The following is a 112191-nucleotide window of genomic DNA, read 5'->3' as shown; positions in this document are numbered from 1 at the left end:
AGGGATCCGGTTCAATTCCAGTCTTGGGTGACTGTGTGGAGTTTGCACGTTCTCTCTGTAGCTGCATGGGTTTCCTCTGGGTGCTCAGGTTTCCTCCCACAGTCTGAAAGACATGCTGCTTAGCTGCATTGGCCGTGCTAAATTCTCCTTCAGTGCACCTGAACAGGCGCCAAGCGTGACGACTAGGGGATTTTCACAGTAACTTCATTGCAGTGTTAATGTAAGCTTCCTTGTAACACCTGAGGCCAGAATTGAACTCGGGTCCCTGGCACTGCTGATCACTGTGCCACTTTGCTGCCTGTGTTTTGAGAAATCATATTAAAATCTGGAACTCAGATGGGGATATGGATTGGTGTTGAGTGGGAAGGTCTGGATCAATGCATTACTCCAGAGAGCCAGGAATCAGATTTACAGAATGGATCCCTGTAATAGCAGCAATCCCATTGCTATATGTTGGTCAGACTGAGGAAAGTATTTAAACTGGACACCATAGGGGTGTTAAAGGATAACGTACTCATGGAATTTATGAACTATCTGAAAGAATATTGAGAGCAAAGAAATCAATCTGGAAAATTGTAGTCACTTCACGTTGTTCCAGGAGAGGTGGGATTAGGTTGTGTAGATGTCTGGTTTTACACAGTACACAGTCAGCCTGTGGTTTCACCCTGGATGAAGAATCTCTGAATTGTACCATTCAAATCACTCAATGGGTTTATCAGGGGCCAGAATGTCTGCTCAGAAAGAGGAAGGTTGGTGTGAAACCAATGAGAAGTAACACAGACACTCACAGACACCCTCACACACACACTCACAGACACCCTCACACACACTCACAGACACCCTCACACACACACTCACAGACACCCTCACACACACACTCACAGACACCCTCACACACACACTCACAGACACCCTCACACACACACACAGACTCTCAGATGCCTCAAAATATCTCCTGTCACCTTATTGTTCTTAGTTTTTTTGAAATAAATCCTGAATGAGTTACATAAATACTTGTTGAGCTTCCCCTGAAAGACATCGATACTGTTCATTTCACTCCCTGTGGTCATGATTTCCATATTCTCACCACTCTTTGGGTGGAGAAATTTATCTTGGATTTCCGATTGGGTTTCTTGGCGACTGTCTTGTATTGATGGTCTCCAGTTTTGCTCTTCTGCACAAGAGGAAACATTATTTCAAAACCTTTTATAATTTTGAAGCCCTCTATTAGGTTCCCCCTCAGCCTTAATTTTTCAAGAAAGCGTGAGCGTATCAATCCTTTCCTGATAGATAACCAAACACACAGTTTCAAAATCATTTATGGGATGTGGACATCGCGAGCTTGGCCAGCATTTATTGCTAACCTCAGATTGACCTTGAGAAGGTGGTGGTGAGCTGCTTTCTACGTTTCTGATATCATCATTAAAAATCATCTCTGTACCTTTCTCCAGTGCCGAGATATCTTTTTTATAATACGGTGACCAGAATGGCATGCAGTGGTCGGTAAGATTCTTGATCAGGGAGTCACAGGTTATCCAAAAGTGGTTTGAGCTTATCCATGGTTTTAAATCAGAATATTAAGAAGCAACAATTTAAAAATGATGCATTGTAAACGGGGGGAAAAAAACAGAAGACCCATGGCAGGTGACTCGCTGGGGTCTCAGCACTGATCCTGCATTACCCCAATAATCACTGCCTGCCAGTTGGAAAAAGACCTGTTTAATCTTACTCTATTTCCTGTCTGCCAACAAGTTTTCAATCTCAATACAATCGCCCCAATCCCATGTGCTTCAATTTTTGTGAAGAAGTTGCTGTGTTGGTGGACGAGGGGAATCGGGTTCACATTCTCTATCTCAGGGCATAATCAGCAACAACTTGTATTTACACAGAGTGTTGTGGGACTGGAGGAGGTTACTGAGATACTGAGGAACTTTTTTAAATTAATTTTTACTGGATGTAGGCGTCACTTGCTGGGCCAGCATTTCTTGCCCATCTCTAACTGCCCTCCATTTCAGAAGGCATTTGAGAGTCAACCACATTGCTGTGGGTCTGGAGTCACATGTAGGCCAGACCAGGTAAGGACAGCAGGTTTCCTTCCCGAAAGGACATGACTGAACCAGAGTGGTTTTGACGACGATCAACAATGGTTAAGGTTTGTCATTAGACTTTTAATTCGAGATTTTAATTGAATTCAAATTTCACCATTGCCTGTGGTGGGATTCGAACCTGGGTCCCCAGAGCCTTACCCTGAGTCCAGTGATAATTCCACTGTGCCGCTGCCTCCCCTATTCATCCAATTGTTATTGTTTATCTCAGGGCGCAGAAACAACAGAATCCAACTTTGCCGGTCACACATGAAGTCGTCTATGTTTCAGCAGGCTGTAATACTGATTAAATCCCTTCCCACACATGGAGCAGTTGAAAGGTTTTGCCCCAGTGTGAACTCGCTGGTGTCTCTGCAGGCGGGATGGATCAGTGAATCCCTTCCCACACAGGGAGCAGGTGAACGGTTCTGTCGCAGTGTGAGCTCGCTGGTGTTTCAGCATATAGGATGAATCAGTGAATCCCTTCCCACACACAGAGCAGGTGAACGGCTTCTCCCCGGTGTGAATGCGTTGGTGTTTCAGCAGGCCAGATGACTGAGTGAATCCCTTTCCACACACAGAGCACAGGAACGGCCTCTCCCCGGTGTGAACACGCTGGTGTCTCTGCAGGTTGGATACCTGAGTGTATCCCTTCCCACACACAGAGCAGGTGAACGGCTTCTCCCCGGTGTGAACTCGCTGGTGTCTCTGCAGGTGGGATGGATCAGTGAATCCCTTCCCACACTGAGAGCAGGTGAACGGTTCTGTCGCAGTGTGAACTCGCTGGTGTCTCTGCAGGCTGGATACCTGAGTGTATCCCTTCCCACACACAGAGCAGGTGAACGGCTTCTCCCCGGTGTGAACTCGCTGGTGTGTCTGCAGGCTGGATGAACCAATGAATCCCTTCCCACACACAGAGCAGGTGAACGGCCTGTCCCCTGTGTGAATGTATTGGTGTCTCAGCAGGTCAGATGACTGAGTGAATCTCTTGCCACAAATGGAGCAAGAGAATGGCTTCTCCCCGGTGTGAACAGGCCGATGTTTCAGCAGGTGTTGTAAAGAAGCAAATGCTTTCCCGCACACAGGGCAAACGTAAGGCCTCTCCCCTGTGTGAACACGCTCGTGTATCACAAGCTGGGATGAATGAGGAAACCTCTTCCCACACACGGAGCAGAGGAATGGCCTCTCCCCAGTGTGAACTCGCCGGTGCCTCAGAAGATAGTAAGACCGAGTGAATTCCTTCCCACACACCGAGCAGGTGAACAGCTTCTCCCCAGTGTGAACTCGCTGGTGTGTCAGCTGGTCAGTTGATTGAACTTCTTCCTTTCTACACATTGAGGAGGTGAATGGTTTCCCTCCAGTGTGAATACTCTTGTGTGTCAAAAGGTGTGAAAATCGAGTGAATCTCTTCCCACACAGGGAGCAGAGGAAAGGCCTCTCCCCAGTGTGAACTCGCTTGTGTGTCAGAAGATGAGATGAATGAGCGAATCTCTTCCCACAAACAGAACAGGGGTACGGCCTCTCCCCGGTGTGAGTGTCCTGGTGTCTCAGCAGACTAATCCTTCTTTTGAAGGTCTTCTCACATTTAAAGCATTTAAAATGTCTCTTCTGAGAATGAACCAGTTGGTGAACGGTGCAGTGGGAGGACTGAGTGAATCTCTTCCCACACTGGGAGCAGCTGAATGGCCTGTCCTTGGTATGAACTGGTTGATGCTCAGTGAGATGCACTGAGTTGCTGAACGACTCCCCGCAGTGGGAGCAGCTGAACGGTCTCTCGTGTGTGTGAAGGAGCTGGTGCTCTGCAAGGCGGGAGGACTGGCTGAACCTCTTCCCGCAGTGGGAGCAGCTGAACGGTCTCTCGTCAGTGTGAAGGAGCTGGTGTTGGGCCTGTTCCTCAGAGGTTTCAATGCTTTCCCCAGAGTCAGAGCTTTGAAGAGGCTTCTGAATAATGTGATCGAGTTGGTGAGCCAGCAGGTTGGACGAACACATGAATTTCTTCCCACACACGGAGCAGGTGAATGAACTCTCACTATTGCGAGCTCGCTGTCGTGTCAGCATGTTTTCCAGCTGTATCAATCCCTTCCCACAGGAGGGGCAAGGAAACAGATTCTCACCAGTTTCCAACTGAGATGGTCAATTAAATCCCTTCAGATGCACAAATTTTCAGATTCCGATGAACCGATTGACTCTGTCTGACGTGAGATTCGATCATCCAGACTGCAGATCCTTCTCTTCAATTTCCTGTAAAATAAGTTTACAAAGAATTACATGGATGGCACAGTGGTTAGTACTCCTGCCTCTCAGCACCAGGGACATGGGTTCGATTGTAGCCTTGGTTACCTGTCTGTATGGAGTTTGCGCATTCTCCTTGTGTCTGTGTGGGTTTCCTCCGGGTGCTCCAGTTCCCTCCCACTCTCCAAAGATGTTCAGGTTAGGTGGTTGCCCCTTTCTGTCCCAAGATGTATAGGTTCGGGAGATTAGCGGAGTAAATATGTGGGGTTACGGGAATAGCCTGGGTGGGGTGGTCTGAAAGGCCTCCTTCTGCACTGTAGGGATTCTATGAATACATGAGATACACAATACACAAACAGGCCAGTCTATTTTTTAAATTCATTTTTAACGGGGTGTGGGCGTCACCGACTGGGACAGCATTTATTGCCCATCCCCAACTGCCCTCCATTTCACAGGGCATTTGAGAGTCAACCACATTGCTGTGGTTACATGTAGGCCAGACCAGTTAAGGCCAGCAGATTTCCATCCTTAAAGGACATCAGTGAACCAGATGGGTTTTTACGACAATCAACAATGGTTTCATGGTCATCATCAGACTTTTAATTGAATTTAAATTTCACCATCTGCTGTGGTGGGATTCGAACCTAGGTCCCCAGAACATTATCCTGGGTCTCTGGGTTGCTAGTCCAGTGATAGTTCCACTGTGCCACTGCCTCCGCCGCCACCCCACCCCTGCCCTGATCTGTACTGGAATTTCTAATCCACACAAATCTCCTCTCATTCTGCTCACCTTAACTCAGCTTTTCAGCTCAACTTTTTAATCCTTTTTCTCTCATGTTCTCATCTGGTTTCCTTTTTAAAGCATCTAAAGTATTTGTCTCAACCACTTCCAGTCGCAGTGAGTTCCATATTCTAACAACTGTCCGAAGAAATAAATATCTCCTCCTGTTTGATTTATTCGTCTCTGTTGTCTGTTCATGGTTCCCAGTATTGGAAACACCAACAAGTGGAAACATTCCATTCACATCCTCCGACTTATCCCATTCAGAAAGCCCATATCAGAAGAGACAACATTTTTCTCTTGGTTTGAGCTTGTTGTGTGTAAATCCTCCCCTTCTAACCCCCTGTTTAAGAAAAAGTGTCCAAAATCCATCACGATAGAAAATCGCAATATTGTCTCAGGTACAAGTAATTCAGAAAACTATTATTTATTGTGAGGGGAATTGAGTAAAAGCAGGGAAGTTATGTTTCAGTTGCACAGGGCATTGGTTAGACATATCTGGAGCAGTGTGTACATTATCGGTTTCCTTATTTAAGGAAAAATATGAGTGCATATTATTCTTTAACTGCTTTATGAGAAGCAGTTCATAGTAGGTTTAGTAGATTAATACCTGGAAATGGGTGGATTGTCCGATGAGGAGCAGTGAGACAGTCTCTGCTCGAGTTTAGCTTCTGCTCGACTTCAAAAGAGTAAGAGGCAACTTAATTTAAACCTTCAAGATTCTGAAAACTCTTGACAGGGTGAATATGGAGAGAAAGGTTAAAGCAAATTACTGCGGATGCTGGAATCTGAAACCAAAAGAGAAAATGCTGGAAAATCTCAGGAGGTCTGGCAGCATCTGTGAGGAGAGAAAAGAGCTGAAGCTTCGAGTCCAGGTGACCTTTTGTCAAAGCATAAAAAAGGCATAGAAAGTGGGAGATATTTACACTGTGAGGGAATGAAAGATGGGTCCAAGCCACAGGAACCAGGGGAAAGGATGCTAATGGCAGTCCATAGAGAGTATAGAAGTGTGAATGGCCAAACAGCAGAGAAGCTGAAGAAGTTGTGATGGATGAAGATGTTGGGGGGGGGTGGATTGGAGGGAGGAAAAATTGAGAAAAAGGGGGAAAGGCGAAGCAAAGGGGGAGAAAAGGTGCTGCCTGACCTGCTGAGACTTTCCAGCATTTTCTGTTTTGGATCTGGAGAGGATGTTTACTCTCAGGGGAGAATCTAGGGAGTCGCTGTTTTAAAAAACAGCATTGCCCATTGAAAACAGAGATGAGATGTTTTTCTCTCAGAGGGTCATGAATCTTTGGATTCACGTTCTTCAAAAGTGGAAGTAGAGTCTGATTTCAATTAGATAAATCTCTTGGGGCGACAGGGATCAGGGTATTGAATTTGATAATCAGCCATGACAATAATGAATGGCGGCGCACGCTCGAAGGGCCGAACGGCCGACTCCCAGCTTCTATTTTCTATGTATGTTTCTATGTAAACATGAGGAGCCTGGGGCTGAAGTGTAACCAAAAGCTGTGTAACCGCTTTAGGTAACTATATCATAGAAACCCTACAGTGCAGAAGGAGGCCATTCGGCCCATCGAGTCTGCACCGACCACAATCCCACCCAGGCCCTATCCCCACATATTTACCCGCTAATCCCTCTAACCTACACATCTCAGGACTCTAAGGGGCAATTTTTAACCTGGCCAATCAACCTAACCCGCACATCTTTGGACTGTGGGAGGAAACCGGAGCACCCGGAGGAAACCCACGCAGACACGAGGAGAATGTGCAAACTCCACACAGACAGTGACCCGAGCTGGGAATTGAACCCGGGACCCTGGAGCTGTGAAGCAGCAGTGCTAACCACTGTGCTACCGTGCCGCCCCTTTAAAGTACTCATTTAATACCTCACCCATTTCATAGAATCATAGAAATCATAGAAACCCTACAGTGCAGAAGGAGGCCATTCGGCCCATCGAGTCTATACAGAGTTTGCAACCTCTCAGACTGAATATGTACATGGCCCATGGACTCATCGAGGCTGCAAACAGCAGCTGCAGCCTGGGTGGGTGAAGCTGTTTAGAAACCTATTGCTCATTGTGCTATAGGACCGGGAGCTAGGACCTGGAGGGGAAGCAGAAACATGAAGCCCCGCCCACTCGATGTTGCGTCACCGAGAACATGCGCTCTCCTCCCTGCTGAATCAAGATGGCGGCCGTTAACCTGAGTCTCGTCTCGGGAAAAAGACCGGAAGCTGCAAACACAGACCGACGGGCTCATTTTCGAGATTTGAGGCTTTGACCAGGTATTTAGAAACCCTCGACGTCCATCCGCCGGTTCCATTGCTCCCTCTACGTTTCCGCATCCTTACCGGCTGCTGATGAGACAGAGGAACTTCTCTCCGATTGCGATCACCCACACTGCGTGCTGCAAACGCCGTTGCTTACTGCGCATGCTCCAGACTGTAACATTACTGCGCATGCGAACCCCTTCCCGTGCGTTCTATGGGGACACCTCAGCCCCGCCCCTCATTCAGTCCGATTGGATGGAGGACCAGCCGCTCCCGCTCGGTCCTCCAGCCCGCCCCCTATTCCTATTGGTCCGGAGCGGCCGTCAATCAGTGCCCGGGCATTGTGATGTGGAGCATGCGCAGTGTCATTGCTGTCCTTGGCGCTTGTTTGTCCCGGAGAAGCGGAGTCAGCGTTAGGCGGTGGCTGGGAGGATTTGGAAACACTTTGTGGATCCGCAAACCCTTCAGAATCATTGTCAGCTCCCTGGTTTGCAGCTGCGGGGCTTCTCCCTCCCTCCCGGGAACAGGCCCAGGTTAACGGCCCCATCCTGGCTCAGCCACTGGAGGATGGTTCACATCAGAGGATGGGGGAGGGGGACAATAAATAAGAGGTTACACTTTGGCCTCAAATCAATGAGGACTCTGATCTCTGGGAAGGAAGGACACCCTGGGAGGTGGGCGGGGAGGATTCACAAACACCCGCTGGAGGCCCCAACACCCCCAATAAGACCCATTGGTTTTATTGTCAGTCTGCAGACAGGAGCTGGAGAACTGAACCCAGACAGAGGAGAGGGAGGGAGAAAACTGGGAGTGGAGGAAAGAAATGGTGAGATGGGTTTGGATTTCAGCCCAGGGAGGAGGGAGAGTGTGTGGTACAGGGATTTACTGATTTGGGGGAACAAGAGAGGCAATTTTCTTTTTAGCATGGCCAATCAACCTAACCCGCACATCTTTGGACTGAATTTCTATCTCGATTGACCGTGACAATTTTTGTTAACTCCTTTTACAGGTGAGGTGAGGAAACATCACATAAAAATCAGATTGAGTATCGACTTATTTGGACCTGAATATCCTGAGACTTTGAACGTGGAAGGAGAAATGTTTGTCTGTTCTGCCTGGAGGAGGAGATTTCAAACATCAGTGTGACTGGAAAAGCACTGAGACACACACACACACACACCCAAGTGAGAGTGTTCCAGTGAACTGACTGGAAAAAGCTTAAACCAGTTACACAGCCTGAAAAAACATCACACCATTCACAGCTGGGAGAAACTGTACATATGTTGTGTGTGTGGACAAGACTTCAACTGATCATCCAACCTGGAGAGACACAAGGACACTGGCACTATGGAGAAACCGTGGAAATGTGAGGACTGTGGGAAGGGATTCAATTATCCTTCCCATCTCGAAACTCATCGTCGCAGTCACACAGGAGAGAGACCGTTCATCTGCTGTGTGTGTGGAAAAGGTTTTGTTCAGTCACAACACCTGCAGTCACACCAACGCTCTCATTCCAATAAGAGACATTTAAAATGTTCCAACTGTGAGAAGAGCTTTAAGAGCAAAAAGCACTTGAAACAGCACCAACACACACACACTGGAGAGAGGCCATTCATCTGCTCTGTGTGTGGGAAGGGATTCACTCAGTCAGCCACACTGATGAGACACCAGCAGACTCACACGGGAAAAAGGCCGTTCACCTGCTCAGTGTGTGGGAAAGGATTCATTCAGTCATCCACCCTGCTGAGGCATCAGCGAGTTCACACTGGGGAGAGGCCGTTCCCTTGCTCCAAGTGTGGGAAGGAATTCACTCGGTTAGACACTCTCAGTTTGCATCAACATGTTCACACTGAAAAATTACTTTTTAAACATTACGAATGAGAGAAGAGTGAGTTGCAGACACACCAATGCATTTGTGTTGAAGAGTGGATGCTCACCTGCTCTGTCTGTGGGAAGGGACTCATTCAGTCACAACACCTATTGAGACATCAGTAAGTTTTTGTGCAAGGGTGGGATTCTGTCAATCACTTCCATTGTGTGTTTCTGCTCATGTTAAACTCCAACCCTGTTATAGGAGTTATTGATATTCTAGATAAATGTCACTAAGTCAGTTTTTATGGAAATGCGCAGTGCTGTGTTAATATTTCTCCAATGGAAGAGGAGACTAATTGATGTCCTGCTACCAGCTTCATTTGGGGCCTTTGCTCATTTCGAACTCTAGATTATTTCAGTTCTCACGCCTTCGGTTATTCTCGTGGACAATTCTCAGCTCCCCATATTTTCCAGAGTGTCTCTCCTGGTGCTGGGATCCAGGGAAGTTATCGGTCACAGTCCTGTGATCAATAAAGCTAAAACCAAGTCTGCTTGTTGTTTTTGACTCTTGGACTTCACCCCTGTCCCAAAACATCTCTCTCTTCTTTGATATGTGAATGGAACATGATGCCTGCAACCCTGGTTTAAATTGAAATCGTCTCAGCAAATTTAACAGGAGCCTGCAGGCTGACGAGATTGTGTTACACTGTCAGTGTGTTCCTCTGCTGCTCTGTATTTAACAGGAACCTGCAGGCTAACGAGATTGTGTTACACTGTCGGTGTGTTCCTCTGCTGCTCTGTATTTAACAGGAGCCTGCAGGCTGATGAGACAGTGTTACACTGTCAGTGTGTTCCTGTACTGCTCTGTATTTAACAGGAGCCTGCAGGCTGATGAGACTGTGTTACACTGTCAGTGTGTTCCTGTACTGCTCTGTATTTAACAGGAGCCTGCAGGCTGATGAGATTGTGTTACACTGTCGGTGTGTTCCTCTGCTGCTCTGTATTTAACAGGAACCTGCAGGCTGATGAGACAGTGTTACACTGTCAGTGTGTTCCTCTGCTGCTCTGTATTTAACAGGAGCCTGCAGGCTGATGAGACAGTGTTACACTGTCAGTGTGTTCCTGTACTGCTCTGTATTTAACAGGAGCCTGCAAGCTGATGAGACAGTGTTACACTGTCAGCATGTTCCTCTGCTGCTCTGTATTTAACAGGAGCCTGCAAGCTGATGAGACAGTGTTACACTGTCAGTGTGTTCCTGTACTGCTCTGTATTTAACAGGAGCCTGCAGGCTGATTAGACTCTTCTCCGGTCAGTGTGCTCCTGTACAGTGGAGCCTTTGCTGTTATGAAATGTGGGTGAAAAGTAATGAGCATCATATCCTTGCTCATGTTGCTGTGATTGTGCAGAAAGGGGATGTGTAAAGAGCTGGTCTTTGTGTGGAGATATGAACCAAGGAAATGGTATGTGTTTGTGACAGTGACACAACCTGTGCTCACACTCAGAACAATGCACAGATATCATTCTGGTTACAGTTTGAACAGGGTCAGATCACAACTGTAGTGAACAATTTAAACATGAATATCTCTCGTGTAGCTGCAGCTTGTTAGATCAGAGCTGGGGAGGAGAGAGTTCTGAATCCACTGTATTATCTCTGTTCTCCAGACTGGGTAACTTTTTAAATCGAATGATATTTCATTCAAGAAACAGGATCACAGCCAAAAGGCTGAATTGCTTTGTAACTTGTATCAAAAAATCATAAAATTCAGGTACAGACTAAATAATCATGTTAAACACATGGAAACTGTGACAATCCAGTAATAATAACAATTAACAAATTCATCAGGTAATAGGAAAGTGGTAAACAGGATATTAAAGAAGGAATATTGAATTAGATTATGTTAAAATTACAGACCAATACACCATTACAGGCTCGGAGATGCATATAAATTTCATATAAAAGGCAGGCAGTGGCGTAGTGATATTGTCGCTGAACTAGTAATCAAGAGTCCCAGGTAATACTTCAGGGACCAGGGTTCGAATCCCATCACGGCAGGTGGTGAAATCTGAATTCAATAAAAATCTGGAGTTAAAAGTCTCATGACCAGGAAACTGTTGTTGATTGTTGTAAAAAAACCCCATCTGGTTCACGAATGTGTTTAGGGAAGGAAATCTGCCGTCCTTACCTGGTCTGGCACATCTTTGACTCCAGATCCACAGCAATGTGGTTGACTCTTAAATGCCCTCTGCAATGGCCTAGCAATCCACTCAGTTCAAGGGTAATTAGGGTGGGTACTAAATGCTGGCCAAGCCAGTGACATCCACATCCCATGAATGAATTTTTAAAAAGTACTTCACTGAGTACTGGAACCATGTGAGGAATTACTCTGTCTGTATTATTGCAGTGCTGTTAATAAAGTCAGTAAAAGACAATCTGTTGTTGGGAGCTTGATTATCAGCGGCTGAAACCACAAGGTTCAATATTTAGAGTCAATAAGATGAACAAAGAAACACATCAGGGCCCAATACTCCAGCTGGATACTCACAGGAGAAAGTCTGTTATCTAAAACCTTGAGTGGAGAGAACAGAGAAAGATCCCAACTGTAAAAAACCCTCAAATTATTTATAAATAGTTTTCTAATGTTGACAGATTTCAAGTCAGTTTCTATCACTGAAGTCAATGGCAGGTGAGAGATGGCCAAAGGTTCCAGATAGAAATGTAACTTGATGTTATCATTACCTTACATTGGTAGATTCAGGATTTTCACACAAACATTTTCAATCTTCGTACTATTTTCAGACTGTAAAGTTAAACCTGCCGTTTTACTTTGTCAGGAACAGATCCCAGTTTTACACCAATCTCTGATTTGACATCATGTTTCCAGCATTCTTTCTGACTCTAAATATAGTTGTAAAGGAGCTTCTGTTCCATATCTAAGAGCTCTAAACCATGGAAGAGAGTGGCTTTCTTACACACATCAGGATTAACCCACACATTCAGTCTTCAATATGATTAAAAGCAGAATCTAATTCTTGCAGTCATTTGTGAACTCGCTGGTGTGTCACAAGCTGTGATGACAGAGTGAATCAAAGAACAAAGAACAGTACAGCACAGGAAACAGGCCCTTCGACCCTCCAAGCCTGTGCCGCTCCTTGGTCCAACTAGACCAATCGTTTGTATCCCTCCATTCCCTTCCCACACATTGAGCAGGTGAACGGCCTCTCCCCAGTGTGAACTCGCTGGTGTCTCAGCAGATGGGATGACTGAGTGAATCCCTTCCCACAGTCAGAGCAGGTGAACGGCCTCTCTCCAGTGTGAACTTTCTGGTGTTTCAGGAGTTGGGATGACTGAGAGAATCTTTTCCCACATACGGAGCAGGTGAATGGCCCCTCCCCAGTGTAAACTCGCTGGTGTTTGAGGAGTTGGGATGACTGAGAGAATCTTTTCCCACAAACGGAGCAGGTGAATGGTCTCTCCCCAGTGTGAACTCGCTGGTGCAACAGAAGCTGGTATGACTGAGTGAATCCCTTCCCACACTCAGAGCAGATGAATGGCCTCTCCCCAGTGTGAACCTGCTGGTGTGTCCGAAGGTGGTGTGGTTGAGTGAATCACTTTCCACACACAGAGCAGATGAATGGCCTCGCCCCAGTGTGACTTCGCTGGTGTGTGAGCAAGTCAGATGACTGAACAAATCTCTTCCCACACTCAGAGCAGATGAACAGTCTCTCCCCAGTGTGAAGTCGTTCGTGTATTTGCAGATACCTTTTGCTCTTAAAGCTCTTATCGCAGTCAGAACATTAAAAAAGTCTCTGATCACTGTGTACATGTTGATGTTCAGTGAGCTGGCATGACTGAGTGAATTCGTTGCCACACACAGGCCTGATGAATGCGGTCTCCTCAGTGTGAACTTGCTCATGCGCCAGCAGGTCACGAGTCAGCAAATTCCTTCCCACACATGGAGCATCTGAACGGCCTCTCCCCAGAATGAACTGGCTGGTGTGTCGACAGACTGGATAACTGAGTAAATCCATCTCCACACATGGAGAAGGTGAACGGTCCCTCCGCAGTGTGACTGTATTGATCATTTCCCAGTTCAAATGGGAACATTAATCCCATCCCACAATCACCATATGTCCATGCTTTCTCCATAATTCAGTTATTCATTTGTCTCTCCAGGTTGGATGTTCAGTTGGAGCCTCACACAGAATACCTGTACATTTCTCCGCATTGTGAAAGGTATGATGTTTTTTCAGGCTGTGTAACTGGTCTTTCCACAGTCAGGTCACTGGAACACTCACTCAGGTGAGTGTGTGTGTCTTGATGCTTTTCCAGTCACACTGATGTTTGAAATCTTTTCCCGCAGACAGAACTAACATTTCTCCTTCCACATTCAGAGGTCGATGATATTCAGTCCCTGATGAATCGAGTGATTCTGTCAGATTTTGACATGACGTTTGTTCTGACTTTCCCATCTGGAACTCCTCTCCCTCTAACGACACAGTAGCACAGTGGTTAGCACTGCTGCTTCACAGCTCCAGGGACCTGGGTTCGATTCCCGGCTCGGGTCACTATCTGTGTGGAGTTTGCACATTTTCCTCATGTCTGCATGGGTTTCCTCCGGGTGCTCCAGTTTTCTCCCACAGTCCAAAGATGTGCGGGTTAGGTTGATTGGCCATGCTAAAATTGCCCCTTAGTGTCCTGGGATGCGTGGATTAGATACCTCTGAACAAAAAAACTGAATTTGAAAATCTGGCCACTGCCTGAAGTATTGGAACCACGCAGGGATGATAAGATCTTCAGACAGAGACACCACCCCCCCACCCCCAAACACACACATGCACCCGCACACACACGCACTTCATGATCTGTTGGTAAGATTTCCTGAAACCCCAGAAGCTGGCTTTTATCAGGTGGCACATGGGACATTATACTGGGATAGCAGTGTTAGTGTGTAGATGTGATATGTTATATGTGGTTTAATTAACCTGTGGAAATGCCTGGTGAAGCTGCATTGAAGAACGGGTCCCTGATATGCTCAGCTCATCTAACAGAACAACATTGACTGATTAATGTGGTCAGTAGAATGGGACAACATTTTAAATCATCAAGGTATTGACACAGACTCCACAGACAAACTGACGTTAAAATAAACAGGACAGAATTAAAGACACTGAAATCGATCAGAAGAGTAAAATTAAACTGAAGAGGCATATAGAAAATATCCACAAGATGGATTTGGGTGAAAAGGGAGTTGAGAATCTTTAAAGTTGAACTTTTGTTTCAACCAGAGGTACTTACCACAAATCAGTAATATAGATTTGCAAGTGATGATCTACAGTTCCGGATAAATCAACGTCAACCGGTATCACATTTTAGTGAAAATGTGTTTATGTTGCTGATTCTGATCATTCTCGTTGCTTTAATATGTCATCAATATTAAGTAATCAAGAAATTAGGGAAAAACAATTGTAGCTTCGGAATAGCTGCATTAATCAGAAATCAGTTTGTGAGAATCAATAAGAATTTTCCCTTCTCAAGGTGGGAGATTGACAACTGATAAAATATGAAGGCATTTCTTAAATATTACCGGAATGGTTCATTCCCCCTCTCACTTCCATAGCAGTTGCTGGGTGACAAACACAGGACAGGCCTGTTATCACTGTCCACGATATGTCTCCCTCACAGACAATGAAACAAGATATTTCTAACTCTGATACGATTTGATCTCATGACTTGGATGGCCAGGCATGATCCTAATGAATGGTGGAGCAGGCTTGTAGGGCCAAATAGCCTCCTCCTGCTCCTATTTTCTCTGTTTCTACAAGTAAAGAGAGTGCAGAGGAGGTTTACCAGGATGTTGCCTGGTATGGAAGGGCTTAGTTATGAGGAGAGATTGGGTAAACTGGGGTTGTTCTCACCGGAAAGATGGAGGATGAGGGGTGACCTAATAGAGGTGTATAAAATTATGAAAGGCATAGATAGGGTGAACGGTGGGAAGCTTTTTCCCAGGTCCATGGTGACATTCACGAGGGGTCATAGGTTCAAGTTGAGGGGGGGGAAGTTTAACACGGATATCAGAAGGACGTATTTTACACAGAGGGTGGTGGGGGCCTGGAATGCGCTGCCAGGCAAGGTGGTGGAGCGGACACACTGGGAACATTTAAGACTGATCTAGATAGCCACATGAACGGAGTGGGAATGGAGGGATACAAAAGAATGGTCTAGTTTGGACCAGGGAGCAGCACGGGCTTGGAGGGCCGAAGGGCCTGTTCCTGTGCTGTATTGTTCTTTGTTAACCGATTTGTGTTAAGGTTAAAACAGGCTCTCAAGGAAAATAACCATCACTTTGGACAAGGAACAGATTTCAAAGTGATCCACACTGGCTTCAGCCCAACATCCATTCTCTGGTTCACACCAGTGACCAGTTCAGAGGAGACTGAAGCTATTAGCAATGGAGACCAACATTTAATCTGTGTCATTGGTTTGTCCTCGGGAACTGGGAAACCGCTCTCACTGTCATAGATCAATTTTGTTTTCGTTCCATTATGCATTATTATTAACTGTTGTTTCATAATAAACCAATCTAAAACTCACACATGAGCTCAAGTCCCTCTTTTGGGTAATCAGATTCCCCTGGATCACGTCTTACCAAACACTGCGTGCACTTCTAGTTGCCATATTAAAAAAAAGTTGAGGCATTAGAAAGGGAAGAGAAAATTTACAATAATTATATCAGAAATGTGTAGGTACTAGATACTAGGAAAGGATTGACAAGCTGGGTCTCTTTTTTTTCAGACTGCAAAAGCTTCAATCCACCAAGCAACCTACTAGGATATACCCGCTCCCTCCAAATTCATTGCCACAGAGGGCTGTGGAGGCCGAGACGTTGAGCGTCTTCAAGACAGAAATTGATAAATTCTTGATTTCTCGAGGAATTAAGGGCTATGGGGAGAGAGCGGGTAAATGGAGTTGAAATCAACCATGATTGAATGGTGGAGTGGACTCGATGGGCCGAATGGCCTTACTTCCGCTCCTATGTCTTATGGTCTTATGGTCTTTACTGTGGATAATGGGCCTGTATAATCAACCTGCAAAGTTTCCCAGGGAATATCATTCAGATGGGATGTGTCCATTTGGACATTTTATTTCACAGAGCCAGATTAATTTGGACACAGATTCAAGTGGTAAGGAACATCCTCCTGTTTCCTCAGCCACCGGTAGTAATTATGAACATAAGGATGAATCAAAAGAGAAACACTTCCTAATTTAATCCCTAAACTAGTTGTTTTGTAAGACATCACAATGCAGCAAGTTAAATTCAATCCACCTTGTTGGATTGTCCAGTCCTTACTCGCTGTGAGCCATAAGAGAAAGTTGTTCCTATGGTGTACGGCCTATCTGACCACAGTCATGTCAGAGTCAGGATCGTGACGAGTTTTAAAATCAGGTTTAACTGGAGTCTGTCATACCAGTGCCAATGATTATGTTTTGGGTGAAGCCCATGGAATCTCCTCTAAAGCAGCTTTCTTGGTGAGTCAGTCTGCCTGGTTCTTACCATCACCCTCTTCACTAACTCCTGCTGCTGATCTACCTTCACCTTACAAATAGCAATTTGTCCCGGACACTTACCAGCAACATCCCCAATCATTCAGAGTTTGAAATGGTGGGCGATTTTTTTTTTGCCAGAGAAGCTGTTTCCAGTGAAGGAGGTACAACTAATGAAACTTTCAGAATAGTTGGTGATTCTATCAGTAATGGGCTGTATTGATGATGTCCTCAGATTTCTGGGCTAAATATTGTGGTGCCAATTTAATAAGGATGCCACATACTGTCACTGGAAATCAAAGACACAGCGCCAGACTGATATGGACCTGATTCATAAAACCCAGATCAATCTACGAACTCTAATACAGTCAAACAGGGATATGGCTTTAACAGGATTGGACTTTGTCTCTTTCTTCTGTTAGGTATGTGGAATTCTTTCATGCTACAATATCCCAGCCTTGTGATAATTGTGAAGTTTCAGGATATTAATGTCTTTACTTTGTAATCTCACAATTCGTCTACTCTTTAACACCAGGAGCACTCCCTTTATTCACAATGTTACCAGGGCTTATCCAATCTGTAGAATCATCCAATTAAAGTCTAACAGGTACTCTGTGCGTTTCACTCAAGTGAGCATTTAATATATGCTTAATAAACGGGACAATCAATCTTTGCACACAGGTGAATGTGTCTGAGATGCATCAACCTGGAATACCTTGTCCATTAAGCTCTCAGTTCACGAGAGCATATATATATTAGTCATAGAGGTTTACAGCAGGTTCGGCCCAACTTGCCCTTTTTTTAAAAACCCCTAAGCTAATCCCAATTGCCCGCATTTGGCCCATATCCCTCTACACCCATCGTACCCATGTAACTTCTCTAAGCTTTTTAAAGACAAAATTGTACCCGCCTCTATGACTACCTCTGACAGATTGTTCCAGACACTCACCACCCTCTGTGTGAAAAGATTGCCCCTCTGGACACTTTTGTATCTCTCCCCTCTCACCTTAAACCTATGCCCTCTAGTTTTAGACTCCCCTACTTTTGGGAAAAGATATTGACTATCTAGCTGATCTGTGTCCCTCATTATTTTATAGACCTCGATAAGATCACCCCTCGGCCTCCTATGCTCCAGAGAAAAAAGTCCCATCTATCCAGCCTCTCCTTATAACTCAATCCATCAAGTCCCGGTAGCATCCGAGTAAATCTTTTCTGCAATCTTTCTAGTTTAATCATATCCTTTCTATAATAGGGTGACCAGAATTGCACACAGTATTCCAAACGGGGTCTTATTGTTCTGACTTTGCCAACAGGGCTGTGGAATTTATTGGATAGATCTTCCAAAGGCCAGCACAGGCATACTGAGCTGAATGGTTTCCATCCATCTGTATCATTCTGTAAAACAATGAATATTCAGAATCAGGATGAGACAGAACGAGAGGAACCAGTGACTGTGCGACTGAATCCATGATGTGGAGATGCCGGCGTTGGACTGGGGTAAGCACAGTAAGAAGTCTCACAACACCAGGTTAAAGTCCAACAGGTTTATTTGGTAGCAATTTGCTACCAAATAAACCTGTTGGACTTTAACCTGGTGTTGTGAGACTTCTTACTGCGATTGAATCCAGACAGAGTCAGCACCATCAGGGAAAGGGAAAGAGACAGTGTAAAAGCTTCCCACAGGAGAATTTGAGTAATTTAACATAGCAGATCATCAATTCGCAATAATTTGCGTTTTTTTAAAATTAATTTATCTCAATACCTAACAATGTTATTTTATATTCACTGTTTGAGGTTACAATGGCGCTGCTGTTAACCACCATTCCTTGCGGATGTGAAAGTACCCTATTCACTCCACAGGAGCCCACAGCGCATGCGCGGTGTTGTATGTGGAGCATGCGCAATGTCACTTTGCTCGGAGCCCTGCGAGTGCGGGGGTTGCTTTTTTCAACGGGTGAGTGTGTGGAGCGGAGGGAGGAATGGAGCTGGGAGTCAGGGTGGGGAGGGAGGAATGGAGCCAGGAGTCAGGGTGGGGAGGGAGCGGAGGCTTCACAAACACCCGCTGTAGGCCGCAAGGCCCGAATCAGAGCCTGCGGGTCCCGGGTTTGCAGCTGCGGGGATTTTATCCGGCATCAGGCCCAGGGCAGCGGCCGCCATCTTTGTTCAGCGGGGAGCAGAGCGCATGCGCGGCCAGTCGGCGGTGCTGCAGGGTCCCGGTGACCAGGAGAGGAAAGGTTTGACTCATTGACTGACAGGGCGGGTTAATTGGCGCTCTCTTTAGAGAGGGAAGGTGCTGCAGGGCGAATGTGCGGCCATCCGAATAACAGAAGAAAATATAATCAGAATTAGGAGCATGAGGAGGCCATTCGACCCATCAAGGTTGCTCTGCGATTCAATAAACTCATGGCTCATCTGATCAAGAAAATGCTGGAAAATCTCAGGTGTGACAGCATCTGTGGAGAGAGAATAGAGCTGAAGTTTCAAATCTGGATGACCCTTCGTCAGAGCCCATCTGTTCATTGTCATAACTCAGTTTTCCTCCAGCCTCTCTCACCCTTAACTCCCTTGGAGGTGAAACTCCCGGTGCGAACACAGCCTTGAATATACCCAATGACCAATCTCCACTGCCCACTGGGGGAGAGAACTCCACGGGCTACTGGCCCTCTGAGAGATGCAATTGCTCCTCATCTCTGTCCCTTTTTTTAAACTGTCCCTGCAATTTTTGATTCCCTGATATGGGGAAACAGCACTTACCCTGTCAAGTACCCTCAGAATCATATGTGCTTCAGTTAGATCTCCTCTCATTTATCTAAAATCCAATGAGTATCGACGCACCCTGTTAACCTTTCCTTAATAAACAAACTTCTTTATGCCAGGAATTATCGTAGTGGACCTTGTCTGAACTGCAACCTATGTCACCATTTCAATCTTAAATAATCCTATGCTAGGAAACAGAAGGAGAGGTGTTATGAATTTATATTCTGGACTAACTAATGGATTTTGGAAACTCCTTTTACAGTTAGAAGGGGAGGATTTATACACAGCAATCTCAAACCAAGAAAAATGTTTATCTCTTAATCTCTAACCACTGTTGACACATGACTCTTGTAATCTCCTTTCACAGGGAATTAGAAGATTTGAAGACTGCAATTGTTGTCCGACTCCAGTGCTTCTGGCATCTTTCCAGCTGCAGGCTCCAGCAGGAGGTTTTAAATTTGAAAACAGTGAAATTGTTCCGGAGGTGAGTATTATTGCGCATTCATCTACAGTTTAGAGTTTTTAGTGCTTTGCTCTGTTGTCTGTGAGAGGTTTCATGGCTCTGGGGCTGGTGTGATTCACCAGCGAGTTCACACTGGGGAGAGGCTGTTCACCTGCATTGTGTGTGGGAAGGGATTCAGTCAGTCATCCACCTGCTGAGACACCAGCGAGTTCACAAGTGATTGCAGGGGTTGGATTTTGCTGTTTTGCTGCTGTTAAATCACATTCAGGACTGAACCATGTTCATTAATCTGAATCATCGATGCAGATTTGATGGGCTGAATAGTCTCTTTCTGCACTGTAGGGGTTCCACGGATTCTTAAAATTCTGTCCGAATTGAAGATAATTTCACTATTTCTGATTTCCGCACATCTGGAGATAAATTCCACTCCTTTGTGAGCATTTTGATTGATTTGATGGCTCGCAATGATGTTTTAAATTCATTATTCACTCTAAGCCAGTGAGGAAAGAGTGTTCCACAGCAACTAGAATTGTCTGTTCTCAGTTTCTGAGCTGTACTGACTGTGATGACATTTGTAAACTCCTTTTACAGGATATTAAAAGGGGAGGATTTGCCAGAAGAAATCTCAAACGAAACTTCACGTCAAGCTCTAATGGAATCACTCGTTAGGACGGGGAAAATCATCGCCCATTTTACCATCAGAGTGACAGGAAAAGCACCAAGACGCAGTCACCCACACCATGGGAAAACCATGGAAATGTGGGGATTGTGGAAAGGGATTCAGATCCCCATCTGAGCTGGAAACACATCGACGCAGTCACACTGGGGAGAGGCCATTCACCTGCTATCAGTGTGGAAAGAGATTTACTAATTCATCCGACCTGCTCACACACCAGCGAGTTCACACTGGGGAGAGGCCATTCACCTGCTCTGATTGTGGGAAGAAATTTAGTATTTCATCCAATCTAGTGAGACACCGTCGAGTTCACTCTGGGGAGAGACCATTCACCTGCTCAGTGTGTGGAAAAAGATGCAGAGATTCATCCACCCTGCTGGTACACCAGCAAGTTCACACCAAGGAGAGGCTGTTCACTTGTTCTGAGTGTGGGAAGGGATTCACTCGGTTATCCAGTCTGCAGAGACACCATCGCGTTCACACTGGGGAGAGACCATTCACCTGCTCAGAGTGTGGGAAAGGATTCAGAGATTCATCTGACCTGCTGGCACATCAGCGAGTTCACACTGGGGAGAGGCCGTTCATCTGCTCCGTGTGTGGGAAAGGATTTGGAGATTCCTCCACCCTGCTGACACACCAACGAGTTCACACTGGGGAGAGGCCATTCACCTGCTCCAATTGTGGGAGAGAATTCAGTCAGTTAGCCAATCTGCTAAGACACCAGCAAATTCACAGCGGGGACAGGGAGAGGCCTTTCACCTGCTCAGAGTGTGAGAAGCGATTCAGTGATTTACCTACCCTGCTGACACACCAGCGGGTTCACACCGGGGAGAAGCCATTTACCTGCTCCGTGTGTGGGAAGAGATTCAATCGGTCATCCAACCTGCTGACACACCAGAGAGTTCACACTGGGGAGAGACCATTTACCTGCTCTGACTGTGGGAAGGGATTCACTCAGTCATCCCACCTGCTGAGACACCAGCGAGTTCACAAGTGATTACAGTGGTTGTATTCTGCTGTTATTGCTGCTGTTAATCACATCCGGGACTGAACCATGTTCATTCTGACAGTTGGTGAAGTGGGAGGGTCGGAGGGTTTCTTGCTGCTGGACTGGCCGGTCTCAGTTTTCATTCCAGTGGCTGATTCTCTTTGAGCGAGGGCACATTTCCACTGAAATGATCCACAAAAGCAGATGTCAGATGAGACTGAGATGAGGAAAAAAATCTGAACTCAAAGGGTAGTGAACTTGTGGAATTCTCCACCACAGAAGGCTGTGGAATCCAAGTCATTGAATATGTTCAAGGAAGAGATAGATTTTTTAAAAGATTTTAATGGCTTCAGGTGGTATGGGGAGAATATGGCATTGAGATTGAGGATCAGCCATGATCATATTGAATGGTGGAGCAGACTCGAATGGCCTGCTCCTAGTTTCTATCGAGTACATTAACTTTATCCTGGAAATAAATAGTCTTTTTCCTACCACTACAGGTGTCTTGTCTTTTATCCGTCCTTGTTCTGAGGTTAGCTGTACTCTGAACAATCTTTCTCCACTGATTTCTCAGCTGCTCTCACTGCCTGTCCCATCGAGAGGCCAGTCCACATTCTGATACTATCTCGGGCCTTCCTTGTACACATTTTCCAGGTGTTTTATCTCACATTGGTCAATAAAAATGCCTTTCACTGGGATGCTGTGTCACAAGTCTTTGTATTAGCTAAAGATTTGGCAATACTTTGTCTCTGAAAGAAACCCCGTAACAGCCCTGAACATCACTGGCCTTTGAATGTGGAAGGAGCAATGTTACGTCTATTCTGTCCATGGGGAAAGATTTCAGATATAATTGTGACTGGAAAAGCACCAAGATACACACACACCCGAGTGAGAGTGTTCCAGTGTGGAAAGCGCTTTAACCAGTTACACAGCCTGAAAATACATCACACTATAGGGTAAGTAAATGGGAACGTGGGAATGATAAAGTATAATTTGTGGAAAAAGGTTATCCGCATTGTTGGGAAGAATAGAAAATCAGCATTTTATTTAAATAGGCTGCAGAATTCCATAGTGGTCTCCTTGATGAGGGATATACTCAGCATGACCACTGTGACTGTGTCCTGTCAATGTACAGCTGCATTGCAGGGTCAGGATCATCTCTGAAGGAGCTGCCGGTTAGTCCCTTTTCCTCAGAGCCTTCACTACAATTAGAGAACGATGACAGCAAATAAAGAGGTCATTCAGCCCATCGTGTTCACACCCACACCAGCTTTCTGAGAGAGTGACACAGCCAGTCCCACTCCCCAACCTCTCCCTCGTTACTCCCCGGCCTCTCCCTCGTTACTCCCCGGCCTCTCCCTCGGTCACTCCCCGGCCTCTCCCTCGGTCACTTCCCGGCCTCTCCCTCGGTCACTGCCCGGCCTCTCCCTCGGTCACTGCCCGGCCTCTCCCTCGGTCACTCCCGGCCTCACCCTCGGTCACTCCCGTCCTTTCCCTCGCTCCCTCCCTGGCCTCTCCCTCCATCCCTCCCTGGCCTCTCCCTCCATCCCTCCCTGGCCTCTCCCTCGGTCACTCCCCGGCCTCTCCTTCGGTCACTCCCCGGCCTCTCCCTCGGTCACTCCCCGGCCTCACCCTCGGTCACTCCCATCCTTTCCCTCGCTCCCTCCCCGGCCTCTCCCTCGATCCCTCCCTGGCCTCTCCCTCGATCCCTCCCTGGCCTCTCCCTCCATCCCTCCCTGGCCTCTCCCTCCATCCCTCCCTGGCCTCTCCCTCGGTCCCTCCCTGGCCTCTCCCTCGGTCACTCCCCGGCCTCTCCCTCGGTCCCTCCCTGGCCTCTCCCTCGGCCAGTGCACAGTCTTTCTCTCGTAATCCTGAACATTTTTTTTCTCTTCAGATAGTTATCGAGTTGTGTTTTGAAATCTTGTTTGAACCTTCCTCCTCCCCACACTGGGTCAGTGCACGCCAGATTCTAACCACTCACTCTGGAAACGGGATTTCCTCAAATCACCATTGCTTATTTCACAGATCACCTTTAATCTGTGTCCTCTGCTTCTTGACCTTTTTGCCAATCAGAATAGTTTCTTCCGATCTTCTCTGTCCAAATCCCTCTTGATTTTGAATATTTCTATCGAATCGCCTCTTCTCTATAGAGATCAGCTCCAGCTTTGCCGATCTACCCTCATAACTGAAGTTTCTCATCCCTGGAATCAGTCTCATGAATTTTTTCTGCATCCTCTACAATGTCTTCACCTCCTTCCTATAGCGATCTATCCGGAGTTGGCCACAATGCTCCAGTTGAGGCTGAACCAATGCTTTATTTTGGTTCATCACAACTTCCTTATTATTCTCGGGTATTTGGACATCAGCCTTTCTCCTGTCAATATACAGCTGCCTTATGGGGTTGTGGTCACATTTGAAAGAGCTGCCCATCCGCCCCACTCCCCTCCCCTTTCCCCAGAGCCCTGCTAACTTTACCTTCAACTGGAGATCCAATTCACTTCGGAAAGATGTATCTGAATCTGCTTCCATCCCCTTTCAGGCAGAACGTTCCAGAACAGAATTAATTGAGAAATGAATGCCCCCAGTGGATTTTTCCCAATTATTTGATGCAACGTATTTAATTGTTGATCTTCTGTTAAATACATTTCCAGAGCAGATTTAAGGGAAAATGTTCATGACATCTCAGAGATGAACCACACAAAACGCTGTCTGTTTGAAACAAAGCTGATTTATTTGATGTATTAAAATATTAAACTCCAGCCACATTACAGGAATTAACATCAGCAAAATAAAAGCCAGAATTAATGTGATTCAATCCTAAATATGATCAACAGCAGCAACAAAAGCAGAATCCAACTCCTCTCGAGACACTGTCTGAGAGTCAGTGCAGACTCGATGGGCTGAATGGCCTCCTTCTGCACTGTAGGGATTCTATGAAAAGTAAAGTCAAGATTAAAATAAATAAAGATTCTCCAGCTAGTCACTAATCAGCCTTTTCCATTTTCCTGAAGTCACCTTATAATTATTTATCTCCTAAATTTGATGAATTAAACATGATCTGCAATTATATGATAAATGATCAGTTTTATACAAATTAATGAATCATGTCTTACTTTATAGTTGGATGATGCAGTGACCAGAACTGTGCTCAGTATTCTAGCTGTGTTCTAACTCGTCTTTTATCAGTTCTAACGTAATCTCCCTGCTCTTATATTCCAGGCCTCAGACAGGAAAGTGTCCCAAATGCCTTCTTGACTATCTGATCTTCATGTGCAGCCATCTTCAGGGATCAGTGGATATGCACTCCAAAGTCCCTCTGTTCCTCTATAATTCTCAACATCATCCCATGTATTGTTCATTCCCTTGTCTTGTTTACTCTCCCAAATTCAATCTCTCATTCATCCAGATTGAATTCTATTTGCTATTTTTGTGTTGACTCACCCCCCAGTCCATTAATATCTTCCTGCCGTCCACAGCTTTATTCCTCATTGTCAACCATGGGAGCTACTTTTGTATCAGATGCAAACTTAGCAATCATTTTCCACACAGTTGAGCCAAAATTATTGACACATACCAGAAAACTGTGGACCACCACTGGAAACAGGCATCTTGGCATCATTCAGTCCTGGATGTGATTAACAGCAGCAATAACAGCAGAATCCAACCCCTGCTGTTGCCTGTGAACTTGCTGGTGTTTCAGCAGGTTGTTTGACTGAGCGAATCCCTTCCCACACATGGAGCAGTTGAACGGCCTTTCCCCAGTGTGAACTCGCTGGTGTTTCAGCAGATTCTGTTTACTTTTAAATCTCTTCTCACAATCAGAACATTCAAAAGGTCTCTGATCAGTGTGAACAAGTTGGTGTGTAGTCAGGTGGGATGACTGAGTGAATCTCTTGCCGCACAGGGGGCAAGTGTAAGGTCTCTCTCCAGTGTGAACTCGCCGGTGTATCAGAAGGTCAGATGCATCAATGAATTCCTGACAACACACAGGGCAGGTGAACGGCCTCTCCCCAGTGTGAACTCGATGGTGTCTCAGAAGGTGAGCTAATCGAGTGAATCCCTTCCCACAGAGAGAGCAGATGAATGGTCTCTCCCCAGTGTGAGTGTGCTGGTGTTTCAGAAGATTCTTTTTGCTTTTAAATGTTTTATCACATTCAGAACAATTGAAAGGTCTCTGATCAGTGTGAACAAATCGATGTTTCAGGAGCTGGGATGAACAAGTGAATCCCTTCCCACACACGGAGCAGATGAATGGCCTCTCCCCAGTGTGAGTGCGCTGATGAATCAATAAATCCTTTTTACTTTTAAAGTTCTTCTCACAGTCAGAACATTGAAATGGTCTCTGATCAGTGTGAACACTTTGGTGTGTCAGGAGGTGGGATGACTGAGTGAATCCATTCCCACACACGGAGCAGATGAAAGGCCTCTCCCCAGTGTGAGTGCGTTGGTGAATCAACAAATCCTTTCCGCTTTTAAAGCTCTTCCCACACTCACAACATTTAAACGGTCTCTGATCAGAGTGAACCTGGTGGTGAGTCCGGAGGTTTGATAAAGCATTAAATCCCTTTCCACATTGAAGACAGGTGAATGGCCTCTCACCAGTATGGACATGCTGGTGTGTGTACAGGCTGGATGACTGAGTGAATCCCTTCCCACACACAGAGCAGGTGAATGGTCTCTCCCCAGTGTGAATACGTCGATGGGTTTCCAATTCAGATGGGTAATTGAATCCCGTCCCACAGTCCGCACATTTCCACGGTTTCTCCATGATTATTGACAGGCTATCGGGTGTAGGCGGGATGCAGATTTGAGCTCACTATCAGATCAGCCATGATGTTATTAAATGGCGGAACTGGCCCGTGGGGCCGAATGGCGTATTGCTGCTCCTTGTTCACATGGTGCAGGTGTCCTCCTGTCTCTCCAGGTTATATAATCAGTTGAAATCAGGTCCACACAAAACACGAGTACGGTGTCTACCTGATGTAAATGTGCTATTTCTTTTCACGCTGTGTGACTGGTTAAAGCTCTGTTCCAGCTGACTGTGGAAAAATAACTGAGATGTCTGTGTCTCGGGGCTTTTCCAGTCACACTGATGTTGAATAATTCCACATTCATAGGCCTTTGATATTCAGATCCTGAAGAATCATGTGACACTGTCAGATCCCGAGACCTTTGGTTTGAATCGCCCATCTGCAGATATTCTGGAAAAGGAGTTTACATTGAATTACTTTGAATACACAAGACACAAACAAGCCATTCAGTTTAATTCTTTATACTTGACACATCTTCTCCTGTCCCACAGACCTCATCTCAGCCTTTCAGTTGATTTTTCCATTTCTTTTTCTCTTGTGTGTTTCTCCCATTTCCTTTTGAAACAATCTCAGCACTTTCCTCAACTCATTTCTATGGTCATTCTAAACCTGTGAGTGAAGAAATTTGTCCTTATTGCTTCTTGGATTTATTGGTAACTATCTTGTATTTATGACTCTTCGTTTATTGATCATTCCTTCTTTTAGACTCTGTCACAAGTGGAACATTCTCTCCACATTTCCCCTGTCCAAGCCACTAATAATTTGAAAGACTTTTATCAGGTCACTGCTCGATAGGAAAAAACTTCAGTCCATTTAACCTTTCCTGAAAGTTGTAATCTCTGTTTACAAAAATCATCACAGTCAATGCAGAATAGAAATCACAGAGAGACAAACATTTCTCTTGGGGTTGAGTTTTCTGTGTGTAAATCGTCAACATGTAACCGTGTGTAAAAGCAGTTTTCAAACATCCATCATAGAATCGGAGAATCCTCAAGGTACAGGAGGAGGCCATTCAACCCATCGAGTCTGCACCGACAACTATCCCACCCATTCCCGTAATATTTACCTTGTTAATCTCTCTGACACGAAGGGGCAATTGAGCATGGCCAATCCACCTAACCTGCACATCTTTGGACTGTGGGAGGAAACCGGAGCACCCAGAGGAAACCCACGCAGGCACGGGGAGAATGTGCAAACTCCACACAGGCAGTCACCCAAGGGCAGAATTGAACCCAGGTCCCTGGCGCTGTAAGGCAGCAGTGTTAATCACTGTGCCACCGTGCTGCCCCATCTTGCATCTATAAAGCAGCTGTCAATCCACAATAGAAACGCTGAACAGACAATTTTCTTTCCTCCACTCCCAGTTTTCTCCCTCCCTCTCCTCTGTCTGGGTTCAGTTCTCCAGCTCCTGTCTGCAGACTGACAATAAAACCAATGGGTCTTATTGGGGGTGTTGGGGCCTCCAGCGGGTGTTTGTGAATCTTCCCCGCCCACCTCCCAGGGTTTCCTTCCTTCCCAGAGATCAGAGTCCTCATTGATTTGAGGCCAAAGTGTAACCTCTTATTTATTGTCCCCCTCCCCCATCCTCTGATGTGAACCATCCTCCAGTGGCTGAGCCAGGATGGGGCCGTTAACCTGGGCCTGTTCCCGGGAGGGAGGGAGGGAGAAGCCCCGCAGCTGCAAACCAGGGAGCTGACAATGATTCTGAAGGGTTTGTGGATCCACAAAGTGTTTCCAAATCCTCCCCAATGTCCAGCCACCGGTTTCAGCGCTGTCCCTGTGGTAAAGCCGGGGCCTGCGGCCTAGGCCAGAAGTTGGTGCTGTTTCCAGTGCAGCCGTGGTTTCCATTCCCACCCTGTGCTCACAATCTCCTCCCCAACACCATGACTGACACTGAGCATGCTCAGAGCGCACACCCACACCACCTGATGTGGAGGTGCCGGTGTTGGACTGGGTGAGTCACCTGATGAAGGGGCGGCGCTCCGAAAGCTCGTGATTCCAAATAAACATGTTGGACTTTCACCTGGTGTTGTGACTTCTTCCTGTGCACACCACACCTGCGCAGTCCGTTCCCAGGCTCCCCAACGCCTGATCATCTTTGCGCATGCTCCACTCCCAGCCTGGACCCGCCTCTCATTCACTCCGATTGGTTGGAGGATCAGCCGCTCCGGCTCAGTCCTCCAGCTCCGCCCCTCATTTATTCTGATTGGTTGGAGGACGAGCCGCTCACGCTCGGTCCTCCAATCCCGCCCCTCATTCACTCCAATTGGTTGGAGGACCAGCCGCTCGGCTCGGTCCTCCAGCGCCGCCCCCTCTTCCTATTGGTCCGGAGCTGCCGTCATTGTGATGTGGAGCATGCGCAGTGTCATTGCTGTCCTTGGCGCTTGTTTGTCCCGGAGAAGCGGAGTCAGCGTTAGGCGGTGGCTGGGAGGATTTGGAAACACTTTGTGGATCCGCAGGCGGGAAGGAGCTCGAGCCGGCGGGTTTTCAATGGGAATTTTAAATGGCGCGGATCCAGAGCCCGATAGAAAACCGGAAACATAAATGGATCCGGGCGGTGAGGCTTCATAAACACCCGGTGTCGGCCAGATGCCGGATCTCGGGCCAGGGTGACACAGTGGTTAACACTGCTGCCTCACAGCGCCAGGGACCCGGGTTCAATTCCCAGCCTGGGTCCCTGTGTGGAGTCTGCACATTTTCCCCGTGTCTGCGCGGGTTTCCTCCGGGTGGTCCGGTTTCCTCCCACAGTCTGAAAGACGTGCTGGTTAGGGTGCATTGGGCCATGCTAAATTCTCCCTCAGTGTAACCCGAACAGGTGCCGGAGTGTGGTGACTGGGGGAATTTCACAGTAACTTCATTGCAGTGTTAATGTAAACCTACTTGTGACACTAATAATTAAATTTTCATTCCTCAATTTGTGAGGCAAAATCCTCAGATGTTAACATCGGCCATCTTTATTAAGGGCAAAACCAAATGGATAATCCTCAGCAAACAAAACATCAGAGATAGAGTTTGTTGTAAAATCAGTGGGTTGTTGTAAAACAGGAGGTCAGAATTATAGCCAACAACAACTTCTATTTATAACGTCATAAATCATTCCAGTGCACTTCACACAAGTGGCACAGTGGTTAGCACTGCTGCCTCACAGCGCCAGGATTCGATTCCCGGCTTGGGTCACTGTGTGGAGTTTGTACATTCTGCCCCGTGTGTGCGTGGGTTTCCTTCGGGTACTATGGTTTCCTCCCACAGTTGGAAAGATGTGCTGGTTAGGTGCATTGACCCAAACAGGTGCTGGAGTGTGACGACTAGGGGAATTTCACAGTAACTTCATTGCAGTGTTAATGTAAGTCTTGTGACTGATAAATAAACTTTGAGGAACATTATAAAACAAAGTGAGATTCCCAGATACATCAGGAGATATTAGGACAAATGACCAAAAACTTGACAAAGAAGTGAGTTTTAAAGAGAGGCTTAAAGGAGGAAAGTGAGGGAGAGACAGAGAGGTGTCGGGAGGGAATTCAGATCCTGGGGCTGAAGAACTGAAACACAACCACCAGTGGTGGAGCAATTATGGTAGGGAATGTACAAGAGCAGCACTGATATCTCGGATGTTTGTGGGAAGATTACAGAGATTGGGAGGGCTGAAGCCATGGAAGGATTTGAAAACAAGGATGCGAATTTTACAATCAAGGTGTTGCATGACTGGGAGTCAAGGCAAGTCAGGGAGGACAGGGGTGATCAGGGAACAGGACTTGCTGTTAATTAGGAAACGGGTAGCGGACTTTTGGATGACTTCACGTTCCCATGGGTAAAATGTGCGAGACCTGCAAGAGTGCAATGGAACAGTTGAGTTTGGAGGTAACAATGGCCTGAATGAGGGTTTTGAGCACCAGATGCACTGAGGTAGCGTTGATGTCATGTGATGTTCCCGAGGTGGAAATAGGCAGTCCCAGAAACTTGGGATCAAATGGGACACCGAGGTTATGAACAAACTGGCTTAATTTCAGACATTTGCCAGGAAGAGGGATTGAGTGGATTGCAAAGGAACAAGACTTGGAAGGGGGACCAAAAACAGTGGCTTCAGTATTCTTGATATTTTATTGAGGTTAATAGTCAGCAGGAAGAGAACCAGAAAACAGAATGGGCCCTGACACTGAAACCAGGTTTAACTTAGTTAGAGAGGGAGGTTTAGAGAAACCCCCTTCACAATTTCTCATCAAATCTCGAAACAGTCAGTTCTGGACACAAAGTTAACATCTGCTATTCTGACTGATCGGGTCAGGGTGATTCAGATTAATGTTTTCTCATGTGTTATGAATGAAGTGAATCATCAAAAATACTATCTCTAGTTGTACACATTTTTTAAGGGGATACTGAAATGATTATCTGTTAATTTATTTGGATTTCAGTTCAGGGAGGAGGGAGAGTGTGTGGGATGGGGATCTGCAACTTTGGGGGTTCGAGAGGAAAAAATTCCAGAGAAACTAGAATTGTCTGTTGAGAATTTCTATCCTGGACTGTTAGTGATGACTTTTATTGACGGTTTTTACAGCTGTTAGAAGTTGAGGATTGCAGTCGGGAATCTCAAACCAGACATCACATCAAGATCTGACAGAATCACTTGATTCATTAGGACCTGGATATCATCGTACTTGGAAAGTGGAAGGAGAAATGTGTGTTTGTTTTGTCTACGGGAAAAGATTTCAAACATCAGTGTGACTGGAAAAGCACCGAGACACACGCACACCCGAGTGAGAGTGTTCCAGTGAACTGACTGTGAAAAGAGCTTTAACCAGTTACACAGCCTGAAAAAACATCACCATTCAGTGAGGAGAAACTGTACACGTGTTGTGTGTGTGGACGAGGCTTCAACTGATCATCAACATGGAGAGACATGATGACACTGACACTACAGAGAAACCGTGGATATGTGGAGACTGTGGGAAAGCATTCACTTGCCCATCCAAACTGGAAACACATCGACGCACCCACACTGGGGAGAGACCCTTCACCTGCTCCACATGTGGGAAGGATTTCACTCAGTCATCCAACCTAGCATTACATCAGCGTGTTCACACTGGAGGGGCCGTTCAGCTGCTCTGTGTGTGGTAAAAGGTTCATTCAGTCATACAATCTAGCGTTACACCGGCGGGTTCACACTGCGGAGAGGCCGTTCACCTGCTCCGTGTGTGGGAAGGGATTCATTAATTCCTCTAACCTAGTGGCACACCAGCGAGTTCACTCCGGGGAGAAACCATTCAGCTGCACTGACTGTGGAATGAGCTTTAGGCTTTCATCCACCTGCTGAAACACCAGCGAGTTCACACTGGGGAGAGGCCATTCAGCTGCACTGACTGTGGAAAGAGCTTCAGACACTCAGGCAGTCTCACTGTACACCAGCGAGCTCACACTGGGGAGAGGCCATTCACCTGCTCCATGTGTGGGAAGGGATTCACTGATTCATGCCAACTGCTGAGACATGAACGAGTTCACACCGGGGAGAGGCCTTTCACCTGCTCCGAGTGTGGGAAGGGATTCATTGATTCATCTCAGCTGCTGAAACACCAGCGAGTTCACAAGTGAGGGCAGGGATTGGATTCTGCTGTTATTGCTGCTGTTAATGACAACCAGGCCCTTTCATTCTGATAGCTGGAGTTTGTTTCTGCTGATGTTAATACATCCGGTAACTGGGCTGGAATTTAATATTCTGGATCAAGAGGTGATTGTGCTCCTGGGGCTGCAGTTACCGCTGTCCATCTGAAATTAGTTTACAACAAGATTCAGAACTTTTACTTCAATCTTAAATTGTTTAAGTTAAGTTTATTTATTAGTGTCACAAGTAGGCTTACATTAACACTGCAATGAAGTTACTGTGAAAATTCCCTAGTCGCCTGTTTGGGTACACTGAGGGAGAATTCAGCATGGCCAATGCACCTAACCAGCACATCTTTCGGACTTGTGAGGAAACCAGAGCATCTGGAGGAAACCCACACGGACATGGGGAGAACGTGCAGAGTCCGCACAGATAGTGACCTAAATCAGGAATCGAACCCGGGTCCTGGCGCTGTGAGGCAGCAGTGCGAACCACTCTGCCGTCCTATTGATCTTTGGCCCGAATTCTACAATTCAGTGTCTGAGAGGTTCCACTGATGGACATCTCCAATTAGAAAGTGCTGATTAATCCTTGCTGAGAATTCTTACTGACCTACACACAGTGACACCTCCATTATCCCCCAGAAAGAAGGGGTTTGGGAATTGGTGGAGAATCGAGAGTTCCCAAATGTCACCCATCCCGTCTGATACAGAAATCCCCTCAGCACAGGAATGGAGAAAAGTCAAATCCAAGTAACAGATTGTGAGAAATCACCATCTAATAGCCTTATAAAATCTTTGGATACTGATGGAATATTATAGAAAGAGCTTTACCTCTGTCTTCGGAAGAAAGCTTGCTGGCTGACAAACACAGGACAAGCCTTTCTCCCTGCCAAGGACCTGTCTCTCGCACAGGCCTTGAGGCAAGACATTTTTAACCTTCATACCATTGGCTCTTATAGTAACTAACTCCATGTAAAGGTTAAAACAGGCCCTCAAGAGCAAGGAGATTTCAAATTGACTGGCTTCTCCCCAACACCCACAATCAGGCTCATTGAAGTGAACCTTCCATAGGCACCAGTTATGGACATCAGCATTCACTTGGCTTCATCCGTCTGCTTGTCCTCTGGGATCTGTAAATGTCTCTCACCTGTCACAGGTCAGGTGCTTTTCCTATCTATTTAACTCACACATCTTGTTTTAACTGTTGCTTCTCAATAAACTGTTTTAAAATCGCTTCTGAGCTCAATTCCCTTTTTGGGTGCAGACCAGTAAGAGTTTAGAAAGTATATTTTTAAATGTTTCTGTAGGTATGTGGATAGGAAGAAGCGAGTGAAAGTAAACATTCTCTATGAGAGGCAGATAAAAGGCAAAATATAATGGGGAACAAGGAAATGGCAGAGAAATGCAACAAATACTTTGTATCTATCTGTCTTCATGGTAGAAGACAAAAGAAAAATTCTAATAATGGGGAACCATGGGGTTAGTGCAAGGGGGCGGGAACTTTAATACAAGGAAGAGCCATTTTTAAACATTAGTCTCCAATACAATATCGTTCGAGTTGTAATACTGTTCATCAAATGTCAATAATAATGAAAAACCAGACAGACATGTTCTGACATCATTTTATGGAACTTTACAGAAAAGTTAAGAACATAAGAACATAAGAAATAGGAGCAGGAGTAGGCCATCGAGTCCCTCGAGCCTGCCCCGCCATTCAATAAGATCATGGCTGATCTGAAGTGGATTAGTTCCACTTACCCGCCTGATCCCTATAACCCCTAATTCCCTTAGCGATCAGGAATCCATCTATCCGTGATTTAAACATATTCAACGAGGTAGCCTCCACCACTTCAGTGGGCAGAGAATTCCAGAGATTCACCACCCTCTGAGAGAAGAAGTTCCTCCTCAACTCTGTCCTAAACCGACCCCCCTTTATTTTGAGGCTGTGCCCTCTAGTTCTAGTTTCCTTTCTAAGTGGAAAGAATCTCTCCATCTCTACCCTATCAAGCCCCTTCATTATCTTATAGGTCTCTATAAGATCCCCCCTCAGCCTTCTAAATTCCAACGAATACAAACCCAATCTGCTCAGTCTCTCCTCATAATCAACACCCCTCATCTCTGGTATCAACCTAGTGAACCTTCTCTGCACTCCCTCCAAGGCCAATATATCCTTCCGCAAATAAGGGGACCAATACTGCACACAGTATTCCAGCTGCGGCCTCACCAATGCCCTATACAGATGCAGCAAGACATCTCTGCTTTTATATTCTATCCCCCTTGCGATATAGGCCAACATCCCATTTGCCTTCTTGATCACCTGTTGCACCTGCAGACTGGGTTTTTGCGTCTCATGCACAAGGACCCCCAGGTCCCTCTGCACAGCAGCATGTTGTAATTTCTTTCCATTTAGATAATCCAATTTGCTATTATTTCTTCCAAAGTGAATAACCTCGCATTTGTTAACGTTATACTCCATCTGCCAGATCCTCGCCCACTCACTCAGCCTGTCCAAATCTCTCTGCAGACCTTCTACGCCCTCCACACAATTCACTTTTCCACTTATCTTTGTGTCGTGTTGTTAATTAAATGATCCTTTCTGACAAGTGAAATGTGAATAAAAGTTTTTAAAAATGAAACTAGCCATTTAATTCCCATTAAAATGGGTTTGATTGATCAAGATTGGGAGGTGCCCAAGTCCAAAGCTGTGGTGGCTTTGGAGACACAGGTTACACAGTCCCTTGTCCAATAAGAATGAGGGTCTTATAGAGACTGGAGAAATTAATGGGACTAAATGGTGACAAATTCCTTGGACCAGACAACCTGCATCTTGGGGATTTAAAAGAGGGAGCTGCAGAAATAGTGGATGCATTAGTTTGATCTTCCAGAATTCCTTAAACCCTCGAACAGGTTCCCAAGGATCGGAAGTCAGCAAACATTAACTAGTCCAGAAAGTAGGAGAGAAAATGGGGAATATAGACCAGTTAACATCGGTTGTAGGTGAAATATTAGAAATCTTATTGTTAGGGACTTGGTAACAGGGTACTTATAAAATCAAAAACAGAAAATGCTGGAAAATCTCAGCAGGTCTGATAGCATCTGTGGAGAGAGAATAGAGCCAATGTTTCAAGTCTGGATGACCCTTCGTCAGCTCTGACAGACAGTCATCCAGACTCGACATGTTGCTCTATTCTCTCCCCACAGACGCTGTCAGATCTGAGATTTTCCAGCATTTTCTATTTTTGTTTCAGATTCCAGCATCCACAGTATTTTGCTTTTACCGATAAAATCAGACTAGGATCAAATTAATGGTGGTGAGAAAAATGAGAGGTGATCTGATCAGAGTATATGATTCTTCATGGGCCTGAGAGGTTCGATGGTGTGAAAATGTTTCCCCTGACTGCGGAACCTGGAACACTGGGTCACAGGCTCAGAATAAGGGGTCAATCATTTAGATTGAATTGAGGAGAAAATTCTTCACTCAGTTGTGAATTCCTGGAATTCTCTACCCCAGGGAGCAGTGGATGCTCGGCATTGGGTGTAATTAAGACAAAGATTGATAACTATTTGGATACAAAGAGAAGTTAAGCGATATGGGGACAGTGCGGGGAGGTGGGGTTGAGGTAGATTATCAACCTTGATCTCAGTGAATAGCTGAACAAACTCAAAGGGCTGAATGGCCTCTTCCTGCTCCTATTTCTTATTACATTAAACCTCAGTCTGGTTCCCCTCAAACTGCTGAGTGAGTGAATTAAATCTTTCTTCACAAATCACCAAGACACCAATCTGCAAGTCAGATTGTTTATTGCTTACAAATTGCAGTTAAATCTGGGCACACAGACCCTTTCTAGACATGTCTAAATGCAATCAGAGTTATCCAGCAGTTCAACACTAATGGGGAGAGATATTTCACAAAACAAGTAACAAAGATCCCAGGATACTCAGTGAGTCACTGTAAATTAGCACTAATGGATGCTGAGTATTCATTACAGCAAGGAGCAGAGTCTGAGCTTATAAATTATCGAGTTTACTTTCAGAGTAATTCCTTCAATATCTGCAAGTTAACAGCTATGAACAACTCATCTATCAAACAGCTCAAGCCTGCCTGTGATTACCAACATTCAGAGCTTACACTGCCTCATCCTGGAGTTACAGAACAGACTTTCTCCTGTCAATGTAGAGCTGCAGGAATGCACTGTGATCTGTTTATTGTTCATCTTTATTTCAGCAGAGTTTCTAAATGATATAAATTTAAAACAAAGTATTGCAGGTGTGATGGTTTATTGACAGGGGATCTCATAGAAACTTATAAAAATCTAACAGGGTTAAACAGGGTAGATTCAGAAAGAATGTTCCCAATGGTGGGGGGAGTCCAGAATTAGGGGTCATAGTTTGAGGATAATGGGTAAACCTTTTAGGACTGAGTTGAGAAATTTCTTCACCCAGAGGGTGGTAAATCTGTAGAATTCACTACCACAGAAAATAATTGAGGCTAAAATGTTTTGTGATTTGAAGAAGGAATTAGATATAGCTCTTGGGCCTAAAGGAATATTTGGGGGGCGGGGGAGGGGGGGGGGGGGGGGGGTGGGGGAGGGGGGAACCGGGATATTGAATTTGATGATCAGCCATGATCATAATAAATGGCGGAGCAGGCTCAAAGGGCTGAATGGTCTACTCCTGCTTCTAGTTTCTATGTATGTTTCAATGTAACAAGGCCTCTAACTCAAATATAACTGTTTGTTGTCAATGGCTGGGAAGCTAATGGCTCCAGGTCTTAACTCACCAAGATTTGATGGGTTTCACAGCACTTGCTCTGTAATTTAACAATAAAAAGTGTAACTCTACACTATCCAAGGGTATGTGATGTATTTCACTTGTCAAATAAGCATGCAGCTACAGACAAAGAGCCAGTCACAAGATTCTCAAATCTTACACTGACTACAATTAAGCAGAATATCACATCAGGTTAAATGATTAATATAATTCAATTATTTGATCATTACACAGAACTAAACTACAAACTGACCTTTCCTACAGTCTCACAGTCCAATCAAGCAACAGGTTGACACGGAGATAGATAGGAAAGCATGTTGTGAGGAGGATACAAAGAATCTGCAAAGGTATATAAATAGGTAAGTGAGTAGGAAAAGTCTTAGCAGACGGAGTATGATATGGGAAAATATAAGGATATTGACTTTAGCAGGAAGAATAGGAAAAAACAATATAATCTAAAGAGAGTGTAGAATGCTGCAGGACTGAGGGATCTGGGTGAACTTCTAAAAGAATCACAAAAGTAACAAGCAGGAACAGCAAGTCGTTAGGAAGGTTTTCTGTAAGGGAGATGGAATATAAAAGTAATAAAGTCTTGCTACAATTATACAAAGAATTGGTGAAACTGCACCAAGAGTACTGTGTACAGATTTGGTCTCCTTGCTTGAACAGTGATACGGGTGCATTGGAGACAGTTCAAGGGAGATTCACTAGACTGATTGCTTGGATGAAGGAGTTTGTCTTCTGGGGAAAGTTGAGCAAGTTGGGTCTGTACTCAATGGAATTTAGAAGAATGAGAGGTGATCTTACTGAAACATGAGATTCTGAGGGATCTTGTCAGGGTGGATGCTGAGAGAATGTTTTGTTTTTGTGAGGAATCTAGAAGCAGGAGTCACACTTTAAAGATAAGGCTCTCCCATTTCAGGCAGATATCAGGGGAAATTTCTTCTCTGAGGGTCATTAGGCTGTGGAATTTTCGTCCCCAGAGAGCAATGGAGGCTGTGGGTCATTGAACATATTCAAGGCTGAGTTAGACAGAGTATTAATCAACAAGGAGTCAAGGATTATGGAGCAGCAGGAAAGTGGAGTGAAGGCCACAGTCAGATCAGCCATGATTCTTATTGAATTGTGGAGAAAGTTTGAGGGGCCAAATGGCCGACACCTGCTCCTAATCCTTGTGATCTGATACCCTCCATCATCTCGTGTGGCACGGGATAGATTCAGAATAGACATAGATCAAAACTGCACATCCATGAGGTGCTGTGGGTCATCAGCATCACAATATTCAACCACTATTTGTAAACTCATGGCCCGGCACATCCCTCACTCTACCATCACCGTCAAGCCATTCTGGTTCAACATGGAGTGTAGAAGGACATGTCAGGAGCAGCACCAGGCACCCTAAAGCTGAGATTCCAATCTGGTGACTGGTAACACTTTACTATAAGCACACTAAACAACAGAAGCAGCATGTTCTAGGCAGGACCAAACAATCCACAAACAACGGATCAGATCAGAGCTGCAGTCCCCCCACATCTACCCGTGAATGGTGGGGGACAATTAAACAAATCACAGAGAGAGAAAGCTCCACAGATATCCCCATCCTCAGTGACTGGGGAAAGAAGCGGATCAGTGCATTTAACTGTTTTGTCTTTAGTGATCACAGATATGTTATTGATATGTTCCTTGGATTCCGAGACCAGGAAAGACACTCTGGAAGGGATGGGAGCTGGAACTTGTCCATGAGAGTAACTGAAGGTATGAGAACTGATATAATTGAGAGTTAGAAAAGACAAAGGCCACAAAAAAGCAGCAATTGGTAACAAGACATTGATTAATCTGTTCTTATCCTGAACAAATGAAGGTCCCCGCATTGTGTCTGAAACAATATTAGTTAATCTGACATTTATCCAGAATATTAATCTCCAGCCCAGTTATAGCGATGAATGAACATGGTTCAGTCCTGGATGTCATCACCAGCAGCAATAACAGCAGAATCCACCCCTGCAGACACTTGTCAACTTTCTGGTGGGTAAGATGGTGGGTTGACTGAGTGAATCCCATCTCACACTCAGAGAAGGTGAACGGTCTCTCTACATTGTGAGTGTGTTGGTGTCTCAGCAGGTGGGATGAGTGAGAAAATCCCTTCCCGCACTCAGAGCAAGTGAACGGTTTCTCCCTGGTGTGAATGTGCTGGTGTGTTCGCAGGTTGGATGAGCGAGTGAATCCTTTTCCACAGTCGGAGCAGGTGAACAGTCTCTCCCTGCGAACTTGCTAGTGTCTCAGCAGAATACTGGAGGTCTTAAAGCTCTTCCCACATTCAGAACATTTGAAAGGTTTCTTATCCAAGTGAACGAGTTGGTGTGATCTGAGGCTGGTTAAATAAATGAATCCTTTTCCACACAAGGAATTGGTGAATGACCTCTCCCCAATGTGAACTCGCGGTGTTTCTGGAGGCTGGATAACAGAGTGAATTCCACACTGTACATCTGAATGGCCTCTCCTCATTGTGAACTCGCTGGTGTATCAGCAGATCACTTGTGGTTTTATAACGCTTCTCAAATTCCGTACATTTGAAAGGTCTGTTATCAATGTGAACCAGTCGGTGTGTAGTGAGGTGGGATGATCATGTGAATCCGTTCCCTCACACAGAGCAGGTGAATGGCCTCTCCCCAGTGTGAGTGTGTTCGTGTTCAGTGAGGTTCTGTGATTGTTTAAATAGCTTCCCACAATGCGAGCAACTGAACTGTCTCACAATGTGAATGATCTGGTGCTTCACAGGTCCTCAGAGCTTTTAGAATTGTTATCACTGTCAAAGCCTCTCTTCAATGTGAACTTGCTGGTGGGTCAGCAGATGGGATGATTGAATGAATCCCTTCCTGCACACAGAGCAGGTGAATGGTCTCTCCCCAATGTGACTGCGGCGATGCATTTCCAGCAGAGATGGATAATTGAATCCCTTCCCACAGTCACCACATTTTCAAGTTTTTTTACACACAGGGTGGTGGGTGCCTGGAACTCGATGCCGGGGGAGGTAGTGGAAGCAGATATGATAGTGAGTTTTAAGGGGCGTCTGGACAAATACATGAATAGGATGGGAATAGAGGGATATGGTCCCCGGAAGGGTCGGGGATTTTAGTTTAGTTGGGCAGCATGGTCGGTGCAGGCTTGGAGGGCCGAAGGGCCTGTTCCTGTGCTGTAGTTTTCTTTGTTCTTTGTTCCATGGTTTCTCCATGGTGCCAGTATCCTTGTGTCTCTCTTGGTTAAATGATCTGTTCAAGCCTTGCCCACACAAAGAACTTGTGTATTCTTTCTCAGTAAGGGAATCAAGGGTCATGGGGATAAGGCAGGAAAGTGGGGTTGAGGATTATATCAGATCAACCATGATCTCATTGAATGGTGGAGCAGACTCGATGGGCCCAATGGCCTAACTCTGATCCGAGGTCTTCCCATCCTTTGGCTCGCTGCTGTGAATAGTGTGATGTTTTTTTCAGGCTGTGTAACTGGTTAAAGCTGTTTCCACAGTCAGTTCACTGGAACATGGGTGTATGTTTGTTCGGTGCTTTTCCAGTCACACTGATGTTTGAAATCTTTCACATTTAAAGGTCGATGATATTCATGTTGTGATGAATGGAGTGACATTTTCAGATTTTGATGTGATGTTTGGTTTCAGTTTCCCGTCTGTGTACCTTGTAAAAGACATTGGCAGAGTCAGTATCACTGTCAGTACAGGATAAAAATTCAGAATAAGCATTTCTAGTTTCCACAGAACATTCTTTTCTCTCTTGTTTCTCCAATCTTGTGGTCCAATCAAACTTCCATTTCAACTGAACCAGAACTTTGTTTCCAGTGTCTATGAGACACTCTGTACCCTGAGTTGTGGAAGGTACCGAGTGTTCCAGTCGACACCGCACACTCCCTCTCCAGGACCATTCGAGCATGGACAAGACCACGGAAGACCTTGTCCGACAGCCAAGTTACCTCCTGCCGATCTACAAATTACTGTTTTAACCAGCCCCAAGAGCAGGTCCAGGAAAAGATCCTCTGACCTCCCCAGCCTCCTCCACACTGGGCAGCCAAAGAATTGGAGTGTGGGGCAAACCAGAAGTGTAATTAAAAGTGGAGAAGCAGCTCCTTCAAGGTCTGCAACCTCTCACACTGAAAATAAACATGGCTCATGGACTCCTCGCGGCTGCAAAACATCAGCTGCAGGTTGAGACTGGGTGAAAATGTTGAAAAATCTTAGTTTCTTGTGGCTGTATCGGACACTAGGACCCGGTGTGAAGAGAATAACCTTAGCCCCGCCCCCATACTGTTGCGTCAAGAATAACCAGCCGCATGCGCTCCTCGTTGAACCAAGATGGTGGCCGTCAGCCTGGACTTGGGCCTCGGAGGGGAAAAGACCCAGAGCTGCAAACACGGGAGCGGCAGAGTCTCAATCGCGGTTTGAGGCACTCACCAATTGTTTAGAAACTCTCCCGATCCAGAGCCCGCTCCATCAGAGTTTTCTCTTTCTTCCCCGCTGCAAAGAGGCAAAAACAGCCCAACCCCATCGCCATTACTGACAGTGCGCACGCTCCAATATGAGGGGTTAATGCGCCTGTGCGGTGCCTGCCTCTGGTGTGAATAGGGGACATTCAGCACCGCGGGGAATGCTGGGTCAGGACTCTGCCATTGAAAGTCATTATTAGGAGCTCGTGATGTTTTTACTATTGTGTGTAGATTGGGGGACGGGGGCGGGTTCGATAAATTAATTAAAAGAGGAACCAAGTTATACTGAAATCTATGCATAGATCTTTCATTATCCATCAGAAAGAAAGGGAGTGGTAATAGGTGGAGAATTGTAAATGTCCCAAAGTCTTCCACAAGCAGCAGCAATTACAGCGGAATCCAAGAGCTCCAGTCAAATGTAAACTCAGAAAATGGTGTGACTGAGTGAAGTATTTCACTGAGTAATTGTCAGGATTGTATTCTCATGGATATTCCAGGTCACTTCTCAAAATCATTCAATGGAGGTGGGTGTCATTGATTAGACCAGCACTTATTTCCCATCCCTAATTGCCCTTGAAAAGTTGTTGGTAAGCTGCCTTCTTGAATCGCTGCAATCCATGTGGTAGGTACACCCTCAGTGCTGTTAGGGAGGGAATTCCAAGATTTTGATCCAATGACAGTGAAGGAAAGCGACATATTTCCAAATCAGGATGGTGAGTGGCTTGGAGGGGGAATTCCAAATGGTGGTTTCCCATCTGTCCACTGCCCTTGTCCTTGTAGATTGTAGTGGTCGTGGGTTTTGTTTCATTGCAAGTTTCATATAGATTTGCAAAAAAATAAAACTTCTTAGGATGTGGACATTACTGACAAGGCTCAGGTATCTGTCCTGAATTACTATCCTGCACTGACAGTGATATGTTACCAATCACCCGTTATCCTTTGTGATGGTGATAGTTGGCCTTTTTCTTAAACCTCTGCAGTCCATATAGTAAAGGTGCTCCCACAATGCAACAGTATTAGGATTTTAACCCAGTCACATTGAAGGGATAGTGATATTTGTCCAAGTCAGGGAGTTGTGTAGTTTTCCCATGTCCCAGCTGCTCTGGTACTTCCAGGTGGGAAAGATTGTGGGTTTGGGAGATTCTGCCAAAATCCTGGTTGAGTTGCTGATGTATAAAATCTCTTTCCATCACCCTCCTCCCTGACCTCTCCCTCTTCACGCATAAAGGCTGGATTTTTGTTGTGGGCTCTGAAGGGTGAAGTGTTCCTTTCCCTCAGTGCACTGGTAAACAGTTTGAGGCTTTATGACAATCCAGCAGCTTTCATATCCTTTTTCCTATTCCCAATCTCACAATTTACCAAATTCATTCAGCTCAATTTCACATCTTGCCTTTGTGTTATAATGGCTTGTCTCTTATGTTTCCCTCTTTCTGTTTTCAATTCATTTTTCAGGGGATTAGAAGGTGAGGAATTACAGACAATTGTAAATCAAGGATCACATCAAGATCTGACAGAGTGCCTCGATTCATCAGGATCTAAATATCATAGGCCATTAAACATGGAAGAAAAAAGCACCATTCACAGTGGCGAGAAACCATACACATGTTCTGTGTGTGGACAAGGCTTCAAACGATCATCTGGCCTGTCAAGACACAAGCGCAGTCACATCAGGGAGAGACCGTGTAAATGTGGAGACTGTGGGAAAGGATTCAATTACCCAGTTGACCTGGAAAATCACCGACGCACTCACACTGGAGAGAGACCTTTTAGCTGCCCTGTGTGTGGGAAGGGATTCACTCAGACGGCTGGCCTGTTGATTCACCAGCACATTCACAGCAGGGAGAGGCAGTTCACCTGCTCCGAATGTGGAAAAGGATTTACTCAGTCATCGGCCCTGCTGATGCATTGGCACACTCACACAGGGGAGAGGCCATTCACCTGCCCTGTGTGTGGGAAGGGATTCACAGATTTCTCTGCCCTGCAGAGACACCAGCGAGTTCACACCGTCAGGAGAGAGTTTTAATGCACTGAGTGTGGAACGAGTTTTAAAACTCCACGCATACTGCGGGAGCACCAGTACATTCACAACGATTCCACACCGTTCAGCTGCTCCCACTGCCAGAAGGGGTTCAGGACATCATTCCACCTTGTGGCACATGAACGCATTCCCGCTGGAGAGAGGCCATTCACCTGCTCTGAATGTGGGAAGGGATTTAACCGATCATCCAATCTGCAGAAACACCAACGAGTTCACAGTGAAGAGAGACCGTTTAAATGTCCAGACTGCGGGAAGGGCTATAAAAGTTCTGAGGAACTGCGTCACCATCAATGTGTTCACTCTGATGAGAGACCATTCACGTGTTCTCACTGCAGGACTGGCTTCAGGCGATCAGGCGACCTCACTGTACACCAGCGAATTCACACTGGGGAGAGGCCGTTCACCTGCCCTGTGTGTGGGAAGAGATTCACTTGTTTATCCTCTCTCACTTCACACCAACTTGTTCACACAAATGAGAGACCGTTCAGATGTTCTGACTGTGAGAAGAGCTTTAAAAGCAGAGTGTGGCGACTGGGGGATTTTCACAGTAACTTCATTGCAGTGTGAATGTAAACCTTCTTGTGACTCATAAATAAACTTTACTATTGGCCTCAGTACCCGAGACCTGGCAGGGTGGCAATAATGGCCTGGGGCTCCAGTGAGGTGGACTGGAGGGGCTGGAGTGGGCAAGAGGTGACACTGGGAGGAGCAGCAGCTGGGAGGCCTACAGCGACCTCTGGTGGACAGGAGGGGCGACAGCAGCAGCGCAGTCTGCGCAAAAGCTTCCCCAGTTCAGCTGATCAGAGAGACTGGGAACCTCTTCAGCTTCTCACATTCACCCCCATTCATCCCTCTCTCCCTCCATCCACCTCACTCTCCCTCCCTTCTCCATCCCTCCCTCTCACCATCCATCCCTGTCTCCCTCCTCCCATCCCTCCCTACAATAAGAACCAGTTTCAGCCTCATTCCCACAGTCTGTATTCCAGCCTTTGTCACATCCACTCTGCTCCCAGATACTTTACACCATTAGATATTACAATTCAAACTTTATAATCTCTACAATTTACTATTTGTTCAAGGAGAAGAGGGCGGCATGGTGGCACAGTGGTTAGCACTACTGCCTCACAGCGCCACGGACCTGAGTTCAATTCCTGGCTTGGGTCACTGTCTGTGTGGAGTCTGCACATTCTCGCCGTGTCTGCGTGGGTTTCCTCCGGGTGCTCTGGTTTCCTCCCACAGTCCAAAGATGTGCTGCTTAGGTTGACTGGCCATGCAAAATTGACCCTCGTGTCAGCAGGATTAGCAGGTTAAATATGTGGAGTTACCGGGGTAGGGCCTGGGTGGGATTGTGATTGGTGCAGACTCAATGGGCTGAATGGCATTCTTCTGCACTGTAGGATTCTACGATTCTATGAGTTCACAAAATTAAAGTTAAAAGTTAAATTTATTTATTAGTTACAAGTAAGACTAACATTAACACTGCAATGAAGTTACTGGATGGAGCTATTACAAGGGGGCATAACTATAGGGTTCGTGGTGGGAGATATAGGAAGGATATCAGAGGTAGGTTCTTTACGCAGAGAGTGGTTGGGGTGTGGAATGGACTGCCTGCAGTGATAGTGGAGTCAGACACTTTAGGAACATTTAAGCAGTTATTGGATAGGCACATGGAGCACACCAGGATGATAGGGAGTGGGATAGCTTGATCTTGGTTTCAGATAAAGTTCATAGAACATAGAACATAGAACATTACAGCGCAGAACAGGCCCTTCGGCCCACGATGTTGCACCGACCAGTTAAAAAAAAACTGTGACCCTCCAACCTAAACCAATTTCTTTTCGTCCATGAACCTATCTACGGATCTCTTAAACGCCCCCAAACTAGGCGCATTTACTACTGATGCTGGCAGGGCATTCCAATCCCTCACCACCCTCTGGGTAAAGAACCTACCCCTGACATCGGTTCTATAACTACCCCCCCTCAATTTAAAGCCATGCCCCCTCGTGCTGGATTTCTCCATCAGAGGAAAAAGGCTATCACTATCCACCCTATCTAAACCTCTAATCATCTTATATGTTTCAATAAGATCCCCTCTTAGCCGCCGCCTTTCCAGCGAAAACAATCCCAAATCCCTCAGCCTCTCCTCATAGGATCTCCCCTCCATACCAGGCAACATCCTGGTAAACCTCCTCTGCACCCTCTCCAAAGCCTCCACATCCTTCCTGTAATGTGGGGACCAGAACTGCACACAGTACTCCAAGTGCGGCCGCACCAGAGTTGTGTACAGTTGCAACATAACGCTACGACTCCTAAATTCAATCCCCCTACCAATAAACGCCAAGACACCATATGCCTTCTTAACAACCTTATCTACTTGATTCCCAACTTTCAGGGATCTATGCACACATACACCTAGATCCCTCTGCTCCTCCACACTATTCAAAGTCCTCCCGTTAGCCCTATACTCAACACATCTGTTATTCCTACCAAAGTGAATTACCTCACACTTCTCCGCATTAAACTCCATCCGCCACCTCTCGGCCCAACTTTGCAACCTGTCTAAGTCTTCCTGCAAACTACGACACCCTTCCTCACTGTCTACCACACCACCGACTTTGGTGTCATCAGCAAATTTGCTAATCCACCCAACTATACCCTCATCCAGATCATTAATAAATATTACAAACAGCAGTGGCCCCAAAACAGATCCCTGAGGTACACCACTTGTAACCGCACTCCATGATGAATATTTACTATCAACCACCACCCTCTGTTTCCTATCCGCTAGCCAATTCCTGATCCAATTTCCTAGATCACCCCCAATCCCATACATCTGCATTTTCTGCAGAAGCCTACCATGGTGAACCTTATCAAACGCCTTACTAAAATCCATATATACCACGTCCACTGCCTTGCCCCCATCCACCTCCTTGGTCACTTTCTCAAAAAACTCAATAAGGTTAGTAAGGCACGACCTACCTGCCACAAAACCATGCTGACTATCACCTATCAATTCATTACTCTCCAAATAACTATAAATCCTATCCCTTATAATTTTTTCCAACATCTTGCCGACAACAGAAGTGAGACTCACCGGTCTATAATTCCCGGGGAAGTCTCTGTTCCCCTTCTTAAACAATGGGACAACATTCGCTAACCTCCAATCTTCTGGTACTATACCAGAGGCCAACGACGACCTGAAGATCAGAGCCAGAGGCTCTGCAATCACTTCTCTTGCCTCCCAGAGAATCCTTGGATAAATCCCATCCGGACCAGGGGATTTATCTATTTTCAGACCCTCCAGAATATCCTGCACATCCTCCTTATCAACTGTAATACTGTCTATTCTACTCCCTTGCAACCCAGTGTCCTCCTCAGCTATATTCATGTCCCCTTGCGTGAACACCGAAGAGAAATATTGGTTCAATGCTTCACCAATCTCCTCCGGTTCCACACATAACTTCCCTCTGCCATCTATAACTGGCCCTAAACTTGCCCTAACCAACCTTCTGTTCTTGACATACCTATAGAACGCCTTAGGATTCTCTTTAACCCTATCCGCCAAAGTCTTCTCATGTCCCCTTTTAGCCCTTCTAAGCTCGGCACAACATCGTGGGCCGAAGGGCCTGTTCTGTGCTGTACTGTTCTATGTTCTACTGTGAAATTCCCCTAGTCGCCACAGTCCGGCACCTGTTTGGGTCAATGCACTTAAATAGCGCGTCTTTCAGACTGTGGGAGGAAACCGGAGCACCTGGAGGGAACCCATGCTGACACGGGGAGAACGTACAGACTCCACACAGACAGTGACCCAAGCCGGGAATTGAACCCGGGTCCCTAGCGCTGTGAGGCAGCAGTGCAGACAGACAGTCAAGAAATCATCAATTCCACTCCCACCCGGAGCTATGGGGATATATTTATAAATTATCTCATTTCACAATAAAATCCACACACTGAGTTTCAGATTTGCTTCTGTTATTATTTTGGTGCCCAGCAGGTGGATTAGAGTGAGACTGACATCAACCCTTCATGGTCTCAGTCTGTCTCTGTGTTTGTGAGAGTGTCTGAGATTGAGTGTGTGTGTGTGCGTGTGTGTGTGTGCGTGCGTCCGTGCATGCGTGTGCGTGCGTGTGTGTGTGTCCATAGAAGGATAGAAACTAGAAGCAGGTGTAGGCCATTCGACTCTTCGAGCCTGCTCCACCATTCATTTTGATCATGGCTGATCATCGAATTAATTATTCTGATCGCCGCTTCCTCCCATATCCCTTGGTCCCTTTAGCCCCATGAGCGATATCTAATTACTTCTTGAAATCATATATGCGTGTCTGTGAATGTATTTGTGCATCTGTGAGTTTGTCTGTATCTAGAATCATGGACGATTGACTCACCCGATGAAAGCTCGTGATACCAAATAAACCTGTTGGATTTTAACCTGGTGTTGTGAGACTTCTAACTAGAATCATAGAATCCAACAGTGCAGAAGGAGGCCATTCGGCCCATTGAGTTTGCACCGACCACAATCCTATCCAGGCCCTATCCCCTTAACGCCATGCATCTACCCTAGCTAGTTCCCCCTGACACTAAGGGGCAATTTAGCATAGCCAATCCACATAATCCACCCAATCTTTGGACTGTGGGAGGAAACTGGAGCATCCAGAGGGAACCCACGCAGACATGGGGAGAATGTGCAAACTCAACAAATAAACTCAACAGTGACCCAAAACTTGAATCAAACCCGGGTCCCTGGTGCTGTGAGGCAGCGGTGCTAACCACTATGCCACAATGCAGTAATCCAGGGGAATGGGATTAATTGTTGGATTACACAGTGATATGTTACAGAGCAGAAATCCAGGAGAACTGGATTAATTGTTGGATTACACAGTGATATGTTACAGAGCAGAAATCCAGGAGAACTGGATTAATTGTTGGATTACACAGTGATATATTACAGAGTCTTAAAATCTGAAATAAAACAGTCAATGCCACAAATAGTCAACAGGCCCAGCAGCTTCTATGAAGGCAGAAACAGAGTGAAACATACAGCCGAACATCCATATGAATGAGGAGCAGCAGTGGACCATTGGGCCCCTCTGCTGCAGCATTTGACAAGATCCCGACTGATCTGATTGTGGCCAGAACTCCATTTTTCTGTCTCCCCCCTCTCCCCCCCGCCCCCCCCCGAATTCCCCCCCCCCCCACCCCCCCAAATCCTGACTCTCTTGTCAATCAACAATCCATTTATTCAGCCTTAAAAATATTCATTGACTCTGCCTCCACTGCTCTCTGGGGAAGAGAATTCCACAGACCAAAGGCCCTCAGAGTGAAAAATCTCGTTCTCTCTGTCCCTAACGTCTCAAGCGCTCTCCAGAGCCACACAGAGAAAATCAGGATAAAAGCAAATTACTGTGAATGATGGAATCTGAAACCAAAAGAGAAAATGCTGGAAAATCCCAGCAGGTCTGGCAGCATCTGTCAGGAGAGAAAAGTGCTGACGTTTCGAGTCCAGATGACCCTTTGTCAAAGCCTGACCTATGAAGAATTGAGAGAGGGAGGTGGAGAAGAACAACATGAAAGATTTGCAAACTGACAAAATGTTTCACGGCCCAAGACCAAAACGAGTGGTAATGGGACAAGTAAAGACACAAAAGATGTTCTGGATGAGGTGTGAATAGCAGGTTAGCGATAGTCTGAATGTAAAGTAAAGAAAACAAGAGGGAAATGAGGTGAAAAAAGCAGCAACGAAACACAGAACACAATGGGGGCAGAGATTGTGGTGTAAAATTGTTGAGCTCAGTTTTGTTCTGAAGGCGGTAAAGTGTCTCTTTCAGTTGCGAGAAATAATAATATATTTCCCAGTTCCGATGACAGGTCACATTCAGTCTGTTTCTCTCTCCACAGAGGCTGCCTGACTTGTTGAGTATTTCCAGCCGAAAGAGAAAACGCTGGAAAATCTCAGCAGGTCTGGCAGGAGACAAAAAGAGCTGAGGTTTCGAGTCCAGGTGACCCCTTTGACAAAAACAGCAATTTGCTTTCATTCATGAATAATTCCAGCGTTTTCCGTTTGATGTCAACCAGAGAATGTGTAAGAATTGTCACACCTGGAACAGATGTCTCTTCCTCAGGACACCCCAGCTCGGGTCTGGGTGGCCGGGTGGGGGAGGGGGGGGGGGGGGGTAACGGTCACAATTTTATATTTGTGTCTGGTGTGAATAATACCTTAGATTAACCGGAGAAGTTTTTTAAACTGAGGAGAGTAACTGCATTTGGGCGCTGACTTTAAACAACATTAACAAGCCCGGGCTGCTGGAGAAACATTTTGGGATTTGTGAGCAGTCAGTTCCGGCTGGTTTGAAGTGAAATCCTGTCGGTGCTGCGGCAAATCTGAACTCAAACCAGACAAACTGGAACCGCTGGGTTAGAGATTCCGGGTGTTGGGATGTGGGAGCTGGGGGAGGGGGAGATGGCGGGAAAACTCTGAGCCTGACTTGAGACAGGGTGAGCGGGGTAAAGGGGAGGAATGACAGGGTTAATGTGGGAGTCAGGGACAATAGCAGAAGGTGGGAAGCTCTGGAAAGGAGCAATGGGGGTAAAGGCCATCAAAGAATGCTTGTTTAAGATAAAAGCAAAATACTGCGGGTGCTGGAATCTGAAACAGAAACAGAAAATGCTGGAAATCTCAGCATCTGTGGAGAGAATAGAGTTAATGCTTCCAGTCTGGATGATCACAGATGCTGTGAGGTTTTCCAGCGCTTTCTGTTTTTGATTAACTGAAGGTTCAGCAGGGAAAGAAGCAGCGAACTGAACACACTGAACCCAGGGGAAGGGGGTGACCCAGGATAAGGGACAGGCGCAGCTCAGTGAGACTCTGCAATGTCCATCAACACATCCACATTGAGAGCTGGGAGCGCCAAGGGGGAGGGGAAGGAGAAACTATTTGGGGCACAGCAGGAGGTCACCCCTCCCCCCACTCTGTAGTTCCACAGACCTCCCACACCTGGACAGGGTTGGCTCAAGGTGCAGGAAGCTGCAAGCTGAGAGGCTGAGCTGTGAACTGGGCCGGGTTGGGGGTTTGAGTGACAGTCCTGGGGCTATATCAGGACAGAAACTGCCACAGATTCCCCCTTTTTCCTGGGACGTTTCAGTGGAGCTGTGTTGGTGAGTGTTTGTAATCTCTGTCTCACTGTCTCGGTAATGGGGGTGGGTTGTAGATTGCTGTGAGTGTTAGACTAAATAACCTCTCCTCATGCTGCCAGTTCCAGTCTGCAGACTCCATTTCTCAGTCCAGTTTGCTGCTCTGTCTCTCTGTACTTTGCTGCAGTGCTCCACATTCTGAGCAACATCCAGCCCATTGTTATCACCCGAAATTTGCGGCAAACTACCTTCACTGTGATACAGTGGTTAGCACTGCTGCCTCACTGAGTCTGGGTTCGATTCCAGCGGTGGGTGACTGTCTCTGTGGAGTTTGCACAGTAAGAAGTCTCATAACACCAGGTTAAAGTCCAATAAGTTTATTTGGAATCAAAGCAAATTACTGCGGATGCTGGAATTTGAGACCAAAAGAGAAATTGCTGGAAAATCTCAGCAGATATGACCGGATCTGTCAGGAGAGAAAAGAGCTGATGCTTCGAATTCACATGACCCTTCGTCAAAGCTTTGACAAAGAGTCATCTGGACTCGAAATGTCAGCTCTTTTCTGTCCTTACAGATGTTGCCAAACCTGCTGAGATTTTCCAGCATTCTCTCTTTTGTTTATTTGGAATCACGAGCTTTCAGAGCACTGCTCCTTCATCAGCGCTCTGAAAGCTTGTGGTTCCAAATAAACCTGTTGGTCCTTAACCTTATGTCGTGAGGCTTCTTACTGTGCTCACCCCAGCTCAGCGCTGGCATCTCCACCTCATGTGGGAGTTTGCACAATCTCCCTCTGTGTGCATTTCCTCTGGGTGCTCCGTTTTTTCTCTGATAGCCCAAAGATGTGCAGGTTAGGTAAAGTTGTCCCTTGGTGTCCAAGATATGTAGTGTCAAATTTGATTTATTATTGTCGCATGTTCTGGGATACAGTGAAAAGTATTATTTCCTGCGTGCTATACAGAAAAAAAGTAAATTGATAGAGTACAGAGGGGGAAAGGAAAAGAGTAGGGTGCAGAATATATTGTTGCCGTTGCAGTACAGACTCGATGGATCGAATGGCCTCTTTCTGCACTGTAAGGATTCTATGATTAGTGAATTCCGGCGAACAACTTTTGAATGGAGGGGTTTCTGAGGCGCTGGGCATTGTGGGAATTGTGACCGCCATTAGTCAGTGACTAACTCTAAATGTTTAATTGCAGACTGAGGGCAGGTCGGCAACCTGAACCCTCAATTCTGTTTGTGACTCTCACAGGCTGTCTGGCCTGATGACTATCTCCAGTATTTGTTTTCTTTGTCCCAGAAACAATCTCTACAGAGTTTTGTTTCTGTGTTACTGTTTTATAGGTTCGAGTTTAGAAACACAGTTAGGAGCTGGCATAAATCAGGCTGTCTGTTGGATGCAGAACTCAGTTCCTGGTCCCCCGTGTGGGTTTTTTTATTGTTGTTTCAGTCTGAACTCTATTCATAACTTGCCTCTGTGGGTTCTCTCTCAATCCTGCTGCGTTTTTCCTGCACCTTCTCTTTTAATTTTAAGTGGAACATTAATATCTGCTTAGTACACAGGCCAATTAATCACAAATTCAGAGGAATGTATTAAAAAAATTAATTCATCTCAATTGCACCAGATAGTTTTCTATTATGTCTTTGACAATGGCGCCGTTAATTCCCAAGCACGCCTGCGGGTGGGAAAGTGTCCTCTTCATTCCACAGGAGCCTATTGCGCAGGCGCAGTGCTGAATCTGGAGTGTGCGCAGTGCCACTTTGCTCTCAGCCCTGCGAGTGCGGGGGACGCTTTTTCCAGCGGGTGAGAGTCAGTGTGGCGGAGGGAGGAATGGAGTCGGGGTGGGGAGGAAGCGGAGGCTTCACAAATGCCCGCTCCAGGTTCCAAGGCCTGAATAAGACCATGCCGGTTCCGGGTTTGCAGCTCCCGGGGTTTTTTCCCGGGAACAGGCCCCGGTTTTCGGTCGCCATCTTGTTTCAGCGGGGAAGGAGAGCGCATGCGCTGCATCGGTGGCAGGTCACAATGGGCGTGGTTTCAGGGGTCTCGGTTCAGAACCACTATCTTCAGAGGGACAATAGGTAGCAGGGCGCATGCGCAGCTATCCAAGAACATCGGAATAAGAACATAAGAATTCGGAACAGGAGCCAGTCATTCGGCCCATCGAGCCTGCTGCATCATTCAATAAGATCATGTCTACTTTGGAGGGGCTGGATAGACTGGGACTTTTTTCTCTGGAGCATAGGAGGCTGAGGGGTGAGCTTATAGAGGTCTATAAAATACTGAGGGGCACAGATCAGCTAGATGGTCAATATCTTTTCCCAAAGGTAGGGCAGTCTAAAACTAGAGGGCAAGGGTTTAAGGTGAGAGGGGAGCGATACGAAAGTGCCCAGAGGAGCAATTTGTTCACACAGAGAGTCATAGAGTCAGAGAAGTCTACAGCATGGAAACAGGCCCTTCGGCCCTCCTTGTCCATGCCGTCTTTATATTAAAATCCCAATTGCCCGCATTTGTCCCATATCCCTCTATACCCATCGTACCCAAGTAACTGTCTAAATGCTTTTTAAAAGACAAAATTGTACACACCTCTACTACTACCTCTGGCAGCTTGTTCCAGACACTCATCACCCTCTGTGTGAAAAAATTGTCCCTCTGGACACTTTTGTATCTCTCCCCTCTCAATTTAAACCTATGCCCTCTAGTTTTAGACTCCCCTACCTTTGGGAAAAGATATTGACTATCCAGCTGATCTATGCCCCTCATTATTTTATAGACCTCTATAAGGTCACCCCTCAGCCTCCTACGCTCCAGAGAAAAAAGTCCCAGTCTATCCAGCCTCTCCTTATAATTCAATCCATCAAGTCCCGGTAGCATCCTCGTAAATTTTTTCTGCACTCTTTCTAGTTTGATAATATCCTTTCTATAATAGGGTGACCAGAATTGCACACAGTATTCCAAGTGTGGCCTTACCAATGTCTTGTACAACTTCAACAAGACGTCCCAACACCTGTATTCAATGTTCTGACCGATGAAACCAAGCATGCTGAATGCCGCCTTCACCAGTCTGTCCACGTGTGACTCCACTTTCAAGGAGCTATGAACATGTACCCCTAGGTCTCTTTGTTCTGTAACTCTACCCAACTCCCTATCATTAACTGAGTAAGTCCTGCCCTGGTTCAATCTACCAAAATGCATCACCTCGCATTTGTCTAAATTAAACTCCATTTGCCATTCGTCAGCCCACTGGTCCAATTGATCAAGATCCCATTGTAATTCGATAGCGTGGTGAGTGTCTGGAACAAGCTGCCAGAGGTAGTAGTAGAAGCAGGTACAATTTTGTCTTTTAAAAAGCATTTAGATAGTTACATGCGTATGATGGGTAGAGAGGGATATGGGCCAAATGCGGGCAATTGGGACCAGTTTAGGGGTTTTAAAAAAAGGCGGCATGGACAAGTTGGGCCAAAGGGCCGTTTTCCATACTGTAAATCTCTATGACTTTGCTACCCCCACCCCATCCATACCCATGAGTTTCTTGTGGTTCAGAACCTCAGCTTTGAATATATTCAATGACCTGCCTCCAATCCTCTCTGGTGAAGACAGAGTTCCAAAGATCAACAGGCCACTGAGAAAAAAGATCTCTCCATCTTAACCTTAAATCCTTTATTTTTCCTTGATTCCCACACCAAAGGAAGCATCCTCTCAGCATCTACGTTGTCAAGCACCTTATATCATATGAATCATAGAATCCCTACAGTGCAGGAGGAGGCCATTCAGCCCATCAAGTCTGTATCGACCACAATCCCACCCAGGCCCCATCCCCACAACCCCCTGATTTTACACTGCTAATCCCCCTGACACGAGGGTCAATTTAGCATAGCCAATCCACCTAACCTGTACATCTTTGGACTGTGGGACGAAACCGGAGCACCCTGAGGAAACTCACACAGACATGGGAAAAATGTGCAAACTCCACAAAGACAGTGACCCAAGGCCGGAATTGAACCTGGGACCCTGGTGCTGTGAGGCAGCAGTGCTAACCCCTGTGCCACCCTTAAATTCCCAGATGTTTCAATGAGATTATTTCTCAGTCTTCTAAACTCCAAAGAGTACAGGCTCCAGCTGCTCAACCTGAAAGATAAAACTCCTCATTTCAGGAATCAACCAACTGGATCTTCTCTGAACTGCCTCCACTGCAATTTTGTCCCACTAAAGTAATTCTGTGCAGATAACAGGAGAGAATGTTTTGAATTTCTGCCCTGTACAGACGCTGATGGATTTTAGAACATAGAACATAGAACACTACAGCGCAGAACAGGCCCTTCGGCCCACGATGTTGCACCGACCAGTTAAAAAAAACAAACTGTGACCCTCCAACCTAAACCAATTTCTTTTCGTCCATGAACCTATCTACGGATCTCTTAAACGCCCCCAAACTAGGCGCATTTACTACTGATGCTGGCAGGGCATTCCAATCCCTCACCACCCTCTGGGTAAAGAACCTACCCCTGACATCGGTTCTATAACTACCCCCCCTCAATTTAAAGCCATGCCCCCTCGTGCTGGATTTCTCCATCAGAGGAAAAAGGCTATCACTATCCACCCTATCTAAACCTCTAATCATCTTATATGTTTCAATAAGATCCCCTCTTAGCCGCCGCCTTTCCAGCGAAAACAATCCCAAATCCCTCAGCCTCTCCTCATAGGATCTCCCCTCCATACCAGGCAACATCCTGGTAAACCTCCTCTGCACCCTCTCCAGAGCCTCCACATCCTTCCTGTAATGTGGGGACCAGAACTGCACACAGTACTCCAAGTGCGGCCGCACCAGAGTTGTGTACAGTTGCAACATAACGCTACGACTCCTAAATTCAATCCCCCTACCAATAAACGCCAAGACACCATATGCCTTCTTAACAACCTTATCTACTTGATTCCCAACTTTCAGGGATCTATGCACACATACACCTAGATCCCTCTGCTCCTCCACACTATTCAAAGTCCTCCCGTTAGCCCTATACTCAACACATCTGTTATTCCTACCAAAGTGAATTACCTCACACTTCTCCGCATTAAACTCCATCCGCCACCTCTCGGCCCAACTTTGCAACCTGTCTAAGTCTTCCTGCAAACTACGACACCCTTCCTCACTGTCTACCACACCACCGACTTTGGTGTCATCAGCAAATTTGCTAATCCACCCAACTATACCCTCATCCAGATCATTAATAAATATTACAAACAGCAGTGGCCCCAAAACAGATCCCTGAGGTACACCACTTGTAACCGCACTCCATGATGAATATTTACTATCAACTCCTTGAAACTCCTTTTACAGGGGGTTAGAAGGGAAAGATTTACACACAGCAAACTCAGACCAAAAGAAATGTTTGTCTGTCCTGAATTTCTAACCTTGAATTACACCTATAATTTTCATCATTTACAGGGAGAAGATTTGAAGATTGCAATATTTTTCCCGGACACCAATCTCTCTGAGATCTTTGCAGACGTAGGCTCCAGCAGATTTAAAATGTTGAAAACAGTGAAATGGTTTAGGGGTGAGTGTTAGTGAGCATTAATTTAAATTTAGAGCATGCTCTGATTCCATGGATCTCGGGCTATTGTGGCTCCTTTACCATGGATGGGCAGGCAATGGTGCAGTGATAGTGTTATTGGATTAGTAATACAGGGATCCAGGGCAATGCACTGTGAACCCTGGGTTCGAATCTCACATTGGCAGATGTTGAAATTTGAATTCAGTAAAAATCTAGAATGAGAAGTCCATTGATGACAATTGTTGTAAAAATCCATCTGATTTAATAATGTCCTTTAAAGAAGGAAATTACCACATCCCCCAGCAATGCAAGCAATGAGACTTCAAGGGCAATGAGTTATGGGCAATAGATGCTGATGCAGCCAGCACATAGAGTCATAGAGCAATACAGCACGGAAACAGGCCCTTGGGCCCAACTGATCCATGCCAACCATGGTGCCCTCCCAGCTAGTCCCAATATCCCAATATGGGCGTTTGGCCCATATCCCTCTAATCTTTTCCAATCCATGTACTTATCCGAATGCTTTTTAAATGTTGCTATTAAACCTGCCTCAACCACTTTCTCTGGCAGCTCATTCCATGTACGCACCACCCTCTGCATGAAGAAGTTGCCCCTCAGGTCCCTTTTAACCTTTCCCCCTCACCTTAAACGTATGCCCTCCAGTTTTCAATTTCCCTACCCTGGGAATAAGAATGTGGGTTCATCCAATCTATCCCCTCATTATTTAATACACCTCAATATGGTCACCCCACATTCTCCTGCGTCCCAAGGAATAAAGCCCGAGCCTGGCCAACCACTCCCTATAACTCAGGCCCATTAGTCCCGGCAACATCCTCATAAATCTTCTTTGCAATCTTTACAGTTTATCAATGTCTTTCCTACAACAAGGTTACAAAAAATTTACACAATACTCCAAGTGCAGCCTCACCAATAACTCGTACAACTATAACATAATGTCCCAACTCCTATGCTCAGTGCTCTGACTGATGAAGGCCAGTGTGCTAAATGCCTTCTTCACCATTCTGTCTGCCTGTGACGCCACTTTCAATGAACTATGTACTTGTACTCCTGGGTTCCTCTGTTCCTCAACACTCCCCAGGGCCTTACCATTCACTGTATAAGTCCTCCCCTGGTTTGACTTTCCAAACTGCAACACTCACACTTAAGACCATAAGACATAGGAGCAGAATTAGACCACTCGGCCCATCGAGTCTGCTCCGCCACTCAATCATGGCTGATATTTTTCTCATCCCCATTCTCCTGCCTTTTTCCTATAACCCCTGATCCCCTTATTAATCAAGAACCTATATATCTTTGTCTTAAAGACAGTCAATGACCTGGCCTCCACAGCCTTCTGCGGCAAAGAGTTCCACAAATTCACCACTCTCTGGCTGAAGAAATTCCTCCTTATCTCTGTTTTAAAGGATCATCCCTTTAGCCTGAGGTTGTGCCTCTGTACTCTATTATCTGTACTGAAATCCATTTGCCAATCATCAGCCCACTTCTCGAACTGATCAACTGATCAAGATCCCCTTGTAATATTTGATAACCTTCTCCACTATCAGCGATACCTCCGAATTCAGTATCGTCTGCAAACTTGCTAACCATGCTTTTTATTAATTTTTAAACGGCCATCCATTTCTCTGTTTCACCTCTGCCCTCCCTGATCAGCTCTCTGCCATTGTCTACCTTCCTCTACCTCTTATAATGGGTGTATTTTAACTATTATTTCCGCAAGCTATGTCTTGATGAGGTTTTTAACCACTTTACAACTCTGTTCACTGCTGATTTATCAGCTGAGTCTTACAATGTTCAGGAATTGTTTCTCTTCCCCTGGAGATCATTTCCCTTCCACTTCTGAGCTTATATTAACCAACAAAATCTGAGACATTTTTATTCCCTGTAATTCATTCTGCCCACCCTGAAACGTTAATCTTCTTTCTGTCCAGAAGGTTGGTCTCTTTCCTCATGTTCACATCAAAGGGCAGCTTTCCCCAGGAGATGGCTGACATTTAAGGGGACAGTAAATTAATATAGGACAGAGATATGTCTAGTGTTATTATATGGTACCCAGATTAGATATATTATTTATGTTTCTGTAATAAAATACATTTATTATTATTTCTTGCATTGTAATATAAGGCTGCAGCGATGTTATACATTTCCAGTCATGAAGTCATTACAGCACAGAAGGAATCCATTTGGTAACTCGAATCCATGCTGACTCTCTGTATAACATTCCAGTCCCATTCCCACTCTATATCCCCATTCTCCTGGAAGTTTATTTCCTTCAAGTGCCCATCCACTTTCATTTTTAAATAGAATCCATAGATATGGATGGAGATTTACAACTTTTTGGGAATGAAATAGGAAAGAATGTTCCATCGAAACTAGAATTGTCTGCTCTGAATTTCTATCCTATACTGACTGTGATGACTTTTGCAAACTCATTTCACAGGATATTGAACGAGGAATCACAGGCAAAAATCTCAACTGTCACATCTAGAAAGAGTCATATTCCTTGGGATCTGAATATCTTGTAATATGGAACTGTAGCTACGTTATATATTTCCAGACATCTCTTCCCTCAGAGGGTTGTTGGTCTTTTGGATTTCTCTTCCACAGGGACCAGTGGAGGCTGAGGATCATTGAATATATTCCAGTTAGACAGATCTTTGACTGACAAGGGTGTCAAGGGTTATGGGGAACAGACAAGAAGATGAGCAAAAGCTAAGATGTGGGGGGACTTCTTCACTGAAAAATGTGGTAAAGCTTTGGAATTCTCAACCCCTGAGGACAGTGAAACCTCAGTCATCAACTATTTTCAAGAGAGAGATTGATTGGTTTCTAGATATTGAAGATATCAAGGGATATGGGTTTAGTGTGGGGAGAATGATGCTGAGGTAGATGAACAAATTATCTCATTGAATAGTTTAAAAGGCTCGATGGGCCAAATGGCCGACTGCAGCTCCTATTTGTTATGGTCTCTGTGGCCAGGACAGGAAGCAGTGAGCATTGATCTGTCAATCAGCCTCAATCAGCACCTTCAGGAGAATTGGGAGGGTGAATATTAGATACAGCAGAGTGAGAATGGAGGGAGAGTGTGTGGGATGGAGATTTACAGCTTTTGAGGAATGGGAGAGGAAAGAATGTTCCATAGAAACTAGAATTGTCTGTTCTGAATTTCTATCCTGCACTGACACTGATGACTTTTGTAAACTCGTTTTACAGGATATTGAAAGAGGAATCACAGGCCGAAATCTCAAACATCACGTCTAGATCTGACAGAGTCATATTCCATGGGAGCTGAATATCATCGGACTTTGAATCTAGAAGGAGAAATGTTTGTCCGGTCTGTTGATTTGAAAAGATTTCAAACATCAGTGTGACTGGGAAAGCACCAACACACTGCCACACTCGAGTGAGTGTGTTCCAGTGCACTGACTAAAGAGCTTTAACCAGTTACACAGCCTGAATAAATATCACACCATTCACAGCAGGGAGAGACTGTACTCGTGTTCTGTATGTGGACGAGGCTTCAACTGATTGTCCACCCAAGACAGCGGCAAGGACACCTGCACCATGGAGAAACCATGGAAATGTGCGGACTGTGGGAAGAGATACAGATACCCATCAGTGCTGGAAGCTCATTGGCGCAGCCACACTGGGGAGAGGCCATTCACGTGCTCTCAGTGTGGGAAGGGATTCACTTGGTCATCCGATCTGCGGGCACATGAGCGCATTCATACTGGGGAGAGGCCATTCACCTGCCCTCTGTGTGGGAAGGGATTCACTCAGTCAACCCACCTGCGGGTACACCAGCGAGTTCACACTGGGGAGAAACCGTTCACCTGCTCTCAGTGTGGAAAGGGATTCACTCAGTCATCCCACCTGCAGAGACACCAGCGAGTTCACACTGGGGAGAAACCGTTCACCTGCTCACAGTGTGGGAAGGGATTCTGTGATTCTACCAGCCTGCGGAGACACCAGCGAGTTCACACTGGGGAGAGGCCATTCACCTGCTCTCAGTGTGGGAAGGGATTCACTCGGTCATCCCACCTGCAGAGACACTACCTAGTTCACACTGGGGAGAGACCCTTCATCTGCTCTCAGTGTGGGAAGGGATTCACTCAGTCCTCCCACCTGTTGAGACACCAACAAGTTCACGAGTGATTCCAGGGTTGGATTCTGCTGTTATTGTTTCTGCTCTCAATTACATCCAGGACTGCATTTTGTTCATTCTCACAGTTGGTCAATGGGGAGGGTCGGGGGGTTTCTTTCTGCTGGACTGGCCGGTGTCATGACTTTGTCTCCAGTGGGCTGATGCTCTTTGAGTCTTGTTGCAAATCCCTGGTTTCAAATTTCACACGGATCAGAGTGACAGGATGTTAGGAAGTTAAGAAATAGTCACTATTTCTGTTTGAAACTCCCCTAGATGCCCATCCAATTTCCTTTGTAATTGTTTATTGTCTCCACTTCCTCCAGCCTCTTAGGCAGCGAGTTCCAGGTCATTACCTTTCACTGCATCAGAATATTCTCCCTCACATCTCCCCCCCCTCCCCACCCCCCACTCCCCCCACTGCATCTCTGACCCAAAACCATAAATCTGTGTCCCCCTCGTCCTTGTCCCATCAGCTAATGGGAACAGCTTTTCTTTGTCCGCCTTATCTGAACCTGTCAGAATCTTGTCCACCTCGATCAAATCTCCCCTCAACCTCCTTTTCTCCAAGAGGAACCCCAGCCTGACATTGACAATAAAGAACAAACTAACAGAATATGTTAATACCTGAAATCAAATTGGATTGTTGAATTTCTGTTTTAAAGATATTGTGAATATATTGTCCTGGACAATAAAGGAATTGGAATAACTCACCTTGGGTGTGGTTGAATGGAATATATCAATCTGGTATCCACCTACAGTCTAGTGAAAGTCTGGAATGTGTAGCTGGAAATCCCTCCCTAACAGCACTGTGGGTGTACTTACACCTCAGGCATTGTAGCAGTTCAGGAAGGCAGTGTTGGGGTTGACCTTGGCTGAGGTAGCTACATACAGCCACATATTCTGTTATAATTGAAGGACAGCAGATTGAATGTGAGGCATTATGGGACTGGACTATCTTGACCACATTCCTGTGACTGCTCAGTTTCTACAATCACGGACCATTAAAGCTACTTAGCAGGGCCCCAACACAGGACTTGGTGAGAATATTTACTCAGAATGAGTTAGAATTAAACTAGGGCGGCACGGTGGCACAGTGATTAGCACTGCTGCCTCACAGCGCCAGGGACCCGGGTTTGATTCCCAATGGGTCACTGTCTGTGTGGAGTTTGCACATTCTCCCCGTGTCTGCGTGGGTTTCCTCCGGGTGCTCTGGTTTCCTCCCACAGTCCAAAGATGTGTGGGTTAGGTGGATTGGCTGTGCTAAATTGCCCCTTAGTGTCAGGGGGACTAGCTAGGGTAAATGCATGGGGTTATGGGGATAGGGTCGGTGGGATTGTGGTTGGTGCAGACTTGATGGGCTGAATGGCCTCCTTCTGCACTGTAGAGATTCTATGAGATTATTGCAGGACCGGCTGGTGTTCGGCAGCTGAGAAACCTGGAATCTGTAAAAATGGGCTCTGACTAATCAACAAACGGGGGTAGGGAGCTGACTAAGAAGTTAAGAAGCGTTCTCAGGCATGCTTAAATTATTTTATCATAAATCTGTGATAAGAACTGTGAGGGACTTGTGACCTGATAGTCGGTGAAGTGACGGTATACTCCAAGTAGCACTGGACTGAAAAGCAGACCTCTGAGAGTAGATTCTAATGGTTATAATCCTACCCAAGCATGGCCAGTGAAAAATCAGAGCTCAAGTGGGGATCGGACAGGTCTCTTACCTGCCATTTGGAAACTAAGAACAAGAAACTTATCGATTAAAATGATTAGAGAATAGAGCCAATCTTTCAAGTCTGGATGACACTTCAGAAGAACTCTTATAAAGGGTCATCCAGACTCGAAACATTGACTCTATTCTCGCTCCATAGATGCTGTCGGACCTGCTGAGATTTTTCAGCATTTTCTGTTTTTGTTTCAGATTCCAGCATCCGCAGTATTTTACTTTTATGATAAAATGATTTGGTCTGATTGGAATCCCCACGATCCTCCCGCAAAACAGAGGGAGTGGTGGCAAAGGGAGAAAAAGGGTAAGGATGATAAAGTCTGGGTTCTGATTCTCCGAGACCAAGTAGAATTAACAAAATGAGTGAACCAGTTGATCAAGAATAGAAGTTACCCATCCCTAACAAAAACTGATCAAATTAAAATAATTAGGTTGGTGAATATAACAAAAAAAATTAATGGGTGAAGTTTAAAATCAAGTTTGTTTTGTTGTTAGGGAAGTTTTTTAAACTTGTGTAAAGTGTCAAGTTTTTTCTGCTCACTCCCCACCCCTTTAGGTTCTGCAGAAAAGTTAACCCTTTCAGCAGACAGTTCATTTGTTTTTAAATCGCACGAAAACTCGTGTCTATTTTAGTTTATAATTGAAGATTTATGGGAATTGGCTAAGATGGGCTTTTGACATTTTTAAAGTATAAAAAAGTGATCTTGGGAAAGGATTCACTGCTTCATCTTACCTGCTGACACATCAACGTGTTCACACTGATGAGAGACCTTTTAAATGCTCAGACTGTGGGAAGTGCTTTAAAAGATCTGGTGCACTGATATGCGCCATCAATGTGCTCTCACTGACGAGAGGCCATTCAGATGCAGACACTGTGGGACTGGGTTCAGACAATCATATAACCTCACTGTACATCAGCGAGTTCACACTGGGGAGAGGCCGTTCACCTGCTCTGATTGTGGCCAGGGATTCTCTCAGTCATCCAACCTTCTGAAACACCAACGAATCCACAATTAACCATAGTGATCGGATTCTGCTGTTAATCACATTCAGGACTTAAATGTGTTCATTAGGTCTGTTTCTGCTGGAGTTGATGAAATCCAACCCAGTTATAGGGGTTAATATTCTGGATAAAAGTCAAATAAATTAGCTTTGTGTTCAATACTGTGCATTGAATCTTTTCAATAACATCAACATAAATGAATTCCTTTTGAAATATATGGATAAAAGCAAATTACTGCGGATGCTAGAATCTGAAAACAAAAGAGAAAATGCTGGAAAATCTCAGCAGGTCTGGCAGCATCTGTAAGGAGAGAAAAGAGCTGATGTTTCAAGTCCAGATTACCCTTTTGTCAAAGCTCAAAACACCAGCTTTGACAAAGGGTCATCTGGACTCAAAACATCAGCTCTTTTCTCTACTTACAGATGCTGCCAGACCTGCTGAGATTTCTCCTCTGGTTCCTTTTGAAATATCTCCCTTTGTTCTTCCTCCATCTTCACCTCCCACAAATGCTCATGGAGGAGAAACTCATGATCTTCTTTGTTGCTAAGTTTGAGACAATTCAATCAGCTGCCCCTGCTGCTTCCCTCCCTTTCCATAGTCCTTCAGGTGCAGAAAGAGGCCATTCAGCCCAGCAAGTCTGCACCAATGCTCTGAAAGAACATCTTACCCAGCCCCCTTTACCGCCCCCCCCCCCCCCCCCCATCCTGTCCCAATAACCCCAGGCGCACTTTCCATGCCTACTGCACCTAAGCTACACATCTTGGGACAACAGGCAATTGAACATGGCCAATCCACCTGACCTGCACATCTTTAGCTTGTGGGAGGAAACTGGACATCCGAAGGAAACGCATGCAGACCTGGGGAGAACATGCAAACTCCACACAGACAGTGACCCAAGCTGGGAATCGAACCTGGGTCCTTGACACTTTGAGGCAGCAAACTAATTGACTAGACAAAATCTCCTTTAATGTTCCCCTTTATCTTAGCTCTGAACTCACATCTTACTCTAGTTTCTCTCACCTTCTCTCATGTCCTCTTAGACCTCAGGGTGGGGCAAGCAGGCATTTAAGACGCATTTAGATGAACACCTGAAATGCTATAGCATAAAAGGGTACAGACCAAGTGAAGTGCTGGGTGATGGGATTGGAATGGAATGGTGTTTGATGACCAATGCAGACACGATTGGCTGAAAGGCCTCTTTCTGCGCTATCAAACTCTATGAGGAAGGAGGGTTGTTGATGTGCTGTCTGGGTGGGTGATATTTGGAGGAGCTGTCTCCCTAGGACTGAACTAAAGCATTTCATAGCAATGTGAGCCTTATAAGGAGCTCTTGGCGACACATAAAATCTCCTCACTCTGCTGAGCGACACTTTTGTATCTATTTCAGGCAGTGTGGAGAAAGACCCTGAGTGCACAGCTCAGGAATTTTAATAGCCAGGTAATGTGAACTCACTCACAAATCACATATGCCACATTGGAAGTTGAGATACATTTGTCCATGTTCAAATTTTAACTACTGTTCATAGAATTTTAGAATCCCTGCTGTTCAGAAGAGGCTATTCAGCCTATCGAGTCTGCATTGACTCTCTGACAGAGTATCTCACCCAGGCCCTCTCCTCTGCTCTATCCCTCCAACCCCACATATTGACCATGGCTAATCCATCTGACCTATATATCTTTGGACTGTGGGAGGAAACCAGAGCATCCAAAGGAAACCCATACAGACACGGGGAGAGTGTGACAGACAGACAGTCACAGACAGTCAAGCTGGATTTGAACACGGGTCCCTGGAGCTGTGTGGCATAACTGCTGTGCCACTCTTTTTGCTGCTTAACGCTCAGTAACAACATATGGAAGCCCTGGTCAGAGCTGATTGTGTACTGAGGTTATCAATGGGTTTTGAATGTAAATTCACACACAATGAAGATCAGAATCATGTGAGTTTTTTCCTGCTCCACCGTCTGAACCAATAACCGTCTGCACCTATTTACCAAATATAAAAATGCTTTATGAAATGAGCAGTTTCCAATAAAATGAGTAAAACCCGAAACCAAAGACCACCAGCATCTCATTCACTTCATTTAACAAAGTGGAATGTGTTTAATCTACTTTGATGACTGTTTTTATCCAGAACGTCACTGACACAGAATATTAGAACATGTTTTTATTTGATGGTGGGCTAATATAACTATCAGGGGATTTGATATAAACCCTGTCAAACATTACATTTTCAATCCAGCTTTTCAAAGAGAGAATACAGTCGGCAGCAGCTTCGACTTATCGACAGTCAGTGAAAACAGAATGTCAGTGAGGCAGTCACACACTGAGACCACACACGAGTCAGAGCCTTTCTACAATATGCTTATTTTCGAAATAAAGAACTTATAAACTTCCCAAGGCAGCTTCTCCTGCAAGTGCAGGAGATGTAACAGCTGCACTTTCACCTCCTCCCTACTCACCATCCAGGGGTTACACAAATGTGCCTCAATCCCAAATGTGTCAAATAGTTTGAAATTACATTTTGGAAATGGAGGAAGGGAGATTTATTTAAAATAAATTGACACAATACATTTTATATATAGATTCTAAGTTAAAAGATTTAATATCTCCACTGTATGTGGCATCTGTGCTATCTTATCCATGTAATGAAGTAAACACGACAAAATTCAACAAAATACAAAAGGTATTGTTACTGAGAGAATACATCATCAATATTTGATTTAATTTATTATTGTTGCATGTACTGGATACAGTGAAAAGTATTGTTTCTTATGTACTAGACAAACAAAGCATACTGTTCATAGAGTACAGAAGGGAAAAGGAAAGGATACGGTGCAGAATATAGTGCTGTGGTTACAGATATGGTGAATGGAAAGATCAGCATATATGGTAGGTCCATTCAAAATTCTGATGCAGCAAGGAAGTTGTTCTTGAGTCAGTTGGCAGGTGTTTTCAGACTTTTGTATCTTTTTCTTGACAGAAGCAGGTGGAAGAGAGAAGGTCCGGGGTGTGAGGAGTTCTTGATTATGCTGGCTGCTTTCTGAGGCAGTGGGAAGTGTAGAGAGAGTCAATGGATGGGAGACTGGTTTGCGTGATGGACTGGGGTACGTTCAGAACACACAACCCTTTGTAATATTACTATGTGAATACATCACTAATAAAGGAGTTAGTGAGAGTGAAAGAGAAGGCTCTGAAAATCAAAGAGTAGCTCTTGAGAAAATCTCAAACCAGTCATTTAAAAATATATATTTTGATGCCCGAAGTAGAACCTTTCAGGCACAGAATTGTAGATTTTCCACCAAAGAACAATTTAGGATTAAAGTAAAAGTTTATAATTTTGTTGTAACAGAATTCCTGTTGAAAGTTCTTGAATTAAAAGAAATGGTGTTGTCAAAAATGGACCCTGAAGCCCTGAAAATTGGTGACATCGCCAGAATATTAAACCCCAGCCAGTCATATCAGCAGGAACAAAACCACGTATCAATACTAAACAAGATAAACAGCAGCAGTAACAGCAGAATCCAACCCCTGCAGTCACTAATGAACTTGTTGATGTCTCAAGAATCATTGTGACTGAGTGAATCCCTTCCCACACACAGAGCAGTTGAATGGTCTCTTAGTGTGAGTGCATTGGTGAGCCAGCAGGTTGAACCCCAGACACGGAGCAAGTGAACGGCCTCTGCCCAGTGTGAACTCGCTGGTGAGCAGTGAGGTTGGATGACCGATTGAATCCTTTCCCACACACGGAGCAGATGAATGGCCTCTCTCCAGTGTGAACTCGCTGGTGTAAAACAAGATTGGATTACTGCCTGAAATTCTTTCCACAGTCAGTGCAGCTGAATGGCTTCTCCTCAGTGTGAATTCGTTGGTGTCTCAGCAGGGTGGGTAAAACTGTGAATCCCTTCCCACACATGGAACAAGTAAATGGTCTCTCCCCAGTGTGAATCCATTGGTGTGCAACGAGAGAGGTTGCCTGTCTGAAACTCTTTCCACAGTCAGTGCAGCTGAATGGCTTCTCCTCAGTGTGAATTCGTTGGTGTCTCAGCAGGGTGGGTAAAACTGTGAATCCCTTCCCACACATGGAACAAGTAAATGGTCTCTCCCCAGTGTGAATCCGTTGGTGTGCAACGAGAGAGGTTGCCTGTCTGAAACTCTTTCCACAGGAAGTGCAGCTGAATGGCTTTTGAGTGTGAATCCGCTGGTGTGACAGCAGGTGGGATGACCCAGTGAATCCCTCCCCACACATGGAGCAGGTAAAAGGCCTCTCCCCAGTGTGAACTCGCTGGTGTAATGTGAAGTTGGATGACTGAGTGAATCTCTTTCCACACTCAGGGCAGGTGAACAGTCCCTCCCCAGTGTGGGTGCGTTGGTGTGCCGTGAGTGCTGAAGAATGCCTGAACCTCTTTCCACAGGGAGTGCAGCTGAATGGCTTCTCCTCGGTGTGAATTCGCTGGTGTGACAAAAGGCCAGATAACTGAGTGAAAGCCTTCCCACACACAGAGCAGGTGAATGCCCTCTTCCCCGTGTGAACTCGCTGGTGTAATGATAGGTTGGATGACTGAGTGAATCCTTTCCCACATATAGAACAGGTGAATGGCCTCTCCCCAGTGTGAGTGCGTTGATGGTTTTCCAGCAGGGATGGATAATTGAATCCTTTCCCACAATCTTCACATCTCCACCGTTTCTCCATGGTACCGGTATCCGTGTGTCTCTCCAGGTTGGACAATCAGTTCAAGTCTTGTCCAAACATTGAACAAATGTATGGTTTTTCCTCACCTTGTATTTTGCAATGTTTTCTCAAGCTGAATAACTGGTTAAAGCTCTTTCCACAGTCAGTTCACTGGAACACTCACTCGGGTGTGTGTGTGTGTGTCTCGGTACTTTTCCAGTCACTGATGTTTGAAATGTGTTCTTTTAGAACAGTTGATCATTTATCCTTCCACATTCAAAGACCGATGATATTCAGATCCTGATGAATGGAGTTACTCAACCAGAGCTTGATCTGACGTTTCACATCTGCAAATCCTTCTCTTCTGATCTCCTGTAGAAACAGTTCACAAACTCCGCTTCTCCGGGACAAACAAGCGCCAAGGCCAGCAATGACACTGCGCATGCTCCACATCACAATGCCCGGGGACTGATTGACGGCAGGCGCGGGCCAATAGAATGAGGGGGCGGGGCTGGAGGACCGAGCGGCAGCGGCTGGTCCTCCAGCCAATCGGAGTGAATGTGGGGCGGCCAGGTCGGGAGTGGAGCATGCGCGGGAATGGTAAGGCGGTTGTGAGCCTGGCAATGCAGCGTGCGGTCTGAGCATGCTCAGTGTCAGTCATGGTGCAGGGGAGATTGTGAGCACAGGGTCGGAATGGAAACCACGGCTGCACTGGAAACAGCATCAACTTCTGGCCTAGGCCGCGAGCCCCGCCTTTCCCGCGGGGACAGGACCAAGGGGGGCGGGCTCGCTCGCTGCCTTCTTACGATTGTGAATCAGAGAGGCGGAGCTTCCTCCTCGGTAATGGGCCTGGGTTACCTAGGCAACCATCATGGGAGACGAAGTGGGTCCGGTTCAGATGTCCTGTCAGGGTGGCCATCTTGGTGAAGGTACAGTGAGTAGGCGGAGCTTCTCCCCGTTGCAAGGTGCGGGTTACCCAGGCAACTGGCTGTAGCCATCTTGGAGCGGGACAGAGACTGGGATTGACAAATTGGGGGAGAGAATATTCCAGAGAAACGAGAATTGTCTGCTCTGAATTTCTATCCTGTACTCATTGTGAACACTCTTTTCAAACCATTTTCCAGGGGAGGATTTACACAAATTAAAATAAACATCAAAATCTGACAGAGATTCATTAGGAGCTGAATATCATCGACCTCTGCATGAGGAACGAGAAATGTTTGTCTGTTCTGTCTGTGGGAAAAGATTTCAAACATCAGTGTGACTGGAAAAGCACCGAGACACACACATGAGTGAGAGTGTTCGAGTGAGCTAACTATGGAAAGAGCTTCAACCAGTTACACAGCCTGAAAAACATCACACCATTCACAGCGAGGAGAAACTGTACATGTGTTGTGTGTGTGAACGAGGCTTCAACTGGTCGTCCAACCTGGAGAGACACAAGGGCACCGGCACCATGAAGAAACTGTGGAAATGTGGGGACTGTGAGAAGGGATTCAATTATCCATCCCGGCTGGAAATCCATCAACACAGTCACACTGGGAACAGCATCACAGAGAGACCGCGGAAATGTGAGGATTGTGGTGAAGGATTCTATTATCCATGTCTGCTGGAAGTCCATTGTAAGAAGTTTAACAACACCAGGTTAAAGTCCAACAGGTTTATTTGGTAGCAAAAGCCACACAAGCTTTCGAGGCTCTGAGCCCCTTCTTCAGGTGAGTGGGAATTCTGTTCACAAACAGAACTTATAAAGACACAGACTCAATTTACATGAATAATGGTTGGAATGCGAATACTTACAACTAATCCAGTCTTTAAGAAACAAAACAATGGGAGTGGAGAGAGCATCAAGACAGGCTAAAAAGATGTGTATTGTCTCCAGACAAGACAGCCAGTGAAACTCTGCAGGTCCACGCAACTGTGGGAGTTACAAATAGTGTGACATAAACCCAATATCCCGGTTGAGGCCGTCCTTGTGTGTGCGGAACTTGGCTATCAGTTTCTGCTCAGCGACTCTGCGCTGTCGTGTGTCGCGAAGGCCGCCTTGGAGAACGCTTACCCGAATATCAGAGGCCGAATGCCCGTGACCGCTGAAGTGCTCCCCAACAGGAAGAGAACAGTCTTGCCTGGTGATTGTCGAGCGGTGTTCATTCATCCGTTGTCGCAGCGTCTGCATAGTTTCCCCAATGTACCATGCCTCGGGACATCCTTTCTTGCAGCGTATCAGGTGGACAACGTTGGCCGAGTTGCAAGAGTATGTACCGTGTACCTGGTGGATGGTGTTCTCACGTGAGACGATGGCATCTGTGTCGATGATCCGGCACGTCTTGCAGAGGTTGCTGTGGCAGGGTTGTGTGGTGTCTTGGTCACTGTTCTCCTGAAGGCTGGGTAGTTTGCTGCGGACAATGGTCTGTTTGAGGTTGTGCGGTTGTTTGAAGGCAAGAAGTGGGGGTGTGGGGATGGCCTTGGCGAGATGTTCGTCTTCATCAATGACATGTTGAAGGCTCCGGAGGAGTCCATTGACGCAGTCATGCTGGGGAGAAGCTATTCACCTCTTGTGTGTGGAAAAGGATTTATTAAGGCAGCGAGCCTCGTGTCACACCTGCGAATTCACACTGAGGAAAGACCGTATGGCTGCACATACTGTGAAAGGAGGTTTAAACAGTCATCTACCCTCACTGCACATCAGCAAATTCACACTGGGATGAGACCATTCAGCTTCTCCGTGGAAAGAGATTCACCCAGTCCTCCATCCTGTTAATATACCAACACACTCGCACTGGGGAGAAGCAATTCATCTGCTCCATATGTGAGAAAGGATTTACTCAGTCATCTGGCCTTTGGTCACACCACAGAGTTCACACTGAGGAGAGGCCATACCCCTGCTCAGTCTGTGGGAAGGAATTTACTCAGTTATCTCACCCTGCTAACACACCAGAGAAATCACACTGGGAAGAAGCCATACAGCTGCACTTCTTGTGGGAAGAGCTTCAGGTCTTCATCCAACCTCAGTGCACAGAAGCCTGTTCTCGCTGGGGAGAAATCATTCACCTGCTCGGAGTGTGGGATGGAATTCACTCAGTCAGCCAAACTGGTGGTACATAAGAGAATTCACACTGAGGAGAAACCATTTAGCTGCACCTCCTGTGGAAAGAGCTTTGGGCAGTTATCCACACTCACTGCACAGCAACGCACTCACACTGGGGAGAGGCCATTCACCTGCACTGTGTGGGGGAAGGGATTCACTCAGTCAGCCAGCCTCATGTTACACCAGTAAGTTCACACTGAGGGGAGGCTGTTCAACTGCACTCACTGTGGAAATAAATTCAGGCAGTCTTCCGACCTCACTGCACACCAGTGAATTCACACCAGGAAAAACATCATTCAACTGCTCCCTGTGTGGGAAGGGCTTCACTCGGTCATCTGGGCTTTGGTCACACCAGCGAGTTCGCACTGGGGAGAAGCCATTCGGCTGAACTCATTGTGAAAAGAGTTCCAGATCTTCATCTGATCTGAATGTACAAAGCGAGTTCACACTGGGGAGAGGTCGTTTACCTGCTGTGTGTGTGGAAAGGGTTTCACTCGGTCAGCCAATCTGCAGACACACCAGAGCGTTCACAAGTGACTGCAGGAGTTGGATTATATTGTTATTTGCTGTTAAGCACACCTAGGATTGTTAGTCTATTTTTTATTTGGTTTGTTTCTGCTGGTGTTAACAGCCCTATCGCAGACAGAACTGTAATATTGTGGAAAGAGCTTGATTTTTGGGGCTGCTGAGTCCCTATTTAAAAGCACCATCTGTGATCTTTCTCTCTAACTCAAGAACTCTCAACAGGTATGAGTTTGCAATAAAATGATCAACCTCCACTTGAATTCCATGTTGATCGTTGATGCAAAATCTACAACTCAGTGTTGAAATGTTCCATCTCCAATTATTAAATGCTGATTAATCTTTGCTGACGATTCTCACTGACTTAAATATTCTTTACAATGGGAACTCTATTACATTATCAAGGTACATTGAACAAAACAGAAAAATATTTCACAGTCACATCAGTAAAATCTTCATCAATCAACACTGATACTGATGAAACTTGGAAGTCGCTGAGTTCTCTCATTTCTGACACAGCAGTGGCAACATTTGGTAAAAGTTGCAAAGATGGTTTGAGACCCACTCAGCAGAGATGACATCTGTCATTGAAGCGAAAAGCAAAGTCTACCTGAAGTACAACATCAACCGAAAAGCTGGAACACTGTGTCACTTGAATGTAGCCAGGACAAATATGTAAAAAACAGGGAGCGATTGTGCAAGTAATCATTTGATCAGCCTATTTCAAGAAATACAAATTGTCTGTGGCAACAGAAATCTCTGTGCGGTGTATGATGGGATCAGGAGAGTAGTTGGCCTTCCCATCATCAAAGTTGCTCCCCTGAAATTGTCACTTGAGCTGGAAAAGGCTATTGGTTGCAGACCTACCTCAGTTGACCTTTCTCTACACCCTAGCTATGACTGTATCATGACATTCTGCACTCTCTCCTTTCCAATGTACAGTATGCTTTGTCTGTATAGCGCACAAGAAACAATATTTTTCGCTGTATACTAATACATGTGACAATAAATTAAACAGACCGCACAGAGAAACTAACTTTATAACAATCAGGATAGAATTAAACACAATGCTATGTTGGGATGCCCTGTGGTTGTGAAAGGCTCTGTAGAAATGTAAGTTTATAAATTGAAGATTTCTGTTCTCTGATCTTGTTATCTGGAACTGAATTGATTTCAGCCACCCCCATCTTGTCATTTATTAAATTCACTTTGGTTCAAACAAGACTTTAACCAATTAAGACAAAGGCAGAATTCTCTGGATAGTAAATTTAAAAAGAAGTTTATTCATGAAAAAGGTTCACTGAACCACTTTAAGACATTGGCTTTTATAACTTGATGTGGGTGATCAGTCTGGAAGGTTAACCCTCTCTGGCTCCTTCTTTGACAGGACTTTTTGTGGAATTCAGCCTCGGGAGTCTGGCTCCTTCTTTGACAGGAATTTCCTTGAAACTCAGCCTCGGGACTCTTCAGTATTTGGCCAGCAGGGAAGACCTTTGGAACCTCTACTTTTATCCCCCTACATCAGAGTTGGGCCTGTTTAACATGCCAATTGGTCAATTTGATGAGATTAATTCAATTGAATCCCCAATATTTACACCACCTTTTCTCTTCATCTGAGTCAGGAATACAACATGATTGTTTCAGACTATCCCTTTACCTGATTCCATACAATCCCTTGTTCATACAGTTTCAAATATTGAAGAGTTTGAAGATCTCTCTCGCCAGTACATTTATCTTCATTGCACATTTACATACACAGCAATAAGCTTTTACATTTTGGAGGTATTCCCCAATAAAGGTTAATAGCTCTGGGTCGATTCCTATGTGGATCAGTGCATCAGGACAGCCAGAGGTTCCTGATGCTCATCTTCAGTTGTGTGTCTGGTCTCTGGCGATCCAACGACCAAAAGATTTGTCCTATTAACTCCAGTCTCCTGTTACTTTGTTGTTCAATTTGTTTATTTCCTGTTTCATCTTTAATCTGTTTCAGGCTGTTTAATAATCAGTTCAGTCCAAATGGAGAGAGCTGAAGTCGCTGCAGGGATCCAGACTGGGACTGACAGTGTTCGTGTGAACATTTCAATTCATAAACATTGCTGCTCCACCGGTTACAGTGAAATCCTGAATTGTGAAGATCTTCGACAGTCCGTTCCAAACCCTTCATTCCTGCCCCCTTCCCTCCCTATTCAATCAGCCCCTCCAGCCAGGCTGTGATTTTCCTGCTTACCTGGTTTCCTTAGGATTCCTTAGGATTCCCAGCTGGAAAACTGTTGCAGTTGAACATGACCATGATATTTTGAAGCCAATTTGTATTGACGGACCCCTCCCCCTGGCTTTGTCACCGATATCCAGAGAACCCTCCTGCGGTTCTTCTGGGGCAATCGACTGCACTGGGTCCCTGCTGCGGTCCTGTATCTCCCGCTTGAGGAGGGCGGACAAGGTCTGGTGTGCCTCCGCACTCAGATAGCGACCTTCCGCCTCCAGGCCCTGCAGAGGTACCTTTACGTTGAGCCCCCTCCACAGTGGTGTGCCATGGCGACGTATTTCTTCCGCCAGTGGCACGGCCTCAATTATGACGTGCAGCTCCTGCATATCGAACTGGGGCGTGCTTCGACCACCCTGCAGGAGTTGCCCGTCTTTTACCAGGACCTCCTCACTGTCTGGAACAAGGTCACCTCGCGACGCAGCTCTCCCCCGTCAGGAGTAGCGGCTCTCGTGCGAGAGCCGCTGCTCAGGAATCCGCTCCTCCAGCCGTATAACTTCAGGTGGCTGGCAGAGAGGAGGGCTGTGGACGCCAGGGTGACCAGAATCGGGGACGTGCTCGATGGCGGAGGAGCGGGCTGGATGAGTCCCCGCGTGCTGGCTGAGCGCGCGGGGACGACCGTCCGGCGCGCGACCAAAGCCATAGGATGGTCGTGCTCGGCCCCGAAACTGCACGCAAACTGGAGACGGCGCAGGCGTGCGGTGGGATCCCGCCCGAGCGTTCCCCTGTTCGGACGGAATTCCACATTGGCCCAAAGCCTCAGCCCCCCCCTGGGTGAGGTGCCCCACAGCCTGAGCCGCCTCGCGGAAATGCCCTCCGTGCCTTTTTCTACCGCGCGGAGGCGTTTCCTGTGCGGGCTGCTGCTGCACACCTTCCACTACCGCCTCCTCGCCTGTCGCCCGGATACACCTTGGCGGGCCTTGTTGCCGCCGGGCGGCGGAGGTCCCCACTGGAGGTCCCTCTACGGAGGGATCTCCCCCAATTACGTCGGGGACCTGGGGTGGAGGGTGATGCATGCAGCAGTTCCGCACAACCGTAGGATTCACTGGTTCACGGGCTCCGAAGACTGCCCTTTCTGTGGCCTTGTGGAGTCCGTGGACCATGTCTATGTTGAGTGTCTTAGGCTGCAACTCCCTTTATGTTTTCCTGAAGAACCTTTTGTTGATGTTTTGTCTGCACTTCAGTCCCACGCTCCTGATCTACCGACACCCAGTGCGGAGAGGGGAGGGTCGGGATGGCGACCTCCTCGTGAACCTACTCCTGGGCCTGGCGAAACGCGCCATTTACCGGTCCAGGCTGCGGGCGATCGAGGGGGCCGTCCATCCTGACTGTCTGCCCCTCTGCTGCGGCTACGTTCGCGGCCAGGTGTCCCTGAAGAGGGAGCATGCGGTGTCCACGGGCGAGGTTGACGCTTTCCGCGCCCGCTGGGCACCGCAGGGGTTGGGGTGCATTATTGACCCTAATAATCACATTTTAATTTGATGTTTTTAAGTTTCCTTTGTACTTTGATTTCTGTTCGGGCTGTTCCCCCTCCTTTTTGGGAGCTGCCCCTTTTACTTTGTCCTGATTTAATCTGAGTTTGTTTACTTGGTTTGGTTTGACCTAAAAAGAGGACAACACCTACACTTTGTTTCCGGAGTAAAGTGGATTCACGTTCGCCCGTGTAGCGGAAGGCCCCGGGTCAGAACCGGGCGGAAACTTTGGGTTTGTTTTCTTTTCTTTTTGAGTAACTTTATTTTGCAGTCTTTGCTCACGGAGACGCCCGGTTTTTGTGTTGTTTTGGTTTGTTTGTTTTTCGTTCCCTGCGGGGAGGGAGGTGAGCGCCTGCCTGCCTGCCCGCCCGGCCTGCCCTGCCTGGCTTGCCCGCCTGCCAGCCCGCCCGTCTGCCGTCTGGCCCGCCCACCCGCCGTCTGACCTGTGGAGGGTGCACTCTCCCCGGAGGGAGGGAGGAAGAGAGGACAAGGAGTGACTGGAGGGGGGGGGGGGGGGGGGCGAAGGCATTCTCGGACTTTAACATCTGCAGTGGGGGGGGGGGGGGGTGAAGACCCTGTGGACTTTTTGAACAGTGTACGCCCGACAGGGCCAGAAGACCGAAGTCCCCCACCCACTGCTGCTGCCCCCAGGACCGGCACCCCTCCCCTTTTTCCCTCCTGACTGGGGCACCGGCCTTGTGCCTCATCTCCCTCCTGCTCCTCCAACCTCCTCTCTCCCTCTCTCACTCCGGGGAGAGAGCACCTACACCCCTCCCCGCCTACCCCACCCTGCCTTATCTTCCCCATCCCACATACACCCTGCCGTGCATCTGGGCAGTCTCGGGGTGGGCGTAGCACTTCCCTTGGAAGGATGGCAACATCGCCAGCGTCGCCGGTGGCAGGGCCTTCTCGGCCCACCTATGTGGGCGTGGCGGCTGCCAGAGCCCCTGCCGCCATTCTCTTTAATCACGCGGCAGCTCGGGGTGAAGTGCTACGCCCACCCCGACATGTCTATCGAGGCCTGCGTTAAGGCAATGGCTGGGGTTGTCGGCCCCTCAGCCATTGTCGCGGCCTCAAAGATGTACGGCCAGGCCGTATTTTTCCTGAAGGCCGAGCGGGCGGTTCGCCTCGCCCTGGAGAAGGGGCTCACGGTGGGCGGGACGTTCCTGGCGGTGGACCCTTTGGAGGCCACCGCCCACAAGATTGTAATATCGAACGTCCCGCCCTTCCTACCGAGTGAGCTCCTCCTCCCCCACCTCCATCTACTGGGGGAGGTCAGGTCCGGGGTGCAGCCGATCCCGCTCAGCCTTCGGGACCCCTCCCTCCGCCACATATACTCCTTCCGGCGCCAGGTTTTTGTCCGCCTGGCCCGGGAGGAGGAACTGGAGGGAGGGTTCAATGTCCCCCACGAGGGGACCACTTACCAGGTCTTTTGGTCCGCGGACGGTGTGCGGTGCCATGCCTGTAAGGAGCCGGGGCACGTGAGGAAAAACAGCCCCGTCTCCAAGGCCGCCGAACGCCAACCCAAGGCAGCCGCAGCTGGCACCGCAGCCCCCTCTCCCCCCAAACGAGTACCATCTGCCCCCCCGCGAGGGGAGGCCACGCCGGCAGCAGCTGTCACCTCAGCTGCCGGCGGGGGGAGAGCGGAGCCTCCGCGTGGCCAAAAGGCCCAGAAGGGCATAATCAAAAAGAAGGGGGGTACCGGAACCCCGGCCCCCAAGAAAGACACCCCAACCACCCCGGCAGCCAGCTCGGGGACCACCTCAGTTTCCACCTGCGCCTCCCCCCCACCACCATCTGCCGGGCCCGTGGGCTCTCCGGGGCCTAGTGCTGGGTCCGGCGACGCGGATGCCTGGGATCATGGGCACGAGCATGGGGGGGGTGGGCGACCCCGAGCCGGCAAAACTGGCGACGCCGCCACCTCGGGGGGACATGACGGGGGACAGGGGGGGTGCGGCAAGGTGAAGAGGGGCGGAGGGCGAGGGGCCTCACCTGCCCGAGGACAGGTTAACAAAAAGAGACAGGGCCCCTCGGGCACCGCGGTGTTCGAGGTCTGCGTGCCCCTCCCCCCTTGTGAGTCATCTCCTGCCGTGCCCCCACCTGTCTTTGTGCCTTGTCCCCAGAAAAAAGGGGGCAAGGCACAGCACAAAACTAAACGCGTGCTGCCTCAGTCCCCCGTCGAGGAGTCCCCGGGACCGGGTGGCAGCGGGGCCCCCGCGGCTCCGTTCCACCCGGTCGATTACAACCTGGACTTCTTTAGCATGTCGGGGGACTGGGGCGACACCCCAATGTTCGTGTCCCTATCATCAGGTGGTCCACGGGAGGAGGCCAAGTGGGTGACAGCCAGGAAGGGTGAAGCTCGGGTGATTGAGAGCACCCTGGTGGATGTGCCCCTACACAACAAGTACTCCTGCCTGAGTACTGTTGGGGGGGGACAGCCCACCTGGGGGAAGCAGCACTGGCCGGGCCTCCGGAGTGGAGTCCGGCCCTGTAACTCAGAGGGCTAAAGAAAAGAGGGGAAGGCAGTATTAATCGGGGACTCGGCAGTCAGGGGGACGGACAGGCGATTTTGGGGAGGCAGGCGGGAGTCTCGGATGGTGGTCTGCCTCCCTGGGGCTGGGATTCAGGATGTCGCTGGGCAAGTCCCAGAAATCCTGAGGGGGGAGGGAGAGGAGCCGGAGGTAGCGGTACATATTGGTACCGCTGATGTGGGTAGGAAGGGGGAAGGGGTCATGAAAAGAGAGTATAGGGAATTAGGGAGACAGCTGAGGAGGAGGAAAGCAAAGGTAGCAATCTCAGGATTGCTGCCTGTGCCATGGGAAGGCGAGGACAGGAATGGAGTGAGGTGGAGGATGAATGTGTGGCTGAGGGACTGGTGCAGGGGGCAGGGATTCAGGTTCCTGGACCATTGGGACCTCTTCAGGGGCAGGTGTGACCTGTACACAAAAAACGGGTGGCACTTGAATCCCAGGGGGACCAATATCCTGGCAGGAAGGTTGGCTAAGGCTACTGGGGAGAGTTTAAACTCGATAGGTTGGGGGGAGGGGATCAGAGTGAGGAAGTTAGCTCGCAAACAGAGAAGGGTTATAGGCAGTGCAAGAGGGAGGATGGACGGGGGATAGAGAAGGGGAGAGCTCAGACCAAAGGATTGAGATGTGTTTACTTTAATGCCAGGAGTATAGTGAATAAAGGGGATGAGCTCAGAGCGTGGATCGATGCCTGGAAGTATGATGTGGTGGCCATTACGGAGACTTGGATGTCTCAGGGACAGGACTGGATACTCCAGGTGCCGGGATTCAGATGTTTCAGGTAGGACAGGGAGGGAGGCAAGAGAGGGGGTGGAGTGGCACTGCTGATCAGGGATAGTGTCACAGCTGTAGAGAAGGTGTATGCTGTGGAGGGATTGTCCACCGAGTCTCTGTGGGTGGAAGTTCAGAGTGCGAAGGGGCCGGTCACTTTGCTGGGAGTTTTCTATAGGCCGCCCAATAGTAACAGGGAGGTGGAGGAGCAGATAGGGAAACAGATCCTGGAGAGATGCAGTAATAGCAGAGCTGTTGTGATGGGAGACTTTAATTTCCCAAACATAGATTGGAATATCCCGAGGGTAAGGGGATTGGATGGGGAAGAGTTCGTTAGGTGTGTTCAGGAGGGTTTTCTGACACAGGATGTGGACAAGCCTACAAGAGGAGAGGCTGTACTTGATCTGATACTGACCAATGAACCTGGACAGGTGTCAGATCTCAGTGGGAGAGCATCTTGGGGATAGCGATCATAACTCTATCTCCTTTAGGCTTGCATTGGAAAAAGAGAGGATCAGGCAAGCTAGGAAAGTGTTTATATGGAGTAAGGGGAAATATGAAGACATTAGACAGCAAATTAGAGGAGTAAATTGGAAGGAGGTATTCTCAGGGAAATGTACTGAAGAGAGGTGGCAGTTTTTCAAGGAATGTCTGTCTAGAGTTCGACAGAACAACGTTCCGAGCAGACAGGGAGGTGTTGGTCGGTTAAAGGAACTGTGGTGCACGAAAGCTGTGCGGGACCTAGTCGAGAAGAAAAGGAAAGCGTACAAAAGACTCAGAGCTTGGCGAAGATAGGGATTTAGAAGAGTATACGACTTGTAGGAAGGGACTAAAGAAGGAAATTAGGAGAGCCAGAAGGGGTCACGAGAAGGCCCTGGCAGGTAGGATTAAGGAGAACCCTAAGGCGTTCTATAAATATGTGAAGAGTAAAAGGATGAGACGTGACGGAATAGGGCCTATAAAAGGTGAAGGTGGGAAAATCTGTACGGAACCAGTAGAAATGGCAGAGGTGCTCAATGAGTATTTTGCCTCGGTTTTCACAGAGGAGAAGGACCTGGGTGGATGTACTGCGGGCTTGTGGTGGACTGAAAAGATTGAGTATGTGGACTTTAAGAGGTTGTGCTGGAATCTTTGAATGGCATCAAGATAGATAAGTCGCCGGGTCCGGATGGGATGTACCCCAGGTTACTCGGTCTGGGGAGGTTTGTTGCTGGCTTTAAAAAGGGATTGCCTTGGAGGTTTCAGCCTCACTGTTCCACAGAGAGAGCTGTGGGTAAGCGAGAGTGTTTTTTAGTGGAGATTTATTTTTTTTTTCAGTTAATTTTGTGCGTAAAATCGGAGGGTTTTTTTTTCAAAACCGGAAGTAGGCCTGGGGAGGTTTGTTGCTGGCTTTAAAAGACAGGCAGCACTTACGAGCGGGCAGTGGAGCAAGTGAAGCAGAGTGGGAGCTGGCAGGGCTTTGGCTCAGAGGGCTTAGGCGGTAAGGGCGAGGCAGGGCAAGTTATTTTTATCCAAACATATATAGGAAAAGGGTAACTATGAATGATAGGCCAGTTCTGTGCTTCCGCTGTGGGATGTGGGAGTTCCTGGAAACACCGAGCCTCCCGGAGGACCACATTTGTGCCAGGTGCGTGGAACTGCAGCTCCTGAGGGACCGTGTCACGGAACTGGAGCTGCAGATTGCTGACCTTGGCCTCGTCAGGGAGAATGAGAGAATAATTGACACGAGTTATAGGGAACTAGTTACACCGGGGCATCGGGAGGAAGACACGTGGGTCACAGTTAGGAGGAGTAAAGGTCAGAAGGGTAATGTACCAGAGAGTACTCCAGTGGCTGTCTCTCATAATAGGAAGGGCTCGGCGACAGGTGTGAGAGGGGAGGGGAGTGAGCAATTAGTGGAGGGGTCACCCGTGGTTGTCCCCCTCCAAAACAAGTATATTGTTTTGGATAGTGTGGAGGAGGATGACTCTCCAGGGGTAAGCCACAGTGACCAGGTCACTGGCACAGAGTCAGGCTCTGTGGCCCAGAAAGGAAAGAGAGGGATTAGGAGAGAAATAGTGGTGGGGGATGCGTCGGTTAGAGGCACGGACAGGCAATTCTGTGGGTGCAAACGGGACTCCAGGATGGTAGTCTGCCTACCTGGTGCTGGGGTAATGGATGTCTCCAAGTGGATAGGAGGCATCTTAAAAAGCGGAAGATAAAGAAACGGATGTCATTGTACACACTGGTGCAAATGACGTAGATAGGAAGCACAGGGGGATCCTACGAGAGCAATTCAGGGAGTTGGGAAATAGACTAAAAAGTAGGGCCTCCAGGGTGGCCATCTCTGGGCTGCTCCCAATGCCTCGTGCCAGTGAGGCTAAGAATAGGGAGTCAGTACAATTGAATGCTTGGCTAAAGGACTGGTCCAGGAGGGAGGGCTTCATTTTCCTAGATCAATGGGAAGTTCAGGAGAGGATGGCACCTGTACAAGGAGGACGGGTCACAACTAAGTTGGAAGGGCACGAATATCCTGGCTGGGAGTTTTGCTAGTGCAGTTCGGGGGGGGGTTTAAACTAGTATGGCAGGGGGGTGGGGATCAAAATATTAGGTCTACAAGTGTCGAGGCTGGGGACGAGCTTGGGGCTGGGACAAGGCTGGCAAAGAAGAAGTGCACTCTGGGGGAGGATGACCTCACTGGGCCTGGAGGTCTGGAGTGCTTATACTTCAATGCAAGGAGCGTAGCAGGTAAGACAGACAAACTTAGGGCCTTAATGCTCACAAGGAATTTGGATGTGGTTGCAGTGACAGAGACTTGGTTGAAAGAGGGACAGGACTGGCAGCTGAACATTCCGGGGTACAAGTGTTTTAGGTGAGACAGAGGAGGGGCCAAAAGAGGTGGGGGAGTAGCAGTATTAGTTAGAGAGCATATTACAGCAGTGCAGAAGGAGGACAATTCAGAGGGGTTGTGTAACAAGTCACTCTGGGTGGAGCTTAGAAACAGGAAGGGTGCAGTCACTATGTTGGGGGTATACTACAGGCCCCCCAACAGCCCAAGGGAAGTGGAAGAACGGATATGTCAGGAGATACTGGATAGGTGCAGGAAAAATAGGGTTGTTGTAGTGGGAGACTTCAATTTCCCTGGTATAGACTGGAAATCGCTGAGAGCAGGGACTCTGAATGGGGAGGAATTTGTAAAATGCGTACAGGAGAGTTCTTTGGAACAATATGTAGATAGCCCGACTCGAGAGGGGGCTATACTGGACCTAGTACTGGGGAATGAGCCCGGTCAGGTCTTCAAAGTTTCGGTAGGGGAACATGTGACAAATAGTGACCACAATTGTTAGCTTTAGGATAGCGATGGAAAAGGATGAGTGGTGTCCCAAGGGTAAGGTGTTGGATTGGGGGAAGGCTAACTTTAGTGGGATTAGGCAGAAATTGGCAGCTCTTGATTGGGAGAGGCTGTTTGAGGGTAAATCCACATCTGGCATGTGGGAGTCTTTTAAGGAACAGTTGTTAGGGCTACAGGACAGGCATGTGCCCGTAAAAAAGGATAGGATTCAAGAACCGTGGATAACCAGGGAAATTGAGGGACTGGTCAAAAAGAAAAGAGGCGTATGTTAGGTCCAGGCAGCTAAAAACGGAGGGAGCTCTGGAGGAATACAAAGAAAGTAGGAAAGAACTCAAACGGGGAATTAGAAGGGCAAAAAGGGGTCACGAAATGTCCTTGGCAGACAGGATTAAGGAGAATCCCAAGGCATTTTATTCATACGTTAGGAACAAAAGGGTTGTCAGGGGAAAAAAAAATTGGACCTCTCAGGGACAAAAGTGGGGAATTATGCTTGGAGCCCAAAGAAGTCGGGGAGATCCGAAATGAATACTTTGCGTCGGTATTCACAAAGGAGAGGGATGTGTTGACTGGGAGTGTCTGAGGGGAGTGTTGAACCGTTGGAGAAAATCTCCATTACAAGGGAGGAAGTGTTAGGTTTGTTAGAGAATATAAAGACTGACAAATCCCCAGGGCCTGATGGAATCTATCCAAGGCTGCTCAGGGAGACGAGAGATGAAATCGCTGGGCCTCTGACGCAAATCTTTGTCTCGTCACTGGACACAGGTGAGGTCCCAGAGGATAGCTAATGTGGTCCCGTTATTTAACCCAGGTAATTATAGGCCGGTGAGCTTGACATCCGTGGTGGGGAAGTTGTTGAAGAAGTGACTGGAATGGTTGACGGGGGAAGGGCCGTGGATGTCATCTATATGGACTTCAGTAAAGCGTTTGACAAAGTCCCTCATGGTAGGCTGGTGAAAAAGATTGGATCTCATGGGATAAAGGGGGAGGTGGCTAGATGGATGGAGAACTGGCTTGGTCACAGAAGACAGAGGGTGGTAGTGGAAGGGTCTTTTTCCGGCTGGATGCCTGTGACTCGTGGTGTTCCGCAGGGCTCTGTATTGGGACCTCTGCTGTTTGTGATTTATATAAACGATCTGGAAGAAGGTGTAACTGGGGTGATCAGTAAGTTTGCGGACGACACAAAATTGGCAGGACTTGCAGATAGTGAGGAGCATTGTCAGAGGCTACAGAAGGATATAGATAGGCTGGAAATTTGGGCAAAGAAATGGCAGATGGAGTTCAATCCTGATGAATGCGAAGTGATGCATTTTGGTAGAAATAATGTAGGGAGGAGCTATACGATAAATGGCAGAACCATAAAGGGTGTAGATACGCAGAGGGACCTGGGTGTGCAAGGCCACAGATCCTTGAAGGTGACGTCACAGGTGGAGAAGGTGGTGAAGGCAGCATACGGCATGCTTGCCTTTATAGGACAGGGCATAGAGTATAAAGGTTGGGGTCTGATGTTGCAGATGTATAGAACATTGGTTCGGCCGCATTTGGAATACTGCGTCCAGTTCTGGTCGCCACACTACCAGAAGGACGTGGAGGCTTTGGAGAGAGTCCAGAGGAGGTTTACCAGGATGTTGCCTGGTATGGAGCGGCTTAGTTATGAGGAGAGATTGGATAAACTGGGGTTGTTCTCCCTGGAAAGACGGAGGATGTGGGGAGACTTAATAGAGGTGTATAAAAGGCATAGATAGGGTGAACGGTGGGAAACTTTTTCCCCCGAGGGGTCATAGATTCAAGGTGAAAGGGGGGGGGGGGGGGCGGGCGGGGGGAGGAGGTTTAACACAGATATCAGAAGGACATATTTTACACAGAGGGTGGTGGGGGCCTGGAATGCGCTGCCAGGCAAGGTGGTGGAGGTGGACACACTGGGAACGTTTAAGACTTATCTAGATAGCCATTCAGACGGAATTCCACATTGGCCCAAAGCCTCAACCCCCCTCCCTGGGTGAGGTGCCCCACAGCCTGAGCCGCCTCGCGGAAATGTCCTCCGTGCCTTTTTCTACCGCGCGGAGGCGTTTCCTGTGCGGGCTGCTGCTGCACACCTTCCAGTACCACACCCTCGCCCGGATACACCTTGGCGGGCCTTGTTGCCATGGGCAGCGGAGGTCCCCAGTGGAGGTCCCTCTACGGAGAGATCTCCCCCAATTACGTCGGGGACCTGGGGTGGAGGGTGATGCATGCAGCAGTTCCGCACAACCGTAGGATTCACTGGTTCACGGGCTCCAAAGACTGCCCTTTCTGTGGCCTTGTGGAGTCCGTGGACCATGTCTATGCTGTGTGTCTTAGGCTGCACTCCTTTTATGTTTTCCTAAAGAACCTTTTATTGATGTTTTGTCTGCACTTCAGTCCCACGCTCCTGATCTACGGACACCCGGTGCGGAGAGGAGAGGGTCGGGATGGCGACCTCCTCATGAACCTGCTCCTGGGCCTGGCGAAACACACCATTTACCGGTCCAGGCAGCGGGCGATCGAGGGGGCCGTCCATCCTGACTGTCTGTCCCTCTACCGCAGCTACGTTCACGGCCAGGTGTCCCTGGAGAGGGAGCATGCGGTGTCCACGGGCGCGGTTGACACTTTCCGCGCCCGTTGAGCACCGCAGAGGTTGGGGTGCATTATTGACCCTAATAATCACATTTTAAATTGATCTTTAAGTTTCCTTTGTACTTTGATTTCTGTTCGGGCTGTTCCCCCTCCTTTTGGGGAGCTGCCCCGTTTACTTTGTCCTGACTTAACCTGAGTTTGTTTATTTGGTTTGACCTTAAAAGAGGGCAACATCTGTGAGTAACACACTTTCTTGGAGCTTGCTTGCTGGAGACGCCCGTTTTCTATTGTTTCTGCAGAATTGTTGGCTTCCTGCAAGGAAGAAGGGAGGAGGGAAGGGGAGGAAGGTGAGCTATCGCCTGCCTGCGGTCCGCTGGAGGGTGCTCTCTCCCTGGAGGGAGAGAGGGAAAGAGGACACGGAGACACACTCTTTCTTTACTTTTTTCCACCTACGGGAGGGAAGACTGCACCGGGGGGGGGAGGGGGGGGGGGGGGGGGGAAGACACCCTGGACTTAGTTTGCGCCCAAGAGAGCTGGAAGAGTAAAGTCCCCCTCCCCACTGCTGCTGCCCCCAACACCGGCACTCCCTCCCTCCTGACTGGGGCACCAGCCCTCCTCAGTGCCCTCTCCCTCGGGTACGATCTGCACCTGCGTCTGTGCAGATTGCCACTTTACCGAAACCCGGAATGGCGGTGATCCGCTTTGCGCCCAAAACAGGTGCAATGGCGATTTAAATTGAATGAATGAACTGCCCGCCCAACTTTCCCCCTTCACCACCGCGTTTGCCAATCCGGAACCGCACCGTAATGGACCTGCTCAATAAAAGTCTGAATCGGGTTCTCCAGCTTCTGAAGGGCACGTTCAGTGTTTCCAACGGCTCTGACTCAGATCAGTGGGGGGGGGGGGGGGGGGGCGGGAGGAGAAGAGGGTCAGATCATTCTCTGGTTTGGGGGGGGGGGGGTGGGGGGTAAGAGGAGGAGGAGGACGATCAGTCTGGGTACGGGGGGGGGAGAAGAGAGAGAAAGTGGGTTGACTGATGTGTGGGTAATGGGGAGGGGTTTGATTCTTTACTCAGTGGTTGGGGTGTGGAATGGACTACCTGCTGTGATAGTGGAGTCAGACACTTTAGGAACATTTAAGCGGTTATTGGATAGGCTCATGGAGCACACCAGGATGATAGAGAGTGGGATAGCTTGATTTTGGACAAAGCTCAGCACAACATCAAGGGCCGAAGGGCCTGTACTGTACTATGTTCTGTGTGTTCCATGTAATCCGAGGTTGTCCTCCTCGCTATTTACCACACCACCAATGACAATTTGTTCAATTCTATCACACACCCATCCCTGCTTTCTGTACCTACATTGTCCTTCCACACAGTGAACACAGATGCAAAATACTCATTTAGTACCTCAAATACATCTTCCGGCTCCACACCAAAGTTGTCTAATGGGCAATTGGTTCCTAACCAACCTACTCTTTTCCCGATTACCCTCTTGCCCTTAAAATATAAATAAAAGATCTTGTGATTTTTTCTTTAGTTCTAACCTTCTGTGGCAACGCACTGCCTCAATAAGACATTGGGACTCAGAGTGTTGATGCAGTTTGATGGACAAGTTGTCTCCATTCTGAACAATGGGGAACAAGCCCCTCCCATTCACTGACAATTTGCCCCTTACAAAGATGGTGATCACCCATCCACACATCGCCATCTTTATTGGGGGCAGTCATTAAGATCTTAGGGATCTTTGACCCGCTTGATGCAAATGAGGGAACTGGTGAATTTTCTTTCTGCACTGTAAAGAAGCAGTGATGCGAGTTCCTGACTGATGGGGAAAGATCACAGACAGCAGTTCTTAAAGGGAAATGGCAATCCTGAAAACACAATCAGCTCTAGATCCAGAATATTAAACTCCAGCCCAGTTACAGGGATTATTATCAGCAGAAACAAACCTCAAATGTCAGAATGAATGTGGCTCACTCCTGGATGTGATTAACAGCAGCAGCTACAGCAGAATCCACTCCCTGCACTCACTCGTGAAGTCGCTGGTGTGTCACCAGGTGGGAGGAGGTAGTGAATCCCTTCCCACACTCTGAGCAGGTGAATGGTCTCTCCCCAGCGTGAAGTCGCTGATGTGCTTTGAGGCTGGATCAATGTCTGAAGCTCTTTCCACAGTCAGTGCAGCTGAACAGCCTCTCCTTAGTGTGAACTCTCTGGTGTCACAAGGTTGGATGAATTAATGAATCGCTTCCCACACGGAGCAGGTGAACGGCCTCTCCCCAGTATGAACTCTCCAGTGTAGTTGTCGGTTACACATCTGGACGAATCCCTTCCCACACACAGCAAGTGTACGTTCTCTCAGTGTGAACTCGCTGGTGTAATGTTAGGCGGGATGATTGAGTAAATTCCTTCCAACACATGGGGCAGTTGAAGGGTCTCTCCCCAGTGTGGGTGTGTCGATGAGTTTCCAGTTTGGATGGGCAAGTGAATGCTTTCCCACAGTCCCCACATATCCACGGTTTTTCTCTGGTGTCAGTATCATCATGTCTCTCCATATTGAGTGATAAGTTGAAGCCTCGTCCACACAGAACACATGCACAGATTCACATTGCTGTGAATGGTGTGATGTTTTTACAGGCTGTTCACTGGAAAACTCTCATTCGGTTGTGTGTGTGTCTCTCAGTGCTTTTCCAGTCACGCTGAGTCCAGTCATCTTTTCCCACACTCCACATTCAAAGGCTGATGGTGTTCAGGTGCTGGTGAATTGAGCAACTGTTAAATCTTGGTGTGAAACTTGATTCCATTTTGCTGACTGTAAATCTTCCCCTTCAAATATCCTGCAAAAGGAGTTTACAAAACTACTGTCAGTCCAGGATAGAAATTCTGATCAGACAAGTCTAATTTCAAAGGGAACAACTTTTCTGTTCTTGTTCCCCAAAACAGTAAATCTATGTCCCACACACTCTCCCTCCTCCCTGAGTTGAGGGCAGCACGGTGGCACAGTGGTTAGCACTGCTGCCTCACAGCACCAAGGACCCAAGTTTGATTCCCAGCTTGGGTCACAGTCTGTTTGCACATTCTCCCCATGTCTGCATGGGTTTTCACCAAGTGCTCTGGTTTCCTCCCACAGTCCAAACAGGTGCAGGTTAGGTGAATTGGCTATGCCAAATTACCCCTAGTGTCAGGGGGACTAGCTCAGGTAAATGCATTGGCTAATGGGGATAGGGCGTGGACGGGATTGTGGTCAGTGCAGACTCGATGGGCCGAATGGCCTCCTTCTGCACTGTCGGATTCTAGGAGATCGAAATGAAATGTTGCATATTTTTCATTCATCCTCACAACTAATTTTTCCAAATCACTCCAAGGCCTTTTCTTCCCTATCTCTGGAATCACCTCCAGCATTGCTCCAATTCTGGCTTCCTGCACATTCCCTATTTTAATCACTCCACCATTAGTGACTAGACCTTCAGTGCACAGGGATGACTTCTCAAAGAATTCCTACAGTGCAGAAGGAAAGCATTTGGCCCATCAAGTCTGCACCAACTCTGAATATTTTACCCCTGATCTATACCTGTAACCCATGTTTTTACCCCACTAATCCACCTTACCTGTACATCTTTGTACACGGAGGGGCAATATAGCATGGCCAATCCCTCTGAGCGTCACATCTTTGTACAGTGGGAGGAAACCAGAGCACCCAGAGGAAACCCACACAATCACAGGGATAACGTGCAAACTCCACCCAGACAGTGACCCAAGGCTGGAATCGAACCTGGGTCCTTGGAGCTGAGAGGCAGTGTTAACCACCCTGATATTAATGGTGTTTTATCAATAGAAGTTGTTGTTGGCTGTAACCCTAAATTCCGGTTTTCAACAACAGTTTGTTATGAAATCAATCTGATTTTTTTTGTCCCCTGTGGGTTATTCATTTGGTTTCACCCCCAAGAAATACGGTGGCTGTGCATGCGTTGTTCCAAATTACCCTCAATAAAGATGGCAGATGCGCAGGCACTTTGCAGTACGTGGATCCCTATAAAGATGGTGGATATTAACTCGGTCCTGAAGCCTCCGGAAGGCCCAAGGAATTTGCTTTGCTAATTGAGGCCAACATCGGGTGTTTATAAAGCCTCACCACCCACCCACCAACTCCATTTATGTTTCCAGTTTTATTTCGGGCTCTGCATCCGCACTCAGTCTTTGTAAACACGTTCCTCTTAGAGTGAAGGGCAAGGCTGGCAGAAGTCGGGAACCCTGGATGACTCGGGATATTGAGGCCCTGGTCAAGAAGAAGAAAGAGGCAGATGACATGCATAGGGAGCTGGGATCAAGTGAATCCCTTGGCGTATAGGGGATGTAGGAGTAGAGTTAAGCGATAAATCAGGAGGGCAAAAAGGGGACAGAAGATTGTTTTGGCAGATAAGGCAAAGGAGAATCCAAAGAGCTTCTACAAATACATAAAGGGCAAAAGAGTAACAAGGGAGAGAGGAGGGCCTCTTAAGGATCAACAAGGTCACCTATGTGAGGATCCACAAGAGATGGGTGAGATCCTATAATGAATATTTCTCATCAGTATTTACTGTTGAGAAAAGCATGGAACTTGGGGAAATAGTGATGTCTTGAGGAGCGTACATATTACAGAGAAGGAGGTGCTCGAAGTCTTAAAGTGCATCAAGGTGGATAAATCCCCAGGACCTGAAGAAGTGTATCCCAGAACATTGTGTGAGGCGAGGGAGGAAATTGCAGTTCCCCGAGCTGAGATATTTGAATCATCGATAGTCACGGGTGAGGTGCCTGAAGATTGGAGTGTGGCAAATGTTGTGCCTTTGTTTAAAAAGGGCTGCAGGGAAAAGCCTGGGAACTACAGGCCAGTGAGCCTCACATCTGTGGTGGGTAAATTGTTGGAAGGTATTTTGATCCACAGGCATTTAGAGACGCAAGGACTGATTAGGGACAGTTCTGCATAGCTTTGAGTGGAAAATCATGTCTCACAAACTTGACTGAGTTTTTTTGAAGGGGTAACCAAGAAGGTAGGTGAGGGGAGTGCAGTTGATGTTATCGACAAAGACTTTAAGCAAGGCCTTTGACAAGGTACCACACGGTAGGTTGCTACACAAGGTTAAATCTCACGGGATCCAGGGTGAGGTGTCTAATTGGATACAAAATTGGCTTCTTGACAGAATAAGTAGTCTCACAACACCAGGTTAAAGTCCAACAGGTTTATTTGGTAGCCAATACCACAAGCTTTCGGAGCACTGCTCCTTCGTCAGATGGAGCAGTGCTCCGAAAGCTTATGGTATTTGCTACCAAATAAACCTGTTGGACTTTAACCTGGTGTTGTGAGACTTCTTATTGTGTTCATCCCAGTCCAACGCCGGCACCTCCACATCATGACTTCTTGACAGAAGCCAGAGGATGGGTTGTAGTGAATTGTTTTTCAAACGGGAGGACTGTGACCAGCGGTGTGCCTCAGGGATCAGTGCTGGGTCCACTGTTATTTGTCATTTATATTCATGATTTGGATGAGAATATGGGCAGCGTGGTTAGTAAGTTTGCAGATGACACTAAGATTAGTGGCATAATGGACAGTGAAGAGTTATCTTGATCAATTGGACCAGTGGGCTGACGAATGGCAGATGGAGTTTAATTTGGATAAATGCGAGGTGATGCATCTTGGTAGATCGAACCAGGGCAGGACTTACTCAGTTCAGGAGAGTTATAGAACAAAGATCATGGGGTACAGGTTCATAGCTCCTTGAAAGTGGAGTCACAGATGGACAGAGTGGTGAAGAAGGCATTTGGCATGCTTGGTTTCATTGGTCAGAACATTGAATGCAGAAGTTGGCACAATTTGTTGAAGTTGTACAAGACATTGGTAAGACCACATTTGGAATACTGTGTACAGTTCTGGTCACCCTATTATAGGAAGGATAATATTAAACTAGAAAGTGTGCAGAGAAGTTTTACGAGGATGCTACCAGGACTTGGTGTGAATGACAAGGAGGCGCTGGATAGAGGGAGGGGAGGGGAGGGTCGGGAAGGCAGGCCCCAGCTCCCCCACTCTCAGGGCACTGAGCTGCACCTGCCTCCCCACAGGCAGCACTAACTCCAGGCCCAAGTGGGCAGGAGGCGGTGAAGCGGATCCTTATCTGGGAGGCACTGACACATTTCCCCCAGGGCTGTGCAGGGCAGGGTATCTCAGTGCAGGGGGCCCCGCTCTCTCTGAGCCACAGCCCAAGGCACTGACCAGTGCTTCCACACCAACCTAACCTGCTGGCACCAGAGGACCTGCAATTTTCTCCCGAGCCTCCCACTCCATCAAGTCCTGGGGATTTATCTACCTTGATGTACTTTAAGACTTCCAGCACCTCCTTCTCTGCAGCACTATTTTAACCTCAATGAATATAAAATAACATTGTTAGCTATTGAGATAAATTAATTTTAAAAAATAAACACAAATTGCAAATTGATGATCTGCTATGTTAAATTCTCCTGTGGGACTACAGAGATTTAGAAACTTTTACTTTATCTCCTCTCTCTCCCCTTGACTCTGGCTGGATTCAATCACAGTCACTGATTCCTCTCGTTCTGTCCCTTCCTGATTCTGAATATTCATTGTTTTACAGAATGATACAGCACAGATGGAAACCATTCAGCTCAGTATGCCTGGAAGATCTATCCAATAAATTCAATAGCCCTGTTGGAAAAGTCAGAACAATAAGGCCACACTTGGAATACTGTGTGCAGTTTTGGTCACCCTATTATAGAAAGGGTATTATTAAACTAGAGAGAGTGCAGAAGAGATTGACTGGGGTGCTACCGGACTTGATGGTTTGAGTTATAAGGAGAGGCTGGGACTTGTTTTTCTGGAGCGTAGGAGGCTGAGGGGTGACCTTATAGAGGTCTATAAAATAATGAGGGGCACAGATCAGCGAGATAGTCAATATATTTTCCCAAAGGTAGGAGAGTCTAAAACTAGAGGGCATAGGTTTAAGGTGAGAGGGGAGAGAAACAAAAGTGTCCAGAGGGGCAGTTTGTTCACACAGAGGGTGGTGAGTGTCTGGAACAAGCTGCCAGAGGCAGTAGTAGAGGTGGGTACAATTTTATCTTTTAAAAAGCATTGAGACAGTTACATGGGTAAGATGGGTACAGAGGGATATGGGCCAAATGCGGGCAATTGGGATCAGCTTAGGGGTTTTAAAAAGTGCAGCATGAACAAGTTGGGCCGAAGGGCCTGTTTCCAGGCTGTAAACCTCTGACTCTATAAAAATCTCCATTTAAAACCCGCTCGCTCGAGCTCCTTACCGCCTGCCGCAGGCACTGCGCATGCTCCAGCTCCCAAACCAGGATGGGGCCGTTAACCTGGGCCTGTTCCCGGGAGGGAGGGAGAAGCCCCGCAGCTGCAAACCAGGGAGCTGACAATGATTCTGAAGGGTTTGCGGATCCTCCCCAATCTCCAACCGCCGGCTCCGCTGCTGCGATGTTGACTCCGCCCCCACCAGGTTTTATCTGAGCGTTGGTCCTCCAGCCCCGCCCCTCATTCACTCCGATTGGTTGGAGGACCAGCCACTCCCGCTCGGTCCTCCAGCCCCGCCCCCTCTTCCCATTGGTTCGGAGCTGCCGACAATCAGTCCCCGGGCATTGTGATGTGGAGCATGCGCAGTGTCATTGCTGTCCTTGGCGCTTGTTTGTCCCGGAGAAGCGGAGTCAGCGTTAGGCGGTGGCTGGGAGGATTTGGAAACACTTTGTGGATCCGCAAACCCTTCAGAATCATTGTCAGCTCCCTGGTTTGCAGCTGCGGGGCTTCTCCCTCCCTCCCTCCCGGGAACAGGCCCAGGTTAACGGCCCCATCCTGGCTCAGCCACTGGAGGATGGTTCACACCAGAGGATGGGGGAGGGGGACAATAAATAAGAGGTTACACTTTGGCCTCAAATCAATGAGGACTCTGATCTCTGGGAAGGAAGGAAACCCTGGGAGGTGGGCGGGGAGGATTCACAAACACCCGCTGGAGACCCAACACCCCCAATAAGACCCATTGGTTTTATTGTCAGTCTGCAGACAGGAGCTGGAGAACTGAACCCAGACAGAGGAGAGGGAGGGAGAAAACTGGGAGTGGAGGAAAGAAATGGTTTGGATTTCAGCCCAGGGAGGAGGGAGAATGTGTGGGACGGGGATTTACAGATTTGGGGGAATGAGAGAGGAAAAAAAGTTCCAGAGAAACTAGAATTGTCTGTTCAGAATTTCATAGAAATCATAGAAACCCTACAGTACAGAAAGAGGCCATTCGGCCCATTGAGTCTGCACCGACCACAATCCCACCCAGGCCCTACCCCCAAATCCCTACATATTTACCCACTAATCCCTCTAAACTACACATCTCAGGACACGAAGGGCAATTTTTTTTTTTGCATGGCCAATCAACCTAACCCGCACATCTTTGGACTGAATTTCTATCTCGATTGACTGTGACGATTTTTGTTAACTCCTTTTACAGGTGAGGTGAGGAAACATCACATAAAAATCAGACTGAGTATCGATTTATTAGGACCTGAATATCCTGAGACTTTGAATGTGGAAGGAGAAATGTTTGTCTGTTCTGCCTGGAGGAGAAAATTTCAAACATCAGTGTGACTGGAAAAGCACTGAGACACACACACACCCGAGTGAGAGTGTTCCAGTGAACTGACTGTGGAAAAAGCTTAAACCAGTTACACAGCCTGAAAAAACATCACACCATTCACAGCTGGGAGAAACTGTACATATGTTCTGTGTGTGGACAAGACTTCAACTGATCATCCAACCTGGAGAGACACAAGGACACTGGCACTATGGAGAAACCTTGGAAATGTGAGGACTGTGGGAAGGGATTCAATTATCCTTCCCATCTCGAAACTCATCGTCGCAGTCACACAGGAGAGAGACCGTTCATCTGCTGTGTGTGTGGAAAAGGTTTTGTTCAGTCACAACACCTGCAGTCACACCAACGCTCTCATTCCAATAAGAGACATTTAAAATGTTCCAACTGTGAGAAGAGCTTTAAGAGCAAAAAGCACTTGAAACAACACCAACACACACACACTGGAGAGAGGCCATTCATCTGCTCTGTGTGTGGGAAGGGATTCACTCAGTCAGCCACCCTGATGAGACATCAGCAGACTCACACAGGAAAAAGGCCGTTCACCTGCTCAGTGTGTGGGAAAGGATTCATTCAGTCATCCACTCTGCTGAGGCATCAGCGAGTTCACACTGGGGAGAGGCCGTTCCCTTGCTCCAAGTGTGGGAAGGAATTCACTCGGTGAGACACTCTCAGTTTGCATCAACATGTTCACACTGAAAAATTTCTTTTTAAACATTACGAATGAGAGAAGAGTGAGTTGCAGACACACCAATGCATTCGTGTTGAAGAGTGGATGCTCACCTGCTCTGTCTGTGGGAAGGGACTTATTCAGTCACCACAGCTATTGAGACATCAGTAAGTTTCTGTGCAAGGGTGGGATTCTGTCAATCACTTCCATTGTGTGTTTCTGCTCATGTTAAACTCCAACCCTGTTCTAGGAGTTATTGATATTCTAGATAAATGTCACTAAGTCAGTTTTTATGGAAATGCGCAGTGCTGTGTTAATATTTCTCCAATGGAAGAGGAGACTTGATGTCCTGCTACCAGCTTCATTTTCTCATTTCGAACTCGAGATTATTTCAGTTCTCACGCCTTTGGTTATTCTCATGGACAATTCTCAGCTCCCATATTTTCCAGAGTGTCTTTCCTGGCGCTGGGATCCAGGGAAGTTATCGGTCACAGTCCTGTGATCAAAAAAGCCAAAAACAAGTCTGCTTGGACTTCACCCCTGTCCCAAAACATCTCTCTCTTCTTTGACATGTGAATGGAACATGATGCCTGCAAACCTGGTTTAAATTGAAATCGTCTCAGCAAATTTAACAGGAACCTGCAGGCTGATGAGACTGTGTTACACTGTCAGTGTGTTCCTGCACTTCTCTGTTTTTAACAAGAGCCTGCAGGCCTCTGAAACAGTGTTAACTGTCAGTGTGCTGATGTACTGCTCTGTACTCAACAGTAGCCTGCAGACTAATGAGACTCTTACACTGTCAGTGTGCTGCTAGAACAACAAAGAACAGTTCAGCACAGGAAACAGGCCCTTCGGCCCTCCAAGCCTGTGCCGCTCCTTGGTCCAACTAGACCAATCGTTTGTATCCCTCCATTCCCAGGCTGCTCATGTGACTATCCAGGTAAGTCTTAAACGATGTCAGCGTGCTTGCCTCCACCACCCTACTTGGCAGCGCATTCCAGGCCCCCACCACCCTCTGTGTAAAAAATGTCCCTCTGATATCTGAGTTATACTTCGCCCCTCTCACCTTGAGCCCATGACCCCTCGTGATCGTCACCTCCGACCTGGGAAAAAGCTTCCCACTGTTCACCCTATCTATACCCTTCATAATCTTGTATACCTCTATTAGATCTCCCCTCATTCTCCGTCTTTCCAAGGAGAACAACCCCAGTCTACCCAATCTCTCCTCATAGCTAAGACCCTCCATACCAGGCAACATCCTGGTAAACTTTCTCTGCACTCTCTCCAATGCCTCCACGTCCTTCTGGTAGTGCGGCGACCAGAACTGGACGCAGTACTCCAAATGTGGCCTAACCAGCGTTCTATACAGCTGCATCATCAGACTCCAGCTTTTATACTCTATACCCCATCCTATAAAGGCAAGCATACCATATGCCTTCTTCACCACCTTCTCCACCTGTGTTGCCACCTTCAAGGATTTGTGGACTTGCACACCTAGGTCCCTCTGTGTTTCTATACTCCTGATGACTCTGCCATTTATTGTATAACTCCTCCCTACATTATTTCTTCCAAAATGCATCACTTCGCATTTATCCGGATTAAACTCCATCTGCCACCTCTCCGCCCAATTTTCCAGCCTATCTATATCCTGCTGTATTGCCCGACAATGCTCTTCGCTATCCGCAATTCCAGTCATCTTCGTGTCATCCGCAAACTTGCTGATTACACCAGTTACACCTTCTTCCAAATCATTTATATATATCACAAATAGCAGAGGTCCCAGTACAGAGCCCTGCGGAACACCACTGGTCACAAACCTCCAGCCGGAAAAAGACCCTTCGACCACTACCCTCTGTCTCCTATGGCCAAGCCAGTTCTCCACCCATCTTGCCACTTCTCCTTGTATCCCATGAGCCTTAACCTTCTTAACCAACCTGCCATGTGGGACTTTGTCAAATGCCTTACTGAAATCCATATAGACAACATCCACGGCCCTTCCTTCATCAACCGTTTTTGTCACTGATGTACTGCTGTACTGCTCTGTATTTAACAGGAGCCTGTAGGCTTATGAGGCTGTGTTACACTGTCAGTGTGTTCCTGTACTGCTCTGTATTTAACAGGAGCCTGCAGGCTTATGAGGCTGTGTTACACTGTCAGTGTGTTCCTGTACTGCTCTGTATTTAACAGGAGCCTGCAGGCTGATGAGGCTCTTATACGGTCAGTGTGCTCCTGTACTGTGGAGCCTTTGCTGTTATGAAATGTGGATGAATAGTAATGAGCCTCACATCCTTGCTCATGTTGCTGTGGTTGTGTAGAAAAGGAGTGTGTAAAGGGCTGGTATTTGTGTGGAGGTGTGAATGAAGGAAATGGTATCTGTTTGTGACAGTGACACGTTCTTGTGCTCACACTCAGAACAATGCACAGATATCATTCTGGTTACAGTTTGAACAGGGTCAGATCACAACTGTAGTGAACAATTTAAACATAAATATCTCCAGTGTAACTGCAGCTTGTTCGATCAGAGCTGGGGAGGAGAGAGTTCTGAATCCACTGTATTATCTCTGTTCTCCAGACTGGGTAAATTTTAAGTCAAATGATATTTCATTCAAGGAACAGGCTCACAGCCAATAGGCTGAATTGCTGTGTAACTTGCATTAAAAAATCATAAAATTCAGGTACAGACTAACTAATCATGTTAAACACATGGAAACTGTGACAATCCAGTGATAATAACAATTAACAAATTCATCAGGTAACAGGAAAGTGGTAGACAGGATATTACAGAAGGAATATTGAATTAGATTGTTAAAATTACAGACCAATACACCATTACAGGCTCGGAGATGCAGATAAATTTCATATAAAAGGCAGGCAGTGGCAGAGTGATATTGTCGCTGGACTAGTAATCAAGAGTCCCAGGTAATACTTTGGGGACCAGGGTTCGAATCCCACCACGGCAGGTGGTGAAATCTGAATTCAATAAAAATCTGGAGTTAAAAGTCTCATGACCAGGAAACTGTTGTCGATTGTTGTAAAAAAAACCCATCTGGTTCACTAATGTGTTTAGGGAAGGAAATCTGCCGTCCTTACCTGGTCTGGCACATCTTTGACTCCAGATCCACAGCAACGTGGTTGACTCTTAAATGCCCTCTGCAATGGCCTAGCAATCCGCTCAGGTCAAGGGTAATTAGGGTGGGTACTAAATGCTGGCCAAGCCAATGACATCCACATCCCATGAATGAATTTTTAAAAAGTACTTCACTGAGTACTGGAACCATGTGAGGAATTACTCTGTCTGTATTATTGCAGTGCTGTTAATAAAGTCAATAAAAGACAATCTGTTGTTGGGAATTTGATTACCTGGTGTCTGAAACCACAAGGCTCAATATTTAGAGTCAATAAGATGAACAAAGAAACACATCAGGGCCAAATACTCCAGCTGGATATTCAAGGAGAAAGTCTGTTATCTAATACCCTGAGTGGACAGAACAGAGAAAGATCCCAACTGTAAAGAACCCTCAAATTATTTATAAATAGTTTTCTAATGTTGACAGATTTCAACAGTCAGTTTCTATCACTATTTTCAGACTGTAAAGTTAAACCTGCCGTTTTACTTTTGATGTGGAGATGCCGGCGTTGGACTGGGGTGAACATGGTAAGAAGTCTCACAACACCAGGTTAAAGTCCAACAGGTTTATTTGGTCTTTAACCTGGTGTTGTGAGACTTCTTACCATTTTACTTTCAGTCAGGAACAGATCCCAGTTTTACACCAATCTCTGATTTGACATCATGTTTCCAGCAATCTTCCTGACTCTAAACATAGTTGTAAAGGAGCTTCTGTTCCATATCTAGGAGCTCTAAACCATGGAAGAGAGTGGCTTTCTTACACACATCAAGATTAACCCACACATTTAGTCTTCAATATGATTAAAAGCAGAATCTAATTCTTGCAGTCATTTGTGAACTTGCTGGTGTGTCACAGGGTGTGATGACTGATTGAATCCCTTCCCACACATTGAGCAGGTGAACGGCCTCTCCCCAGTGTGAACTCACTGGTGCCTCAGCAGATGGGATGACTGAGTGAATCCCTTCCCACATACGGAGCAGGTGAATGGCCTCCCCTTAGTATGAACTTGTTGGTGCACCAGACTGTCTGATGACTGAATGAATTCATTAGCACACGTGGAGCAGGTGAATGGCCTCTCTCCAATGTGAACTCGCTGGTGCAACAGAAGCTGGTATGACTGAGTGAATCCCTTCCCACACTCAGAGCAGATGAATGGTCTGTTCCCAGTGTGAACCTGCTGGTGTGTCACAAGGTGGGATGTCTGAGTGAATCCCTTCCCACACACACAGCAAATAAATGGCCTCTCCTCAGTGTGAACTCGCTGGTGGGGTTGAGTGAATCCCTTTTCACACACACAGCAAGTGAATGGCCTCACCCCAGTGTGACGTCACTGGTGCATTAGCAAGTCAAATGACTGAACAAATCTCTTCCCACACTCAGAGCAGATGAACAGTCTCTTTCCCAGTGTGAAGTCGCTGGTGTATTTGCAGATACTTCTTGCTTTTCAAGCTCTTCTCGCAGTCAGAACATTTAAAAAGTCTCTGATCACTGTGTACATGTTGATGTTCAGTGAGCTGGCATGACTGAGTGAATCCGTTGCCACACACAGGCCTGGTGAATGCGCTCTCCTCAGTGTGAACTTGCTCATGAGCCAGGAGGTCATATGAGTCCTTCCCACATGTGGAACATCTGAACGGCCTCTCCTGGGTATGAACTGGCTGGCGTGTCAACAGACTGGATAACTGAGTAAATCCATCTCCACACATGGAGAAGGTGAAAGGTCCCTCCCCAGTGTGACTGCATTGATCATGTCCCAGTTTAAAAGGGAAAATTAATCCCATCCCACAATCACCATATGTCCACGCTTTCTCCGTGATTCAATTATTAATTTGTCTCTCCAGGTTGGATGATCAGTTGGAGCCTCACACAGAACACCTGTACATTTCTCCGCACTGTGAATGGTATGATGTTTTTTCAGGCTGTGTAACTGGTTAAAGCTCTTTCCACAGTCAGTTCACTGGAACACTCTCACTCAGGTGAGTGTGTGTCTCAGTGCTTTTTCAGTCACACTGACGTTTAAAATCTTTCCCCACAGATAGAACAAACATTTCTCCTTCCACATTCAGAAGTCGATGATATTCAGGTCCTGATGAATCAAGTGACTGTCAGATTTTGACATGATGTTTGTTCTGACTTTCCCATCTGGAACTTCTCTCCCTCGAACTCCCTGCAAAAGGAGTTTACAGAAGTTATCAGTGTAAGTACAGGACAGAAATTCAGAGCTAACAATTCTGTGCCCCACACACGCTTTTCGCTCTCTGCTCATTGCTCCAGATTGAGTTTCTAGTCTTCTCCTGATTCTTTTCTTCTCTCCAGATTCTCTCCCCTCCTGTCCTCAAACTGGTGACACTGGCTGTGGATCAATCCCACTCCGTCACTCTCATTCTAACAAATAATGCAGCTCACAACAATTTAACGAAGGGTCATCTGGACTCAAAACGTTGGCTCTTTTCTCTCTGGTGTGGAGATGCTGGCGTTGGACTGGGGTAAACACAGTAAAAAGGGGTAGGGCCTGGGTGGGATTGTGGTCGGTGCAGACTCGATGGGCCGAATGGCCTCCTTCTGCACTGTAGGGTTTCTATGATTCTATGAAGTCTCACAACACCAGGTTAAAGTCCAACAGGTTTATTTGGTAGCAAAATCCACTGGCTTTCGGAGCGCTGCTCCTTCGTCAGGTAAGTGGAAGTTCTGTTCACAAACAGGGCATATAAAGACACAAACTCAATTTACAAAATAATGGTTGGAATGCGAATCTTTATAGTTAATCAAGTCTTAAAGGTACAGACAATGAGAGTGGAGAGAGCGTTAAGCACAGGTTAAAGAGATGTGTATTATCTCCAGACAGGACAGTTAGTGAGATTTTGCAAGCCCAGGTAAGTCGTGGGGGTTAGAGATAATGTGACATGAACCCAAGATCCCGATTGAGGCCGTCCTCATGTGTGCGGAACTTGGCTATCAGTGCTGAACAGAGACTGATATCCAAGTTCCGCACACATGAGGACGGCCTCAATCGGGATCTTGTCACATTATCTGTAACCCCCACGACTTGCCTGGGCCTTGAAGACTTGATTACCTATAAAGATTCGCATTCCAACCATTATTTTGTAAATTGAGTTTGTGTCTTTATATGCCCTGTTTGTGAACAGAACTCCCACTTACCTGACGAAGGAGCAGCGCTCTGAAAGCTAGTGGATTTTGCTGCCAAATAAACCTGTTGGACTTTAACCTGGTGTGAGACTTCTTACTGTCTTTCCACTCTACACAGATACTGTCAGACCTGCTGAGATTTTCAGCATTTTGTGTTTTTGTTTCAGATTCCAGCATCCGCAGTATTTTGCTTTTATCAATTTCTATTTAATGACTTCATTACTGATTTTAAACATGCGGAAATATTCACCTTTTCCCAGTTGGGTCTTTGGTTGAAGTTGCTGCTGGGCTGAAGCCGGAAGCGGCAGAGTGAGATTCCAGAACAATGAGAGTGGGCGGGGCTGGATGACCGAGCGGGAGCGGCTGGTCCTCCAACCAATCGGAGTGAAGGAGGGGCGGGGTCGTAGTCTGACTGATGGTGCCCGCTGCGCAGGCGTGGAGTGGACGCTGTGTAGGCGAATGGAATGGAGGCGGTGTCGTGGTGTTTGTGAGGAGACATGAGCTCCGGACAGGAGAGGAACAGAGCCGGTGAGTGGACTGGGAAGTTTCATAAACACCTTCTGGAGGATTCACAATCCAAATAAGAAGCTATCAGTTCTACGTTGTCAGTAAGAGACGCTACGACTTTTTTTAATGACAGACCCGGGACACGGCCGCCATCTTGGTGGCAGCAATGCGCATGCGCAGTGACCCTGTCTGTAGAAGGTGAGAATCATGAGTGGATTTTAGGACTGAAGAGAGGTAGAAATGTCACGGCTGTTATATTGTTGGAGAGGGTGGAGCAAAATAGAAGGTCAGTGAAAGTAGATCAGGAGAGATTTAACAAATATGTCATGGACACAAGACAACGGAAGTGCTAATGGTAGTGTTAAAGACTAAGGCAGTCTTAATAGTGGCGTAAAGGTCAGTTTGCAGACTGTGTTCATCAACGAATAAAGGTTAATGTTCTCTCAAAGCAAAACATGCGAAGACGTTAGAGACTGGTGCTTGGGCGGGGAGGTAGTGGAGGGAAGGAGGAGCTTGAAAAAGTATATATCAAAATGGATTTCCGCTAGGACAAGAGGTATGGCCTTCCTTGGGTAAGGAGACCAAAATTGCACACACTACTCTAGGTGAGGATTTACCATTGCACTGTAAAATTGTAGTAAGACTTTTTTACTTAATTCCGTATGCACTTAGGAAATATGAGTATGATCAAACAAGTAGCATGGTATTACAAAAGAAAAATTGTGCTTGATAAGGTTCTTTGGGTTTTTTGAGGCTGTGACTCATCGGGTAGATGAAGGGCGACCAGTGGGTGTTGTGTACTTGGATTTCAAAAAGACATGAGACAAAAGGCATGCTGAAGGTCCACCGTCAATAACTCCAGGAGCCTAGTGCACCAAACTGGGATGGCACTGTGCTCTGAGCACGCTCAGTGAGGTTGGTGGAGGTGGACTGAGGAGGAACAGGTGGCTCAGATAGTAGGAGGAGATTTTGGTGCAGGGGAGGAATTGGAGCTGTGGGTCGGCTGGGAAGCTTCAGAAACAGGTGATGTATGGAACTTGCAATAAGAATATCAAATTCCTGAGTTTACAGCGCTGGGGCTTTATGGGGACAGGCCCAGGTTAACAGTTACCATCCTAGTTTGATGACTGGCAGAGCGCATGCACAACTTTCTTGGTGTGGGAGTAGAGAGTGGGTGGGACTTCATGGTCCCAGTGATCGGAGAGATAATTATTCACTCATTGATTTTATTCTCATTCTTCACTCAGCAGCTGGAGAATTGAACCCAGGCAGAATAAAGGAAAGGAGAAAACTGGGAGGAGAAAGGAAATGATGGAGATTGCACTGAAATCCAGTGAATCACATTGGGAGGAGGGACAGTTTGTGGAATGTGATTTACTTTGTGAGTTGTGTCAGCAACTTGGAGAACAAGAGAGGAAAAAATATTCCAAAGAAACTAGAGTTGTCAGTTTTGGATTTATGCCTGTACTTACAGTGAATCATTTGTGTAATGTCCTTTTACAGGGCATTCACACTGGAGAATTTTCAGACAGGAAATCCAAACCAAACATCACATTGAGATCTGACAGAGTCACTCGATTCATCAGGACCTGAATATCTTCGGCCTTTGAATATGGATGGAGAAATGTTTTTCTGTTCTATCTGTGGGAAAAGATTTCAAACATCAGTGTGACTGGAAAAGCACCGACACAGACACACCCGAGTGAGAGTGTTCCAGTGAACTGACTGTGGAAAGAGTTTAACCAGTTACACAGCCTGAAAAAAAATCACACCATTCACAGCGAGGAGAAACGATACATGTGTTCTGTGTGTGGATGAGGCCTCAGCTGATCATCCAACCCCAGGGCACCATGGAGAAACCGTGGAAATGTGGGGACTGTGGGAAGGGGTTTAGTTGTCCATCCCACCTAGAAACTCATCGACGCAGTCACACTGGGGAGAGGCCGTTCATCTGCTCCAACTGTGGGAAGGGATTCACTCAGCCATCCAGCCTTGTGTCACACCAACGAATTCACACTGAGGAGAAACCTTTCAAATGCTTTGACTGTGGGAAAAGCTTTAGGAGCTCTGGGTGTTTAATTCAACATCAGGGACTTCACACAGGAGAGAGACCGTTCATCTGCTCCATGTGTGGGAAGAGATTTGCGTCTTCATCGCAACATTCAAAACACCTCCGAGTGCACACGGGGGAAAGACCGTTCACCTGTTCTGAATGTGGGAAGAGATTCAGGTGTTCATCCAACTTCACTGAACATCTCCGTGTGCACCCAGGAGAGAGACCATTCACATGCTCTGAGTGTGGGAAGGGATTCACTTGTTCATCCCACCTTGCTGAACACAATCGTGTTCACAGTGGAGAGAAACCATTTGTCTGTTCCACGTGTGGGAAAGGATTCACTACGTCATCCCAGCATCTGACACACCAGCAGGTTCACACTGGGGAGAGACCGTTCAGCTGCTCCACGTGTGGGAAGAAATTTAGTCGTTCATCCACCCTGCAGAGACACCAGCGGGTTCACACTGGGGAGAGACCGTTCTCCTGCTCCGAGTGTGGGAAGGGACTCACTCAGTCATCCCACCTGCTGAGACATCAGCAAATTCACAAGTGACTACAGGGGTTGGATTCTGCTGTTAGTCACCAATAAGAGACACTCTAACTACCGGCCCTTGACATTCAATGGTGTTACCATCACTGATTTCCTCACTGTCAACATCCTTGGGGTTACCATTGACCAGAAACTCGCCACATAAACACAATGACTACAAGAGCAGGTCAGAAGCGAGTAACTCACCTCCTGACTCCCCAAAGTCTGTCCACCATCTACAAGGCACAAGTCAGGAGCGCGATGGAATACTCCCCACTTGCCTGGATGGGTGCAGCTCCAACAACACTCAAGAAGCTCAACACCATCCAGGACAAAGCAGCCCGCTTGATTGGCACCACATCTACCAACATCCACTCTCTCCACCACTGATGCTCAGTAGCAGCAGTGTTTACTATCTACAAGATGCACTGCAGCAATTCACCAAAGATCCTTCGACAGCACCTTCAAAACCCACGACTACTTCCATCTAGAAGGACAAGGGCAGCAGATACATGGGAACACCACCACCTGCAAGTTCCCCTCCCAGTCACTCACCATTCTGACTTGGAAATATAATCGCCATTCCTTCGCAGTCACTGGGTCAAAACCCTGGAATTCCCTCCCGAACGGCATTGTGGGTCAACCCACAATAGGTGGATTGGCTATGCTAAATTACCCCTTAGTGTCAAGGGGATTAGCAGGGTTATGGGAATAGGGCCTGGGTGGGATTGCTGTCGGAACAGACACGATGGGCCGAATGGCCGCCTTCTGTATTGTAGGAATTCTATGATTCTATGAATCCATAGCATGTGGACTGCAGTGATTCAAGAAGGCAGCGCAGCTCCACCTTCTCAAGGCAAATAGGAATTGGGCAATAAATGCTGCCCAGCCAGCGACGTCCATGTGCCACGAATGAATTTTAAAAATCAGACCCAGGACTGAACTATGTTCAATCTGACTGAATTCTGAGTTTCTGAACATTGGGTTTGGTGTCCAATGAATCACTTTTGTTTCCATCATTTTATCCCAACTCCTTGATTTCTCCAAGATGAGAGGAGACTAATTCATCTCCTGTTACTGGGATAGAAAGCTGACAAATCCCCTGGATCATACGGTCTGCATTCCAGGATCTGGGAAGAGGTGACTGCACTGATACTCGAAGCACTGCCAGTGATTTTCCAAAATTCTCTAGATTCTGCAGTGGTACCAATGGATTGGAAAGTGGAAAATGTAATCCCAATAATAAGAAAAGCCGGAGAAAGGAAACAGGGAATGACAGGCTATTTAGCCTGACATCAGTCATCAGGAAAATATTGGCATCTATCATGAAGGAAGTGGTAAAAATGCAATTAGAAAAGTAGAACATGATTGGACAAAGTCAACATTGGTTTATGAAAGAACTTGACAAATCTAGTAGAATTTGTTGAGGATGTAACTAAAAGGTTAGATAAAGGGGAACCAGGGAATGTTGTATGATTGAATTTCTAAAAGCCATTTCATAAGATGCCATACACAAGATTGTTGCACAGGATAAGGGCTCATGTCATTGGGGGTGAAATATTAGCATTGGTAAAGGAGTTGTTAAAGGACAAAGAGAAGGGATTGATGTGTCATTTTCAGGTCGGCAGGCTCTTATTATGGGGACAGCACAAGAAGCAGGATAGGAGTTTATTAACAATCCATATTCATGACTTATTTCAAGAGACCAAGTCCAATGTATTCAAGTTTCCCGATGGGGGACTGTCTCAGGGCAAACAACATCAAAGTGGTCAGTACAAATGACACACAAAATATATCCTTACAAACTTCTGCACTGCGGACCACCTCTCTGGAGAAAACACTGTGGCGACCGGCACAGGTGGAGGCAGCACTGAAATTTGGTTCAGTTTCAAGGACCATCATCACCAAACTCTGAACATCTGAGGTGTCCAGAGGAGGATCAGAAGTGGAGTGTGGCAGAGCAAGACCAGAGGTGGAACAGCAGCAGAGGAAGACCAAAGGTAGTTTGGCTGCAGAGTTCACCCCCCGCCCGCGCCCCGAGCACTATAAAACAACATCATAAACTGCCAGTTCTACGGATATCCATGTTGATCCCACATCTGACTCCCCGTCAGTAGAGGATCCACAGAAAACAATAAAATCATTGACAGTTTCGACACACTCGAACCAGGAGGAGTCTACCCCAACATTCTCCCTGTTCTCTGAATGGGGTAACTATACACTGTAGTTAATACAGTCAGTAAAAGACAATCTATTGTTGGGAGCTTGATTATCTGGTGTCTGAAACCACAAGATTCAATATTTAGAGTCAACAAGATGAACAAGGAAACAGATCAGGGCCCAATACTCCAGCTGGATATTCACAAGAGAAAGTCTGTTATCTAACACCTCGAGTGGACAGAACAGAGAAAGATCCCAACTGTAAGAAATCCTCCAACTATTTGTGAATATCTTTCAAATGCTGACAGGTTTCAATTCCCAGCTTCCATTATGCTGAATCAATGGGAGGTGAGAGAGCGGTTATCCTGGAACTATTAAAAAAACTAACTAGATCACAGCTAGAGTACTCAGCATCTCAAAGGGACTGCAGAGTATTTCAAACTGTGTAATCATGCTGTAGTTCACGACCTTGATTTGCGGAGATAGAATTCGGACTGGATATTTTGGAATGTTGTAGAGACATTGATCTAACAATCGTGAAATAACAGCTCATGAGGAGACACATCATGTCAATGCCAGCTTATTTTCAAAGAATTATGCAATTAGTCCCAATATTGTTCCCCTTCATAAAAACACGCATATTTCTCCTTTCAATTCTCTTTTTGAAAAATCTGAGTTAACAAAAAACAATATCGGAAGAGTTGCAGAAGCCTCTGCAGTATTCATGGACATTTTTAAAATTAACAAGTTTCTTGACCCAATAACATGAACAGTCAGGTGGGAATTTTCTCCCAAAAATTTTGGAAGAAAAACTATTCAATTATGCAGTTGATTTCATAGCATTTCAAGGATCATAGAACCCTACAGAGCAGAAGAAGCCCATTCAGCCCATCGAGTCTGCACTGACCACAATCCCACCCAGACCCTATCCCCGTAACCCCATGCATTTACCCTAGCTAGTTCCCCTGGCAATTTTTAGCATAGCCAATCCACCTAACCCGCACATCTTTGGATTGTGGGAGGAAACCCATGCAGATACGGGGAGAATGTACAGACTCCACACAGATCGTGACCCAAGCTGGGAATCGAACCCGGGTCCCTGGCGCTGTGAGACAGCAGTGCTAGCCACCCTGCCGCCCCTCAATGTTGGTCTTGGAAACAGGGCAGTGCTGACCCAGCAGAATGTCAGTTCTGGAATGTAAGTGGTCAGTTACCCTATTGACAGCAGCACAGTCACACCAGAAAGAGACCATTCAGGTACATTATGTGTGCAAATGGATTTATTCAGTTTCCCCTCCTATTAACATACAAGCTTTAAAAGTTCAAAGGAATTGATCAACCATGAGTTCATTCTTCTTGTCAAGTCCGTGTGTGTGTGTGTGTGTGTGTGTGTGTGTGGAGAGGGGGTGGATGGTAAATCAATCAGTTCGTTACACCAGCTGACATTCCAAGGAGTTCATCTTCAGGTGTGGACGTTTGTTCCGCTATTAATTAAACTCAGGACAGAACTGTGGTGCCTGTTGACATTAGCTGCTGTATTAGTTATTTTCATTTTATACCTTGGTGCTTTGGCTTCAGTTGTAATTGAATCACAAAACATAATTTTTTTAATGCAATAACATACTTCAATGGTGGCTATCTTACCCAGCATTCACAGTGAATCAGAATATGATCTATCCTTACAACAGACTTTGCGCATGCGTACTGTAGATCCAAAGTGCATGCGCAATGTATGTTGCTCCCGCAGTAGCAGGAGGGCGGTTATATCGGCTCCGGGTTACCAGGGAAACGGCTTATTCTGGAGGGTAATGCAGGCGGCGGGGTGGATGGAGAGGCTTCATAAGCACCCAGTGGAGACAGGAGAACCCGAATAATAACTGCTCAGTGCCGCGTTCCTACCATTCGGGGCCGCGACCACAGATGCCGAGTTGGAGGCCCCGAGTTGACGGAGCCCATCTTTCCCGGGGCGATGGGCAATAGTGCGCATGCGCGCTGCTCCCTGCCAGCAGGAGGAGAGAATGTTGTGAATTTCTCTCCTGGACTGACAGGGATGGACTTTGGAAACTCCTTTTACAGGGAGTTAGAAGGGGAGGATTTACACACAGAAAACTCAACCCAAGAGAAATGTTTCTCGCTTAATTTCTATTCTTGACTGACAGTGATGATCTATTTTTTACAGGAAATTTGATGACAAAATTTGAAGGGAAACTCAAACCAGACATCAGACCAAAACCTGCCAGAGTCACTCCATTCATCAGAACCTGATTGTAAGTGTGTCTGTAGAAAAAGATTCAAACATCTGTGTGGCTGGAAATACGGAACAATAATGTCATGGAAGGATTTGCAAACAAAGATGCAATGTTTTAAATTGAGTTGTTTAACCGGGAGCCTGTGTGGGTCAGTGTTTTAAAGTTTATTTATTACTGTCACAAGTAGGCTTAGCCTACATTAACACTGCAAGTTGCTGTAAAATTCCCCTAGTTGTCACACTCCGGAACTTGTTCGGGTCAATGCACCTAACCAGCAAGCCTTTCTGACTGTGGGAGGAAACCCATGCAGACATGGGGAGAATGTGCAGACTCCACACACACAGTCACCCAAGCCATGAATTGAACCCAGGTCCCTGGCACTGTGAGGCAGCAGTGCTAACCACTGCAGCCCCATGGTGAGGACATGGTGATGGGTGTGTGGGACTTGATGCAGAGGACAGGGGTTTATATACACCAAAGTTTTTCATGGGTTAAATGAGGGACGCTGACAGTCAAGTCTAAAGAAAATAAAGGAATGAATGAAAGTTCTCGAAACATCAGCTGAGACAGGGATTTAGCGAAACTCATGTTGGTAATGAATAGATGAGGCTGTCCGGTCAAGTCAGGAGGGAATGCATGAAATTTTCAGAAACAATACTAAGACAGGGCCAGGGTGAGCCATGTTAGTGGGATATGTTATATACAGGAGGGGTGGAAGGTAACTTATTCCACATTGATTTCTCATCTCACATCTGTCTGTGACCAGAAAGATGTTTTTGATTTGATTCCTCCTTTATAAGCAGTGGCATACTACCCAATACTTCAAGGCTTACTCCTGCTCGTAATTCATACATCCGTATGTATGTTCACTAATGTCCTTTAGGGAAGGAAATGGGTAAGATGGCTATAGAGGGATATGGGCCAAATGCGGGCAATTGGGACTAGCTTAGGGGTTTTAAAAAAGGGGTGGCATGGACAAGTTGGGCCGAAGGGCCTGTTTCCATGCTGTTAACCTCTATGACTCTAAGTGAGAATTAACTTTAGTTTACTCACAGACACTCCAAATGTGGTAACTCAATGTTGCACCATTTGATTTGATTTATTATTGTCTCACAAAGTTTATTTATTAGTCACAAGTAGACTTACATTCATACTGCGATGAAGGTGCTGTGAAAATCCCCTCGTCGCCAAGCTCTGGCACCTGTTCAGAGGGAGAATTTTAGCATGGCCAATTAACCTCACCTGCACATCTTTGGAGTGTGGGAGGAAACCAGAGCATCCGGAAGAAACCCACGCAGACACAGGGAGAACATGCAAACTCCACACAGACAGTGAGCCAAGCCGGGAATCGAATCTGGGTCCCCAGTGCTGTGAGGCAGCAGTGCTAACCACTGTGTCACCATGTAATAGTATGAAGTGAAAAGTATTGTTTCTTGCATACCATAGATAGAGGAAGAAAGGAGAGAGTGCAGAATGTTGTGTTACAGTCAGAGCTAGGGTGTAGAGAAAGATAAACTTAATGAAAGTAGGCCCATTCAAAAGTTTGATGGCAGCAGGGAAGAAGCTGTTCTTGAATCGATTGGTACGGGACCTCAGACTTTTGTATCTTTTTCCCGACGGAAGAAGTTGGAAGAGAGAATGTCTGGGATGTGTGGGGTCATTGATTATACTGGCTGCTTTTCCGAGGTCGCGGTAAGTGTAGACAGAGTCAATGGTTGGGAGGCTGGTTTGCGTGATGGACGAGGCTTCGGTTATGACCCATTGTAGTTTCTTGCGTTCTTGGATAGAGCAGGAGCCTCGCCAAGCTGTGATACAACCAGAAAGAATGCTTTCTGTGGTGTATCTATAAAAGTTGGTGAAAATCATAACGGACATGCCAAATTTCCTTAGCTTCCTGAGAAAGCAGAGACATCGGTGGGCTTTCTTAGTTGTAGCATTGGCATGGAGGGACCAGGACAGGTTGTTGGTATCTGGTCGCCGAGAAACTCGAAGCTCTCGACCATTTCTACCTCATCCCTGTTGATGTAGACAGGGGCATGTTCCCCACTACGCTTCCTGAAGTCGATGACAATCTCCTTCATTTTGTTGACATTGAGGGAGAGATTATTGTTGCTGCACCAGTTCACCAGATTCTCTATCTCATTCCTGTTCTCTGTCTCATCACTGTTTGAGAAATGACCCACTGCGGTGGTGTCATCAGCAATCATGAAAATCAAGTTGGGGGGGGAATTTGGCCACACAGTCATAGGTGTATAAGGAGTATAGTAGGGGGTTGAGGACACAGCCTTGTGGGGTACCGGTTTTGAGGATGATCGTGGAGGAGGTGTTGTTGCCTATTCTTACTGATCTGAGTGTTAGGAAGTCTTGGACCCAGTCGTAGAGAGAGGAGCTAAGGCCAGGCCACGGAATTTGGGGATGTGTTTCGTAGGAATAATGGTGTTGAAGGCTGAGCTGTAGTCAATAAATAGGAGTCTGAAATAGGTGCTTTGTTATTCAGGCGGTTCCCGGGTTGAGTGCAGGGCCAGGGAGATGGTGTCTGCTGTGGACCTGTTGCGGCGGTTGTGAACTGTAGTGGATCCAGGCAGTCTGGGAGGCCGGACTGATTTGTGCCATGACTAACCTTTCGAAGCACTTCATAATGATGGATGCATTCATATATAGAAGATGGACAGAGAAAGGAAAGATTTACAGTGCAGAGATCACAGAGAACAATTGTGTTTCACATGATCCAGAATCAAAATGTCGCTCTGGGAGAATGAGGTGTGAGTTTCTTTGTGTCTCCCAGATTGCTCCATTTGTTCAGGGGTCAGAAACACACACAGATTCAGCTATTTCTCCCATTTTAATAATTTTAGAAATAGCTATGAGGATATCAATACATGTTTTCAAAGAAGTATGCAGTGTGAGGTCCCAGCCCCCTCACCGATGGAAACCCATTCTTGGAGATGGAACAGGTGTGTGGTTGGAAGGGCATCGGGGGTGGGGGGTGAGACCCAGAGTAATGTTCTGGGAACCGAGGTTCAAATCCTGCCACGGCAGGTGGTGGAATTTACATTCAATACAAGTTTGAATTTGAAAGGCTAATGATGAGCAAAAAAACCATTATTGATTATCATAAAAGCCCATTGGGTTCACTAGTGCTGTTTAGGGAAAAACAAATCTGCCATCTTCACCTGGTCCGGCCTACATGTATCTCCAGATCTGCAATGTGGTTGAATCTTAATTCCCTCTGATATGGCACAGCAAGCCTCTCAGTTATACCCAACTAGTACAAAGTTACTAAAAAGGTATGGAAATGGGCAGACCAGGCATAGGCCTTGGCACGGGAAACGGCCTTGTCGACCCTGCAAAGTCAGATTTAGAAAATAAATATTTGAACCTGGTTGTAAACAGCCTGCTTCAGCACCAGAGTGGGATGGTGTCAGTGTCCACGGGGTGGAGTTTGTAGCACGGACTGAAGACAATTGTTTCATGTTTCTCACTCTGTAAATGGAGGAAACTTCTCCTAATCCAGGACAGGATCTCAGTCCAGTCGCGATGCTGTGTGACTTTGAGGTGATGATGTTCACATTCACCTGTGAACCTGGTCTTTCTAAATGGTGGAGGTTGAAGGTTTGGGAGTTTCTATCTGGCTGTAGATGTATCCTTTCCTTCACCTCTTTTCCTCCCACATCTCTTAATCCTGCCCATCCGCTGCCTCTTCACATTGAAGCTCTGGTCTTGTATCGGTTCAGACTGGCTCAAAGGTTCCCTTCCCTGAAGGACATTAGTGAACCAGTTGGGTTTTTATGACAATCCATCAGTTTTCTTGGTCTCTTTTTCCCAGTGCCGGCCCCACAAATTACCAGATTCATTCAGCTCAATTTCACAACCTGCCTTTGTGTTTTTGTGGGTTCTCTCTCACTCTCTTTTTTCTTTTTTAAATCAATTTCACAGCATATTCAAAGGTGAGGATTTGCAGTCAGAAAACTGAAACCAAACATCACATCAGGATCAGACAGAGTCGCCCAATTTATCGTAATATGCGTATCATTGGATTTTGAACATGGAAGGAAAAAGCACCGCTCACAGTGGGGAGAAACTGTACACGTGTTCCGTGTGTGGACGAGGATTCAGCCGTTTATCTGGCCTGTCAAAACATAAATGCAGTCACGGTGGGGAGAAATTGTGGAAATGTGAGTATTGTGGCAAGGGATTCAGTTCCCCATCAGAGCTGGAAATTCATCGACGGAGTCACACTGGGGAGAGACCGTTCACCTGCTCCGAGTGTGGGAAAGGATTCACTCAGTTGTCCCACCTGGTGAGACACCAGCGAGTTCACACTGGGGAGAGACCATTCACCTGCTCCGAGTGCAAGGTGGGATTCACTCAGTCAGCCCACCTGGTGTCACACCAGCGAGTTCATACGGGAGAGAGACCATTCACCTGCTCCGAGTGCAAAATGGGATTCACTCAGTCAACCCACCTGGTGACACACCAGCGAGTTCACACTGGGGAGAGACCATTCACCTGCTCCGAGTGTGGGAAGAAATTCAGCCGGTCGTTTCACCTTCTGATTCACCAGCGAATTCACTCTGGAGAGAGACCATTCACCTGCTCTGAGTGTGAGAAGGCATTCATTACATCAACCGAACTGTTGACACACCAGCGGATTCACACTGAGGATAACCCGTTCACCTGCTCCAAATGTGGGAAGGAATTCGCTAACTCTTCTAACCTGATCTGCCATCAACGAATTCACACTGACGAGAGACCTTTTAAATGCCCAGACTGTGGAAAGTGCTTTAAAAGTTTTGGGAACTTGATGACCCATCAACGGGTTCACACTCGAGTCCGTTCAGATGCTTTCACTGTGGGACTGAGTTCAGACAATCATCTCCTCTCACTGTAAACCAGCGAGTTCACACTGGGGAGAAACCATTCATCTGCTTCAAGTGTGGGAAAGGATTCAATCAGTCATCCAACGTGCTGACACACCAGCCAGATTGGAGTTTGCTGTTAATCACA

General features: G+C 46.8%; 4 protein-coding genes across 5 annotated transcripts in view; 2 read left to right on the top strand and 2 right to left on the bottom strand.

The window, feature by feature from the left end:
• Positions 1 to 2147: 2147 nt before the first annotated feature.
• Positions 2148 to 7533, bottom strand: LOC144485551 (uncharacterized). 2 transcript variants are annotated; one of them, XM_078203685.1, is made up of 2 exons: positions 7451 to 7533; positions 2148 to 4325 (listed from the first exon to the last, which is right to left on the bottom strand). In XM_078203685.1, the coding sequence occupies exon 2, from the start codon at positions 4140 to 4142 to the stop codon at positions 2349 to 2351; it is 1794 nt and encodes a 597-aa protein (XP_078059811.1). In that variant the 5' UTR covers positions 4143 to 4325; positions 7451 to 7533; the 3' UTR covers positions 2148 to 2348. The 2 variants fall into 2 exon arrangements, with proteins under 2 accessions (XP_078059811.1, XP_078059812.1); XM_078203686.1 differs by lacking the exon at positions 7451 to 7533 and adding an exon at positions 5708 to 5885.
• On the top strand, positions 7302 to 9719 carry LOC144485554 (uncharacterized). The gene is made up of 2 exons (XM_078203688.1): positions 7302 to 7384; positions 8379 to 9719. Exon 2 carries the CDS (start codon positions 8717 to 8719, stop codon positions 9248 to 9250), a length of 534 nt encoding a protein of 177 aa, XP_078059814.1. The 5' UTR covers positions 7302 to 7384; positions 8379 to 8716; the 3' UTR covers positions 9251 to 9719.
• LOC144485548 (uncharacterized) lies at positions 9597 to 68459 on the bottom strand. Its single transcript, XM_078203682.1, is given in 6 exon segments — positions 9597 to 9702; positions 12421 to 12752; positions 24085 to 24141; positions 25232 to 25873; positions 66557 to 67440; positions 68399 to 68459. Coding segments are annotated over 6 exon segments (2082 nt in total).
• Positions 68460 to 102040: 33581 nt separating this feature from the next.
• The window catches only part of LOC144485547 (uncharacterized), a 10252-nt gene continuing 101 nt past the window's right edge, over positions 102041 to 112191 (top strand). The window contains exons 1-2 of the mRNA XM_078203680.1: positions 102041 to 102787; positions 111245 to 112191. The exon at positions 111245 to 112191 is cut by the window's right edge and continues 101 nt beyond it. Of these exons, the coding sequence (XP_078059806.1) occupies positions 102041 to 102787; positions 111245 to 112075 (1578 nt within the window). The 3' untranslated portion in view covers positions 112076 to 112191. The remainder of the gene's footprint in view (positions 102788 to 111244) is intronic.

This window comes from Mustelus asterias, unplaced genomic scaffold (genome assembly GCF_964213995.1).
Source record: "Mustelus asterias unplaced genomic scaffold, sMusAst1.hap1.1 HAP1_SCAFFOLD_198, whole genome shotgun sequence".
Taxonomy (NCBI): domain Eukaryota; kingdom Metazoa; phylum Chordata; class Chondrichthyes; order Carcharhiniformes; family Triakidae; genus Mustelus; species Mustelus asterias.
This window is presented reverse-complemented; position numbering and strand designations above follow the sequence as displayed.

Coding starts and splice junctions, on each gene's coding strand:
- LOC144485551 (XM_078203685.1), bottom strand. CDS start 4,142: ATGCTGACACGACAGCGAGCTCGCAATAGTGAGAGTTCATTCACCTGC.
- LOC144485554 (XM_078203688.1), top strand. CDS start 8,717: ATGGAGAAACCGTGGAAATGTGAGGACTGTGGGAAGGGATTCAATTAT.